The sequence below is a fragment of the Blennius ocellaris genome (assembly GCF_963422515.1).
Source record: "Blennius ocellaris genome assembly, chromosome: 13".
Lineage (NCBI taxonomy): Eukaryota > Metazoa > Chordata > Actinopteri > Blenniiformes > Blenniidae > Blennius > Blennius ocellaris.
Genome location: NC_137662.1, coordinates 17,851,263 through 17,995,441, shown reverse-complemented (window position 1 = coordinate 17,995,441; position 144,179 = coordinate 17,851,263). Strand labels below are relative to the sequence as shown.

At 39.3% G+C, this 144,179-nt stretch overlaps 7 protein-coding genes across 7 annotated transcripts; 3 read left to right on the top strand and 4 right to left on the bottom strand.

The window, feature by feature from the left end:
• Positions 1–25,487: 25,487 nt before the first annotated feature.
• plek (pleckstrin) lies at positions 25,488–31,634 on the top strand. Its single transcript, XM_080507787.1, has 9 exons — positions 25,488–25,587; positions 28,580–28,735; positions 28,929–29,110; positions 29,291–29,382; positions 29,511–29,695; positions 29,843–29,947; positions 30,096–30,179; positions 30,264–30,333; positions 30,484–31,634. Exons 1-9 carry the CDS (start codon positions 25,546–25,548, stop codon positions 30,621–30,623), a joined length of 1,056 nt encoding a protein of 351 aa, XP_080363913.1. The 5' UTR covers positions 25,488–25,545; the 3' UTR covers positions 30,624–31,634.
• Positions 31,635–49,335: 17,701 nt separating this feature from the next.
• prokr1b (prokineticin receptor 1b) lies at positions 49,336–56,881 on the bottom strand (the record flags this gene model as incomplete). The annotated part of the gene is made up of 2 exons (XM_080507043.1): positions 49,336–50,041; positions 56,415–56,881. The coding sequence occupies 2 exons, from the start codon at positions 56,879–56,881 to the stop codon at positions 49,336–49,338; spliced, it is 1,173 nt and encodes a 390-aa protein (XP_080363169.1).
• A 9,752-nt stretch (positions 56,882–66,633) lies between these two features.
• Positions 66,634–76,201, top strand: bfsp1 (beaded filament structural protein 1; the record flags this gene model as incomplete). Its single annotated transcript, XM_080507107.1, has 8 exons — positions 66,634–67,007; positions 68,119–68,179; positions 68,544–68,639; positions 70,243–70,335; positions 71,704–71,817; positions 73,443–73,663; positions 74,983–75,074; positions 75,231–76,201. 8 exons carry the CDS (start codon positions 66,634–66,636, stop codon positions 76,199–76,201), a joined length of 2,022 nt encoding a protein of 673 aa, XP_080363233.1.
• A 2,901-nt stretch (positions 76,202–79,102) lies between these two features.
• Positions 79,103–107,227, bottom strand: pcsk2 (proprotein convertase subtilisin/kexin type 2). The gene is made up of 12 exons (XM_080507470.1): positions 106,877–107,227; positions 105,003–105,116; positions 100,760–100,873; positions 100,186–100,294; positions 99,348–99,385; positions 93,432–93,508; positions 92,392–92,480; positions 91,713–91,888; positions 87,649–87,864; positions 85,695–85,795; positions 84,149–84,376; positions 79,103–80,096 (listed from the first exon to the last, which is right to left on the bottom strand). The coding sequence occupies exons 1-12, from the start codon at positions 107,060–107,062 to the stop codon at positions 79,607–79,609; spliced, it is 1,938 nt and encodes a 645-aa protein (XP_080363596.1). The 5' UTR covers positions 107,063–107,227; the 3' UTR covers positions 79,103–79,606.
• Positions 107,228–121,013: 13,786 nt separating this feature from the next.
• On the bottom strand, positions 121,014–122,223 carry LOC308138815 (otoraplin-like). Its single transcript, XM_080508072.1, has 4 exons — positions 122,063–122,223; positions 121,784–121,923; positions 121,428–121,538; positions 121,014–121,337 (listed from the first exon to the last, which is right to left on the bottom strand). Exons 1-4 carry the CDS (start codon positions 122,175–122,177, stop codon positions 121,314–121,316), a joined length of 390 nt encoding a protein of 129 aa, XP_080364198.1. The 5' UTR covers positions 122,178–122,223; the 3' UTR covers positions 121,014–121,313.
• Positions 122,224–124,074: 1,851 nt separating this feature from the next.
• Positions 124,075–134,647, top strand: gtpbp2a (GTP binding protein 2a). The gene is made up of 12 exons (XM_080507907.1): positions 124,075–124,381; positions 125,848–125,874; positions 126,139–126,323; positions 126,632–126,740; positions 126,830–127,027; positions 127,177–127,351; positions 130,522–130,741; positions 130,880–131,015; positions 131,110–131,168; positions 131,280–131,451; positions 131,580–131,744; positions 132,933–134,647. The coding sequence occupies exons 1-12, from the start codon at positions 124,214–124,216 to the stop codon at positions 133,113–133,115; spliced, it is 1,797 nt and encodes a 598-aa protein (XP_080364033.1). The 5' UTR covers positions 124,075–124,213; the 3' UTR covers positions 133,116–134,647.
• Positions 134,648–135,583: 936 nt separating this feature from the next.
• On the bottom strand, positions 135,584–140,425 carry polh (polymerase (DNA directed), eta; the record flags this gene model as incomplete). Its single annotated transcript, XM_080507446.1, has 10 exons — positions 135,584–136,557; positions 137,227–137,399; positions 137,501–137,566; positions 138,293–138,416; positions 138,563–138,682; positions 138,804–138,907; positions 139,030–139,208; positions 139,307–139,536; positions 139,635–139,769; positions 140,289–140,425. 10 exons carry the CDS (start codon positions 140,423–140,425, stop codon positions 135,726–135,728), a joined length of 2,100 nt encoding a protein of 699 aa, XP_080363572.1. The 3' UTR covers positions 135,584–135,725.
• Between the last annotated feature and the right edge of the window lie 3,754 nt (positions 140,426–144,179).

Sequence of the window (144,179 nt, the reverse complement as noted above, 5' to 3'; positions counted from 1 at the left end):
TTTGTTTTTCCTAATAAATCGAAAAATCTATCGATAGAGACTGCAAGCCGAATATAATATTATCATATGACCACAATTATTGGGAACTGAGAGAAAACCTTAAAAGAAATACTTATAAATTGTGTTTGAGGTCATCTTTTTTTAGAAAAAAATGTTTTTCTCCTTCCATCATACAGGTGGCTTCACTACATTCAGGCGAAAACACTACCAGACTCCAGTTTCTTCCCAGATACTGTGAGGCTACTTAACAGGTCACTGATAGTGTGGTAGTCGTTGACAGTGTTGTTTCTTGCGCAACACAATGGTAAAAACATTCATACAGTTGTAAAAGCACAGAAATAAGGAATAATAGAGACAGAAAGAACCCAAAGCATTGCTTAATTTACAGGGGAAAATTATTCACACATAAGGTTTCACTTTCCCAGCTATTGAAATTCCTTATGCAAGGCATTTCGAAATATATATATAATTTTTTTTTAAGTCTATTCAAGATGTTTATTGTCAGTTATTCGTCAGAAATGTGCTGACTTAACAAATGAAAAGTAACTGAATATTCAAAATTCCAACAAAAATGTAATTTTCACGTAATTTATGTGTGATGTTATACTAAGCAAATAGTATTTGAAAACTTTTGAGTTGTCTCCGAGTGGAGCTGCACCAAAATGAAGTACCATTCTGAGCCAAATATCTTCCTATTGAGTTTGTGAAGCTCAAGCAGAGATTAGAGCACTGCGTTGGACTTTCTCTTTCTTGTATTTCACTTTCGACTTGATTCATCCTTTGAAGTCTGATTTTTTTTTCTTTACTTTCTTGTAACAAGCACTAACTGGAAATGCTAAAAAGAAAACAAAAAACACTGAGAATGAAAGCCTGGTCACATTAGTGAGAGTTTTTGAGAGGTCACCAAGTTCAGACGTTTAAATTACAGAGTACATATAAAAGCAAGGTCACGGTGAGTACAAGTGGATCATCTTGGATGTTAAACGTACACTGGACTACATCCTGGTCCAGCAGCAAAAGATAAATACTCTTACTGGACTGTGAAATTAGAACATGGCCACATTGTTTATCCACTCTTACACATGGTCAAACCAATGTTTAGTCAAGAAGTTAATTCATTACAGGGGGTTTTTTGCACAGTATTTGGAGCCGCAACCATTGACTAATGGTAATAGGGATTTCGTAAGCAAAAATGGAGAATCTGAAAAAATCCTCACAAATTGTTAAAAACAAAAACCCTGCATGTTTTATCGAAAAAGGTATCCAGTGAAACACATTAAAAGCTATCAATTCCATCTGAGGGCAGATGCCAAAGAGAGATCATCTTTAATGAGAAAATGCAGGTTAATCTAAGTTGTACTTATCTACTGGTTAGATTAGGCTCATTAGATGAACTTTAACCAAAAGGCAAGTAATTGCAAAAACAATCTTTCAGGGTCTAATCATTGATCCAAAGGGCGAAGGCTATAATACTTCCAGCCTAATAACTGCTCAATTTCAGCTTCTGAAGCCGGTGGAATCGACAAGCTGCCTTTCTAGATTCACGCTGTTATTAGAATGGGCAATTCAATAAAGAGGAAGCAGCATTATGCAGCCTCTTTATTACTCACAGACGGGGCTGATCAGTGTTTCATATAAAGAAAAATGTTTCACATCCCTTCCACTGAAATGTATTACAAGCATGGACACAGAGGAGCTAATTAGTTCAAGCCCTCCTGTTGACCACTACACCTAACAAAAAACAAAAAAAAACTGCCAACAATTCTTTTTGAAGGAAATGCTTCTGAGTTCCATGACTTTCAAGAAGACAAATGATCCGATCAAAACTGTATAAATTAACAACACTAACTAGTAACTATACATGTGGAGTCCAAGGCTCCATCTCTCCACAAGAAAATCCCCACAGAGCAGAAGATGAACCCAAAAGAGCCGAGGAAAAGATTGCCCTTCAGCATTTTGTTAGATTCTTCTGTATCACCTGCCTGTGCTACTTACTTCAATAAGGGCTGCATGTTAACTAAATCTAAAAGAAGATGGGATTCAATATATGCATAATCCAAATTATTTCACAAGCCTGCTCCCAAGTACAAACAGTTCTTATCTGACAAGAGGTGAATATCATAAATGAGGACAGAACAAGTCTGCTTGTTTGACGGTGACAAGAAACGAGATAAGCCGTGGAAAAGAACAGAACCTCCAGTGCATACATATGCATGGACTCTCATATTCAGACCAACCTCCATTTCCATTAATTTTGACACTATTGGCGTCATCACATGGAGATAACTTATATGCAATCATCTCCTCCCTTCATGCTTCAGTGGAGACCTGGACACAGATTTCTGCTGCAGCTGCCGGCCACGACAGTAAGTCAAGTTCTGCTATGACCTAATGCAGTTACAAGCTTTTGCCTATAAATTTTCAGCACCTGAAGACGGAGCTGATAAAATGTACAAAGTAATTTTGCAATTAGTAGTTCACAACATCCCATGGTGTCTTCCAAAAATAAAAAGGAAATGTATTCCAAATAAGATTTTTACACTGACAATTCTAACAGTTGTATCACTTTTTTGACAATCTTATTAGTGTGTGCTTTTCCTTTACTACATCATTTATCACTGGGCAACACAGTGGTGTAGTCGTTACTCTCACCAAACAGAGAAGAGGAAACACTCATTTTCAGGTATGTGACCTTTTTGTGTCGAGGCTGCATACTCTGATTGAGCATGAGTGGGTTTTTTGTTACTTTGGCTTCATCCCGGAGTCCAAAGCCATGCTTGTTAGTTTAATTAGTGACTAGTGTGAATGGCTGTGTGGGTTGTTTGTCTCTCTCCAGTTTGCACAGGTTGTGCCCTGGCTTTTTCCGAGTTCTGAGCACTAAAAACAGATGGATGGAGTAACTTATTTGTCAATCTTTATTATTTATATATATTTTTTTATCCTTGGATGAAACCTTTCAACAATGTTTGCTTGGTGTGATAAAATCAATATAATATGCAGGGTATGGTAGCTCTTTACTTTTTCTTTGAGCCATTCTTCTTTCTGTAAGCTTTTTTTAAATACTTTTTTTAAGTAAACAACTTCTTCAAAAAGTCAGGTGAACTTTGGAAAGTGCAATCGCTAAAATGTGTGGGGTGAGAAACCTGTGCTGAGCTCAGAGGTAAATCTTCCTACTGCTGCCACTTGTAAACTTTTGCACTTTTTAAAACCTCTAACATGGCAGTCTTCAAAAGTCACCATTCTTTGTTCATATTCTCGCATAAAGTTCTTTGTTACACCCCTGTGGCTGCTCTTTGGTGCTTTAGTCATTTCAATTTTTCTTTAAAAAAAAAAAAAAGGGAGAGACTAAAGCCTTGATCATGTCTACCTGACATAGAGCACAGGCAGCCATTAGTGCTCACTACCTTTTTTTTTTTTTTTTTTATCCAAGCAGGGCTCCTCTCTGTAACTTCTCTGTAACTTCTTTATTTCCCAAAGCAAAGGAGGATCTGTCTCTCTCACTGGCCCTGGACAGAATACTGCAGAGCATTGCAATTTCACACACCCACGACAGATAAATCTTTCTGCTTGGCTTGCCATGAATCGTCTGCAGGCTGCATGGCCACACAGTGTGGCACTGTTGCACCTTGATGGAAAGAAGCTGCACACTTTCAAACTTCAGCTGCGCCGGTCTTGCTTGGAAACTTTTCTTGTGTGCCTGAGCCACCTACGACACCATTAGAGGAATTTAAAGAGCCATGAGGTCAGAGAAGTCAAGTGCTATTTGGGTAAATACGCATCCCATTACAAGTCAATATTAAGTGTGTGAAGCTGTAAAACATTAGTGATGAGCTGTAAGCATTGGAATCCAAACCAGACTCAATACAATGTGGTACTAGAAACTGTACTTTGTCATATTTCGTATTCATTCAATCTCTGTATCAGCTTTACTTGGTATGCAAACACATTCACACAATCTGTTATTACAGTGAGGACATATTTTTACCCTTTAGTTAAATGGACCTTTGGTTTCTTTTCAACCCAGCTTTCAACCTTCTTCGATGCACCTCAATCATCGGATGCTATCCCGCTGAGCGAGCCATGACAATGGGCTGCCTATGGAGTGGGACATCAGCAGAATACCAATGGAGTCTGGCTGGCCTGAGCCACGCTACTCTTCATCTCTCATTTCCAAAATGTGAGCCTCTGGAAAGAACAAGCCCAACCCTAGGCTGATGAAGATATCCTGCAGCAATGCTTTTTAAATATTCTGTGCACACTTCTACCCAAACCTGTAGCTTCAGTACACATAAAATAACACAGCAGAAAGATAGGAGGGGAAGAAATTGGATCATGAGGCTTTTCCTGATGCAGACTGTATACAGCACTATGCTCATGTTCCAGGATACACAAGCCATTGAGGCATTTCATTTTGCTGATTAAATCCTGCCAGACGAATACAATCTCCAGCAAACCTCCACCGATTCAAACAGCATCAAATTAAGATATGTGCCAGACTAAGGCAATAAATGTGTGCCCCGAACCCATAAAACTGACTAAATACAGAAGTGGTTCAGTCAAAATGACACTGACCAGAGCAGCAATCTCTCACAATGCAGAGCCAGGTTACTGCAGAAGAGATTGTTGGGTTCATTCTTGTCAGTTGAATAGCTCCTTGCTCATACAGCTGTATGGATAAATAGACTGCAGCTCAAAGCACACACTAAGCTGTGGTGAGCCTTCTGTGTACTCAGATGCTGGGTCAGGAGAGAATAACACGTGCAATACAAATTTGAAAATTAATTCAGTGTATAGAAAAAGGAAAAAGGCACGTTGCCTTTCCGTTCTCATTTCTAAAATAAACCATCGACCTCTTCAGGGTTGTGGGTGACTTCCGTTGATTCACAAAACTGAAAAGGTTTGGATTGTTGGCGTGTGAAGAATTTAAAAAAGTGTTTTTTCATGTGTTTGAAGACAGGGCAAGAAGAAATCTCAATCTTTAACACGTTTTCATTCAAATGTACAGTGAATAACAGTGGCAATACAATTGAAACGCTGCGACGTGGAATGTCTAATAAATCCCCACTATTACCAATCGCTTGAATTATAGATAATTACATTAACCTACGCGCGTAAATGGGGTTGGATCAATAGTCACTGAGTAACCCGGGATGTTACTATTGCTGTCTCTACATATGAAGTATTAGATACTTACATTATGAGATTTAACCCTTACGTAAACTTAAAAGATCATTTTCGATTTTACGTTATAAAAGTGAAAAGGAACGCAATCACACGTGTGCAAAATGCTTCAAAAAGAAGATGCCCGTATCCAAACGTTGTGCGTTCAGAGAGAGAGAAACCCCCCGTGTCCTGCATAACTTCACACAGTTATTCCCCCAAAAAAAGCTTTACGAGAAATGAAGAGTGATTGAAATTATTGTTTCTTACCTCACGGGCGCACCCACTGTATTCCAAGTGCACCAAAGGTCATTGCGCAATTTTTCGGGGGGGGGGGACGAAATGTTGGAGTGATGAGAAGTAGGTTAGACTGCACAATACCTAATCCTGTTCTTAGTGTCCTTCAGACGACGTCAACCCTCTAATCTTCAAAGCGAGAAGGGGTCGAGCCTTCTGGGCGCTCAGAGACTCCGGTTATAATCTCAACCACTTAAGTGCGCGGTGCACTTTCTCCGGCGCAGGTATCACTCCAAGTTGCCCATATTTATTTGACTAACGCAGGGGAGAGGAATATGTCAAAATTATTCCGGTGCCAAAAAGTAGGAGAGTAGGTTTTTTTTTTTTTTAGCGACGCAGCCGGTTGATTCCTGACAGGTGGCAAAGTGCGTCCGTCCGCTGGAGAGATTCACACATCATCCAACGGGATGCGGAGACGGCTGCAACCATAAAGCGATTCTCCCCGGCAGATTAACCCATGAGTAGTGTTGGTTTTCACCCTCTTCCTCTCTTTTTTATTATTTTTTTTTCCTTGCGCTCTGGCGCCCCCCAAAGTTGTGCTGGAGCGTTCAACGCTCATTCAGGGATTCCCACACGTGTTGAGTCCAGATGTAGGCCATGCACCCCTAATGCGACTAAATGACAAGACTCACACGCACACTTCCTGTGAAGTTTCTCTTTGACATCCCCCCCCCCCCCCCCCCCCCCCCCCCCCCCCCCCCCTGTTTGAACCATTTGGTGCATGATTTAGCATTTGATTTCATCTTTGCACAAATATTCTCATCTAGGTATCTTATTAATTAAATATCAGCAAAATGAAACTCCCAACGCAGCTCGTGTTGTCATTTTAAATTAAAAACACCCCATGGGGAGATATAACCAGTTGTTAATGGCGTCTTTGTCATTTCCCTGATGTTGATTCCTCTTGTCATTTCTCATGCTGCTTTTGGCCATCTTCCGTCACTGAACTATTGCACACCTGATGACTGTTCCATCACTTACCAGAAATAGTCCCTGCTGATGAAGTTTTTATCAGGTCAAGCTATGTACAATGTCTCTGGATATGCCAGTCATCGTTACATGTATTCTTATTTTGTTTATGCTTGAAATGGGTTGACATGATCAACCCTGTTTGGAGTCAATATGTCTTCCTCACCCTTGAAGAGCAATTGGGCGAACAAATATTTAGAAATTCCCACTTTTATAAGCGAATAGTTTATAATACTCATAGTATAGTTCAGGTACTCACAGAGGCTCAATGAGCCTTGTTCAGAAATTAAATCTGAGGCAAAATTTGTATTCTAATACTTAATTACCATTTATATTTGCCCGAGAAATACTTTTAATTGGCTTTGATAATGAAGTTTTTAGGTTTTTGTCAGAAATTGGTGCATTACCTCTGTTTAAATAGCTCTCAAATCCCAGTAGTAAAAGATGATTAATAGGATACAAATTATTTCAATTGCTTTGTAACTGGAACAATTCCTTTAAGCAATGCTGCCCCTAAGAAATCTAAGTGATGTCTGTTTAATTTGTGCTTTTATTATTTAGTTGCTTTTATTAATGTTTGTGATCACAGTGATTTGTAGTCATTTGGGTTTGTTGCTTTGATACACACAGGCAAAAATATTTGTGGAAACAGGATAATTGGCATTACAAAAATATAATTGCAAATCTATTAAACTATGAGACAAAATAAAAGTCAACTTCACTGCCACTATCCACCACACAAGCTGTTGATTCTTTAAAAAGTCATGTCTACATCCTAGAGAATGAAGAAAACAAGTGTAAAATCAATTTTTTTCACCCTAGTAGAAAACATGGGCTTTGGCAATATTGAGATCATGTTTTATTAAAAAGATGCATTGCTATGCATGCTATGTTTAAGGTGCGGACCATCAGTAGCATATCTAGTCAGCAAGGATCAAAAGGATCAGTTTTAATGTGTTCCTGTCTTCAGTGTAAATCTCACTAAGCAAAGTTAATGCATCCTCAGTTTTAGGTGCATTATATCCAAGTGCTGAATCTGCATGTAAGATTGTATATTACTGTATATAAAATGGCAGCATTATCCCAATCTGATACGAGATAAGGACATTTTAGGAAAAATTCTCTCAGAAATCCCAACTCACTGTAGGCGAAGGAAACACTCTGCAAAAGTCACTAGTGCATGAAAGGGGAAACACCAAGACAGTTACACATACCATTTTCACATCTATGGGCAATTTAGAGAAACCGAATATGGGAAGGAACCGAAGAACCAAGCGACAAGACGAACAGATGTCTGGACCAGACTCAAACACAAGATAAGTTTGCTATGAGTCACTATCCATCCATCCATCCATCCATCTGAAGACAGGTACATTCTGCACCAGTTGCCAGTTGCTCATAGTGCGAGCACAGAGAAACAGAAAACCACCGACAAATTCGGGGAAAGCATATCATGCTCATTCAGCTTCTTTTTTTTTTTTTTTTTAAGAATAAGCCCACGCACCCACCCTGGATATCACCTTTTTTCTGTGCTGCCCTCTGGGAGGAGATACAGACTCTTCAGAATTTCCACAGTCAGACGAAGAAATAACTTGAAGCCCGAAGCAGCCCTTATCTCGTTCTGTTTTACTGTCCAACCATAGCTGTAGACTGGAGTTAGTCGTTACCAGGCAAAAACTGAAGCCCTAAACTTTCCTCAAAAGTCTTTTTAGTGTGAAATCCTTTCTTTGCACCTGCTATTCTTTTTTCCGTTATATAACATGTATATACATTTATTCAAGCTCATAAGCACAAAATGTTAATACTTCACATCAATTGACATCAGTAACATTACAGTGGGAAAGGCCATTTCCTCTTCGACATTTGGTCGGAGCATTTTTGTCATAAATATGCATAAGCAGGGTGCTGTTTATAAGCTTGACATTATGAGGGAGCATTCTTCATGACATGAATTTGTTTTTAATGCCTTATATCTCCAAAAATGGTTTTATCTTTATAATCACATTTTAAAAAGAGCAAATGCTTCTTTGAAGAAGTAGTTTCAGTCTAATTGTGCAATCTTATGAGAGGTTGGAGAGCTGTTTTTCATCCATTTGAAAAAATATATCTGGAATGAAATATAATCACAGTTTATTTTATTCCATCTAGCTTAACACGGATGTAAGAATTTTCTTATGATGAACATCAATGATTTTCATAAACAATGCAGGTACAACAATAGCTTCACAGAGATACAAGACTGAAACTTTCAGTCATTTACTCTGTGACCAAGCACATCCTAATCATAACTAACAGAGGAAACCTAATTATCACTGTTTATATTTAATTATCAGTTGATTATTTAAACTATGCAATTTTTATAACACTTGGATGATAATAATTTAACAAAACTAAAATAAGCAATCACAGTATGATCAACTTTTCCAAAGCTAAAATCTTTCAGCCATACATCTTCTGTATCTACTTTATGCAGACTGGAGCCAATCCCTCCCAACATAGCATGAAAATCAGGGCACATTGGAGACATCCATCCAGTGAGTCAACAAAAACAAGCACACAAACACCTCGAGTCTCTGTTTACCCAGACAGCATTGTTTTTGAGGGTGAATCAAATATCAAAAGAAAACCCAAGTAATAATAATTGTCTTTCTATGAGGCAACAGTATTAACTACTGCAAATGCTATCCTGAAACTGTTTGTAGTCATAAAATTCTTCATTAATTTGCTATGTCAACCTTGGTTTGAGATTTCTGTTTTTTTGAAACCCATTATTACAACTGTACGAATTTTGGGATTGTCTCCGAGTGCCAAAAAAACTAATTGATATAAACGCAAGCAGCAGGAATTTACATAAACAGTACCTCAGAACCTTGATATTTTGCACTTCATATTAACAAGGAATCTTCAACAAACACGACTTGTGACTGCCATAAAACCAAAGCATCCCAAATGAAATTACTGTAAAGCACAGGAAGCAGAGCAACACTGCCCATGAGGATGAATAAATCACTTAAAGTTCAACAAATATGCAGTAAGAGGTGCTTGCTAACTCAAAGCTTGTCACTCAAATTAGCATCAGGCAGAAAATATAAGGCTTTGATAAAAAAGAAAGTCTGAAAATTGCATGAAGGTGTGATTTAAAATGTTGAGGTTTTATTGCATCTGAAGATTTGTGACCTGAAGGTTGTAATGCCAGGAAAAATTGAATGCCAAATTTAAATTTCAGCCAGGAATTAAAGCAGCGTATTAAATGGTTGTCTACACAAACTAAATGACTGAGCTCAACACCGGTATTGAATGCAATTAATCACCAGTCGGAAGCTGGCGAAACCTTCCGATGCAACACCGCGGCAACTCTTCACGAAAATGGTCCTTGAGGTGCCCTTTATTGATTTTCAGGTAGGTTGAAATCATTCATCCATAAACACTGAGCTTAATCATAATAACTCAATCCGCTCGGTTCAATCAGGACTTTGGCCGAGACGGTGGAGTGGATGTTTAATCTAATTAAAATCCATTTGTGGTTGTCCGACACATCCATTAACAACGGGTTTTAAAGGATATAGTATTGTTCTTAAAGCACAAACAATAAGCGATACTTCAGGAAGAATCAGTGCCATGTTGGTAGAGCGGTCGACTCCCAATCACAAGGTTGCAGGTTTGATTCCTATCTGCTGGCCCACATGCCGAAATGTCCTTGGGCAAGACATTGAACCCCCAAAACTGCCTGGGTGAATGCATAGTGAGAGTGAGTGGTTGGTGGCGGCCAGAGGGGCCGATGGTGCAAAATGGCAGCCTCACTTCCGTCAGTCTGCCCCAGGGCAGCTGTGGCTACATATATAGTTTACCACCAACGAGCATGGAGTGAATAAATAATGCTATGTAAAGTGTCTTTGAGTGTCATTAATTATTATTAAATGGCTCAAAACAAACCACTTTGCCAAAACGCAGATCTCACAGTAAGCTCTACATGAATTAAACATGGGGATTATATGAGATATTCAAGGTTTTGGGTTTTTTTCTAAGTCACTGTCCTTTCTTGTTATGTCGAGAAGGTTTTTAGAACTAGGTTCACTTTACTAGGCACTTCTTGACATCTTGAATGATTCATAACACTCCTCTAGAGCAGTCTGACTCTGAATCCAGAGTGAACACAGCTCCAATTTACACAAAGCCTTTAAGTCTCACTCTCATTTCACAAAAGTTATGCTTGTCTCCCATACAATACCCTATATCTTTATGGATGTGTCCCTGAGGTCGTTACACTCACTGTTGCATGCTCACTTCCAAATGAATTCAGTATAATCACATCTAACTCCCTAATTCATCTTCATGACATCATATCATTTTTTTCACGCATGATCTTTCACTCACTGTCAGAAAATGGATTCTCATTATACATTTACAAATTTAATGATAACACATTAAGCCAGTGTGGGTAGAAAAAAAAATGTGGAATGTATAAAGAATTGCTTCTCACTTAAAAGAAATATGACACGCTTTTGACCTACTGCTGCACCACAAGAGATAAAAAAATATATATTTTTCAGATGGTTCACTTGAAGAACAGCCTTTTCTTCATCTGCCTTTCAAAAAAATCAGGGGCATGTTTTCTGTAATTTTTCATAATTGATTAACATCCTAAGAAACAGTGAATGTGACACAGATATCACTGCACAGAACAAAATGCGAAACATCCAAATAATATGCCAAGAGTGTGCACACATTGTGCTATGCCTGGGTTCAAAATATTCATCGTGTGCTTTGGAAAATTCTTTGAAAATGAATTATATATTTCACCAAACAGGCTCATGTGATAATTGGTGGTGATTTTGTGAAATTTGCAGCCAAGAAGGAAATATTTAACCTCTCAGGGAACCATCTGCTTGGTATGCATGAAGCAGCTCAAGTGCTGGGATGGATTTTGGCATGGGGATCAAATCAAACAAGAGTGTAGCCAGTGACAGGTGGTTGCCAATCACTGTGCGTTAGTGACAGGTGGTAGGACTTTGTATGGTACTGTAGGTTTAGGGATTGCATCCAAATCAGTGCAATCCCAGACTGAAAGCTCTTGAGAAACCAAACAATGAATCGATGTTTGTGTTGAGCGGTGGGTTTCACTCACCAGAGAGTGAAGGCTGAAAGTCAAGGTAGTTACAACCGTTATTGCAGTAATCGTGACAGACTCTGACATTCTGCAAAGATGGGTATACTGTGGAAGATAGATTTGTGGCTGAGTCAAACATACAGTATTCCCTGCATGAAGCTGCGCTGTAATACAAATTCATCTCAAGCTCTTCAAAAAAAAACTAAATGATCCTATTACTGTACTACGATATGGTATGGTGTGTTTTTGTTTTATATTTGTTTTTGTTTTTTTCAAAATAATTACTAAACGAGGTAAAACAGGAGGGAAAATGTGAACTTCTTCCTTTTTCCTTTTCTTCTTTTTTAAACACTGTAACAACCAACAATGTAATAATGGTCAATAATAAAACACCTAACAATAATATGATAATATTGACTTTTCTTTTTCCTTCAGTGTAATTTGTATTTGTCTGGTATGACTTCACCTTCGTCCATATTTTAGCCTCAAATGTAAAAATATAACATCAGCTAATTTGAAACAGGTTCTGAATGGAAGATCTCCTGTTTGTAGCCCTTGGTCTCAATGAGGCAAATGCTTATGCAGTTTGTATAAGTGCTTAAGCCTATATTCTATTGTGTTATCTGTCATCATTACAATCATCAATAATTGGCAACAATGACACTTTAATATTTTGATTTTATGAGCTTCCCAGATTATGAGATTTCTAAGATCCTTATGGGAGGAACCACAGCAATGTCAGATAATGAATGGCAAGCTCTTCTTTCATCCCAATGCACCTGTTATCCATCTTGTAACAATTTAGAATTATGCAGCAAAGGACATATGAGGTGTCAAATGCATGTAATCCATAATTAAAGACCTAAATAATTGATGAAATGCAAATCAGAGTGTCAACCAGGGAGTTAGAATTGTTGGATAACATGTGCGACAACTAGCAAATTGTGCTTTGAAAATTAAATTTGTAACAAAACATCACTGCATTTTATGTCCTGTGTAAACCTTGTGTGCATGAAGAACATGCAAGCGTCTCATATTAGCTTTAGAAAAAAATTGCATGACATAGCATGCAGGGGTCCCAAGTTTATGTGCTGCTTAGAAATTGGGATTATTCAGATGTGCTTGCTGTAATCGTGTAAAATATGCATTTAAAATATCACAACTGCAAAGCTACATCATCGCATCCATAACCAGCAGATGGACAGGCTGCAGGATCTGCTGAAGCAGAGTGAAACTAGAATCTGGATACTATTGAGCTTTAAAACCTCTGAGGCCAGTCAGACTACAGCACTGTCACCGAGGAAGGTCATGTCCATGTGCCTGAGTGTAGACAGCTTCTGGGGGAAAATAATAATAAATACAACATTGTAGATAAAATGCATGTGTACCTGCGACTTGCAGCTGAAATTTATGTACCAGTAAAAGTTATTCATTATGAATGGGAAATTTCCTGAAGATTTTTGTGATTTTTTTTTTCTCTCGGAAACAGTCTGCCGAATCATTGACAAGAGGCTATTTCGAAATGTATTTTGGTGTACATGCAATGTGTAAATAACCGTTAATTGGCAGAAGAATGTTAATTTGGAAAAAAAACAAACAGGTGGCTAGAATAGTAATCTTTGTACCTGACCTCTTAATAATAATAATAATAATAATAATAATAATAATAATAATAATAATAATAATAATAATAATAAAACAACAACATGTGGAGATCAAACTTGTAACATCTCTATCCCAGGTCCACCCCTCTAGCCCCAAGCTGCAAACATATTGCCTTTTCATCACCGATTTCAAAGAAATAAGTAACGCATATACAATTTCAGTAACACTTCTCATCCTGTCAGCCAATAAAAATATGCTCAGCATCTACACATCTGTGCTAAACTGTCTACAGAAGATGCTTCTCTTATAAAAGCTGCAGTTTACAAGCCATCAAAGAATAAATGCAGAAATGCACCTTCACTGCTCTTTTTATATTTCTTCTTTGGTGTATTGAGCAGGTCAGTTTCAGAGGACCTGAGCGTGGTTTGGAACACATTCAGACAGATGTGAGGCCGCAAGAGTGTATGGTGTTTTAAAAACCAATCTAAAGATTTTTAAAATCAATCACAAAAGCCACAGGCAGCAAGTAAAGCTCTGCTAAAACTAGAGTAATACAATTTCTCATTCTAAGTTTTGTAAGGACTTTTGATGGAAAATTTCGTACACTCATTTTGGTAGCTGTAGACCTTTTGGGGAGACTAATGTGAAGTGCATTAAAACAGTCTAGATGAGAGAAACCAAATGCATCCATCAAGTTTTCAGCTTCAGGCAATCAAACTAATTCTGGCAATATATATCTCAGATGGAAGAATGTGGTCTTAACAACAATCTCTCGACGTGGGGTAAAACTCAGGTCAGGGTCGATAAGGACACCCAAGGTTTTCACTGCCAACTTAATTTGTGGAGCAAAGCATCAGTTTTATTTGTGCACTTGAGCCAAAGAGAACAAGAAGCAGAAACTATTTGATGAACAGCGTGAAAGATGAAATCTGTCCTTCAGCAAATTTGAGCTTATTATTCAGTTTATTGCTAGTAGCTGTAAATCCATAGTTGATCCAACTTCATATTTCAATTTGAAGGTCAGGGTGACCATTTCCACTTTTCCTGTGACCTCTGGCTTTTCCAATACACTTTAACAGACAGGGAAACCCTCCTTACCTGATAAAGCTGCCTTCTTCCATCATAGAAAAAGAAAAATCTCCACATGAACCTCGATGCTTCAGAAAATATGTTGGCCTAACAGCCCAGTATGTATCGGCCATGTTTCACATGTTCCTTCAGTAAATTACCAAACTTACTGGTAAACGACTGAGATATACCTTTTATGTGATGAACCACAGGCCGAGATGGTGTTTCAAGGCTGAAAGACATGTGAACAACTCCACCTATTTCTCTTGATACAAAAGTTGTTTTTCAGAGCAACTTTAATGGGTTGAAGCCCTGGGGCAGAGCAAAGCACAAGTGGAGGGATTATATCCCATCTGGCCTGGGAGGCTTTCTAAATCTCACAGGATTGAATGAAGGAGAGCGCTGAGAAGACAGGAATACCTTGAAAATTGACAGAAATTGGAAAAAAAAGACTGACTATCACAACACTTATATTCTGTCTCTGTCTCTGTCCCCAATCCCTTCATGGCATGCATTTCTAAACTAAATATAATGTAAAAGAAAGGAAAATCTTGTCTCAATTCAAGGACCTTCAACCGCACCCAAAACATGCAGCTTTGTATTCACAGAAAGAATTAAAGATATTGTGTATCTTTGAGAGTCTTATTATCTGTGGGGCATTACATTACTTCTTACTATGAGTGGCATCAGGTGGTGAACAGTGAGCTGCAATGTGTATCTGGTGAAAGAATAGAAATAACATCAGGAATTCTTGTAACTGCTGCACACAAAATTGCCCTTCAAGGGACAAATAATAATAAAGTTGAAGCTAAAATTGAAGTTAGTAGGAGTGAGATGAGAAGTGTTAGCCACAATCTAAAGTTAGATAAAGCTGAATATGAGCTCAGCAGATAGCCTGAAAAAAATCTCAATGGGAAAAATGCTTTACTGGCTTGCTATATTGACACATTTTATACAGTCTGGACTTCTGATTTTTTTTTCTTGAAACTATATGTGAGAGCCATAGGCAAAAACTGTCCTAAAATGCAGAATTAAAATGCAGGTTTCACTGTAAAGCTTATTTAATAATTTTAATTTGTCTGTCTTATAATTACCATGAGTTCTGTTCTAAAAAAAAATATGTATTTGAATACAATTATTTAGGGTTTTTGCTCACCACATTTGCTCTTTTCATTATGATTGTTTCCCCAGAAAAATACCCCCCTTGAAGCTGTGTGATGCCCCCCGCTGCTTTAGACTATTGAGCAATGTGATCCTACAATATTATGTATTACGTGCAAAAAAGCAGGCCACCCTAAATACGACTTGGTCGCTGCATTGGGAGTACGTTTGAAGACTGACACACTGTCACATGCCCTAGTTTTTTGTGAGCAATGCATACGTATGAGGGTGTCACAGTACCCCCACCGATTTATTGTTAAAATCATTTACCAGGAACACTGGAGTACTCCCTATGTGCAAAAATGGGAAAAAGAAAAGGTGCCATGAATTGTCATTATTTCACAAATTGCAGAAGTCCTAGAAATGGAAATAAATATTCAGCCCAACTATTTAATCATTCCTTGTCTGACTTTCCACTGTTAGTTGGGAAGAATTTGTAAAAATGTCAAAGTTGTCTGATAAATGATTAATCTGGAACATTGTTTGGCCTTTATTGAACACGAGGTGACAGAAAATGTCATAATTTCCACTTCTTGAATTGAATGTCACTGCATATGTCCTGTTGGTTTTCACACATTGATTTCTGTTGACAGACTCACAATACATGGTGGGACAAGTTGTGTGCCCTCACTTGCCAACTTGACTTGTTTTATGTCAGCATCCTGCCAACATACCTTCTGAAGGAAGAAAAAACTAAATAGGCCTTAGAATAGAATTCAAAGTTTCAATTCAACTCAGCTGAAAGCCCAAGAAGATGGAACAAGGGGAAGCAGGTGAGTAATTTAATCGTATTAATAATGACTGGATTGCAGTAAGTCATGTGTTGACGTCTTTGCCTGTTACATCTCTTGGCTCGGGATCACACACGCAAAAGAAAATCAAGCTGAAAGAGATGTATTCATAACGAGAGATGTCATTGGTAATTATATACTTCATCCACTGTCTTTTGTATGATTCTTATGGTGTATTATTACTGTAAAAGGTTCTTAGCTGTCATCTGACCCTATACAAGAATAAGCAATTCTGCTTGAAAATAAGTTATTATCTTGTCAAATATCTCTAAAGTCAACTCTCTAATGCTTTCCATCCCCATTACTATTCTGCTCTGGTAATCACTTTTGCATGCTTCTGTTCCCACCGAGTTCTGAAGTCATTAACCTGGTGGCTGGGGTACTGAAGCTCCAGCAGGCCCCAGAAAACATTGTGTACGTGTGCGAGTGTTGTGAGCCCTATTATCTCCAGAGAGATTTGATTTATATCCTGCCTCAGTCTGTTGTTTGGCATCTTCTCAGTCCCTGCTACCCTCTGTCCCCGAGAGCAGGAGCGAGCCAGCCCTTCCCATCAAAACATATTATTTCCATGCCAGTGCTCTCACACAGTCGCATATACCCCCGCTTAATTAAAACAAGAGACTTTACAGGAGAGATTATAAAGGGTGTGGCAGATTCCTATCCTTTTATTTCTTTTAAATGTAATGTTCCTGAAGAATCAGAGTTTATATTTCTTATAATATGACTACAATATCATCAACATTTTTCTATTAACAGTGTAACTTAAAATATTCCCCCTTTCTTTCTTTTGAGATTCTTCTAAAATACACATGCATTGCACACACACACACACACGCACACGCACACGCACACGCACACACACACACACACACACACACACACACACACACACACACACACACACACACACACACACACACACACACACAACCTTTGGGTGTGGAGTTTGCATGTTCTCTATGCATTTCTGTTTGTTTTTTAATGTTCCCTGGCTCCCCCACCAACAACTCCCTTGCAACGTTTGTCTGGAAGTAGAAGTGAATGCAGAAGATGGATGGATACGAATGTCAAGAGGAAAAAGCACTACCACGTTTCAGAGTCATATTTCACTGATTACAAAGGCAAACCATTCCCTCTTTTGTAGTTGTTTGTTTGTTTCATTTTGACAACTTGACATGGCAAGATCAGGAGGCAGAAGGCAAATTAACACACATCTAGAGCAAAAATTCGTCCCAGCTTTAAAGGAAGAAGGAACAAACCATTTAAGCAATTTAACATTTTACTCAAATGATGTTGGTGCAATAGCCCAGCCCGGAGACACTAGCATAAATGTCAGCATTTATTCTTTGGAGCTAAAGGGGCATAGCGAGCCAATATCATCTCCAGGTGTTGTCAGAGCACCAGATATCAAATAGAATTTGCGTAAAAGCAGCAGAAATAAAAACAATCTTGGGGGCACTGAGACAGACAGACATATGGATAGACCTCATCAGTGCTTTGGTCCAGTGATGAGAAGAAATCACCCCCAGTGGCTCCGGGCTGCTACTCAAATCAATACCTTTTAGAAGATTTAGACAAGCCACATAAAGGCAGTCACGGGCTTTCAGCTGCAGCGTTTGCTGTTTTTACGACGTGGTTATTTCACCTGATAAAAGTACGTATAGAAATCCACATGATTATTTGAACTTTTTTTTTTTTTTTTGCCATAACCTGGTATGAACACCCAATCTTGTAAAATGACATGGCAGCATTTCCAGGCCAAAAATAATGGGCATTCAAAGCCAGGAGGGAAGCATCTGTGAGAGGAAGGTTAAGAATAAACTGCAGAGAGCAAATATAAAGTAAAAGAAAAAAAGATCACATTGCATATTTGTGTCTTACAACTAAATGCCTAAAGGCAGTAACTGCCAATGACATTAAGAAACTAGAAAAGAAAAAAGTTATGAAAACAAACAGGTTGGCCTTTGCCTCCAGGGTTTTCACAACAAAAGGGCGGTGGTCGTTATGGAGGCTTCTCCCTGCGGCGCCAACAGCACCATCACTCTTTTTGGATCCCCAGTGAAAGCGTTTACCCATTAATTTTCTCTTCATTTAATTGGCGAAGGGAGGTGCCTCCACCTCCCCCTTCTGAACTCGCCCGCAGGTTTATTAGTCCCACCACAGTGGGCCATCTTCTCCAGCAGCTCATTCATTTCACTTTGCTGTCAGTTCAAGTTGTGAACGTGATGTCTTTGCCCTTTATTTCACATTTTACACCCTAACTGATGATTGAATGAAGAGGTAATTAGAGAAAATAATCACTGTGATGAGCAACTGACGTTGTGCTATACATCAAAGTGATGCAGATTTGTACAGAGACCGCTGAAATCTCGCTTAACATGTGCCTGCTTAAAGAAGATATAAGCAAAAACTTTGTATTGCATCTGCTTGAGTGAGAGAAAATTACTTTTGAAATGAAACTGAGGATACTTTAAAAAGTATTGTACCATATAAGCTTGATATATCATTTCTTGTTCCACTGAGATTTAGGAAAAGATACTTAATGGCATAATTTGAAATATAAATATCATGTGCCCAATCAAATGGCTGCAATCAATTTTTATCAGGCTGAAAAACACCTACTGGAGCAAGGAGATAGAATTTATGGTGACCTATTGTGGTAGTAATAAATATTACCAGAAACTGGAGACAACACCAAGAAGACAGAGAAAGTCCACATAAAGTGGCAGTTTGTGGTGTAAAAGAATACAAACACTGAGGAGACCAATGTTTGTGCTCATTGTCGCAGCAACAATTAGTGAAGAGAATTGTAGCAGTAATAGCAATAGCATTGAATATAGCATTATGTGATGGTTTGAATATGTTTTCTGTTTTTTGTTTAAATTTTTGTTGTATCCTGGAAGTGCGTTTTTTCATTTGTTTTAATGATACAAAGGTTCAGAGATGTGCTCGGCTCGACAATGAGCAACACACTCAATATTTTTGATCAACCATCTACTATCAATTATGCTGTATGGATTATGCTACACTTTTCAGCTACAGGACTCATGTTATGCAAGTTATGGTATTTCCAATAGACATTGCGGATGGTGAACTTGATGAGGATTGTAAAAATGTGGAAAAAATTACCCTACAATTTGGTTAGCTATCCAATTAGAATGCAAGGCTGTATTGAGAGGTCAAAATAACACGTGCAACAAACATATGTGTATGCCTCTATGTGCCCGTGTATATTTGGGTGAGCAAGCATTTGAATGTGCAATTAATGCAAAGTGAAGCATGTGATTCATTCAAATGTTTTGTGTCCTTATTGTCTCTATTGTGCAGAAGGACCAGTGAGTAACAATGAATCTGCTGAAGAAAATGAAGAGGAAAACTTAAGATATATCTTCCAAAACAGAGCATGGAACAAAAAACTTTACTGTTTTTGTTCCATCTTTGCGCAATGTTGCCTGAGGACAACAAACCTAAATCTGGTTGAGGGGTATGAAGTATTGCCAAGCTCTAATGAAGTGCACAGTGTATGCGTTGCGGAAGTGTTTGTGTGGATCAAGGTCTGTGAGGGAGACCCTGTGCTCCCACCCCAAATTCACACTTTGGCAATGGCCATTTAAAACATGTGTCTGGGATACTATTTGAAGGTATTGTAACATTTTCCCACCCACAATAAATCTAACTGTGTTAAATTTGCCTTCAAGATATAAATGTTCACATCAGCATGCTAAAGTGCCAGGAATAATTACAATCAAATAAAGTTCACAACAGGCAGGCGAGAAAACAAACAAATAAAAAACCCCAACTCTGACAAGCAAGCAGAGTTCACAGTTAAGAGAAACAAACAGACCACAAAATTGATTGCATGGAGGGATATAATGAAAGGAAACCATTGCGGAGATGCATATAATAAACAGAAAAAGAACAAATGAAACTTTTTGACTTAAAAATGACTCGCAAGTTAGTGAACTGTAAATTCAGGCATAAATAAATGAATAGAAAGGTGAATGCCAACAGAAGCATTAGCCTTGTCCATAAACATTTATGTTATCACTCAATCTTGTCAGAATGAAAACTTGTCACAAGCCAGTCCATGAAGTTCAGATCAGTTTGAAAGTATGGAAATGGCCATAGCAATTTGCCAGTGAGCTTTAGTTTATGTGATTTAATGAAATTACGTAAAATCATTATGTTGAAAACCCTGTGTTCAATTTTATTGTAAATATTGACAGACCAGCATTTTATATGCCACAATCTCTTGGTTTTTGTATTTCATAAGGCCCCCGGCAAAATGTAAAGTTTTCAGAAACTGCTTTAGGTATATAAATGTTTTTTACAATGTTGAAGGAGAATGTTTTTAAACATTGGCTAAATTCATGTCAACTTTCCTTCCTGACAACTGTCTTAACTCATTAACAATGGCCGCAGCTCATGGGATGTTGCAGAGAAGCAGACAAATAAAAGCTCTCTGGAGGACCTACTTCAGCTGCTCCACCAGGCTGATAACAGGCAAAGCGGCTGGCTGCTCCAAGTGGCCGCTCTCAGTTTATTACAGGCCTAAAGGCAGCGTGCCTCTGTGTGTTCCTGATGTCCACACAGCACAAAATGATAAACAACACTGCAGAAGGTCATGTTAGGAAGTGTGGGAGCACAACGGGAATGAAAGGAGGTAGAGAGATTGAGTGTGCCATGGAAAAGCCATCAACTGCATCCCCACCGCCCCTCTCGCTCTCCACTTTCCAACTACCCCCCATTTTCAGCTCAGTGCACTCTTTAGCAGAATTATTGATGGTGCTTGTGAGGTACAGAGGACTGGGATGAAGATGTCTCAATCCTTGGACAGCAAAACAAGAGCTATGGCAAAGGGTGGGGCAGTGGAGAGAACAACACATGCAGTATTTATTGCTGTGTTCAATAGGAGGGGAGAGAGAAGAAGAAATGGAAGTAGAGCAACATTGATCATATCTCACTGTACCGTTCATGTATCATAACAGGCGGATGAATTAAATGTGGCAATAGCACCGTATGAAATATTTAGAGACAAAGGTAGTTATGTATCAAGAAATTCAACAAAGTAAAAGTAGATATGTCTTAGGACTGTAGATATTGGAGGGGAATATACAATTTGATTCATTTAACAGTGACTTAATTGTAATTATGGATTAATTTAGCATTTAATTTAGCTTCATTTAGTACAATGATGTAGTTTGTCAATGTAAAAATAATTAACTGCTGCTCTTTGGGATCATGCAATGTTTTAATTATTTACATTCATGACAATATATGATCGTTATAGCTCAAGGGGATGTTAGTACGGTAACTAATCAATGTATTTTTTGTTTTTTCCATTCACCCATATGTGGGGCTTTATGGTCAATATAGTGATCACCTTATTCATGAAGCATCTCGAGGTGTTTCACAATTAAAAAGAAATACATTAAATATATAAAATCATCAAAGCATCAGATTAAAAATGACAGAAAAAAGTTATTTAAAAACTACATTAAAACAACAAATGAAGCTGCAGAGTTAAAACATTTTAATAAATCAATAATTTAATGAAAATGAGATGAAATCAAATCAAATAAGGAGGAATAATTGCAGGTTCTCAGGTTTCCTTCCACAGTTCAAAGACAGGTCTGAGCTACATTCACACCGTGGCTCAATACTGTACCACTTACAAAGACAATTAAAAAACAAAACAAAACTGTTCCATCGTTATAAAGATACATTTTTTTGAGAGTTGAAGGTACATTTTTTCAGTTGTGAAAGACTGTAAACAAAGTGCACTACGCTATGGAAATATGACCTTTTGTTCTTTTTCTGTCAGGCACAGTCACAATTCTCACAATATAAGCATTCCCCACCCCCCAATACATGTTATTTTCCTTTCTTTCTGATAGTATTCCTGTACAAACCAAGTGACTTACACGGCATTACATTGACAGGAGCACATCTCATTTCTCATCGATTGCGGCACGGAGGAAAGTTGTGACAACTCTTTTCATCTCTTTCCAAGTCAACGTTTTTGACTTCAGAGAAATTGTACATGGAAGTGTGCATCGATGTCCAGGGATACTCAAGGTGTTACAGCATTGTGGTTTTGTCGATAATAGTAGGAGGACTGCCGAAGTGAAATCGCAGGCCAAACATACACAGTTCATGGCCATTATTTAATGAATACCCTCTCTGCTGTCAGTACACCTGACTCTTGCACACACACATAAAGCAGCTATTCAGCTCTCATTTTCAAAGCTTTTTTTGTTAGCAATATAGCTGTCAGTCTGAAGTAACATGTGGATCTTTGTTGCAAATGTAAAGTGAATCCAAACTTTGTGGTTTGAAGAAAAGTTAAACTGTTTCACTCGAAAGTTAAAAAGAAAAGTATTTTTTTCCTCATTTTTCCTGAATACAAGTGCATGTATGTGTGAGTGTCATTCAACAAAAGTTTCTGAAGAAACTGGATACCGCAGGTGTCCAGTTTCTTCAGTTTCATCATGCTTACAGTACCTTACTTGTCTCCTCTTGAAACTAGATTTGCTTTTCTTCCTATTCCCTGGGTTAAAGTACAACACCCAGTGCGCATTTGTTTGTCTGTTTGCACAGTTGTCGTCGAAAATCTCACATCTCAAAGGAAGTCTGGGGTAAATATGTTGCTTTGCTCTGAAACCTTTGATAAGTGATCATGATTATGAGTGATTACAGATGCTTAGTAAAACACTCGTCGGGTGTCTATCTTGGCTATCTCAGTGAAATTGTCATTGCAAAACCTGAGTCCCTTTTTCAATTACCAGTGCAGAGATGTGACTTTCATGTTGACAACTAATAAAATTCACTGCACCAACATTCATCAATAAACTCATGAACTCCAGCCCTCTTGATGTTTATTCATAGGCAACAGGAACGCATGAATCAGTGTGGGAAGACAACGGTATGGCCTTTGTCCTGTTTGATAAATGTCACGGTCAAAGAGAACATCCTGGTTACCAAGAGGAGATCATCAGAAGATGACTCTTCGTCATATGGTCCAATCGCAAATACATAAACATTTGTTTCAATAGTGCAATCTATCTAAATTCTTTGTTCTCATAATGAAATATTGAGTTTGGGAGACTTTGTCAATCAGACAAACTGTACTTATGTGGCATTTTTCTTTTCAAGTGCTTCAAAGACAATTGAGAAGATGTTTGGTAAGACTTTTGTCTTACCAAACATCTTCACATCTTCTCAATTGTCACATCTTCTCAATTGTCCAGATAGACAAAAAAACAGTAAGATGAAAAATAAAAAAGGAGGAAATGATCTATCTATCTATCTATCTATCTATCATTTTTAATGACGTTTTGACCATGCTTCTCAAAATAATGTCTAAAGATTGGTTTGACGTTCACTCGAAGTTGCGAAACAAAATTGAGAGATATATTGACACTGGTCCATGTTGTACAAATACATAATGAATTGTAAGTTTGAGGTAGAAACAACATGAGTCGCCGCCTGACTCAGCTTATTTCTTATTTTAAACACACGTATGCTGCCCTCTACAGGCGAATTTAGGACATCATAAAAAGTCTTTTCCTTTATGTTGTAACAGTAATAGGCTTTATCCTTAGACAGTACATCAAAAATAGAATAGATATATATTTAAAGAAGGTTCTGAAGGATGTCACGCTATCCGGAAACCTCCAACATCACTCTAACAGACATAATTCTAACAGATTAAAGCCATTCAATGTTTTTAAACTTGCTTTTTATATTATTCAGATTTTAATTGTACGTGAACTCCTTCTAAAAATTGCTCTATAGAAGTGCACAGAAGAATATTGTGCTCTTAAGCCATGCGCAAAACAGCATTGACTGAAATAGAATAGAATGACAAGGCATAAATGCAGTTTTAATATGGGTGTTGACTTGTCACGATTTTCCAGAATAGCTCAGAGTCTCTTCTTTTCAATCTGTCATCGAGCAGCTTGTGTTTCATCCTCGCCTGTTTCTGCATGACATCCTGACTGATTCCACTGACTGCTGCATGCGGCAGGGTAACCATAATGAAGTGACTTGACATCACAGATAGGAAGACTTCCTTTCATGCGCCAAGAAGACAACAGTTTGGAATAAAGTACACGCAGTGACACATTTGATGATAAGAAGCCAACCAACTCCGGCGGCAACTAAAACTCATTGACAAGACAGTTGGGGTTGTAACCAACTTCTTCCTGAGACATCACACTGTATTATGTAGTATATATAAAGTGCCGTGATCTTTATTATTGCTCTTTTTCCGACTACAGCTTGATGTTTTGTTTTTTTTCCTGCATTTAAATTTTATTTCGTTGCTGTTTACTACCCACTTCACTATAACCACAGTTCTCTTCTGCAGCGTTGAGCAACTGAAAAAAAAGAGGAACCTTCATCTTCCATAAATAGCTCCAACAACATCTGACTCGGGGCACCTGCTATGATGCACTTCGGACTCATCTTGGGGTCAGATTATGACAAAATGTTGAGTAGGATGTGCAGAGGCAATATATCATCCATCATCCTCCTGATCTGTGAAAAAACATATAGATGAGCCATCAACCACACAGTCTAGTGTAGGTAGACTGGAATTAAGTACTTGATTACAGCTACCCGTTGTTTCTTCATGTTAAAAGAATGGCCAAGTTACTAAAAATACAAGCAATAAGTCACTCAAAAAATTGCTTTTCTGAATTATTGTATTTGTAAGTATTTGTACATTTGTTTTTGAAAGAGGTTTAGTATACAAATGGCATCAATGAGGAGCAACAATAACACAGCAGAGACCGTGGCGGACTGGTCTTATAAGACATAATTGTGGAAAAGTGGGGCAGGGGTGAGCAAGCTCGCCTCATAGTGGGAATTTCATGGGTTTGAATCGAGGCAGAGCCTTTCTGTGTGGTTTTCATGTTTCCCCTGTGGGTTTGCTGTGGGTGCTCTTGTTTCCTCCCTCAGTGTGTGTATACATAGCTGTCTTGCTCCATGTGTTTGCCCTGTGATGTAACATGCAAGCAGAGAGAGCAAGACAAAGAGAAATAACCCCAGAGCTGTTTTTGTCAGAAAAGGGGAAAAAATGAACATGATCTATCTGATCTATGCTGCTTTAAACAAGCTTTACCATAACTGCACTAAACTAGGTTACTGCAACCAGACTCTTTAAATTCAACATCATCTGCTGAGTTTTAGCTATAACTAATAATAACCACCTATTTGAGGAAACTGGCCAATCATCATTGTCACAGACAGAACAACACAACTTCCTGCTTGTGTGTCTGTGGTTTTAACAGAAATGCACGGAGGCACAGAGGCAAAGCGGATGGAAGGAGCTTTTCACAGCCACTAAACAAGTTGAGAGGACAGCATCTGAAAAGCGCCACGATGGAGCCACAAGAGATCAGGGAGGGATACCTGGTGAAGAAGGTAAGAAAAACACAAATTAGAACATTGAAATGAGGTTGTAGTAACTTTGTGAGAACTTTAAATGAAAAACAAACAAACAAACAAAAAAACAAAACAAAGGTCATGACAAGACAATGGACTGAGCAAAGGAAAAATGAAACGTGGTGTTGCTCCATATTGAATTCACACTGAGAGGAACAGATGTTTGCACCACTTGAAAGTTACTGCAGATTACGTGACTACAGACTTCTGTTCTGCAAGTAGCGACACAAAGCCAAGTTCCTTCTTTATTGTGGGGAAAGAGAGGTGTCTGCAGCTGTATCCAACTGACAAAAGTGTTTTCAGTACAAACAGAAATCATGACCGGAACTAAAACAGAGACCAACAAAATGTGAGTTCTATAATAGTCTTAGCTGCAAGTATTGGTACGATTTTCAAAATAGGAGAACAGAAAGACTGTTTCACACTTTAAGTTTCTTTTCCCACGCTTGTAGCCTCTATGTGTGAAAGAGTACTTTCCCTCACAACTTACACACCTACCAAAGGCTCATTTACGGCACTAATTTAAGGTATTTGATTTACGTTATATAATGAGCCTTGTATGGCAGCTATTAAATCTACATTGATCAGTTTGCTTTTGTATGATGATGGTTGATGACACATGGCAAAAAGAAAGACAAATTGGCCGCAGTAAATAGCCGCCACTTCCTAAAATAGTCGTGTCCAAAAATGGCAAGATGAAATTGAGTTTTTGGCTGTTCATGAATAACTGCAGGAGGTTCAATAAACATGTGATAAAATGTGTCACTCAAGGCAGAATTGGGTCAAAAACTCCAGCAACTTCTGGTAATAATAAACAATAAATAATGAGCGAGCACCAAAAGTCATCTATTGTCTTTTTAATGTACAAAGAAAAAAATACCCCGATGTTTCATCATTAAACATATTTTTCATGGGCCTAAAGCCTGTGGTTACTGACATTCTATCACTTTTAGTGTCAGAAATAAACTTTAATATTGACCAAACTTAAAAAATGGTTTAAGTGAGGTTTGCATGAAGTTTCTACAGGTGATAAAAAGGTAAAGTGGAACAAAGCGCTTTGTATTTTGTCAAAAATCTGTGATGCTTTTAAGATCATTTGGTAAGATGAAGGTATCAAACATCTAGCCAGATGCTTCATAGGAAACCTGGATCTCATTCCATGAGTGGAGTGAGGGATTAGATGAGAAACAAGTGTTTGAATTCAGCAAAGTCCTAAACAGATGGATGCAAACACATGCTTCTTAGGGGAATGAGTGAAGTGTTTGAGCGATTGTGTGTTTCAGCATTAGCGGTGAGATCGACTGTTAACTAATCCGAATGGCACTCTGTTTAGAGCTATGATAATCTTTATCCCTACAATGTAAAACCCAAGATGTAATTATTTATAGAAAATAGATGGCTGGAGCTGAAGTGGGTTGAATTTGCAGGGGCAGGCACTCTTGGAAAAATTCTATTATTGGAAAAAAAGATGGATAATTAAGTTTTTCTTCTTTTAAATTCCTAACCAAAACTTCTTTTTTTTTTTTTTTTTTTTAGGGAAAAAGGCTTCCAAAATCTTGAGTGTGATACAGCAAGTGGGGATAGTTACATTTAATTCAGCACATGTGGCTGGAATTAAATTATCAAAAATATGACCAAATTATATATTCACATTTGCATACAGCACCAGTATCTGTAGAGGCAGTCTTTCTGTGTTGAAACTGAAATTTAAACTGTTGGTCTGATATCTCTGTCCCATACGGCCACAGCTGTTGGAACGCAGTGACATAAATCCAGCATATCATTATGGGTTACTGTAATATGACTTATCTTTGCATGATTGAGCACAATTATTCACACAGCTTTTTTGATCACATGTGGAAAACTGTTCATGCAGATAAATATGGCAGAAAGTTTGGAAAGAATTTCATTTTTAAGCACATTTCACAACTCACACGTCTGTTTCGAAACAGAGTGAAAGGACCAGGACACTTCTGACTAACACATTTAAAACCAAATGAGAGGAAATGAAACATTTGAATATTAAAATGTTTTAAGAATGTGTTTTACCAAATTTCTTCTCTCCAGATGTATGGCTGCGACCACAGATTCATTTCTACATTTTAGTGGACCCATGATGCCAAATCTGTCCAAACAAACCACATTATCTTTTTTTAAAGTCAGATTATTTTTTTTTCACTTTTTTCACTTCATGTCACTAAATTCCCCACATGGGAAGTGAAACACAAAGCAAAAGGAGCTTTTACATGTGTGAAAGCTTCAGATTACAACTTTATTTCTAAAATGTTGAGACTACATGTATAATGTACATAAAGCAGGGTGCAACAATATTTCTCATAAATTCGTATTTTTTTGCAATCAGCCTTCTAAATGTAGTGTAGTATGTGTGTATCTTTTGGAAATTAAAACAACAGATGTCAGACTGAAGTAATTGGCACAAAAACATTTGTAAATATTTCATTTTAAAAGACACTGATTTTCAGAAGTAAAGCTGGGCAAAGATTTCCCTTTCTACAAAAACATTTTCAAAAAAATGGACACTCAAATGAAATTGTAAATATTTGACCAACATCTCAAAGCAACTGTAAAATAAATATGGGTTTTAAACAATTACAATCTATATTTTCATTTAGCACTTCTTCCAATGAGTTGCTTATTAACACTAATGCCTCATTGTAAGAAATTATTGGATCAAGTCTTGGGAAGCCCTGTCGTTATATGTTTGCATGTTGTTTCTAATTGTTAATGGATGTTATCCAGGTCTTCAGGTTTAGTGAGCTGTAAACAGCTCAAGTGTCTAATCTCTGTATGTTAATAAAACTGTGTAAAAGATACATGGACGGAATAGATATTGTGCATTATTGCTGATTATATTTGGGTTGGGGGGTAAATTGTGGCATGCCGATAAATACATTCTCTGCCAATGTGTCTTCAGTTTGTTTTTGGCATGCTGTTGTCACTTTATCCTTAGGGCACTGTGCTGAACTCCTGGAGTGCAGTGTGGGTGGTGTTGTCAGAAGATGGGTTGGAGTTCTATAAAAAGAAAACAGACCGCTCCCCGAAAGGAATGATCCCGCTAAAGGGAGCAGCGCTCATCAGCCCTTGTCAGGATTTTAGCAAGAGGATGGTAAGAAAAAACATCAAGTAGGTCAAGTATGACTCAGAGTTTGTGCTTGAAGAATTAAATTATTCAATTAATGGTTTTCAAATATTAACAGTGTTGGGCAACCATTGTTAGAGATTGGCGGATGAGGATTAGATTTGCCTACCTTCTAATCATGAACGCTGAAGATACTTTTTCTGATTGAACATGTTTTCAGCTGGTGTTCAAGGTGACCACTGGGAAGAAACAGGATCACTTCTTCCAAGCTTCACATGTGGAGGAGAGAGAGTCTTGGGTCAAGGACATCAAAAGGGCCATCGAGTGCCTGCAAGGGGGGAAGAAGTTTGCACGGCGGTCCACAAGACGCTCCATTCGCCTTCCTGACACGGTCAACCTCCAGTATGTACAGTTGTCTTCGTTATTGGGGGGGAAAAAAACAAAACAAAAAACAACGCAATGATTATGTGATTTGTGTGGGAACTAATTTTAATGTGATGAACAATTTGTTTTTGTCGGTTTTCCGGTAGGTTTGTGCTTGTGACATAGATGAACTGACATTGCCTACATTCTCCTTCTCAGTGAGCTCTACGCGCTGATAAAAGACCAGGACGACGGAGTGAAAGAGTTAAAACTGGAACAGGAAAATCGAGTCTTCAACCACTGCTTCACCGGTACAAAAATCTTGTTTTTTTTTTTTTTTTTGATGTTGCAGTTATGGAAGGAGGTGGTTGTTCTTTAACCTTCTAGCACCTTGTCCCCATTTTCTTCTCTGCATCTCTCTTTTTTTTTCCCCACACAGGCGCGACAGTGGTGGAGTGGCTGATTTCAAAGTCGAAAGCTCGAAATAGGCCTGAGGCTCTCATGTTAGCGACAGGGCTTCTGAATGAAGGCTTTCTACAACCGGCAGGCGACATGTCCAAAGAAGGAGCGGAGAGTTTCGAGCAGACAGTCTTCTTAGACGACACTAAAGCTCTATACTACTTTGTAAGTTAAACTAGTGTCTTTTTGACAGTTTTATCTTTCTCTGTAAGACACTAACAAGAGAGCGACGTTACTATTGAGGTCAGTAATAATTGATCATTTTTTCTAACTGTGTACCTCTAATATTTTTTTATTTTGCTGTGTTTGCAGGCAGACAGCGGGTTCTTCTGCGAGGGTTACTCCAGTGATGAAGATGTGCTTCTGAAGGAGGAGTTCAGAGGGAACATCACCAAGCAGGGCTATTTAGTGAAACAGGTGGAGCAGGAAAATAAAAAAAGAAGTGACACTCATTGTATTTTGTGACCAGGTCAAGACCCAAGACATTGAAAATGTGCTCTCCAGACTGGTTCCCCCAGATTTGTTTTCCCATGCTATCAAACCTGACTTTGCACTTTTTTCACAGGGGCATCGAAGAAAAAACTGGAAGGTGCGAAAGTTCATACTGCGAGACGACCCTGCTTATATTCATTATTATGATCCTACAAAGGTAGATACACTGACTTACTGGACATAAAATCATATAATCCAGTAGATTTTACTCTGTTTTTAAATTCTTTCTCCTGGTTGTCAGGAAGATGACCCTCTGGGGTCAGTGCACCTCCGCGGGGCGGTGGTCACAGCTGTGGAGTCCGTGCCTGAAGGTGATTACAGTTCTCACCACACATTGCTTTTCTATGTGGTAAAGACCATGGCTTCAAAATTTAACACAACTTCACTGTTATCTGCTTTTTCTTTTGCCTCCAAAATCTTTGCCGTTGGATTAATATTCTTCCTCTTTCTTTGTGTTTCAGCCAAAAAATACGACATTGATGGCAACCTCTTTGAGATCATCACCTCAGATGAGACTCACTACTTCCTTCAAGCTGCCACAGCTGAAGAAAGGAAGGAGTGGATCAAAGCAATACAGGCAGTGTCAAAAAGTGGAAAATAACGAGTTCAATGGAGCAGCAGGGGAACATCTGCCAGCCTGAGTTATAATAATGGATTAACCACAATGCATTTGTGCAGTTTTTCTTTCCTTTTAGAGCAACAGCCAGTTTCCCATATTCTTCCTCACACAAAGAAAATATTGTGTTCTTGCCCACGGTTTAACCGATTCAGATTCCTTATACAGTATATATTTCAATGTATGAGGACATAAACAAACATGTGAAGTACTATAAATCTATGAAGCAGCGACTGTATGGTTTAGTAGGTAACGCAACTAAAATGGCTTTGTGAGGGCCAGAAAGGCAAAAAGGCAGTAAAATGCACATTTAGGAAAGTGAATCTCCTTTCTTCTTTGTTTTTTCTTCTTCTTCTTTTTTGTGGTGTGAAGCATATTTTTTACCCACCCTATTGTGGCTTCCTCCTTTATCGCTGGCAATTTCAAAAGTGACATATTTCCATCTATCATACGAGAAACACCCACTTCCTGTGTGATCAACAAAGTTGCATTACTCATTGCAGAACATATAGGACTCAATTCCGAGTCACCAAAATATTGACATTAAAATTGTATTGAATAGAGAAGCAGATTTTTTAAAAATTTTATGCAGTGAATGTTTATATTTCAATGAATAACAGTATTTGGCCAGTCTATACAATAGTTTCTCAGCCCTTTTTGAAGCCTCAATCATTCTTATTTTCTCAAGAATAACAACTTTACATGTTTTTTTTGTTGCTCATCACCCTATTTATTTCTTAAATGGGCCTCTTAAATTGTTCAAATTGTTCAAATTGGCCAATTGTTCAAATGTTGGATTCTTTTGAGATACAATGATGTCTTTCAGTCATTGGACATGTTTAGACTAATCAACCACTTGAGACAGGAATTCTGTGACAATATTTAGACCTAATCCTCATCAAGTAATTATTCTAACAAGTCTGTGAAATGACCTTTTAAGATTTTGGTTTCTGTTTTGGCCATTTATGAAAGACATGCATAAGCTGGACAATTCCAGTACAGCACTAAGTATAGAGTGAATGAATAAAGCTTCTTTGAATGCCAAGAAAAGCACCATGTAAAACCAAGTATTATTATTGTTATTACCTTTAGGAGCATTGTATGGATTTAATCTACTTTAGGTTTCTCTTTCGTTGGTCCAGAAAGAGTTGAATAAATGACTGTGTGTGTGTGTGTGTGTGTGTGTGTGTGTATAAACAGTTGTTTAGCATATGTAATCAGAGCACTGCAGTAAAGGGTCAGCAAGGTTGCCATGGAGACCAGAAGTCGTTCAGTTTGTCTGTACTGGAGTACTTGAAAATGTTCTCAGCTGATAGTATTAGACCAAACCCTGAGTTGCTATTAATATTTTTTCACATTTATATGATGAACTATTGGAGTTACGAGGTCAGAATGACCTTACCTCTTTGGCTTTTTCTGAAACATTGCCACCTCAGAATCAATGGCAGTTCACAGGATTTAGCAGAAAACTGTTCATCTCAGATATACGAGGATAGCACCATGTGACAGAGAACAGAAATAATTGCATTTTAATAAATCCCCTTATGCTCTGCAGATAATCATAATAATAATAATAATAATAATAATAACAATGTTGGTATCACTATTGATCGTTCTAGAATTTCACAATAACCATGATAATAATCATATGGACCTAAATATAGAATAGCAACAATAACTGCTTTGCGCTGCATTATTATTTTACACCACATACACGTTAGTGATCAGAAACTGTGCCTGTATTTTACAGCTACAACACAAGAGGGCAGTGCATATCTGCTGAAAACTGGTTGATTCGTTTTGCACAGTGGTCAATTCCCCTCTGTGTGAATGAAATGTGGAAACTTGGGAGAACAAATTGTGCTGCGATAGAAATTTCATTATGCTTCATTTCTTACCAGTGTTGTTCAATATAATCATTTTGTGGATTAATCATATATAGTCATATATACGAGTTTCCTTATTGAAAGATGCAGAGTGTCAGCCATGATTGCATTAAATATAATTATTTACAGAGATTTAGAGACAGAAGCTCCAACATTTATAGTATTGTAACATTCCTTCTATTTAGTTCAAACTATAGAACAATATCATCTTAACATCACTCTAAATAAATCACAGGCACTTTATTAATGGCAGCATCATAAAAAAATGCAGGTTTTACACATCAGGTTGGACGTATTTGTGAGAGATACGCACAAGGTTATGTAAAGCATATGTTCTTGTGGCATAGTTGATCATATATGCTCTTATGGATACAGGTGCCAAAGTTCAACAAATGAAAGAACTGTTAGTGGGAAAAAAACAAACAAAAAAATGACAATCTCAGTTGGTGCAGTGTATTAAATGCAAGAGAGAAACTTTTTTGATTTCATGATGTGGAAAATGTTTTCTGTTGGTGAAGGCGCAGGGCTGCAGGCAGGCTATTTCGAACACACTGATGGGATGGATGCTGTGACGCAATTATTCTCCCTTGCCTAACACATTTTTAAGTAGTATTTCCAGATTTCACAGTAATGCGTGTACACAGTAATGTGTGTACACAGATGGTGATTCATGGAAGAGTTGATGTAGTTAGGTCCAGCAGAGAATCCTGTCTGTGTTAAAATCAGTGTTGCTGGAAGTTTCAAAGAACCCCAATCACAAAGTTTTGACCTTTTCCTTATTGTCAGAATCTCTTGAAGATAGGTTTCAGATGGTGGGTTTTTGTGAGTCTGCAATTTTCAGACACAATTTGTAGCTGGTTGGTAAAATTTTGAGCATCGTCCATCTGAGAGGAGCCGGCTTCTTTAAAATTCTCCTTCAATATTTATCCGTTACTTACCTGTGGCCAATTTAAGTTAGTTGTCAAGAGGTCCTTTAGTTGTTTTGTGCCAATTACTTCCCGAGCTTTTGTTGCACCTGTTCCAAACTGTTGAGTTCTACTTTCACATTCACGATGAACCTGTACTTTTCCAGAAAATGGTAATACGTCTCTTTTTCAAATTTGGACTGCTGGAAATGTCCTATTGGAAAGAAAATAGAGATTTAAGGGATTTGCGAATTGTTGCATTCTGTTTTGATTTGCATTGAATATAGCGTAGCAGCTTCTTTTGGAATTGGGGCTGTGAATCAACTTAATGTTGAATTATTATGTCTCATATGTGAACAAAACACAATATACGCTTGGAAGAAAATCGTACAGTAAGTCTGTGTGGTCTGATGCATTCACAAAATGATCAAATGAAAACATCTAACAATAGTCTCTTCTCTAATTTTTTGTTTTTTTTGTTTTTAATTGACTGTGATTCATGGTCTTTAGGTTGTTTTAAATGTCTTGCTTGAAATTATGCTGGTGCCACAATGGAAGAAAACTGTAGAGGACAAATTTACAGTGTTGTCAAATAAAAAGCTTTTTAATGAGCAACATGTTGGATCCAGCTGCTGCTTTTTAAAAAAATCATAATGCAAGTGATCACACGACATGATTGTGTCTCTTGAACTTCAGCGTCCCCATTTGTTGTGTTAAATCAAGTATAAAAGCCTATATTGCTTTTTCATATTTTCTAACGAGCACATTTTCTGTAAATCTCAAGAAAATATCCTATAGCGTACATCTGCAATGAATTCACAGCACTTCACTTTTTCCAAATTTTTTTATGTTCAAAAACTTTATATAATTACAATGTGAATTAAAAAAAATGTGTTTGCAAACATACTGAACATAAACTAAGAAATGATATGTACTCACAGCCTTTGCCATGAAGCTCCTAATTGAGCTCAGGTGAATCCTGTTCCAGTAATCATCATCTTTCCGCAGCTTAACTGGAGTCCACCTGGGGTGCATTGAGTTGATGATTTAGAAAGATACACGTTTGTGCATTTAAACCAAGCATGAAGTATAGACCACAGAGGCAAGATTGTCTTGAGGCACAAATCAGGGTACAACAATAAAAATGTGCTTTGACGGTCTCAATGAGCTCATTAACTTCCATTATTTGTAAATGGAAAAAAAAAAAATAGAAGGGCCTTAGTCAGGGAGGTGGCCAAGAACCTGAAGTTCACTCTGTCAGGGTTCTGTAGAGAACCCTCCAGAAGGACAACCATTTATGCAGCAATGCACCTCAGGTCTGCATGTTGTGGAGTGTTCAGATGAAAAATGATCTCTTCAGCATGAATGAATGTTCTTGAGTGGCCCAGCCTTGAATATGACTGAACATTTGAAAATGGCTGAGCACCAAAAACACAAAAACTATTTTTTCCACATTGTCTTCATGTTTACAGTTTTGAGGAAAATAATTAATTTAAGGAAGCATGGGGAAAAAAAGAATCATAGTATAAATAATTTTCAAAAGCTAAGAAGTATTTTTGTTTGATTTGTACTACAGTTTCAAAACAACAAAAGAGTGAAGACTCAGTTGAAGGGAGAATAATAGAGTTTTGCCCTGCTGATACCAAGCTGTGCGAGTCAAGCTTTTGAAAACAGTCTTCACAGTGAGGCGAAAATCTGACCACAGAACAGTGGCACCCCACAGTTTTCCTCTCTTACTGCCAGTAGGCTATGGAGAAAGCCCGCCACTTTTCTACTGTCCCGTTAAAAACATAAATGAAAAAGTCTCACCAGAGTGGAACCCTGCTTTGCATGTGACAAACATTTTCAGGATTGTCTGCATTCACAATTCACAACAATGGGGTGCTTGTGGCTCATCCCCACCAAACACAAACTGATCTTTTGGGAGCCATGTTTATATGAGGGTGTAGAAAGGTTTACTTCACCTTTATCTGGGAGCAGGAGCAGTCTTTCATATGGGACCGCTTTTAGAAAAAAAAATAGGTGTGGCAGAGAGGTGATTGAGCCCCTGATGTGATTCAGGTGTGCTGCCTCACCTCTCTGCCCAACTGCCACAATAGGCTTTTAGATTCAATCTGCACCATGTTGTTGCTTTGCAACTCAGCTTCTGTCCAAGTCAAAGACTTTAAAGCTGCTCAAGATTAAAAAAAAAAAAAAAAGTTCCATCAGTTATTCAACAATCACAGATTACAACTTCAGCATTAAACAGCTTTTTAAATATGATTTCAACTTATTGTTTCTCAAATGTTGTGGTTACCTTGATCACAATCAAACAGATTAGCTGTCAAGAGTCCTCACATTTGGGGTTAAGACCTTTAAAATGGTGAAATGCATGAAATATAAACAACATACTTAACAATTTCACAGCGTCCTTTCTTCTCTTAAATCATGCGTTGTCTGTGACTATACTTAATTTATCTTTTCTCTCTGCAAGTTAAGGTCACAGTAGCTGGAGAAAATACCACCAGACACTCACTAAGCTGGAGCGAATTCAGAAGTTCCAATTAATTTAACAAGCATTTCTAGGAAATGTGGGAGGAAACCTGTTGCTCAACAGTGTTCATAATATTACATAATATTGTTAAGTCACTGCTTGATTTAGTACAATATTGCAATAGTTCCAAAGATATGCAGCTATGCTTGTCAGCAGACATCGATGTGAGACTGTAGTAAAATACAAGCAGTAGAAAGTGTTTTATTCCGGCAGGTTGAGAGAAAATCTGAATGGGATACAGTGAAGTATTCAATTTTATGACTGGTTCAATCCTTCAAATAGTAATCAATGGAGACACGCAGATGGATAACATTGTTTGACTGTGTGAAGTGTCTTTATAAATAAATATATTTATTACAATGTTTTAATGGGAGATTTCCAAATTTTCACAATATAAACTCTTAAAATGACTGCTGGAATCAGGAAAAAGTGTGTTTTGAATTTCTTTTTTAAATAAGGACTTGTGGTATTTTGCAAGAAATTAAAGGGGGGAAAAAGAGGTACATGCATTTCTTTGGCCTCCTTATTTTTTGAGCTATATTCCATGGAGATTTTGATTTGTTAAATATCATTTTACCAGAATGGAGCCCTTATTTAATTACCATAACTCTCTTTCCACATCATCATAACACACGATATATACTATATAATAATGTCTTCCAGCAACTGAGACAAAGATTCACAAGCAGTAGCTGATCGTCGGTTCAAACAAATAATCACAAAGTTAATAAGCCCTCGAGTCCACAAATGCTAATATAATTTATAGGAAAACTGTGGTCTACTGCATATGGATGTTTTTTTTTTAAGTGCTAAAGATAAGCTTTGAACTCACAAAGCTATTTCATATCCAATTACTTTTATGGCTCCCATCCCAAGCCTCAACGGCAGCTCAGAAGCGTGGAGCACCTCGTGGCTCTGTTTCTGCTTTTTGGGCACGGTCTACCTTTGGTTCGTTCATCGGACAATGACATTTCAGGTGTCTTGTGTGGTTTGCTGCCAAGTGCAGAGGGGTTAAACTGAGAGCCAGAACCGAGGAATTAAAGTACACTCTCGGATCTTTTTCACAAGTTAGGGGGAGACGCTGCTTGAGTAACTATGATTGAGTGTTCGCAGTGATGCATTTCTTGTGAGAGTCTGACCCGGTGATAAGGAAGACTGACTCGAGATCCAAAGCTGAAGATATTTTAAGCATGGGTGAGTACCGTTCATATGAAAATAGTTGGAGAAGAAATAATATACTTGCTGCTGAATTATTAACATGAAGAATCCTGTCACAAATGTATGCGATGAATAACAACAATAAGAATATCATTCTTTCAAAACTGAACAATGCAGTTATGATGAGTACAGTAGCTCAATTTAAAAAGGCCAGCGCGCCACTTGTATCATATGCCCATCAGTGGCACACTTTAGATGTTCAAGCAAGTTCAGGATTTTGCATTTCAGACATTTTCTCATAAATACCCATTCATCTCCTGTACTCAACGTATTCAGGCTCACACATAGCTGGAAATAATCATAGACGATGAAGCGGCGGTCTATCCACAGAGTGCCAGTCCATCACTAGGAAAACAGAGAGAAAGCACAAACTCACATCCACACCTGCGTAATTTAGAGTCACCAGTTATCCTGAAAATGAAAGGGGAAAAAAATGAAATTCACATTGAAATTTGTTTACAAATGGGGAAAAAGACTTAACTCAAACTTACATGTTGATGGTATATTGAAATGAAAAATAAAATAATCCTTATTTGAACATAATCTATTAAATCAAAATGTCCACAACCTCCATCCTTTTTGCATTTGTCTCCAGTCTATCAAAAATATAAAATTGCAACATTTTTGCCCTGCCTGCATTCATAGCGGGTTAAATCCAATTTTCAACAATTTGTACCACTTAAATAAGCTTTTCTCTTCATTTTCTTGTCAGATGCAAACTGGATATTCAAATAGTTCAAATGGATTAAAATGACATTGAAATATCTTTCTCATTAATAATGAAAATTGTTGAACAAGCTAATAAAACGTCCGTTAACTTGTGTGTTGTTGATCCAATACACACGAGGTGTTTCCACTACACATTTATTATACTGATTTTTGATGGTAACTGTCTCGTTCACCTCAGAAATCGCTCTTCTGATTTCCTTTGTTCATTATCTTCTCTTCATAAAGTGAAAAGAAATTCCCCCGATGTCTATAAAGAGAATGGAAAAAAACTCCAAAAAACAAAGCAGACATCAGTTTGAGATTAACAGCGATCTAAAATGATACCCTTGTTTATTTCACAAGTCCAAAGGTAAAACGAACTTTCAAAAGATGCTTGAAGGATCTTCCCAACTTCAATCATATGAAAAGCTCGAAAGTCGAGTTGAGAGAGGCTCCAGGCTGAAATGTATGACTGGTTTTCTTACAAGCAGAAAAAATAGAGAAGAGGTTGAGGGTCATTTGTAGTTTTATTCAATTTGAAAGGGAAACTGGAGCAGACACAACAGAACAATCCAAATACCTGTATAAGCAAAAAATGCTGAATATGTTAATAAGAGGGTTTTTTTTTGTTGCAAGGACACCATGTATGCAAAGGGTTGGAGTTTAAGGCTTGGAGTTTAAGCAAGGCCAGAACAAATAAAAAACAGAACCACTGAACCACAAGCAGCTTGGAAACAATGTGATAAATGATGCATGTTGAATAGAGACTTGAGGAAAGTCAACCGACTAACTCGTGGGGTATAAATTAGCTAGAAATGGCTTTGTCTGAGACAACATGGGAGATTGGTCTAATCTGGGTGTCTTTACACAACTTCGATGCAGTTTCTAATCCACCTGGAAGGCTTTATTCCCATTCCACTGTGAAATCTTTAAGTGCAGAGTCTCCATAAATCTGCTTTTTTTGTAGATTCTCCTGAGAGAATACCTCACTGTTAATAGTCTTTTTATGTTAAACAGAGAGGGACACAGGGAAAATCCTAATGCTTAAAACAAATGAGCTGAAACAAAGCTATTTTCTCTAAATGATCAATGGAGTGAGATTCCATTCTATATTATTTCTGTTGTAAAATTTAGGAAGAAGCATTACGATAACATGGAGTGACCATAAGTGTGGGGGAAATTTTTTTAACTAGAAAACTACAAATTAGGTTGATCAATTATTGCTTTTTTTGTAATGATTTTCATACTACAGTTTGATAACTACGTTACCTAATGTGGTAATTATCCTCAAGTTATCTAGTGTTTCCTCATGACTGAACTGAATCTATCTTTTTTGATGAGACAAGAGCCTGGTGACACTTTTGTGAGTCTCTCTCAGTAGTGTAAAACAGAATACAAAATCAATCGCTTCCAAACTCCAAATTAAAGGTCACTCTACATACTTTTCTATTATCACATCATTATTTTGAAATTGTGCAAAATTAATTACTACGCTTTTACAACAATTCTGTTGACATTCACGATGTTGTCAGTCTGAGCTGAATACAAATAAATAAAAATGGACTGAGAGACTGAAGGGCTGTCATGTCCAAATGTGTGCCATTGTTGTTTTGTAGATGTTCTTGCTGTTTTTATGTTTGTATCTATATTTATCTCGTTTTGAATATTGTCAAACTAATACCACAGCAACCCAATATGGTGCCTTTCAACTGGAGTGCAAGGAGAAGTCCTCCTTTTTCCTTTCTCAGTGAAGGAGACACTCTCAGTTAACGAGAACATGTAATTTTCCTTATTTGGACAGGGATTTCCAGGTAATAGCTTGTTTCTTTACACTGGTGCAACACAATGTAGAGAAACAAGGTTCCTTGGAACAGGGAGGAAGCACAGCCATATTCAGAGAAATGCTTTCATCGAAAGATGTGATTGACAAAGATTTATAAGCCGCTGGTTATTAAAGTTGGTGAAATTGTATTGATGGGTGATTGTAACAGGCAATTGCCAAGTTTTGAGAAGTTGATGCTTCACAGTGTCTAAAATCTGAACCTTGACAGGCTGTCATTGCAATGGCAGACTCTTGAGAAAGTAAAGCCACACTAACAACTGATGACACTGTGGGACACAGGAGTTCTCACTTGGGTTTATGCCCGGTGGGGCTGAAGTCAAAAGCAATACACTATATTGATATTGACGGTGAGATGCTGTCGTTGAGGTTTAAACAGCAGGAAAACACCAGTTTTAAATATGTCCCACAAATTTGTGTATGAGAAAGTGTATGGGAATTTCATTTGAATACCGTTAAGACGTGGAACCTCAACTCTACATTTACATTGTTTTTTATAATCACCTCCAAATAAATCAAAGAGTTTCAGTCTGATTTCAGGCAAGCACACCATAATGAGCAATGAAACTCATAAGAGCCACAGACTTACTGATGGCAGATTTCACTCTCTCTCCTCATCCTTCTCGATCTCTCTTCAGCTTTTGACACAGTCGGCCACAACATTTTACTGAACCCCCTCAAAAGAACCAATAACCATCTATATTGATTGGTTTCAGTCCTACCTCACACATAGGACTTAAAATGTCTCCCTCAGTGAACTTACATCAGTGATTCATACCGTCACCTGTGGGGTTCCACAAACATTGGTCCTTGGCCTCACCCTTTTTGCTTTATACATGCTCCTCTCGTTCTTCAGGTCATCACCCGCCATGAAAACTCCTTCCACTGCAATACTGTTGACAGTCAACTCTCCATAAAGACAAGCTTTCATCCATCCCTTTGCGTCACCACCAACCTTATCCTTATTCCCTCCACACTCATCCTCTGAGGAGGAGGTAAAGACACAGATGAACCAAGACTTTCTACAACAAACAAATCAAGCACTGAGGCCATATTTTCTGCTTCCATAAGATCAAATGATCTCCCATAACCCCTGTAACCTTATCTGGTCTCACTCCAGTCTGCTCGGTGTCCAGTAAGACCTCCAAGCACCTATTGAAAACATAATTTTTTTATCTCAAAAACATTGCAAGCCTCTGTCCATTACTCATCCTACACTTACTGAGAAACTTTTCCATACCTCCATGGATTACTGCAACCCATTTCTCTATACTGTTGACAAAACTAAAAACCAACCCACGTAAGAATCTGCCTCATCACCCATAATTGCTTTGCTGGAAAAAGCCCCTCTACATCTGAAGGAATTGCTCTTCCCATGCATCATTACATGCCCCCACCGTTCCAACAACTCATCTCATCTCCACACCTCCAGGACCAAACACAGCACGATGGGATGTCAGGCCATCCGTTCAGTGGCTCTCCGTTTGTGGAATTCACTTCCAGACCACCTGAGAAATACACAGGAACTCAAAATGTGTCTGTTCTGTAGCTTTTAGAGTGAAGATTGAAGAATAGACCACTATTTATTGACACACTTATAGATATTAAATGTAAAGTGCATGCATTGTAAATGCCATTTGGGGCGCAGCTGCATAAACAGTTGAATACATTTACAAAATTAGATAATTAAGCATTTGACTTTTAACAAATGTAGAAATACACGTTTTATACTGTGTGGGTGAATAGATGAGGAACACTCAGTGTTAGAAAGATACCAAGCAAAACATTGAGTTCTTGGCAAGTAGGCTGAATAAAAAAAAGTTAATAAAAAAAACATACTATTACATATTGGAAAAAAAAATTTTTTGTATTATTTAATGAGAGTTTCAAAGTTTCCATTAAATACCATGAAAAATATAATATAGAGACTGTTAAAAACAAACAATGAAAGATTTTCAGCTCAATCACTGCTTCTTGGAGACACCCGAAGCCCCGTAATGAAAGACAGTAGACAAATGGACAGCTCTTTAATCTCTTAAAAGAGCAGTATTGATCAAATTGTTCTCTACTGAGCACACAGTGATCTGGCTATCAGAATCATTATTCATGGCCAGCCAACGATTTGCTGTCACAGGATGTCTTCAGCCATGAAGCTGTAGGCCATGTGAGGATAAGGAAGCACACAAACATTGCATTAACGTGCTATTTAGAAGATGTGGGGTTAACGGCCCTGGTTTGACATCAAATAGAGTCATTTGTCTGTTGAACATTGTGGCTCCTGACAAGATTTCCCAACCTGTTGATCTGAAGAAAACGCTTTGCCACAGCTTCCATATTAGATTGAGTGTATAACCCCAGCAGCAAAAGCTTGGTGCATTATGTAAAATGGTGATTTATAAACCTTCATTTCATTCTCAAAACAAGTAAGACATTTCCCCCATTTCCCATTAAGACATTTCTCCCCAAATAAGCTAGAATAATTGGACTAATATTAGCAAGTCTTTTGGATCTGAATACACAGTACAGTTGCCACATCTGATTCATGAGTCGCATCCACCCATGGTTCATAGGTCTTCGGGAAATGTTCCCATCAGCCTGCAGTAGTGGATATCGGCTTGGCCACGTCAAATAAAATCCTATGGGAGCACGACACATCCCGGTCAAAAGGGACTGCGCAATGTGGAGGGAAGAACTGTGAACAGTTCATTACTTTATAGGAATATCACAAGTGAGAATACCATGAGACATTTCTGTTTCCACTGATACATGAGTGAAATGTTCTAAATTGAGCACTTTGTGGAGGGAAGGTCCCATAACCAACATCTGCTGCTCAGGCAGCATGGAATGCTGTTTATGCTCCCTCTCGTTTTGTAGTAATGTAAGATATTTTGGTGTTACTTTGCTGAGTTGAGGCAATGGAAAGCAACTGCTTTCCTTGCCAACCCAAACCAGGTCTAAAGTCTATCAAAAAGCTTGTAATTGTAGGTAAACACAGTACTGTCTGTCATTTATTCCATGACCTTTAAAAGTTGTGTGAAAACATTGTGAGATGCTCAGAAATGGCTTGTAACTTCCAGACATCAGTGGGAGAATGGTCAACTCGTTAAAATACCAGATGAGCCTTTCTGAAGTGGGACCGGATGCATTTGTAAACATAGGTGTTGAATAATCTGTATTTACTGAAGGTTAATCAATTGATTGATACAACTCAAAAGGAAGCTGTCACTGTGCACTTGGTAAACTTTAGACCTGAATGTTTTGACATTGGTATGCACTGCAACTCTAATGTTGACAATGTGCCAAAATGTGTGTGTTAATGGCTGAATAAGATTAGTAATGTAATATACTTTGAGACTGGTAAACTTTTGGAATAGGGGAATTGGATGTAGAAGAATTGATTTGATTTTATATGTGAAGTGCACAATTAATTGGTAAGGGAATAAAAAACCTCCCAACAATTTTTATGCACAAAATCTCTGCTTTTCAATAAGTAAAATTGGATTTGTATCCTCCCAGATGCACTTTAGACTGTTAAAATCGGGACTTATATGTAAGTAATATCATGCATTTTAAGGATGTCCTCTTGGGAAGCCTGGAACATTTAACCACAAGACAAAAAGAAGGGCATGTTTGTGAATGTCAAATGCGGCACCCTGGACAAAGTCATCCTCCTGGATGACAGTCAAAATAGTCGTCCATTTAAGGAAAGCTCTCACCACATCAAACAGTCGGCTCTCGGTGTTAGGAATGGATCAACATGTTTTGTAAAGGCCGAGCCAAGCATTTCTTTGGATGGAGTTTGATTTCTTATGCTGAGGAACTCTGCATTAATGTCAGAATTGGTTTGCTGGACAGAATCACCCCGCTACAGTTTCCACTGATGGCAGGTATAACAGTCGTCTGAGCGAAGAAGAGATGTTACATGTCTGGAATCAGACAAATCACACTCCCTGGCATTTGGAAAACACACACGTGAGCAGGGCAGTTGTACGCATTCAAACAATATATCAGTATCACCATGTGCCTTCATTAACTTGCATCATGTCTTTGTTAAAAAGAAACACCTTGTTACATTATTCAAGTATTGAAACTGAACGTGATTCCAACGAGGACATTGTGAAAGGTGTCAAGGGCAATGCGGGGAAGTGTGTTTATGTAGCACCATTTAGACACAAGGTAACTCAAGGTTCTTTGTCAGGAATAATTTGGTATTTTGAATTATGCCGGTGGTCTAGGGTGTATCCTGCCCTTGCCCACAGAACATTGGGACCGGCTCCAGCAACCAGTGACCCTGAACAGGAAAAGAGGGATGAATGGATGGATTATTTAAAAGGTAAAACCTCCATAATTGTATAAAATGTATCGCAATACTTAAAAAAAAAAAATAACCGAGTAAACACAAAAATATATTAAGTGAAGACGGATTTGTGAAAATAGCTATGTAAACATAATGTCTTTGGTTAATTAAAAATGCCATTGCCACAGATTGTTACAGTTGTTAATTAGGAACAAAATGTAATTATGAGGAGAAAAAAAAGCCAAATACCATACAACATTGATTGTTTTGGACCCAGGCACATACACAGTGAATCATTTACAAGATATTTATACACACTGTTACCTGCTCCCACACTTATCCTCCATTCTGCAGAATTGGAAAATATTTTTTTTGCTATTTATCAAATTTATTGCGAAATTGACAAATATTGTTTCCAAGAACTGATTATATTAACTCCATGGAATTTGTTGATGGGTAGTGGTTGGAGGCTTTTACTTTATACACATACAATCATCCCTCCAATAAAATTTCATGTTTGGATAAGAATTGGTTCACATTTTAAATTTTATAGAAATACTGGATGCTGGAACACTGGGTGAGATCCAGGTTTGCCGGTTAATCCCAATGCAAACACAGAGAGACAGACAACCACACAGACTTATACAAAGGGAATTTTAAATAGATTTTAGTACTCGGAGAAAACTTACAAATGCTTGGGTAGAACATGCAAACTCCACACAGACAGGCCTTTTCCTGTATTTGAACCTAGAACCGTCTTGAGGCGAGAGCTCTCACTGCTCCACTGTGAGGCCTTCATTTATCCATCTGTCTTCTATACTGCATTATCCAGTACCATTAATTCTTACTGGGGCCTCATTTACATGTCAACGTTTCAAGGCAAAACTTGATTGAATATACTGTAATCTTAGAAATTGCATAGTTTCCTCACCAGTGGTATCTTGTGTAGAAATTACACTGATGACTATTATTGAGTGTTTCAGTTGAAAGAGCAGAGTAAATGAGAAAAAAGAAAGCAGAGCAAAGTAAAGTTAAAAAGAATGTTGTGCAAACGTACAGAGGATAGAAATAAAACCCCTGTTGGTCTGGTTTTTATCGCAGCTCGTGTTTCATGATAAGTGTTCAGCAATGCTTGAAAGCATGATGACAATAGCACTCGGGTATACTGCTTCATGACGCAAGCACCAGTACGCAGGAAACCTCAAAATGTAAATAAATAAATAAATGAATAAATGCTGCAACATGTAGTAGTGACAGTTTCTTCATTCAAGTTAGAGTTTAAAACATTCATAAATTAGGATTATTTCCATATCAGGTCCTACTTTTATTATTATTAATTAAACTTTTAAATGTGTCACTTTTTCTTGAAAAACACAACATCTGCATAGGCAATGTGGTATAGAAGTACAATGTCTGGCATTTTTATGAAAGAAATATCAGAAAAATGTCAATCGTATTCTGACTTGGCACAGAAAATGTCAAATGCCACTGCAACATCCGAAGAATATAATATAATTGATTTCTGCGTAAGTACAATATAGCAGCATGAGGGTGTGTAAATATTCACACCATATTAATGGAGACTAATGGGAGTGTGAACTGCCTGTTAATTCAAAAATACATATTTTAAAGTATTTAATTGTCCAACATAAATAACAGGTTCTCCAGGAAGGTCATGTATGAGAATAAAGTGGGACTACTGCGCTAAGAACACCCCCACAGGGACAAGCATGGAGAGAGACTAATAGGCACCATAGGAGAGGATGTTGATGATGCAACAAAAACCTTTTCCGATGACATCCAGTAAGACTATTTGCATAAAAAGGCGGCGTTCTTCACAAGCGGTCAACATACTAAACAAGAACTTAATGGACAAACAAGCAGAAGCATGATTAAGTGCGTTGCGGAACAATAAGTGGGACACACTTCGTACTGTCCAATGATGATTAAAATAAGAATAGAAGTCAGGCTTGTGCAATTTTAAATAAATGTTCTGGAGACAACATCCCATTCCTTATATCCCTTCTTCACAGACTAATAGTATAGAGCTTGTTTAAATGGGAATCCAGTTGAGTAAAATGCCTTTTTTAACCTACCACCATGAGTTCATTTAAAATTGTTATAAGCTGTGGTTTTTCCTGTTTGCCTTCGATAATGGAGATCAAATGATGGCGACTGCATTAGCAGGAGGTGGAATTTAACCAGGGCAGCGAGACTTCATGTTGCGCTTTCTGCCTCATTGAGAGTATTTGCAGGGGAAATTATTATTGTTCCAGTAATGCACGACACATATAGAACATGATATGAAGAAAAAAAACATGTTTAATTAATGAAAGAAAATACTTGAATGTTTCTATTTCCAGATGAAGTTGTGTGATCTGTTTTGCAAATGTTTGCTAACAGAAATATGTTTTTAAACTAAATTTAGTTTCAAAAAATGTTTGGTATATAGGCTGGAATTTTAAGAAGGCAGGCCAGAAATGTACTCTTCAAGGGTAATTCCTTCCAACACCATCTTGTGGGATGTTCAATTGTGAGTCACATTAACATTAACTTGATTTTACAGACCTGATTGTTTCATGCAAAGCTGCATGTGCACACACACACACCGGAAATATATTTATTGCCAACTGGCTCACAGTCAGCTGTCAGAAGAAAAAAAAATTTAAAATTTAAAAATAACATCCAGAAATTAAAAAAAAACAACCTGTGAGGAAACATTATTTTAAGGTGTATGTGGGCGTTACCTCAGGAAGAGAGTAGAGTGGAAGTAGAACATAAGGAGAAAGTGAAGAAGTTTCCAGGATGCCTTCTTAGAAGAAGATACAACCTACCTGGAGATGTGAAGGAGACATTTTCTCTGGTATTCTGTTGGAATCATTCTTTGTGGTTCATTGTTCTCCCGGTATTTTCATCATTTTGGAAAATGACCCACTTTCAACACCAATCAAATAACCAGGAGTAGAAGCCCTGGCTTCGGAAGTGCTTCGAAAATGAAAATCTGAGTGGAACATGGCTGCAGAAACACTCCAAGCCCTCAAAACACATATGGACTGGACTGAGGAACATCCATATCCTGTTAATTATCCAAGAGAAGGTGAAAAGGTGACATCAGCTCTTCCTCTGAAAGCTAGATATTCAACAAATATACACGACACTCACAGGCACAGAGCCAATAACAGAAACCAGCCACGAAGTACACGGGAGGATGGATTTGAAGAGAAACATGTAAACACAGCAGAAATCAGGTAGGGTTTTGAACCTAATCAACAAAGGGAGGGGAAATGACTTAGGAAAGGAAACACGTGAGTTGCATACAGACATACAAACAGGGTCGACATACATGGAAACATACGGGCATAGGAAAGTATTTCAGTATGTAGGAGGGAGCCATAGTATCTTGGAAAGACGTGACATGAAACCATAAAAACCACAGAAGTATCGAACTGTGAGAAATGCCAGAAGACATTTGGAGTAGCTCTATTGCTATGTACATGGGCAATAAGTTCATGCTGACAAATGTAGTAGTGCTATTCAACAATTTCAGATACCAGCCTGGGAACCAAAGCTTTCTCTGTGAATACTTTTCAGAGGTTTAATGAAATTTAATGAATCACGATGTGTAAGTTGTCACAGTTGACACTTGAGCTTCTCTTTTCGCATCAATTTCGCAGCACAAAATGACAGTTAAATGGAGCAGAAAACTAGGAGAGATCAATTCTACCTTGGCCATGCATCAAGTTATCAAGCTGCAGGCTGATATTTCATCTCCAATAAAATGACTTAGCGCAGGAGATAAAAGCGCGACATTTATTCAATCAGAGCAGAAAGACACCAAGGTCAGGTAGCAACTCTGTGGTGAACATATTGAACTGAACTCAAAAGCCTGATCTCAACACAGGTTTGTTTTCCAAATATGACAATGAAAGTTTGACCATGGACTTCAACTTTATCTGAATGTCGTGTAGAATGGCTTGTACCAACAAATATCTGTCATTCAAACGATTTAAAAGAGAACATAGATTTTTGTATACCTTAATAATCCTAAATGGAAGAGCCAGAACAAAATAATTATTTGATATTTTGACACATTTAAATGTCAGTTGAGATAGCAGCTTAGATATTTAGGCATTTTAATGAAGTCGATATTTTTCGAATGATATGAATATGACAGAAAAAGAAATGTGATTCAGAGAAGGGCATTCAGGGAAAGAGATGTACATTTAATGACCTGGCTTGTTGAGAGAGACTGAGACTTGTACCTGATGTTTAACATAAGGTACATTTCTGCAGCTATTCTGAGGTTATCAACACAGCATGTGGTCCCATCTTGCTGACGCACCTGTTTAAAGTACCAATATATACGGGATATACTGCAAGGGCTTGGAGTATGTTTTACATTCTTCACAGATGTAGGAATAGCAATTTAATGCATCGAGCTGCGTCTTCATTATGGGAGTTGAGTTCAGGTTTATATCTGGCATTTTTCAACATAAACAGTGAAAGCCACTGTAATCATCATTTCTAGACTCAAACGTAAGAAATTTGGAATAAGTGAGAATGAATATAGAGGTTTAGCGCTGAACCATTTCTCTGTGCATGGATGGAGATAACACAATGCTGTTTGCTGTAATCACAATTGTTTTTCACCAACAACGAGTGGCATTGAAGGAAAACAGAAAGCTTAGTAAAAAAACAAAAAACAAAAGCATTTGTTGTATCCAACATCCCACTGTTTATTACCAGGAAAGCACATAAACTGTGTTACACTACAAGGAAAGCATACAATAAATTGATTCTTTTTGAGGAAATTGAACAAAAACAAACATTTGATCATCAATACATTCATAGGACATTGGGGTTTGTCTTTTCAGACTAACAACTTTTGGAAAAAGACCCTGCCCAAAGCTTAATTCTCAGAAGTATAGAGTGAAAAAATGCACAAAACGTGAAATTTACCTTCCAAAGGAGACACATTTTCACATACAAACACAATCAATACCAATATAAGCATAATAGATCAATCAGTAAGGGCAGGGCTGGCTATTATTCACAAGTCCTACAAAAGCTACAGTATTTCACTATGCACATTTTTACAGGCACTGTACGAATCACATTCTCATAATATGGAAAAAAAAAAACCTCTGCACTTATGTTACAGCACTCACCAGTTATCATTTCTGAACTTGTGCTTCAACCAACTGAAACCCTTTATCAGACGATGTAGTTAGAATCCAAAATAGAACAATTATTATGACCATCACCTGTATGTTTTTTTTTTCTTCTGTGACTGATGATTGCCTCCCCTCTTCACCTCAAGTGGATGCATTCTATTTCTTCTGTCACCGGCATGGAGGAGCTCCTTATATCCATCTCATCCACTGTCTTACTGGGGGCATACGTTGACCTCCAGCGTAGCAAGACAATCTTCTTCAGGTACTTCACGGTGTTGTTCTTGACACTCACGAAACAGAAAGTGTTTATCATGCTGTTGCTCATGGCAATGCACTCGATGATGTAGAAGGCAACCAAAGAGTTTTTCTGTCGGGAAATGAGTGTCGGGTGGAAATCTCGCAGTATGGTGAAGCCGTAGTACGGCGCCCAGCACAGGATGTATGCCGTCATTATCCCAATCAGAACCATCACTGTCTTGCGGCGACAACGCAGCCTCTTGCGTATCTGCTCTGTCTGGAAACCCGGGACATTTTTAAACCAGAGCTCACGGGAAATTCGGACATAACACATCACCATGACAATTACAGGCCCAACGAACTCCACCGCAAAGATAAACAGGAAGTAGGAACGGTAGTAAACCTGCTGGTCCACAGGCCATATCTGGGCGCAGAAGACCTTGTGAGTTGTTGGGTTGCTGCCGCCATGAGGGTACATGGTCTCTGAAGCAAAATAAGCTGAGGGAACCGATATCAGAATAGGAACAATCCAGACCCCAGTAATCAGGCAGTAGGCAGTTTGGTACTTCATACGAGGCCTCAGAGGGTGGACAATCGCCATGTACCTGGAAGAGTACAAACATATAGTATTATTCAAGCGGCAGGGGAAAAAAAAACAAAAAAACATCACTATTAAATGAAATGGCTCATTTATTGCTGTGTGAGTTCTATTGATTAAAAAAAAAGCCTCCGGTCTCAACCAGGAGTTCAGTGTTCAATGCACAATGATACAATGAAAAGCAAACTGATTGTCAAATATTGGGGGGTAATTTTTTTTCATTGAGCCCAAGAATATTTCTGAGAATACAGAGGATACAAATGTGCAAAAAGAGGCGCTTTAGAAAAATAAAGCTTTTTTTTTTTTTTTTTAGAACTAGTAGAATATAAAGTTGTTTGCATATAGAGGCAGCATGGGGGTGTAGTTCACCATCATGTAGAGGAAATAAAGTTATACAAGCTGCTATTTAGAATTATTACTTAATTTTCTAAATGAATTATGTACTTTGCATTGTTTCCTAGAAAACAGTATTTTGTAATGTGAGGCACTTGTGGGTTTTTTCCTATTTCTTTTGCAGTCCTAAAAGCTGCATTTGAGACTAATGGGTAACTCTCATTTCTGTCAATATTTATGAGTATTTAAATGTTTGTGAGGGACTGGAAACCTGTCCAGGGAGAAACCTGCCTTCACTTACAGTCAGCTGGGATTGGCTCCAAACAACACTGTAAATGTTTCGAATTTCACTGTCCTTCCCAAGGACACTTGAGCACCTCAGCTGAATCTGGTGATTGAACTGCCTATCAGATGGTCAGGTTACAAACCGCTTTATGACCCGAGCCACGACTGCCCCGGTGGCTCCCGTGGGATGAAGATTAAGGACCTCAGAAGCAAATGGTGTGTAATTCTTGCTAAGAGGGTGCCATTTCATTTTGATATAATAGGATACAAAGTGCCCATTTTGACACAAGTGAAGTGAAGTGAGTTTGAGTTCGCTTCAAAAACGTATTGATTTTGTGAAAGACAGAGTTGAGCATATGTGAAGCTGTGTTGGTTGCACAGTGATAGACATACAGCTGTGATTGTCTACAAAATAACCTTTGGTGTTGTGATTTGATGACAAAACATAATGTACTTTTCAAACCTGCCACTTTCATTTCATTCTTTTTTTCCCATCAAATTAACTATATTTGAATTATTAATTACAATATAAAAATTCCACCACATATTATTATGATTTAATTATTGCAGTTGTACTTGGCACGGCATGCATTTCCACAGACATATTGTAGGCCATGATCCAAGAGAGCTGAAAAGTTGGTTATGTAAAAGAATAATATTGCTCTCTAACCAAAGACACAAGCTCAAATAGGCTTCTGATTGCTTTATTATCCCTAAAACGACCTCTGTGGCATATTGAATGCTACAAAAATTGTTGTTTTAGACCATCCAGCTTTAACAAAACATCTTTTCCTGCTCATTACAATGCAATGATCTAAACAATAAAACAATAGCCTCACAAAATGTACACTTCAACAAGTAAAAAGGGAATCTTTTGTTCAGTCCACATGAAAAAAGCATAGATGCCACTTTGGCAACTTGTGGGAAGATTAGAAGCATCAATACTGCTCTGACATCTTCTTGTCCAATATTACATTATCTCTGAAGATTAATGAGCACAATGGTACCACACATAGGGGCGCTTCCTTGAGGATCACAGCGCAAGCAAAGTCTCCTAAATAATCCCATGAGAAACTACAAAGCCAGACATTTATACAAACTGAAAAACAAAACAATAAATAACTACCGCAAACAATGGGGCATTCTGGAGACTTCATGGCATTGTGGCATTCTTGAGACTGACCTTTAGTTCAGTTGTTCTGATGAAATTGAATCTTACAGAATACAAAAAGGGGCTGATAACACATCACTGCAGTACCAGTCAAGGAAATCTGTAGCATTTATTGCACACACTCAAACATTTAATGATGCTAACAAAAGCTTGAGTGTCTGTGGCTTGTTAATGTCTAAGGTACAGGGCAGACAGTCACCCTGACAGATCAATTAGACACCATAAACTAAGATGGCACTTCTCACTACCAATATACCACATTCACACTAGATGAAGTGTGCCAGTAGACTTTGTTTTTTCCTGCCAAGTGACTCAGATCTGATTTTCTCATGAACAAACAAACCAAAGCTGACATATGTGTTTTTCTTGAATTTGGGGTGCTAGATCACATCAATTCACAGCTATAGGAGTGCTGTCCGAATGATTAGACTGAAAATTCCCCAGTCCTCTACAACATCTCTGTGAATGTGCAAATGCTTTAGCATACAGGGAGGCAGCAGCAACAATAGTGGCCCAGGGAAAGATGACAGGACATCCATACAAGCCTATTATTTGACACACATTATGTTTCTTCATATGAGGTCCAAAGTTCAGAGTAGTCATGGCTTCAATATAAGACTTCTTGCAGTGTGCGCACTCGAGCCAGCGAAATGTCAGTTGCAGATATAAATGTAAGCCATCAACACGGGGAGGTTGGCGGTGGTGCTGTCCAACTCTGGAGGTGGAGAGCTCTGCATGTTTCAGACATCTCCCTGAGTCAAGACATCTGATTCTGATGGATGAGTCATTACCAGGTGTCTGCAGAGCTTAATGGCGACATAAACATTTGACATTTGGAACATACGTACCTTGTGCTGAGGGTCTTGAATGTTAATGGAGCCATAGTTCCCTTTAAATAACAGCTTACATTTCTCCTGAATATTAATCCTGGTTCAGTTCTTACACTTCTAAGATTTCTTCCATTTCTATAAATATCTCTTTTTTTTTGGTGTTTTAAACAGTTGTCTCTTGTTTCCCCTGGTGGTTCATCAGGTTGAATCTTAGCTGTAAATGTGGCCGAAAGAGAATCTGGCTGAAAATTTTTTTTTTTAATTAGTTAGAAACAGCACAGGTGTTTTTCAAAATTAATATAGACTTTATAGCATAAAAGTGTGTTATGACCTCCCACGCTGTGAAAATGAGCAATAAGCACAATACAAGGACCTTGAGAGAAAGAGGCACCCACATAAAATTAATTGAACATTTAGGCTTTATAATTTATCCCTGCCATTTTCATAATGTAACAAGTCCAAATTAATTAATTGAAGAGGCATATTTGGACACCAACAAACCAACTAATTTACAGAAATGATGTACAGCTGGATGAGCAGGCACTGCAGTTTCAAAGAGCTGATGAGCACAGCACCCTCAAAAAAAAAAAATAGCAATAAGACAGCAAGGCCAAACAACATTCCACTTAACTGACTCTGGGTGTGCGGACCAGCGAGCCTCGGTTCTGTCAGACATTTCCAACACCTCACAGAACCAGGCCCCAGTATCATCATGTTTTAATCTGACCACTACCATAGTAGTGCCAAAAAAGGTTCTCCATAACCAGCCAAAAATGACAATCAGCCCGGAGCACTGACTCCTGTAATGATGAAGTGCTTCGAGAGGCTGACAAAGCAGCACATCATCTCCCACCTCTTCTCCACATTCGAACGGTTCCCGTTTTCTTGCCGTCCAAACCGCTCTACAGAAGATGCAATTTCATCTGCACTCTCCTGAGCTTGAACCACATGGACAAGACCAGATGGACAAGACCACTCATATGTGAATGCCGTTTGTGGATTTCCGTTCAGCATCTGGAAAGCAAACTGGCACCCCTGGGTTTAAACTGGATCCAGTCCGTGCATGTGGGGAAGAACACCTCCTTAGTCATCACTCTGAGTACCGGCTGTCCTCAGAGTGCAGTCCTGAGTCTGTTACTCTTCACACTGAAGACACACGACTGCGTTGCCTGCTTACCTCCTCGCCACATCATAAATTATGCAGATGATACGACAGTGGTGGGCCTGATTCGGAACAACAACAAGCGGGCCAACAGAGACGAGGTGCTGCATCTGGCTGACGGGTGCAGGAGGAACAATCTTCTCCTGGATGTCGACAAAAGAAAAGAACTCATTGTTGACTTCAGGAAGAGCCCACCCCGCCACTCTCCACCCTCATTATTAACAACACAGCAGTGGAGGTAGTATAAAGCACCAATTTCCTGGGAGTGCAAACAAACAAACTATCCAGGGCCCAGAACACCACCTCTCTGATAAAGCAAGCGCAGCAGGATTTGCATTTCCTTCGCAGGATGTACCTGACAGCATCTTTGCCACTTTCTCCTGGAGCACCTCACTCACTGCAATAATCCAGCGGTGTATTCTTAAACTTTATAACTTTTTAAAAACTTTTTTCATTCATGTGCATTGCATCCTCAGGAAATGTATATACATATGGTTGTCATTCCTTTAAAACTAAACCTTTAATGCAACCGGTATCCAGCCCATACTAAAGTACCTCAAATGTATTATATGTATTTACATGCATCATATTCTTAGTCTTATGTTGGTTGTGGAAACATTGCCATATGAACACGACAGTTGGTATAGCGAATTTGTCAAAGCGGCTTTTGGTCATTTCATGGCTTATGCAAAGCCCATCTTTGCTCTTCGCCTACTCATTTTCCTCTTGGACTTTCCCAGCTCTGGAGGAAAATAGCTTGCTCATTACCCACCAAATGCTTTGCGACGTGCGAGAAACCAGCTGTGCCTGTTTACTGTTTGGTGCACAGCAGGCATATTACCATTTTTAAATATTGCTTAAAGCCGTAGATTTGGCTTGATTTCAAGAACAATGGTTATAATAATATATTTCCTCTCCACCATGATGAGGTTCACGATGTGATTGTTTGGGTTGAAAAACAAAACAATTTTGAACTAAATCCACTGGCATGTGTACCATGTTTGAGAGTGTCACCTGTGCCATATAAGGGCTAAATTAATAAAATAGCAGGCATAGATGGATGACAGTAAGAGTGGATATCTACCTGCATATTGTACAGAATATCAAGAGGGCCATTTTTCTTAGAGATTTCAAGCAAGTGAACAATGACATGTTTCAGATTACCTTTGAAATATAGTGGGGAAAGTAAACACATAGAAATATATTTTGATTGGTGGTACATCAAAATAAATAGGAAGTGTCACAGTGCAAATCGTGACGTGGTTTTTATATGATAAAAATGTTGTGAAAATGGCTGATGCCCTATTGCAATGTTTTTTTGTTGTTGTTGTTGTTTTTTTCCCAATTTCCATTGCAGTTGCATGTATTTTTGATTTATTACAAGTTTTTGCAGCATCAAAATGTCGAGTAGATTTGGATACACACACGGATTTGTTTTCTGTGCACCCATTACCTCAGTGCCGAAAAGCTTGTGCCACTTAAAATATAACCAAGAAGGGAAAAAAATCAAGAATGTGCTTTTCCAAAGACATCGCTGTTTTCAGTTAAAAGCCTACATCTCTTAAACAACATGAAATGACAACTTAACTTGATATACAGCCTGAGTGGGGGAAAAAATTCAATAGATAGATAAATAGATAGATAGATGGACAGACAGACGTAAGGGGCTTGTCAAAGACTAGAATTCTTACCTATTTTCCAGAATAATCAACCTCATGAACACTTAAAGAGACTGCACTTTGTTTACTTTATTATCTCCAGTTGAATATCCTTTCAGTGAAGGACACAGTCGTACAAACAACCCATCTGCTGAAACTCTTCATTAAATATTTTAGACTGATTTTTACTGCGGTTTGGTTTTGTCACACATATGTATATATATTTAAAGGTATTGATTTGATTTAAAACAAATTTTTAAGTAATCCTTTGTTGGTGTAAAATGGTTAAAAATGAATACTTATTTGATTAAAAGTGCATTAATGCGGCCTTCATGGTGACATAATGCCATTATACATTGGCAGCAAACATGAATTTCATAAATGTACTCGATCATATAGTACACCATAAGAAATCATAGGTGGCTCCAAAGATTGTAACCTATCAAACCAGGGTCCTGTCACTGTATGGCAGGAGTGCTTATCAGATCACCTTAGCTCATTTTAATAAGTTATGAACCTAAAACCAGTTTAATAATCAGTGCTACACTTAAATTACTGTCTCGTTTCTGATTTATTTGTCACTTCATCACCGTTTACTAATAATTTCTTGTCGATTGTATAAAGCCTATTTTTTAAGTAGTCTTGATTTTGTCAGAAGCAGCACAAACTAACTATGGTTTTTATCCAAAATCTATTTAATGGCCACTTCCATCTCAGGACAGATGTTGACAATTCTGTCATAAGCCACATATGTAGTATATATGATATTCTTTAAAGGAGCAAAGGTGAACTGGACATTTAACTATTTCTTGATTCAGAATCAGTTTGGGGAAAGAAAAAGCAGCTTTAAGAATATTGAATGAAAGAACTGAATTGAACACCAATTCACACTGACAAGGATATCCCCACGGAAAGATCAACAGCAAGATAAACAGACTCACCTGTCAACAGCAATGGCAAGCAGAGCATTTGTGGACACATAGAGTGACACAGTCCGGAGATAGTTCACAGAGGCACACAGCACCAAGCCATGATCCCAGGACAGCTTTTTCACCACATAGTAGTCCACCAGGAACGGGCAGCACACCACCGCTACAATGAAGTCTGAGATGGCCAGGTTAGCAATGAGCAAGTTGGTGAGGTTGCGGAGCTTTTTGTATCGCATCAGCGTAGCAATGAATATGAAGTTTCCGAAACCACACACGAGCATGATGCAGACGAGGACCACGCCGATAACAATGGTAGCCACAAAAAAGGCCTGGCCCTGAGTGGTGTCTGGGATCTCATCAGGGGGGATGCCATAGTCCGTATCATAGCTGTCCATGTAATGATCCAGCTGATTCTGTGGAGTTTCTTCATGCATCTCTGTAGACGCAGATAACAAATGGCTGATGTTGGCATCCCCCATTTTAAAGCACACACAGTCACACCAGTTAAGCAATATTTGTTTGAGACACACAAACCGATCCAACAATTTAGGTTGAAGACGGCGATGGCTTTTGGTACGTGACACCAGAGATCTCTTCCCCAACTGAGCCGTTTATGCGATGACCGTGCGTTGAATTAGTCGATTCTTCTTTGGAGGAGAAAAAGCATCCTCACCTGGAACACAAAGTTCTCCTGTAAGCATTGCTCTAAAAGGAGCACGACAAATTACATGATCTCAGTTCTCCTTGAGCTATCCGAGTGACGTTTCTGCATCTTCTGATGAAAGCTGGATGAGTGATCCTTGTAATTTATTAGGACCTTGTCACATTACAACAAGTCAGCTTCAGACTGGGCACAGCCTGGTGACAGTCCATGTAATTTGTTGCAAAAGTGGTCATTTAAACACATCCCCTGGCAAGCACATGAGGTAAGCAACATTATAATGGAAAACCTATTAGAAGCAAAAGAACAATTTATTTTAATTACACCAAATTTGTAATAGCACTTTTGCACCACACTATTAACCTAATTGAAACACAGTGCACATTATAAGGTGAAGAGGACAGACACAAATTACACGGAGCTTATTGTGCAAACATTAGAGGACATGACTTGGTTTAATGTGATTTACTGTGCATATGTCGATGGAGCCCACTGCTATTATGTGATAAATAGTAATACATTCAAACATTTGTACAATTACATTGTCCCAACTGACTTTAGAATTTCTCTTAAACAAAAGTTTCAATTAAAAACAGGGTACATAATCCGTTTTTTCTTGTTAATTTTTAATAAACTCTTTCTGCCGATGTCACGCAGCAAGTATAGAGGAATAACATTTAAGAGACTTACTTGCAGTCGTTGGAGGTTACGCCGCTTTCCAGTATAATTTCAAAAGAAAAATCTGGTTTGAGGTTAGACAGAGGTCTGGTGTGAACTGGCAATATCCATGGAGTAAAAGACAGGGGGTCGCTTCATCCATCCATCCATCCATCCAGCTCCCCGCACATTGAGCGCCTGTCTTCCGACGCGCTGTGCGCCCCTCCTCCTCCCGGAGCTCCGCGCGGGAGGAAAAGTTGCGTCTGTTTCTCCTCCGCCGCAAGTGATAAATCTAACGAGGAGGCGCGGAATCTGACGAGAAGCCACACGTCTTGCTGGAGGTGTGCGCGCGTGTGAGTTATCGGTGAAAGTTCACCAATCCTCCTGAATATTCAGACCAACAACGAGTTGGTGTTCCAAAAACTACATTCATCTCACACATGAAGAAGATACAAAGGAAATAAAAAATGTTTTAACCCCCCCCCCCCCCCCCCTTCCTATAAAGTAACATAATTAAATGGTGTGTTCACCCTGCAGCCTTGCATTTGTCATGGTTTACTGCGCCTCATATAACAGGTGAACGCTGCACCGAGTGCAAACAGTGTCATGGACCTTGAAATGACTGGCGCTCTCCCATTTCAACTATTTGATATACATGTGTGAAAATCTCTCTCCTGATCTGTTACCAAGTCAAATCACAGCTCGATGCCAATACTTATGGAAAAAAGATAATAAAAAATAAAATAAAAATGTAACGCTTATTTGGACCAGCTATTAAAAAGACATCAAGGAAAACCGTATTATTTCGTATTATTTAATAACAGATTTGTTCTCTTTCATGCTGAAATAATCAACATGCATAAAATACTCAGCCAAACATCAAAGTAAATGAATATTATAGTATATGCATACATAACTTGCATAATATAGAAAAATGGATTAGTTCCTCGTAAAGCAAGTATAAATAATTCAACAAGCATAAGTACACACTGTAGGTCGGTTATCTATGTAGTAAATCAATATTAATTAATCCGTGAGGTCAGTTTTAATGTGTAAAATACACAGTCATCATTATACAAGTGAAAAATGTATTTATACTGGATCTTTAATTTATGCTACCTTTCCTCTAATTTTCACTTTTGCTTTTAACAGGATACCACTTTTATATGTTTGATCAAATTTCATTTTTAAGACTGTGATTAAAGGATTAAGTTCCTCTCAGTGCCAGCCTGGGTAAAGACATTGCATGATTCTTTCAAAATATTTGTCAGGATTTCAAGTCAAAACGCATCTTTTTTGTGTTTTTTCAGAAAAGTTTTGCATTTGGACAGCGACATTGTGAAAGTGATATCTGATTATGCTAAACAGAAAAAAGTTGCATTTCCACAGAGACAGTTTTCCCGTTTTCATTTGAAATCATTGTTGTGTAAATGGACTGATGTAATGTAACAATAGATGCAAAGGATTAAAATCCTAAAAGCAGATTTCCATTTCTAAACTTATTTGTTTATATTAGGAAGTCCCACATTCACCAATGGGGTTAACTGAGATCCTTGGTGACATGAACGGCAGGCCTCCGTCTTTCCAAACCAAGATCTGTGATCAATTCAGTGTCTTTCCTAATATAATAATGCATTGGCTGATATTAAATGCTTCATTTGTTTCACATGCTCTCCCTGGTTAAAGTGTGCTCATGTTAAGTGGCCACGCAGTTCAGCAACAATTACAGCTTTCAATCTGTTTTGCCTTCAGCCAATACTCCTGTAATGTCTACCTTACTGTGATTTGGGTCAAATAAGGATGGGCAGTGACAGGAACTGACTAAATGGCTTCATTTTTTTTACAAGGAGCCTGACTAGGTGTTTCACTACGGGGTTATGAAACCCAAGACTCCTTGTACTTGACATCTTTGATTGTAGATATATTTTTTGTTCATTGGGGACAGATAAGAACAGCTAATATACACTAAATAGTCACGGCTTCCTATTTGAATGTGTGCTCTGAATTCGTTTTAGAGTGATGTCATCTTCTTGCAAATATTATATTTTCAAACAACATTTTGGATGCCGCTTGTAGAGCGGAAATTGTTAGATGTATTTGTTCACGAGAACAGATTCATTTCAAACATATCAGCAGAGTTCATTAAAACTTTCATACAGGGTGTAAAAACAAGGTTCATGCTAATTTCACACTTGAAAAATCATATAGAAAACTCCACTTGGGCTCCTCTGAATTTATCCTTTGGATACCAAAAGCATAAAGGAGAGCTATATTATATTCTCCCCCTGGATCAACTTGTGTAACATGGTAGAATAGAGTATTCAGACCTGGGGGGTGGGGTATTTCAAAAAGAGTGGCTCAAAAAGAAATAACATTCTCGTAGTTTGCTTTTCTTTGTGCAGTGAGGCTTTGTACTTCCAGAGGAATACAGCCAAATGGTTTCCAATTGCATCAATGGCAGCATGTCTGTCCTTCATTGGCTTCATATCTTATTGAAAAGTCTCTTCTGAAGTCATTTCATATTTCTATAGCTTTGTGCCGATAAGTGCTAACCCATTTAAGCCTGTATGCACCTTCAGATAGTGGGATTTTCTTAATTTCAAAGATAAAACCTAGGCTATATCTAATTATGTCCTGTACTGTTAAATTTAAGGAGTGACTCAGGGGACATTACTTTGGCAGTCCTGAATCACCTCTTAAAAGCCAATTGACAGCACACAGGTTCTGTTTTCTTTGTCTTACAGTTTCTGTTTTTGTGACGAATCTCTGTTCTTTTCAGAAATCTTGACTTCTAACACTTGTGTCCTCACACTGCGCTCTTTGCCCTAATTATGTCCAACTGTGCCTTGTTAATCACTCCTCCTTCTTGCACATAGGTTGTGGGTTTGCTACGTGTTTGTTTTGTTCATTTCATCAAGCATGTGTCAGGTCTCTGTGTCTGTCCCTGTGTGTCTCACCTCATGTTTCCTATTAACCAATGACCTTCTCCCAATGTGTGCTCCCATGAGTTCCACCTAATGTCCACCCCTTTCCAGTGTATTTACGGCCATGTTTACACGTACTTGACTAGCTGAATGAAAAAAAAAAAAAAAAAAAACCTGTGATATTTCTTTCTGTTTGGGCTGCACATTTACACATAAACCAGCTATGACTCACCACAAACAATGATTCCTGGAAACTCTGTGTCTCTGTTTAAATCTAAAGGCAGGGAGGCATATATGTATGTCACAATTCCTGACAGCAGCTTTTTCTTCCAGGATTCTGATTGGCTATCATGGAGTCATGATTATTGCTACACTGCCTCCTACAGGTTTGGCATGCTCATAGCAGTTCTGAACCATGCAGCTGTATATGTGGGTCAGTGTAAATGAAGATTTTTTTTTTTTTTTAAAGTAGAGAGGGAAATATCCGTTTAAAAAAAAAACCACTTTGTATGTGTAAATGTGGTCTCAGCCTCCTGTTCTCTGTTGTCTGTGTCAGGTCATTTCATCAACCTGTTAGCCGTTTGAGTTTTGGACTTTGCAGTTTTGGAATTTTGATTTCCCTGGACTTTTATTTCTTCAGTAAACTCAGTTTTTGTACCACCTGGCGAGTCTGCGTTTGGGTCCACCTGAAATCCCTGACAGCGTGTAGGTATTAATTCTTGGAAGTTATTGACGTCTTAATCTCCTGTTGTGGTTTCAGTGTATTTCTTTGCCTTTTCACTCTTGACTGACTGAAACCATTGGACAGCATTTAATAAACATCTTTCTCTGCATTTTACATCCCACAACTCTTTTCACACCCACTTTAGATTAGAATTTTTTGTTTTGCTTCTGGTGTGTTTACTTATTTGTTTTTTTTGGGTTTTTTTTTTTTTTTTAATTGAGGGGTCTGTGGCCTGGAGGATGTAGCTATGTGCTTGGGAAAGGAAATTCAGGGTTTTAAGCCAAAGTGGGTTGTATGAGGAAGAGCATCTCATGTCAAATGTATGGATTATGATCTGATATGATGAGCTCAGAAGGAAGCAATCAAAAGACAATTCTATTTTTTTTCCCCATATTTTTCCAGATACACTTTCTTATGTTTCTTATTTTTTATTTTTTTGCTGCTCTTATTATTTGTCTCCTTGAATCTTCTGGAGCTTAACCTTCCTCTTGTGTGCTTTCTGTTACCATCTCTTATGTTAACAGCTCAGTTTTGACCCGTGTCTTGAATCAGAATATACATCATCCAGCTTATTCAATAATCATAAAAAGGTTGGTCTTAATATTTTTTTGATGCTCCCTTGGCCTTTCTTTACAGCATAGCCCTGGTTTTCAACATTTAAAAAATGTCAAATGAACCTCAATTTAATTATATAAGTAAAGTAGAGGTTGTTATGCTACCTGGCTATTACAGAGTGGTATTAGAAGGCATTTCCTGAATGTTTCTCCAATTGTTTTTTTTTTAACATTCTCACATTATTATCTATAATAACATCTGGATATTGCATAAAGATTTGCTTATCTAATTAAGCATTTCACCATCACTATATTCTAGACCTTGTATTAAATTGTAGGATGTCAGGTAATCTTTGATTTTGAATGCTATCATTTCACCTGACTGTAAATTGAAAATAAATAAATAAAGAAAAACATTGCTAGATATTCATGATTTTTTTTCAGCCACTGATTGCAAAGTGGCTTGAAGAAGGTAATCAGTAACCGGCATTTGTATGAACAGCTATGCTGATAACCATAAACTATTTCATCATTTAATATGGAAGAAGCATGATTTCGTTAAATGATTCATTTGTCCCTGAGTAGCTTGAATGGCTGGCTGATAAACTGCAGCATGAGAACTAATTTGTACTAATTGTACTGAAGCATCTCTACTGTATGTCTAATTATGAAGATCATGAATTCAATCTAACAGGTTGTATTTTTGTGTGTAGGATCAATGTATCGGCATAGCTGTGATAAACCATCTTTCTGTGGCCAACCATCTCACACACATCAGACACCACAGCAGATTACTTTTGAGGATCAATTTCTTATTGTGTTGGAAAGCCAGTGCTGCTGTTTTTACATTACCTCTGACAATCATCTGTCAATAGCCGTGAGATGGCTTTTTTGTGTTTCTCAGATGGTAGTGCGGCAGGGTTTCGGGACTCAAGAGTGTATTTTACATATAATGATGCAGAACTCAAGGCAAAAGTGTTAACGTGGACAACTCCTCAAGTCATCTGTAATGGACAAAAGAGGAGAAAGAAACATTTCTTTTCCAGAAATTGAGCACAACCACCATCCGTCTCCTCAAGAGATGAAAGCATTGTCTCTGCTTGTTCCTTTGGCTTTTTATTTCTTTTTATTGCCCTCTAAATAGTAGCTACTTGCTCAGCCTTGCTCGCATCTGTCACTGCAGCCCAGGAGGCCCGACCAACAGGATAAACACTGCACTTTCATTTCCAGCAATGGACAGCTCTCTAATCTCACCCAGCCTGCAAATTTACGGCGCATCGTAACCAGAGAATATAGACGGAGGAGATGGCAGTATTTTTCTGACGTTCTTTACCCAACCGTGGAAAACATGCACAAGACCTTTTTATCCATAGCCTCTGCAATAAGGCAGACAGATGAGGAAGTAGTTTATTGGTAAGTGTTATTTGTGGGGCAAACGATGAAATCCATACATGTGTCTGGGATTTAGGTCTGAATAGATCTGATTTGTTTAAGTTGGCTCTGCTGATGAGCAAAAAAACAAGAGAATTGTGAGTTGGTGTTTTTCCCAAACATGAATATTCTCAATCCCCGTCTCTTTATTGCTTTCAGTGTGTGTTTACCTTGTTTATTCCGTTCCTATTTTGCAAGAAGTTACTCATTGTATTGTTGTGGTGTGTCTGTCTGTGTAGAGCATAATAGAAGAGTGGTTTAGTTTGCTTATGGGTACTTCTGTCACCATGTAAATTACAGAAGAAGAGAAAGACAAGCTCTCACTAAAGTTCAGCAGCCGTGTGTACAATGGAGGTGCCCTTTAGAACTGGTATGTAGATAGTATTTGGGTCATTTTAAAAAAAGGCAAAATATTGACAATATAGTCAAAATACAATGTGAAAAATAAAATGGAAACGTCTCCTCTCTCTAATAATCCTCTGTACACCTCCTCCAAGCTTGTGGAACCATATATGCTGATCCCGTCGGAGCTCTGATGGTCATGCACCCGCTGAGAAGACTGAGAACCCACTGGGGTATAGCTGGGGGAAAAAAAGAATAAACAAAACTGCGTCTTTAAAATGAACTCAACCCATTTCAAAAGTGATTTTGTTATGCCCAGGAATCGAACCCAGGCCTCATGTGCAGTAGGCAAAAATTCTGAAGAAGCAGTCACATGTTCTGGTTATTGTGATCTCAAAAGGTTGACTTTATTCTCGACATTTTGATTGTGATTCTAATGAGTAGCCCTAATATTCTCCCATACACGTTTCAAGGATTTATATCACTCACACGTGGCCATTTTCTACACATCGCGGACTTATAAAGGCATGTGCACATCGGATAAATGTCTCAGCATTGTGAAATCAATGTATTGTGTTGCTCTCATGTGGTCACATTGAATGATTTGAAATTATTCGGGAAATGTTGTGATTGATAAAGTTTGCAAGTTGCGCACCTGTGGCGTATGCGATGCAGATCCCTGCCCTAACCCAAACCCTAACCCCACATTCCAGAAAATCAGACACAAAGTCTCCTTGGAGAGCTAGAGGTTGGAAGAAAGACTCGGCACAGAATCTGTATTGAATACCTAATAGAGGGAAAAACCTTGAATGGGATTTTATAGCTTTATTTTACATGTGTGATGATACCAGGATAATACATTTTTTAGTGTGTTAAGAAACAGACGTTTTAAAGTAACGTGTTTTAATACTACTGTTTTAATACTGACTGTAAAGCACAAGAAATGCTCTCTGTGAGACATTTACTTTTGTTGTAGAGGAAATATACTGGAACTATTCTCCAGATCCACGTGCCTAAAACTATTAGCTTTAGCGTCAGCCAACGGTTTTGTCTTAATCTTTACATTTTACCTTTTGTTTAATCATGAACTAACTCAGTCCTCCTAATAGCAACACCAGCAGCAGAAAACAATATTATAAATTAATGTCTCACCTTTAAAAGAGTCGTTTGTTGCTTTTCAAAAGAAGCTGCGAGGCCATGTTCTGCATGACTCAGACCACACTTTAATACAATTTCAAAGAGATTGAAATAATGTGTGCTCCACCATTTGAATTCCAGTCAACTGAAGTAACTTCAGCTTAACTCCATCAGTAAAATAGTTGTCCCACTGACCCCCACAGTCCAGCCCAGCTTCTGTGTCACAGCAACAATACAATATTATTCAACACATTATTGAAACATTTCGATTAGCAATCACTCATTCCATTGCTTTTTAAAACGATGACCAATAATTGTCAAATAATACTTTTCAGTAACTTGCAGAACACTGGTTATTGTTGTTCTAACTCACAAGACTGTAGAAATCCCTCGGGACAAAATGTTGAATGAAATGGGCATTAAAATGTCAGTGCTGCATGTTGTTGAGTACCAATGTAAGCCAGCAAGCTACTTTCAGAAGGACTGATTTATTTGTATTTCTCTTGAAATGCAGTAACTGCAAGCAGCAAGTTTGTGACCAAGAATAAGAACGATGCAGTGGCTTTATAGGTTGACTTGACAATAGAATAGATAAATTCAAACTTTGTCTACTGTTTGCTGAAGTTAACATCCAGGTGGAATTTCCTCTGGAAATCTTTAGTCTAAGTTATTTGAAAATGATTAGCCCTAATTATTATAGAATATTAAAATATAGCGATACCTTAATACATGTGAACATTCAAGGAGAATGTCCATTCATTTCCATTCACAACATAGCTGCGCAATTATGTTGACCAGGCTTTTCTCCAGTGGATCTGTTTTCATAGTGCAGCACATGTCTGACCTTGAGCTTTGGGCTTTTCTGGGGCCAAAACATGCTGAAGTGCTGAATGTAAAGCCAGTTGACATGTGTTTCGTTCAGCTGCTTTTACAGACGGCTTGCTAGATCTGTCCAGAGAGAACACTGACTGACCTTGTGCCAGCGCACGTAAAGAGTAAACACTTTTGTCATGTCCTCATTTATCCACTGTTTTGTTTCTCATCACTGCTGATTGACCAAATAATATTCAGAGGAAAGAAATTGCAGTTTCAGGTTGTGAGCTCCTATCAAAGCCCAGACATGTGTCGTTCAAAGTCTGATAATAAAGCTTAAAAGGGACTTAAGGATTCACAGGTTGAGTAGCCTATCTTATTTTTTATGGCAGTCACTTCAGATTTGTAAAATTGTATATTAATTTATCTTTCCTTAATTGGAATCAATAGATGACAAGGAAATACTTTTCATGCACAAAAACATATTTTTTACCCACCTGTGAATAAAATGTAACATTTTGTTTTCCTTTATTCCGCCAACACTTTCTGGCAGGTACTGTCACCACAAACTGTGCTGCAGGAAATTTCACCAGTGTCCCATGGTCAGCCAACATCCAATCTGCCATATCAAACAGGGATCTAGAAATCAGCTGACTAAGAACCAAAATAATAGTGTGTGACAACCCAGGGCTTTCGTGGCCAGGCATTTGTTTGTTTTTGTGGTTTTGCTTTGTCATCAACAGTGTGGCTGCTCTAATCTCCAGCACAATAGCAACAATAAACTGGAAGGCCCCAGGCTCACAGAATGTGTGGCGACAACCGGGGTGAGGTTTTGGAGGCTATTTCGCTTCCAGCCAGTGCTGTGCCGCGTCTAGTCTAGCATGAGACAGCCAAGGGTGAGCACCCAAGTTTTCACACAATAAAGGTGCTGAAGGGGAGCAAGTACTCCGGGGATAACACCCACCCAGGGGGACAGAAGCGTACCATCATGTTCAAGACCAGTTACCTGCGCGAGGTGCGCAAGGAAAAGTATGAGCGGTCAGATGTCTTTGACGAGGAAGCTGAAGACTCCGAAACCTCTGCAGGCATCTCAGCCATCCAGGGCTGGGAGAACCTCCAGGAGCTCAACAGTCGCTTCGCCCGATACATCAACAGGGCACGAGTCCTGGAGCAGCGTAACGCCGTGTTCCGCAAGCAGCTGGAGACGCTGCAGCGGATGGAGGAGGCCAGCGGCCTCGAGGAGGCCTTCACAGAGCAGATTGAGGTCAACCGGCAGCGAATTCGAGAGCTGTTCTCTGACCGTGCCAAACTGGAGCGAGAGCTGAAGGAGGCCTGCCGCATGCTGGACGAATTCACCAACAAGTAAGGGCTGTGTTGAGGTGGTGAGGTGGCCTTTTTTCAAGGAATGCCACAAAAAAGTAAAAAACTGCATATACTGATTTGATGACGATGGTACTTCTCAGGGAATACTGAGAAAATAAAATGAGGTTGTCAGAAGTAGAGTCAATCTGAAGCCATTATTATGCTATGTTTTGGTAATCATGAGAACATAAATACATTATAACCTCCCTGAAATACACATGGATTAGTGAATCACTTGACATCTACATAATGCGAATTAACAGTAGGTTAAATAGTGAATTGGGTCAAAACAGCAATGTGGTGGTTTGCGATTTTCCTTTGGAGTCTGTATGTTCTGCCTGTGATTGTGAAGTTTCTACTCTGACTTTATCCCTCAATCCAAAAAAATCATGCATGTGAGGTGAATTGGTGAGTCTAAATTGCTCAGAGCTCAAATGTGCTCAAATGGCAAACTGTCCAGGGTGGACCTCGACTTTCCCCTGAAGTTTCCCGCTCATTGTTTGAATTTAGTTACAAAAGCCGGCTCAATATGATAGAGATTGCAACGAAATGATTCTATGTTAAAGTACGCAGATTTAAAGAACAACGGCTTATATGACTGTGCACACTGATGAAAATCGAAAACAGCTTTTAGAAGATATACATACAAGTGTGCATATATGGTTTCTGAACATTTCTGGAAATGCCACAGATCACAAAATAGATATCTTAATTTACCCAAAGTTATTAGTGCTTTATAGACCATAATCCAGTTACCATTTACATGTATTGCACAGATTGGGATGGACTAATTTATGGCCAGTGTGCATGTCCAGGGGATATTTTCTTCAACATAAACGTGTGTTTTAACTGCGTCTATATGGGAAAGCTCTTGTAATCAGCTCTTTGCAGGTGGTCGCCTCACTACATTATTGATGAAGGAGTATTGACCAACCTGAGCCGAATCAGTTGTGGAGTGAGCTGATTTCATGGGCTGTAGTTTTGATTTATGGCAACACACACAGAGGAGCCCTGGGGAAAGACAAGAGGCTTTCGATCTGAAGGGGAAAAATAACATTACTTGCTTCTTTTGCTTTATATTAACACGTAATGAAGATGTTTTGTGTTCCAGATATAGAAGTGAGTGTGATTATCAAGAGCAGCTGCGCGGCACACTGGAGCACTTAAACAAGGTAGAGTATGGATGAATTCTTACCAAGACAGAAAACATATGATTATTCAATATTGTGATTGGCCACTATGTAAGCAGAGAAAAGTGTGTGACACAAAAGGTAGCAGGAACATATTTACAAATGTCGAGACATCCACAAAACGTTAACAATGATCCATGCTCTACATTTTATATTTGCTAAGATTTTGTAAGAGTGAATTTTCTGTTTTTATGATTGATTCATATAAATGATCCATGCAACAAGTGACAAATCATTCCACTGTATTGTTTTTATTTTGTGTCAGTTTCCGGAAACCTTTTATTCTATCTTTCACTGATGATTTATCCCTTCTATCCACAAACTCTTCTCTTGTTTTCTGTGACAGGATGCTGACAGTGCTCTACTGAGAAACCTGGAGTATCAGATCCAGTCCCAGTTCCTGCAGGATGACATTAGTTCCACCAGAGACCGACACAAAAAGGTCATTTGATAAACAACATGACTCGTACACGGCCACAACATCCACACGTAGAATCTGATAGTATTGACAAAATCTTTAGGTATAAATGTTTACCGGAGCTTTCTTTTGTTTGAAAATTTCAATGACAGAAATAAAATTCATGTAATATTGAGAAAAGTACCAAAAAACTGAAAAGTCTATAAATGCTTCAGCAACCAAGAAGTAAAAATAAAAAAATACGAAAATACTTTGTTGAAAATAAATTGAGATTAAAAACAGGCATCTTGTTCCATAATTAAACACATTTTAGACATCTTTGATATTCAGCAAAGCCCATTTTCATTGCCTATGAGTGGGCTTTGTAACCACCAAAGAAGCTGCTTTTCTGTATTAGAGCATTTTTGTGTTGTATTGAAGATAATAAATTAGCCAGAACAGCAATTGAAATTCATCCTCTACCTGATTTGCTGAATTTTTCAAACCACATCGGAAGTGAATGTAATGTAAAGATAATTACTGGGAGAGTGAGTTGCGCAAAGGGACAGTATTGCAGATTGCTTGTAAAATGTGTAATTATACAGCATTATTCTGTGAAAAGGCTCCAATAATATATGAATCAGCTTCTGTTCACAGGTGAGCAAGGTTGTGTTTATCAATGTCTGCAAATCCAGATGAATTGTTGGCAAAAAAACAAAAATGGATCTTTGAAGAAATAATACAACAATGGCATTGATGCCATTGTTGAAGATGTATTGACTCTTTATTCTTCACATGATTTTGAACACACTGCAATTATCATCATTTAATCAGTTCATTTAGTATCAACATTTTGGCAGACCCAGCCAGTTTCAAGCCTAATCCATGTCTCAAAAAGATATCAGTTCCTAGAACTTCAGATAACAGCGTGAGCTGCTTTTGTACATTTATGACCTGAGGCTACTGGTCCTCGACTGAAAAAGCCACAGACCTTGACGTTAGTGCCTAAGGATGTGTTCCCAGGCTTTTCTCAACCATTACTTCCCTGTGTTGCGGGTGAGGACAAAATTGTAGGTAAATGTGACACTGTTCATCACAGCTACTGACACATGAGCTGAGAGTGCAGAGTAAAAAAAAAAAGAATGAAATACACGCCTCTGTGTGGTAGAAATGACTGGAAGGTCCAATACAATGGCTGAAACACAACAAAGCGTGCCCTTCATGGACTATCTTCTCTGAGCAAATTCTTCTATTTCCTCAGCCAGTTCTTCTTTAATGATGAATGAGTCCATGACTCTGTAATATTGTGATAACATATCAAAGCGACATTGCTGTTACAGTTCTAAGTCAACAAAAATTGAGTTCTCTCACATTAATATTGGACTTGTGTTCGCAAGCATTGAAGAATCTCTCTGAAGAGAGCAAATAAGTGCTCTTTGTTAGAGTCTGACATCATGCAAATGGATTTGAGGAGACAGACTCTTTGCTGTGAGGAAATGCTTTTTACTACTTAGGATTTTTTGGGGGGATTAACTGAAAGACTGTTTCTTATTGAAAGGTTAACAGTGAGTTTAAGAGTGTAAAATGTACAAAGTGTATTGATGTTTGCTTGCTGATTTGTCTATTTTTATGTTCTGTCTCTACACAGAATCTTGCGGAGATCCAAACCTATGTGAACATTTTGCAGCAGATCAACCAGACGCTTCCTCTTGTTCCCAATGTGTCAGTAGGCATCTCCGAGGTGAGGTCACTAATGTTCTCACAGTGTGTGCATGTGTGTGTGTGTCGAGCTCCCTCGGGGGAAGGATGATGTTTGCCTGTGTGTCAGCCCCGGCTACGTGTCTGGGGTTGATGAGGTTACGACTCGTATTTCCAATTGGTTCGCTGGCTCCACGCCTCAGCCCAAGTGCTCGTGTTCATGTGTGTGGAGCACAAAACGAGAGTCAAATGTTCATTAAGACACCTTGTCAGAGTGGCAGTGTGAGAGTGTTTGGGCACATAATGAGACAAACACCAGGAAGAACTGTTGTGCATGCTGATTTCTGTATAACCGTGCTCCGTCATTGGCCCTTTGTGTAGCAGACTGGAGATTTATTTGTGTAAACATTTCTTGGAGGCAGAGCAGCTCTAAATGCTGAAATTATTTAATTGGTTGAGTTTAATCTCAGTGGGGAGTGACAGACAGCCACAGCTCAGCTGTGGTGTTGAGCTAAATCTTTTGAAGAAATTAAAAGCAAAAACAAGAATGAATTTTAGTGATGGATGATGAATAAAAAATTTTTTTTAAATAATAATTAGCTAAACAAGAGCCAAGTCTCCCATGCGGACCACCAGAGCTCCATAAATAGTTCCATCAGAATCATCTGAACCATCTGCTGTGGCCTCAAGAATCCAACACATAAGCTAATTTGTGACACGTTGTTACAATGTGACAGCGATTAAAATGAAAAATGTCAATCATTTTTAACGAGTATCGGACAGTCAATATTTAAAGGCTCGGGAGATACATTTCAGTGCATTTTTACCTTATTAAGCCAACATGGTTTTACTCTTTGAATAATAAATTCAACTGGAAGATTCTCACCGCTTAACAGGATGTGAACATGCTGGTATGACGAAATTATTGAAAACAATGTAAGACATTCCAAAGAAGGTACCCCACAAGGTGTATATTGCTATGCAAGTTGTCATACCCAAATACTTCTGTAGAAAACCATGAAACTGACCCTTTCCAGCAATATAACTTTATAAATTGAACACTGAAGATCTTGAAGTTATAAACCATATTGCGATAATATTTTATATTTCACAAAGTTTCTATCCAGTTTTCAACATAATTGGATGAGAAACGTATAGTTAGTACAAATCCCAATTATCGTACGTTGCACAGAAGTTGCCTGCTGTCAGTGAAAACTAACTCTAAAATGTACCGAGAGCCACAATTCTTTAGGATAAAGCACCAACCACATGAAACATGTAGCACTAATCAATGAATGGCTTATTTTAATCACTTGAGAGGCTGGTCTGCAGTGCGTCTGTGTGTGTATGTTGCAACCTCCATGCTATACAATAAACTGCAATTCTCAGTCAAGTATTTGTGTCCTCTCAGGAGCAGGAGAAGCTGCTGGCCCAAAGGAAAGTGCCCGGGCTGCAGAGCCAGCTGGAGGAGTATAAGAGCGCCCTCTGTCAGCTGCAAGCCCAGAAACAACGCCTCCGGACTGAGGTGAGTCACCATGTCAAGAGATAGGTTCATATTAATTACTGTTTTGCACTATTCACTTGTTGGTTGCAATACAGTCATAGAAATATCAACTTGTGTTTTTCCCAAGAAAAAAACAACAAAAAACATTCACTGGTATTACACTGATTTACATTATTGAATGGTTGTTTGTTTTTTGTTTTTTTTTAAATGCAAATACAGTCAGGCCCTTACTTATGAAATACAGCAACATCCCAAAACACAGGTTAGTCTCTTGAATGTAACCAAATAGAAAGAAAAAAAGATCATCATTCAGGGATTCAGGGTTGTATTGATACAAGATTGTTAAATTAACCATAATGGCTTAAAAGATGTAATAAATCATGGGTTGTGCTGGTTTTTTTTTTTGTTTTTTTGTTTTTACAAAATGTACATGAAAAACATACTAAAGAAAGCTACCTCAGATGAATTAATATTCTGTCTATTTCTAACCTATAAGCACATATAAGTGTGTCAAACATGAGGTATATACACCAGAACTGGAACGCTAAAAGCGACAGTCTGGGTCAGTCTGCAGTCTGACCATAGAAACTGTTCACTTCAAAACTTTAAAATGAGATCTGCAATTGATTTAGTTACTGGGTATTGTATGGCGAATACATACTTGAGCTGAGGGATGACTGAATTTTTCATTGCAGTAAAGTAGCAGAAGTTTGTAGAAACTTTCAGAGAGTTTGTCAAATAAAGCACAGATCCAACCAGTTACCGCAGCAATTTTAGAAGCAATTGAAACTCAAGCCATTTAAGTGGAAAGTATGAGCTCAAATCAAGGTTATTATGAATTTCATTGTATATTTCGCCAATGGAGACAATATTATCACGGACACAATTTGTTTAGGGTTTATGCCAAAATTGATTGTGCCAAATAGATTTTTCAGAATGTACTTGCATTTCTTTAGTCAAAGAAAGAAATATTTGGACTTTTGTTATTTATAGGTTATTATAATACTTTTTTTTTAATTAATCCAGCCAACCCAAGATCAAAATGCACTGCATGTAACTCCTGAACTCTAGAATAAACAGTTTGAGTCCGCCTTTGGCTTAATCAATTCAACTTCCACCTCCATAAAGTTCTGTCATAGCAGAGTATATAGTTGTGTTGTAGCTTGATACTGCAGATGGACCTCTCTCAAAGACTCTTGATTGAAATAGATGAAGCACCATCAACAATTGTATTTTAACAACTTCGGGGGACAAAGTATTAGAGAACAGTGTGCTCTGGAGATGCTGGAGGATAATGGGAGAAACGGGTCATACCAGGAAATGTACGGCTATAGGACGTTTTCCTTCACTTCTTTTTTGTCATGCCTATGGCCAGGTTGATGGGATACAACATATGGCTTTATGTAAAGAAAATGAAAGGGGTATAGTGTAACTTTACTCTGGTTAATGATTTACAAACTTTAATAGCCATTGATTTATTTCAATTTGTTCAAGGTGTACACCTTAAAATACCTCAAGTTAGTTCATCCAGGAATGTTCTGATAGTTCTCTGTCTCTATCTGCAGTATTTGAATTGATGACATGATTAGGTGTAGATAAGGCAAATTCATCCATTCATGAATCCTCTTCTTCTACTGTTCTTGTAGACTGCAATGTTGGAGCAATCCATCAAAAACACACAGGACAATTATGACGACGAGATTCAAATGTACAATGAACAAATTGAGTCCCTGCGGAAGGAGATTGAGGAAGCGGAGAGGTCCCTGGAAAAATTCACCAGTGAATGTCGCCACCTGGCCATGTACCAGACATCTCTTGAAAATGAGCTGGAGCGGTACAAGAGGATCATTGAGAACGAAGACAACAGGTAGGCAAGCTCTACGTGGTCGTCAACACACAAAGAAAAACAGTCTGACAGGCGCACAAGGTTTGACTGAAAATAAACCACTCAACTCAGTATTGATACAAGAAAATGGCACATTGATATATAAAATCTACATTGTCCAATTATTACTGGAATGCATTTCACAACTGATTTAAAGACTCAGCTCAAAGGCATTCAACTGTGATTTAGTGTTTTGTGACCTTAGTGCAGAAGCACTGCTCCTCTCTGCTGCATGTTTGAGCTGTTTCTCTTCACCAAGGATTTTGATTCAAAATGTAATAACTGTTATCAGGCTTCAGCAGACCTTGATGATGAACCATTGATCTGGAGCAGAGAGACATGCCACACATTCAGAGCATTTGTCTCCCAAGAACCTGTTTGGGAATTAAATAAATAATTGAAAGAATTGAACTTGTGAGACTCTGGGTGGCACTGTGGTACATTGGCAACAGATGCGAATTTGTCTGAGTGATTTTCTGACCAGGCTTCCATCTGCGTCTTCAAGTGCCCTGGACACCCAGAAAAAGAGTGATTATTTAGGAATAATAATAATAATAATAATAATAATAAGAATGATTATGATAATGATTATAATAATGTATTTTATTTTTAATGCACTTGACATTTAAACAATCTCAAAGTGCTACAGAAAAAATGTAAACAATTAAAAAGGTAGGTCAGGGAGAGAAAAAAACAGTACTTCGAGCTTAAGTTTCGCGGGGGGAGAAGCAGTGAACAGACAATGCCAGCGTCCTCTCGGGAAGTCCCCGGAAGGCATTCATGTGAAGAGTATCTGCAAATGCTTTCCCTCAACAGTCAGTGACTGAATAATCTTTGAAGCTCATCTTGCTGTGCAGTGATTAAAAAATGCACACATTTAAGTGATCACTGGAAATACAATCAGACTTTGTATTGGATTGACTAATGGAAATGTGCTTATTACCAAAATGCTCTTGGCAACAGATAGGGAGGGTACACCTGCTCTAAAGGACCTCCAGTCACAAGGTTCTTGTAAAACATAGCATCAGCCAGCAGATGGCACTTCATGATAACAAATGTTGTCCAGCATCGCTTCAGTGTTTTTCTTTTCTTGTAAGATTATCTATATTTTTGCTTTTCAAAGTCATCCAGTTTTGTTTTGTTTGTTTGTTTTTGTTTGTTTGTTTGTTGTTGTTGTTTTATGGGGGGGGGGGTGGAGAGTAAATTTAACTAATATCTTCATTGAACTCTTTCTTTGCAAAGAAATTCAGTTCATGTCTTGGATGTTGCGTGGTGACATTTCCTTGCTCTCTTTTATGCAGGTTGAATTCAGCAATAATTGGCACCCCCATTACCCTGTTTACCACTAATTACCGCTACACTCACACACCCACTGCAACAAGCAGGGGTAGAGGTAAGGGCACTGCAAGCACATCAACATCAATGTTTTCTCTGACGGAGCCTGTTACCAAGCCAGTAAATCGCCCCATTCAATGTCTTTACTGTTTGGCTCTTTGATTTTATAATATTCTAGCCTTGCGCATTACTTATCTAATGCCTTTGTTTCTAGATATCACCCAGGCAATTCAGGACATCACCAGCATCAAGCCCAGACAGAAGATACTGGCCAAGAAGGTCCTGAAAAAGAAGGAGCTCACCCCAAGAGATGTGATAGATAGTGGTCAAGAGGAAAGAGGTGGTGGAGCTGGAGCAGATGGTCAAGAGGATGACACAAAGGGGGTCCAGGCTGAGGAGGTCCAGGAGGAGAGGATAAAGAGAAAAGACCAGAGACCTCTTCTGTCCCCACAGGATGTCCCAGATGGAGCTCAGATTAGCAAAGCCTTTGACACTCTTTGTAACATTGTCAGAGACAGAATGAGGAAGTACAAAAAGCCTGAGCCCATTGCTGACTTCTACACCAAAGGCCGTTATGTTCTTGTCACTGGTGATGGTAGCTACCTAGATCCTTGCTTCTACACTTCCACACCATCAGCAGGTCGGATCTTTGTCACCATCAGAGATGGAATGACGTCTCCTTATGAGCCTTACAGACCTGACGTACCATCTCCCACACCCCCACAGCCCATTATTGACCCCAGACCTCCCAATCCAACGCTGCCCTCTAATGGAGGAGGAGGAAAGGACGATAAGGGAGGAAAAGGTAAGGATAATGGAGGTAAAGGTAAGAATAACAATGGCGATCCTCGCTCTCGTGCAAAAGATCCAAGTCCAGACCCCCCGGGCCCCAACCCCAAAGATCCCAACCCAGCTGTGGGTCCATCCAAAAAACCCAGGGATGACAATGGCCCCATTGGACCCACTCCGAAGCCTGCGCCTCGTGGTGCCAGCACCAGCTCCAGTTCAAGCTCCAGTACCAGCACCAGTTCCAGCAGCTACACCCCAGATGCTTTGACCTACGAAAAGGTGGAGGTGATGGAGTCTGTGGAGAAGTTCTCCAATGACCGCAAGGTTAAAGGTTATGAGGAAACGTCCATGGTGGTGGAGACCATGATTGAGAAGTCCAGCAAGAAGAAACACTGAAATTCCATCACCTGATGTTAAGAGCCATTCAGCTCTACCAGGTCCAGGGACGTCGTCCAGGTCCTCTAATACGAACACAATGCTGATGTTGAGATCAAAGTAAACAAAAACCTTCATTTTTGTCTCTTATGGAAGCCAGCAACACATAAAGACAGACTCCACATTCCTGCTCTGTTCGGTGCTCTTCCATTTGCTTGCAGTCTCTGGTCTTTTGTCCAGAAAACATTTTGCTGACTACAAAAGTGCTGCTGTTCTTGTTCAGCTTAAATCCATACCCGCACTGCAGGTCCTTTACTGTCTGAAAACTTGGGACAATGAAAAACAAAGCTGTATGCCACCGATAAAAATGTGAAAATTAAGAAAAAAAAAATTGTGCCACCCTTATGAACTCTCCCCTCTGAGCTGATTTGTTTAATTGGATGCAACTGCCTGCCCTCAGCACAATTTTGCTGTGTATTAATTTGCTTTGATATATTGATAAATAAAGAATTAAATAAAATTAATTGTTTTCTGGTTCTGTTTATTTCAAATAGATTGCTAAGCACCTTTGACAATTGTAACAATTGTGTGTGTGCATGTGTGCGTGTGCGTGCGTTCATGTAAAAAAAATTGTAATAGCATTGGTTCATTTCATATTCACACATAACCTTTTAAGATGTACATGATGTCATCATTGGGTATTTACCAGAAAAAAAAATGTAATGTAATGTGTGTTCTTTCACACTGTCCCTCAGTGTGAGGAAGTCCTCTTGTAAGAACTGCAACACCTCCAGGAAACTCATTCATTCACAATCTCATCTGGATTCATCATGAGTCCAGGGTTTGTTGGGAGATGAGAATGGTAGCATGAAAAGGATGAAGGTGAATCGAACTGCCCTTCTCTTCATTTATATTCTACACTCACTTTGTTCAAACTGGGACTGCAGCAGCTGGAACCTGTCCCAGCTGACACCGGGAAAAGGATACAGAGCATGCTGGACAGGTATTCCATCTATCACATGAATGAAAATGGTGTTCAACTGCCCAGACAATCTCACTTACAGCTCATCTAGACACACCAGTTCACCTAACAAGCCTGGCTGTGGATGTTGGGTGGAAGTAACAAATTAAAATCAAATGTTATTTTTACTCATGTGAATGTAATTTGGTAGGGTTTTAATATACGTTGACATTCATTGTTGTTTTACATTTTTATAACAAAACAAATTGCTGTATTATATTTTTGTATCGTTTTATAAGTCTTCATATACTGAGAAATGTGCATCAAGCACTTATTTACTAAGGAGCTAAATCAAGCAAAATGCTTGCTCTTGACAATGGAATCAGATGCAGTTAAATCACAATCTATGCCAGTGATTATGTTGGTCTAAGCTGATGAACACGTTTTTTCAATAACAATATTCATGCTGTGCATAGGTGCAGATATGCATGTGCATAATGCCTCACAAAATGCCTCTTCTATCACTTAAGTTACATTTTCATCTTCTTTTATACTTCAGAACCTTTCAGATTATCAGATCTTTTTTTTTAAAGTTTTATACTTAACCATTAGATGCATAGATGGAATCAAAATGACCCCAAGGTTTTGTTATTCTTCAAAATCTTTTAAATGAAGTTTCTATATTTTCATATTCCAAGTATTCCTCATGAAACATGTTTGTGACATGAAAAGCCTTTTGCTTTTATTTTTTATTTTTTTTAAATCTTCATACATTTTGAGAAATTTCAGTTTGCAGTGGGAGTCATGTAGGCACTAATTAGCCAACCACAAAGTAATGTTCGTACTGTAATGTTATCCAGTTAACATTATTTGACTCTTACTCTTAGCTTATTATTAGTCTCTCATTCTTTGTGTGTGTGTGTGTGTGTGTGTGTGTGTGTGTGTGTGTGTGTGTGTGTGTGTGTGTGTGTGTGTGTGTGTGTGTGTGTGTGTGTGTGTGTGTGTGTGTGTGTGTGTGTGTGTGTGCGTGCGTGCGTACGTAGGCGGGCGGAAGGGAGTGATCGTGTCCACCAGAATGAGGCACAAGGGCTCTTAGTGGTCTTAGTGGTCAATCTCCCTAATAGATGCATGGAAGCTGTTCATCACTGGTATTATATTAGAAGAGGTACTGACAGGCACAAACATGGAGGGACAAAGAGTAGCAACAGACAAAAGGAATGAGTTTAAAAATGTAAGCCAAGATGAGCTCATGGCCTTTATTGGATTGACCATTCTTGCCAGAAGTGAGAGTAACTGGGATATTCCAATCATTGTGCTCTGTAGGAGTCCTCAAAATAACCCAGTGTACAAGGCCACTATGTCAATTGGAAGATATGAAGAGATTCGTCATTTGCTGCCCCTTGATGACAAGCAGACCAGAGCTTATAGAGTGGAACCAGATCCAATGGCAGCCTTCAGCTACATATGGGACCTGTTCCTGGCCACCTGCAGGTATAAATTCATCCCTCGTGATTGTCACTGTGGATGAACAACCTGCTTTGTAAAGCCCATATTTAAATGCATTAAGCTTCTTGTACTGGTATCAGCGATGTCCCTTTTCGGTTTAAATGGGGACCGGAAAATGAAAATCAGTGGTACTGCACAATATCTACTTTATTTGACAGCACAGTACAGAAAAGAAGTGTGATGAAAGATTAAAAGTGGGTATTTTACATACGTTTTGGATTCCCGGATTATATTTTTTTTTTCATTACATAATTGTACATCCTCTGTGTTTGCACCTCTGCCCAATACTTTGCCTTTTCTTTGCTTGGGAAATTCACAGGAGACAGTAACACCATCTAACTTTACTTAGTGTACCTGAAAGCATGTTCCAAATCAGTCAAATGCTTTATTAAACAGCTGGATAGATTTATTATAGTATATGTTGTTGATTATGAAATATGAAGTGATGACCACAGGCTGCAAGATGAATTACACATTCCTTTTCTTGTTTATATAAACAGTGCATGTCACAAAAATATAAACAGAAAGACATATCACTGCTCTGTTTGCAAGATATTAAACTTTAAGTAGAATGACACAGAAAATCATTTACAGTCACAAACTGTACAACATTTGGCAGAAGAAAGGTGCAGGGCAGTCAAAGCATGAGAAAGTGGCTTGTATTTGGTTTATGTACAGTTCTGTAGAGTGTAAAAATTCAGGTGATGTAGTTTGCTTTCTCTATGCAGAACAGATTATTCAAGGTTACATTATTATCGTGATCGGATTACAAGAAACATTCATCGAATGGGGCTAATTGAAATACTCGATAACAAAAAGCTGAGAGAGGGGGATAGAGAGGTAGACGATAACAAGAGTGAGAAAAACTAAGGAGATGCAGTGAGGTTTTAGGGAAGAACTGAGCGAGACTATAGAGACGGAGAAAGTGAAAGAGTTGGCGACATGCAAATTCTGGGTTTTCAGTTGTTTTTACTCAGCAAACTCTTCAGACTTCTCTCCACAGCCTCGTCCAGCTCCTCCTCCAGCTCCTCCTTTTTGGACATTGCAAGCTTCGACTGATAATCACGCACTATCTGGTCTATATAAGGGGCACTTTGTGTTCCATGCAGCATGAGAGTCCACTCCTTCAGGACCCCTCGCTGTGGCTCCTCGCCCTGGAAGCCAACCTCCAGGACCCAGGTCCCCCGGGGGTCCTCACCCCAGGTGTGGGTAGTCATGAAGGGCCACTTATCGAAACCCACCTTGGAGTCGTCGTCACGGGGCCGTCGGCTCAACAGTATGGACTTTGTGCCCATGGGTGAGGTCATGTTGATGTTGAGGTCTCCGCGGCGGCTGGCATTGACGGTGATGACCGCCTGAACGTGCTCCAGGTAGCGAACAAAATTGTCCTTCCCTTGACAGGCTTCAGTGTCGATAGCCAGCACCAGTTTACTGCCCGACTGGATTTTACTGAGGGAGAAGAAACATAATTCAAGAGTTAAAACTGTCTGTCAAAGAGAGAGGAAAACAAATGTCACCTGTAATTAGAAGTGGAAAAGGACATTGGGTGTTGCTGGAGCTGAATTGAAAGTGCAGTCAGTTTCCTGGAAACAGATATCCTGTTAACAGAACACTTCACACATTTTCCTAAAGAGAAATCCAAACCCAACCGTGAAACAGTGTAGAATCTCGTACCCGATACCTGATTGAACAGTATACAGAAGATGTGGAGAGTACGACCAAAAATCTTGGCAAACCTTCCAAATCTTCCACAAAAAAAAACCTGGTATGATTTGAACATATTTATGTGCATAAATGTTCAAATTGAACATCCTAGCTATCATTTATCATATATAATTGTTCATCCTCTTAAGGGTTGTGTGGTGCTGGAGCCATTTTTAACTATAGAAAGCCTGTGCAAGCACCAAACTATACACAATATGACCCACATTCAAGTAGGGAATTATACAAATATATATTAAACAGCGATTGTCCATATTGGAAGCTAGAAATAATAATGTTTTGACATCTCTGTTGCATTTTAACAGTTATGAGAAAAAAGACTGAACAATGTGCTATACAATGTATCACCATCGAAATAATGATTACTGCAATATTTCAATGGTAAAACTGTATCTCTGTACGTGTGAAGCCTACCAAACAATCACACGTTGTCTTTGTCAGAGCTTGAAGAGAATAACTTTATGTCACAATGGGTTTGTTCAGAGCGGAGTGGAAAACGTGGGTAGGTCTTGTTATTGTTGTTGCATTGTGGCTCGGGAGACATACTGCTTTTCCATCTCTTTGGGTGATGGGAAGAAAGAAGGAGAGCACAGCAGGGCAGGGGTGATGGCCAAAGGCAGTAAAGAGGCTTAATAACATTATTAGAGGCTGAGGCCGCATCACAGGCGGTGGGAAATGGGGAGGGTTTTAGACGAGGGGGAGTGAAGGGAAGGCAACGGGGACAAGAAACATTAACTGCGTGAGAGAGACGTGTAAAATAGCTCTCAGTCAGAAAAATGATTAATAGAGCACTATGCTGTGCACAGCAAGGTGAGTGCGGCGGTTCAGGGCTGATGAAGTGAATTACTATTCCTAGAAAAACAGAACATTGTAGAGTGTTGCTGGGTAACTCCCCGCCACCCCAGTGTTGAGAAATCTGACATAACCAACTAACACACTCTTTTTCCATTGACAACATAACATATGCTAACAAAAGTGCTGCTATTGTACTATTTTCTCAAGCAGGCAACTTTACTCATACTGAAAAAGAAAAGTGTTCACCTTAAATCTACTTTGCAACTTTAAAAATCATAAGTTGCAACTGAGTAAACCAACAATTTGAACTGACTGTTAAACTTTTTGACCTGCAAATCTGAAATGTGCTTCATATCTAAAAATGTGTATATCAAGACAAATTGTCATAATGACTTTTATAATTTGTCTGAGAACTGTGTTTGAAAATGTATATTTCTTGTGGGTAACGTAAGTTACCACCATTAATGACTATAATCTGTGCAATTAATAATCATAGTTACTCACAGTAATTTGCTGGGTCATATATATAACCTATTGTGCATCGAAAGTCACACTGGATACAGCAGTATAGCCACAGACACAATGGAAAGAGAAATGGAATTCAATACAAAAAGAGAACAAACTATACAATATAATGTGGAAAGTAATACGAAAGACTAAATTGCAATTATTTGGGAGGGTAAACACCTGGAGATTTAACTATGAGTGAGTGTATGCTTGACATTTGACTCCATTGAGCCAAGAAAATATTTATATTAGATTATTTTTAGACAGTGATGTTGGAAGTCATCAATCAGTCAAGAAAATATGTGCATCGGTCAGCTATATGATATATCTAATTGTAGTTTTACAGAATCTGGTCAATGAGTAAAGCCATTTTTAAACATGGAGGTTCATTTACATATTATTTAGAGACCGGAGTTGTGTAGGCATCTATATGTATGAATGTGAGTGTAAATGTGTTATTGGAGGCGTGACTTTGTGAACATAAATAAATGTGGGCGTTAATGGGCCTTTCACCCTTCCAAACCACCTTCACATTCACATTGTACACATCAGATAATATGCAAGAGTAATCACATGAGAGGGTCATGGAGCAGGGCGAGGGAAGCCTCTGAAGGGCAGAATGGAGGAGATTAAAAAGGACCCCAAGTGCAGAGAGGGGGCACTGTGTGCCAGCACCACTGATAATGAGAAGTTTTTTTTTTGCTTTTGCTTAGTAAGCTGCAGACAGCCCGAGCAGCTATCAGATCAGCACTAAGCGGTGTGTTTGTGAGCATGCCTTTGTTGGTGTTTATTGCTTTTCTCTGGTGATACACTATCATCAGAGGTGGGCTCGTTGTAATTATAGCTCTACCACAATAGAGGCAGCAACAGTCCTGCAGTGCCGCGGTGGAAACAGTAAACTGATGAAAGATATAACGCAGCAGATTTGAATGCACAGGTGCAAAAAAAAAAGCTCCCAAATGATAGAGGTTTGAACTAGTTGCTTCTCAAACACCATCTTTTGTCCATGACTTATTTAGAGTTTTTGTTTGAGAAAAAAAACCAAAACCTGATGATATTTTCTACATATTATCAGGAAAGTCACGACCTCATTACCACATCTTTAGTACAGTATGAAATGCTCTGTGGATGCATTGAAGCACTACATCTGGGAGAGCCACTCACGCACGCATGCACGCACGCTTTAAAATCATGTTGTCGTGACTGCATCATCTGCGGAGCACTGATTAGAAGCTAAAATAAGGAACTGGGGGTGTTGATGGTAGTAAAAAAAAATACACAAGCGAACTGTATTCATTGGGCTTTTTTATCTTCACCCGCACACTGACAGTTTCACAATGCATGGTAACACACGGGGTAAGGTCACACGCATGCACGCACACACACAGACACACACAGACACACACAGACACACACACACACACACACACACACACACACACACACACACACACACACACACACACACACACACACACACACACACACACCTGCACATGGAATCCCTTCCTGGCTGTCACTCGTTCTAATCGACTGTGTTTCTGGGACATGTCCAGCTGGGGAACTATGGGGCTCTAATTAGAGCAAAGAGAAAATGGGGTAGCCACAGAAAACTACCCAGCGTCACACGGCCAAGCCCCAAGCCTCAGGATATGACAGATGAATGGATAGCACAGCCCTTGAGATGTGTGCAGCAGGGACAGAGGAGAGGGAGGGGGCGGAGGGGAAAGAATGACATGAGGTGGTGGCCAGAGGCATAGAGGAGAAAGTAAAAGCAAGGCTGTGGCGAGGGAGGCAGGGTGATGCAAAGAGAGATAGCACACAGAAACAGGGAGGATATGATGAGAGGAAGGATCAATGAAAGAAGATGGCAGAGACTGAGGAGGGCAGACAGGATTGTTATCAAAATGCAACTTTCCTCAGAGATATATTCTTCTTCATATTATTGTGATTGCAGAAAACGAATACATTATGTTTTGAATTTACATCTCAAATCAGCATGAAAGCTCTTTTCAACAAACACTGAATGTAAAGATTGCATTTGTAATCAGAATTTCTTGAAGTTCAGCATTTTTTTCCCCTTCTTTTCTTCTGTAGATTAAACCATTGTAATCTGTATAATAAGCTCCTTGCAAGCTCATTAAACTGAAAATCAGCACAGACAAGTGTTTTCTTTCCAGCAATTGCACGAGATTAAAATCTCTCTTCAGCCAATCGCTGCCCATAAATCATTCTTTACAATGAAAATCCAACAACTCAAACAAGACAACACTAAATTGCACACTGGAATCTTTTCACAAGATTTAAAATGTTTGTTTGAAGAGATTGTCAAATCATAACACAAAAACAAAATTGCTGTTAGAAGTATATGGCCGATCACACAGTCGTCACTGCTGTTGAATACGTTTGAAGTCTACTACGTATGCCTTTAAAATGGGCAGTGTGTATTTTAAAAGCTACAGATCTCCATGACTCACTTGGCTTCCTGAATGGATCCAGCGACGCAGTGGAAACGCTCAGGCACAGTTTTCCACTCCTTTGCCATTTTCACCATGCCCCCAGCATCCAGCACGCCGTAGCCGAACAGATGGTTGAACTCGAGGCCAACGCCGTTCCTCCTCCACTGGTGGACCTCATCATGGAGCTGGTTCCTCTTCGAGGTCAGGACTGACAGGTGCTGCATGTCTCGCCATGTCAAGTTTGGGCTGGAATTGACAGCAATGTTTAATGTAAGCAAATGCTATAAGTGGACTATCCAGTGAAAATGTAAACGTTTGTTACGGATTATACAAACAAGAAAGTATTTCGGCAGCAAACATATCTCATTCGTGTTTTTGCTTTAATTAAATGCATTTGTCAAAACACCATAGTATGTGTGGTATGAGGAAGATGGCTTCCTTTGTGGCTCCTTCCATTATCTTGACTGCGTGTAGTGACAGCTTTGTTCTGGCTGACTCACGGACTCGTGCTGTTGTGTGCTTCAAGTGTGTTCGGGCAGTAAAAAGGCTCGTGGGATGTTTGCCAACGGACAGGAGAGCATCCTCTCCTCCCAGCAGCAGCATCATTAATATGTGTGCAGAGCAAACAGTGTTTCTTTGCTTAACTCCACTCACTGGTGTTAAGTTAATGGCTGGAGAATCTCGTCACGCCTCAACGCGAGAAATGAGGCATCTGAGAGATAGAAAATTATTTCCTCCAGGATTTGAGAAAGAATCGTCATATTCATCTCATGATGAGTGGGCGGATTTACTTTGGTGGCACATGTTTTTAATTAGTTTTCACAGAGAAGAAACTGTTTTATAGTCATTTGATTTATAAAATAAAATCCAAAACAAGTACCAGAGGGTTTATATAACACGATGAACAGATTTTTGTTAGAAACATCAATGGCAGAATCTTCGGTGTCAGCGTTAGCCTACAGAAAGCAACATTTTCAGCATGCTGGGATGATAATGAAGCACTGCAGTCTGGTTCACCATCCAGCACAGAAGACGTGCATTGATAAATAATACATAAGCACTGGATCCTCTGAACAGGATATAAGCTGAATTCTTTTCCCATTTGCGCTGGGATATAAGGAGCACAGATCCGAATGTGAGTCGTGTCCTTGGTTGAAATTCTTGGAGTCTATGGGTAACAGAATGAAAAGTAAAACTACTTTTCATTCTACTTGGTGATCATTGTACATTTCTGTTAAAAGTGGTGAAATGAGTTGAGTCTCACACATGGGGACAAAATGAGAATACAAAATATGCAGGTGGTAATGGACGGAGAAGGTCAAAGACATTACCGCCATAAAAAATGTTGATGCAATAAGGAGCAAATAAAAGATTGTGTACAAATAGCACACCAACAAATGAGGCAGTCTGCAAACCCAAGCACACTCCTTTCAAATTATACCTTCTCACTGAAGCAGAGTGGAATTGAATGAGGTAACCTAATAATGTCTCATACAGACATTCAATCTAAATCAATATTCACACAATTATTTCAGGTCTGCAGCAGGGGCATTAGAGTACATACTTAGCCTCAAGAGCCAGAGCAAAAACACCCGCTGCTTCTGGAGCTGCTGCCGACGTCCCAGAGTGACGCAATGTGCAATTCCCATACAAGTCTGTGGTAGCCTGGAAGGAGCAAATCAGAAGGATAAACAGCTCATCATGTTTAACTTTTTGAGAGAGGACATCCCCTCGACAATGAATGACTAAGATAATAGCGCTCAACTCTTTACTGCACTTCATTTTTTAATTTTTTAAACAAACGTACAAACTCAAATGTTTGCCTGTACTTAAAGACACATAACTACCATCGAGAGAGGTTATGGTGAAAAAAAAAGGAAAATAAAAACTGATGAGTCAGCTGAATTGTTAAGTGCATAGATTATGAAAGTCTATGTTTATGTTTACTAAATAATGTTTATTTATTTATCTTGGTACTTAATTAGAAATGACAACAGATTGACTGCAATTAGATGGGAAACCCTGGGGAAGATCTGTGGCTTTGTCAACAGCCAAAGGTGATTTGCATAATCAGTCAAACACTGCTGCCTTTGTATACTTTACTCACACAAACATTATTGAACGTGGGTCTATATTTTCAGTGTGCACAAGCGAAGATGAATTATCCTTACACTAACCGTCAAGGTCGGGCTTCCGTCCCCTAACAAAAGGGAGGAAACTCCATCTTCCCGTGCGGTCTTACTCATACTCGTTCCTTCGTGGTTCTTTAGGCATTGTCCATTGATGAAGCAATTAAAAATGTAAATGTTCAAACACCATGAGTCACTCACAGTTATTGTTGGATCCTGTGATGTTGACGGCTAGATTTAATTTAGTGTCTCAGGCACTCGCTTTCTCAGTAATCTTTCCAATTATAAGGGCAGACAAAAATAAATAAAAACATAATCTGGACTTCTTAATGGATTCCTTTGCCATAGGAAAAAATGTAATAAAATAAATTTTCACAACTACACAAGGGATCCGTAAAAAAAAAAAAAAAAAAAGATTTATCATATTAACACATCTACTTAATGAAAATAATGGGATTACCTGTCAACATTAAAGCCTCGTCCATGGCTTTGAGCCTCTACAACTAAATGATGCATCTGATTGTGCAGGTTGATAATCAGTTATTCCTCTACCCAAACCTCCATTTTCATAACTAACCAGCAATTACAATGTAACCGCTTCTCAGTTTTTATAATTCTGCAGAAAATCCTGAAATACACTGCCTGCAGGTTTAACTCAACGCAAGCTATAACCAGATCTATGAATGAAAGACTTAATATAATTGTATGATATTCTGTCCTTGGCTCTGGATCTGTAGGGCTTCCTGTTGTAGCAGGTGGGCACACAGGAAAGAGAAGTGATATAAACAGGAAGTGGACTTTGGTTGCATCATGTGCATCTGCAAGGGGGAGGAAATCTTTCTACCCTGGCTTGTTACATTTGAGAAAGCATTTCCTATATTTGACATGCTTAGAAAGCCATGATGAGTAGAAATGTTGATAAACTTGATATGTTGATAATCGATTTCTAATATAAACCAATTTTGATGGTTTGATGTCAGATGGTTAAAATGATCAGCAATATCTTAAGATGAGTCACACATTGTTTCTCTAATTTCACGGTATTATAAGATACATTTCTGTTAAAATATGATCATTTATTAATCGTACTACAAAAACAATGCATCTCCACATTGTCGTGTGTCTTTACTTTCTGTTCCTTTTTCAGTGATGAAACATGTTTATTCCTCTCATAATTTTCATCTTATCTTGATTGCTGTTGCTTTTCTTTATTATCATAAACTTGAAGGTGATATAATAATATAGATGTCAAGATGTTTTATTATGGGATGCTCCAAATTGACTCACATGGCATTACTAATCAGAGGTTCAGTAATTTAATAAAAATTTCAAAAGTCATAAAAATTGTATCCAAATATAAAATACATGCTAGTTAGAAATATCACTCACCACGCCTGCCTCTGGGTTCCTCTTGCGTCCGTTGCTGAATGTAGATGCCAGGGTGGAGGAGCAGCTCTCATCATAGAGGGCAGTGCGGCCATCATTGATGGCAGAGTTGATGGAAATGGTCCACATACTGGAAGCGTATCCATCGCAGTTACAGTCGTCATAGCTACCACCATCTCCAGATGCCCAGACGTAGATGCTGCCTTTTCCCCCACGGCCCTAAAACAACATCATCGCCATGTGATAGCCGTGAAAATATCTCACAGTTGTATTACTGGTGGGGTGATGGGTGATAATTAAGAACATGGGAATTTAGCTGTAAATATATAGAGGTGTCACTGTGTCTCATTTAATTGTCCACAACTTGAGCTTTGTCTCTGTACACTGAGGAAAATCAACGAAACATTTCAAGTTCGTATCTTTACACAAATATATCTAGTATTGAAGTCAATTGAAGTTTTCAAAAAAAAATGTACCTCATGAATAATTTAAGTAATGCAGGCCAGTCTTTTTAAATTCATCCACAAAACAACAAATAAAACCCAATCTTGTTATCTTTACTGTTTCATTCAGTATTTCAAATGACCAAATACGACAACACCCATAAGCCATCAGCATCAAAGATGGATAGAATGAAGATTTACAAAGAGGCAGGGGATACTGCTGCGTCAGTGGAAGATACACTGCAAACCATCGATCAAACATACAATCCAGTTTATACAGATGGCTCTAAGGATCACTTTACACTAGGTTAACTTTACTTGGATTTATACGTATTAAGTAAGTTTAAACACAGAACGATCTTGCTTCAGCAACATAAATTAAATATGCAAAAAGTTGCCATATTTGTTTAAGTAGATCTAGTAGAATATTCTTATGAAATTTCTCTGAAAGATTGCAATTCAAAATTCCTACAAGTGGGTTGTTTTTTTTTTTGCTTAACTTTTGATTCAACATGTTGATTGAAACTGTGTTCATAAAGTAGTTTGATCTTCCCATACAAATAGAAATGCTATGAAGAGAAGTAAAAAAAGAGACCTTTTCTTTTTCTTTATAGACATGAATTCATAACCTTCATATAAACTCCAACATCTTTAGTAAAAAATATAATATCCCATAAGGCACAGACTGTCTCTTATTTTGCTTTCATTGCAGTGGAAAAGGCATTAAAATGTTAAAGCAGGCAAAATGATGGCATTTCATCATCATCTAAAGGAGCAGAATGCCTCCTGGAAATTCAAACACACTGCAAAATGCAATTTTTTTGCGCCTGACGGAGTGCCTTGAAACATAAAACAACTGACTGAGGCTCCATGCAGAGAGCGTCCTCCTCACTCAACGCTGCACCTGTTTCTACAAAAGGCCCACCGTTTCCCCGCAGAACAAAGGATCAAGTGGAGGAGGAGTGGCAAGTCCTTCCTATTATCATGCTTATTTATGTCTGTCTATTTAAAGTGCACAAAGAGGCTTGAGCATTGTTGAGCTCACCTATGTGCGTTCTATTTGCACAAACCAAACAAAGTGCTTTAATTCTGCGCTGTGCACGCCGCCATTTATTCAAATTAAACCCACACCTTCTTGTCCATTTGTTAATATGGCATAATGTTGCTTCTTAATTTTAAATGTTTCCTTTTGTGCTCAGTGCACATCATGTTCAGCCTACACAGCGGCTTATATAAGTGATCATTACAATCTAAGTGGCAGATCGCAGAGTGGCTGCTTGATTAGTTATGTTTACATGATCAGAGATTACAGTGAGCTTTGCTCCTACTCTCCTACCCTGCATCAGCCATGGTCATTTCAGACCAGCCCACACCTGCTGGCACACGGTGCACAGCGATGAATCAAGCGAGTAATTGGCCGTGGCGCTGTTAGCATAGCAACTGTGTGTGTATATATATTTATTCCTGTTGTGGGGACTGAAATGTGTTTACAGACTCATACTATGAGGATTAATGTGAACAAAAATGAAGTCCACGCGAGAGATGCATTTGATTTATAAGTCAGACATGTTTAAGAGTCACAGTTTGAACAGAGTTAGGGTTCACTCTACAATATACAATTCTTTTACTCAAGACCTTAAGAAATCTTTTTTTAAAAGATTAGTCATTTCTTTTTCTAAAAGAACAGCTGCAATGCAAATAATTTGTTATGACTCATTGCCACCACCCAGTGCAAAAAAGTAACATTTATGAATCATAAATAGTGCACATTTAAGGTTCGGGCAATGGTTATGGTTAGGGAATTTGAAGTTATGATTTAAAGTCGAGAGGAAGAGGAAACAGTATACTGCTTGTATCTTTTCTTTCTACTTTCTCACCTTTCCTGTTCATCATTTATCACAATGTTTATGTGTATGTTGATCATTTGCCTTTTTAACTAGCTGTGTGAATAAAACTGCTTTGTGTATGTGTGTGTATTTGGTTGTGTGTTCGTTGAGATGAGTGTGTTCCACAGCGCTGCCCTTGAGTCGAGGTCCTAGATCCAAAGCACTGTTGGCAGGATTTGAAAAGTTGTCACTTTGAATGTACCTGCCCAGGACTCAAACACAATCTATAATCAACTTCACAATACCAAAACTTCACTGTGACAGTTTCAGACAGTGGCTATTTACTAAGGCATACAGAGCAGAGGAGGTAAAAGTACTCCGTTGATTGGAATAATTACAGAAAATACAAACTCATTCTAGTTTAGGGACCACGTGTAGAGATCCCCATTTGATTTCAAGTGAGCTGAAAGAGTTGAAAGAAAATGTAGTTTTTTCCAAGTAAAAGTATGTTCTGTAAAATAAATGAATACATTTTTATCACAAAAGATGTTGTGAAGAGCCTGAACAATCCCGTGCGAACAAATCAGTAATAATATTTCTAGATATTTAAAAATTGCAGGTCATGTTCCCCACAATGATGTAATTCTGCTGTAGACAATGTAGTAACAGAGTAAATGTCTTTACAGTGTGGATAGTAACAACATGCAGCCATGTACCCGCTTTTTAGAATCATTATTTCAAATTTGCTAAACTTTGAAAAAAAAAAACAACAAACTAAACTATACAAGCTACCATCCAACTCAGTGATAAATGAAGAACTGTTTGCTCTTGTGTTTGATTGTGAAGTTCCAATTTACAGAAAATTGCCAGCAATTTACCACTTTGGATATTACTGTTGGCATCTGGCAGAGCTAAAATATTTTCAGTAGATTCACTGCTTTTATAGACCAGGAAAACTCAGAAAGTCAACACTTTGCAAACTACTTATTAAACTTGGAACTTACACAACAATTCTTTTTAATTAAGCACAATTTAATAGGCAAGAAATGTTGCTATCTGATTGTTTTAAATGCTTCAATGCACATGAATAATTTAAACAAATATCAACAGACTCTTAAATAACCGACGACATTTTCTCCATTAATTCAATAAACTATGATGAATTGACAGCAAAATTTCATTCTTGACCTCTAAACGACACAATTGTAAGACCAGTGTCAACACACAGAAAACTCAGAGTGTAATTCGTCTCATCTTTGTGCTTATTTTTAGTCACTAACATGCAGGTGTAATGATTCATAAAGCCAGGGAAACTCCCAGCCAACTCACAAATTTCCCCAATTGGGGATGAATAAAGTACTTCAACTATACTACTCTACTGCTCGCCAAGATTTAATATAACTTATCTAAAAAATACAACAAAGTGTGAATCCACAGCATATGAAGCAAAAAGGACACCACAAGTCCAGGTGGCTTCATCAAATTGGGGTTTGTTAAAGAAACTGAAATGATTGTGAAAGCATTGCTCAATACTCCTCTTGGTGTACATGAAAGAAATGTTGAATCCTGTTTAAAGTTTTCAATATGTTCTCCCATATCCTTATAAAATCTCCAAATGCAGCAAATAAGAATCTTTGTTGCACTGGTAATACCACTATATAAGAGGAAAACCTAAGCAAATTACTCTCACCTTGTAAGAGACCACTCAGCTGGAGTGGCAAAGATCATTCAATTAATTTCTATGAGACTTCCACATCATTATGAAACCCTCAGCACAGCAGGCGATTCGCTGCATTACCTTGTTGACGCCATCAGCCATCGCCTGCAAGGTGAGCTCTCGGGGTCCATCCACCGTCTTGCCGTCATCAGTTGGTCCCCAGCTGGCACTGTAGATGTCAATAACCTGTGGCATGTGGCTGATGGACGAGGCCTCAATGATGTCGGTCATAAAGGGCTGGTCCAACATCCTGATACCTAAAAAAAAAAAACTGTTCTTGAGACAAGATGTTAAAACACAACAAATGTATGCATGCAAACCTATAACAGCATGAATGAAAACTGACATCAGCTTCATTGCACAACACAAATCAAGCTGTCAATACTAATTTTCTTATTCCTACTGTGTGACTCCCAGAGCACATTTCAAAAAAATCAATATGGAACAGAAACAGAGCTGTCTGGATTAATGGTGTTGTCGTGATGCTGTGTGGACTCCAACTGACCTCTCTGCTAATTTACAATAATTCTCTGAGTTCAGGTATAAAATGTGTTGCAATGATGCAACACCAATCTCCCACAATGACCTAGATTTTTACATAAGGTGCATTCAGTATATTCAACGGTGAATTACCCCTCATCACACCTTTGATCCTTTCATCACACCAGAAATTACATTTCAGAGCTGTTATCCAATATCGCAGTCCTGTCATTAGTATTCTCCTCACTAGTTGATACCGCAACTTTAATTTGACACACACCTGCCACCTTAGAGTTGTAGGCGACTCCCACACCACAAATGTTGTTGTTGGCTGCCGCAGAAACCTCTCCGGCACATCGTGTGCCGTGACTGGTGACAGCACAAATCAGAGGAAAAGGCTTTAGTGCATTGGCATGAATTTACATGAAATTGCAAAGGATATATTATGGGTTGTATATAAGCAAAATCCCCCCCGATTCAGTGTTGAGTTTTCTTGACTTTGATAACAGAATAGGTACGCTTAGCATTTTGTGTAGCTGTTACTCCATTAAAGTCTCACATTCCTGAGCAACAGCTGCTCGAAGACAAAACATTTCTATTTAATAATGCATCACATATCCCTCTGAATACTGAATGTTCGTGTGGATCAGTGTTGCATCGTGTTCACGATGTGATGTGTGTCTATCGCTCCATCCCTTCACTCCCCACAGGGACATTGCGGAGAGTCAACCCCCCTTTCCCAGCATGCTTTGCTACAGACAGGGAGCTATTTATAACAACCAGCTGATTAGCCAGTCAGCATTGCCCGACAGTCAGCAACTGCTACACGACGAAACGCTCGCTTCTCAACCCGACACACAAGTGCACGAGCACAGGCGGATCTGTCTGAGCAGATGGCGGTGGAGAGGTGGAGTGGAGGAAGAATACATTTCTCTTTGTTCCCGTCCTTCGACATGTCTTGTAGTGGCAGTGGATCACCCAGTGTGATTGGGAGATGGGGGACGGATAAGGTGTTATCAGACAGAAGGTCACCGCTGCGAACACTCGTCCCCAAGAGGAGACTAGACTTGTGCTTCCAGTTCTTCCTTTATCTGCCTTATCCGTTGGATGTGAGCAAGTAAAAATAGTCATCATGTTTTCTTTTGTCTTTTGTTGGACAACCGCTCTGTTTATACTGCGCCATTATGTCTTAATGGAACTATGTGGAGAGAAAATCAATAGAGTAGGGCTGCCAGACTCCAGGGACAGCTAACAAATGTGCACACAAAGACACGCTGGGTATGTGTACATATAAACAGGGGCAGTCTAGGCGAGCCTTACCTGTTGAACCAGTCGTCTGTGTAGCGTGGAAATGGGAACGGGTCATTGCTGCTGAAGTCATAGCTGGCATCGGCATTCTGAAATGGATGCATTCACACATACATGCACACACACACACACACAAAAAGAACACTGAGAGAGAAAAACAACAGGAGAGAGGAACATTTCACTGGCAAGTGGTGACCTTATCACGGTCTAACCTGTCATCTGGATGCACCAGAGGGACCTGACTTTAGATTCTACAGAACAAAGCTTGCTACACTGTAAAAATCGCTGTTCATAAAAAAAATATAAAACAACACTGTGATTGTACAGATTTACCATGAATGGTCACAATATATTTAGTATAGGTTATTGTTTTTAAAATATCATTTTTAGGTGGGTTAAGAGGAATATATCATAATAATAGACCGATACATTCATTTCACGTTACTTTAAAGACATTGTTTTAAAGATTAGTGGTAACGTTGTTGTAAAATAGTTTGTATCCAATGTTTTCCATTTACAAGATATTTTGCTACTCCAAAGTACCTCACTTAAAGAATTGCAATGGTGGCTTATTATCAGACATCTGCAAAGCTCAATCAATCAATCAATCAATCAATCAATCAATCAATCAATCAATCAATCAATCAATCAATCAATCAATCAATCAACCAATCAATCACACTTTCGTATAAAGCACACACCTGATACAGTGATCACATACAAGATAATGGATGATGACAGTGGCATAGTAATGATACCATAATCTATTAGGCATGTCAAGCTGTAAGTGCCCACATTTTACTGCAAAACCTGCTAAGAAAGGTCAGCGTCACTTAGGTTAGCTTTCAGTGCATACACAACACACATGTTGCATTAGCAATTCTGCTATGAATTCATGAATATTACTTTGAAGACAATTATTGTATTCCAATAAGTAGAGAAATGTGTTTTTACTGAAAATCAAGTGCATAACAGTACAGTTGCAATAGGATTATCTCCAAAAAGTCAAATCCACACTAAATAGTATAACCTTCATGAAGATGGATGTTATTAATGAACTACATGGCATGAGATTCAATTAGCTTTGTCTCCCTGGTCCAAATAAACTTGAAACCTCTGTGCAAATCTTGTATTTAAACATGATTTTGAATACCTTAACTGTGAGGCTTTACTCTTCAGCCGTATTAGAAAAAGTGTGTGGCCACAGAGGGGATTTTAAGCTACGAAAATGATGGCTCCAATCACTGGCAGCATTTAATTCCACATGGCCAAAAGTAATAGGATAAAAGCAAACCACTGCAGAAAATCATGAGAAACAAGATGCTTGGGACCCACATCTGCCAGAGACATATTAATCCATCCAACGCAATTATCAGAATAGCGACGTCTGGATGTGGAAACACACACACACAATAAGATTGCACAGACATCCCTGGGAAAATGTCACACTTGCTGCAACTCACTTTGAGACTCATTCTGATGGCTTCTGTCTGCTGCAATCTCTCCTTTACTTGTCACTCATGTCAAACGTAGTGCTACCTGTTTCACTTTGTGCGCCCAACAACAGGTGGTTAGTGCAGATCACAAGGATGGAGAGGCTACAGCTATGATCGTTATGAACACACTCGGCCACATCAGATCAGTCTTGGAGGTTGTCTCCACGCTGCGGCCTGACAGCTGGCATTTTACAGGAGATGACTCAGTCAGCAACAATGAGAGAAAGGCAAATGACACAAGCTTGCTGACCCAGTGGAGAAACACTGTAATTATCACCATGTGGAGCAGGCAACAAGAGAAATGTAGAAATTCTTGCAGCGATTGGGGTTATACAGTGGAGCGCTCGAAAAAACAAGCTCACAACTGTGTAACTGCAGAAAAGAAGCGATAAAGAGGAAAGTAAATACCATCGACAATATTTCTCCCAGTTATGATTATTCTATTCATTGCTTCTTCTCTTTTATGTGTGATGAAGGACAACTCTAAAACAACAAAAGACAAGCTGTCTTTAAATTGTTTTTATGCATTCAGAGTAGAACATTCAGGAAGAAAAAACTTCCAAACAGGTTTTGTGCTCACGTCAGAAGCAGGGGCATGTTTTTTTTTTGTTTTTTTTCACCCCCTTTTCATTAAATGGAGTGAAAAGTGCTCAGCCCAGGTAATAAATAACACTCGGACATGTCCATGAATCATTTGCTGTGCTCCTCAGACTCATATCGTCTGCCATCAATCAGACTCTGCTCTTCGTCTGATGTCTTGTGAGCAACCTGGGTCAGAGTAATGGACTGTGCCGAGCCTCGGACACCTCACCTTTGCTTGGCTGTACGCCGTCCTCACTGCAAAAGGTTCTGAGGAGAGTAATGACTCAGACTTGCCGAAGTGAGGTCACCAATTTTAAATATATCAGTTAAACCAAAGAGAAAAGCGGAAAAATGGATTCTCCTGATGTCAAATGTTGTAATTGTATTGTGTAATACAAATCCAAGACTTATTTCTAGAATAGTTTATACAGTACATGTCCAAATATCGATGGCATAGCAGTTATTCACACATTTGTGAATCTTTGCATGTTCTCTCTGTGTACTTGAATTTTCTGTGGATACTCAACCTTCCTCCCAAAGTCTGAAAACATACATAGAAGTTGCATTTGTGTCTCTCAATCACCTTAAATTGTGTGTGATAATCTATATGTAGTGTACAGTAATGCATTTGATTGTGGTGTTACATCTGTGGTCTTGCTATACATGGTGGTTCATGGACAACCTGAGATAATCATCTGATTATATTAGAAACCTCTTGACCACTGGCTTATTTCATCAGACACTTCTACAGGCTACAGGTTACTAGCAGTCAATAGAAATACAGCAGAAAAAAACATTATGACCCAAGTGGTCAAACATGTATTATCTCCACTAAAACAACTTCCCAATTCTTTGTTACTTCATCAGAATATGTTTTTATATTAGATGACATACAAGCAAATACAGGTGCCGATAATGTAGCTTAAACTGAAACATAAAAACAAAATTTCCATTGGTGTGACAACTTAGCAGATTTACAACTGTTTAACATTGATATCAAATAAATTTTGTTTTGATCGTTTAATTTACTTATAACTCGCACTTCTGCACTGATTTGCGTTTTACAGGTAATTTTTTTTTAGCTACGTTTCAAAGCATCAACAAAGCTTCTGTTTTTTAAGACCTCTCTAATGACCAAGGGTCAGGGTTAGTGTTATATGATCACAAGTTCACAGTGCTTCCCTAATGTTCCTCATGTTAAGACCGCAGCAAAAAACTAGATTAGAAAAAAAAAAATCAAGCCACTCGCTCCCATCTGTTTGGTGGCCTGTGAAATGACTCTGTAAAAGTAGCATCTCGTCTGGCCCTGGGCAACTACCATGATGGTGAGTTTTTAATAACAACAAAGAGAGACTTCCACTTCAGCCTTTGCAAATGGTTTCATTTGAAGGCACAAAGAAAAAAAACTTTGAAAAATGAAGCCCACACAAAATAAAATGAATTTGGAAAAAGGCTACAAAGGTCAAACCAATTTTTTTGGCCTTTCTTTTCTTTCTTTTTGCTGCAATCATTTCATGACTATTCACATTTGTTATGTGACCCACTGGGATTGGCCAAATGTCCAGACCTCAGATCACGATTCGGAATCAAAAATATTATGTAAATATGATATCAAGACACGAAGGTCCACATCTGAAGGAGCTTACTTTAGAGATTTCAATTACTTTTTATGACTATGTTTTCAACCAAAAAGTTAAATTCATCCAATGTCAAGGCAGTCGACAACCTCACAGTGTTGGAGAAAAATTCAAGAATCTTAAATGGCCCCTTTCCGTGTCAGTGATCCTGGCAGATTTGAATGCTCCATTTAATGCTGTCAAACTAATCTGAGAGAGTTGAGGCATAGTTTCTAATGTGACCTTGATATGAACCATGTTTTATATTGTGACCCAAGGTTCAAACCTGCACAAATAGATAATATCTCTTTATAATCACCGAATTTCACCTTAAACCAATTCCACACATCACACAATCATTTGACTCTAAAAAAGGTCATATCATAGACAACATGGTGTCTCACTGCCATTTTCTCTCCCCCCTCATAAAAATTCAGACAAAAACAGCTTAGGACATGCAATTCAGGCTAATATGACATCCTAACTTGTTGTCACGGTAACCTTCCAGGGCGTCACACTTGAATAATATATTCCTCATAAAGGACATGAAATCCAGCAGCACACCTTGGTCTCATTTGCCCAGTTCTCTTTGAAACACAAACTAAAAAGGTCATCCACCGACCAATGCTGCCTTTACCTAAGAATCCTCCTAATACTGTTAGCCAAGCACAGTACCAGTATTGATCCAGATGAGCAGGAAGATAAAAACAAAGCCACTATCAATCACATGCTGGAACTGGGTCAAAATCTACTATTTCACACCTCTGATAGCAGCACATTCACATAAAAGGTCTAATCTGCTGAAGATTTAAAATAGCCAATACACTATATGCTGTGATATCTTTCTATTATCAGTTAAAATGCATTTATTTATGCAAAAATAATATAACAGTTGACATTTGCAGATAAATGTGCCATGAAATTGAACGACAAGGTTGGGATTTTCTCATCTCAGGACACACATAGTCTCACTTTTAATTCACCATATCAAAATGTATTTTATGAGCTGCTGCGGTTCCATCATCACACCAAATTAGAAACCTTGAAAAATGAACACACCACAAAAAGGAGAGGCAAAAAAATTCAAAGCAGATGCAGTCGTACAAAGATCCTCCTTATAATCTATTCAAACTGAGCTGACAGACATAATGAAGCCACGCTGATCGCTTTTGTGATTTTATGCCTTTTTGGTCAGCTGATATTATTATGTTGCTACCAGTCTGCACCCCCCCCCCCCCCCCCAAAAAAAAAAAAAATTCAAATAACACCAGGACAACAATAACAAAACATAGGATTACAAACACAGTCAATGTCACTCTTTTTCACTCTTGCACACTCCAACTCACACAACCACACACTTTAGATACGGGCACAGCATGATCCATCAATCCAGTGGAGCATGCTCCTGCATCACCACAGCTGAGGCTAAGTGTTATTTTTGGGCCACGTCTCATCTCTGTTCACAGGCAAGAACATGCAAAGGCAAGCAAACACTGAGGCAAATATACAGGGGGGGGGGGGGGGGGGGGGGGGGGGGGGACACATTTGAAAGAAACACAGAAAAAGAGTGCACATGAACTGAAGCAGTAAGGAAAACATAGGAAAGATGCTGTTTTGGGAGCTCAAACATATTAACAAACAGTTGAGACAGGCACCAAAATTACTGGTATTTCTTGAAATATTGTGTTAAAAACATGAAACTCGGTCGGAGGTTGATTAAAGGGGAATGTTTTGAGACTTTCACGTTTGCATTTGTACAACCCCAGATCCACAATGACAGCACACTGACCACATTGCAAGCCTCAGAGCAAAATCTAACTAAACCCTCTGCATTCCCATGTTCCATTTAGCAATGCCTCTTGTCCTTTAAAGATTTATCAGTATTCTGGAGATGGAGCATCACATTATGCAGTGCCAACTACCCTGGCATTATCTTTGCTTGTGACAGATCGGCCTGCCATTGTGCCTGCCACAGTGCAGTGTGCATTAACATTAAACAGCTTGGCTAGCCGTCTGCCTCTTCCTGTGTCCTCCAGGAATACAAGGAAACTCTGCAGCCATGGAGGCAACTTGGAAAGCACCCGTCACCGTCGATGGTATGACCCACAAAACCTCCACCTCAACCCCCCCCCCCCCCCCCCCCCACCCCCCCACACACACACACACACACACAAACACAAACACACTTCAAAGTCACAAAGATAAGAGAAATTAAAGACCACTCAGGTACTCACGTAATTGGACGCCAGGTCTGGATGCAGATAATCGATACCTGAAATGTAATTTTGACTTCAATTAGCTATCTCATCAAGCACAACAAAATGGGCATAAAAGCTATAAATGGAGAGTTCATGATTATAGAAATGTCATGTTTGTTTTGCCCTTAAAAGCTGTGATAAGAGATGAGTAATTTTTTTTTCTCTGACACAAACACACAAAATAACAACCAATGTGACACAGTGCTAAAACAATTGGATGATTAATGAACTGAGTGACAGAAAATTACTTGTCAAGAACCATTGCACTCCAGAAAAGTCTGTTTCTAACCACTCAAATTAAAGTAGAATTCACTCTTTGTTTCTCGTGTTACCAAATATCTCTTGTAAAGCATGCAATTTCAAGACTTTTTGAGTAGAATAATGAAATCATTATTCACAGTTACATCATAAAATGTTTTAAATATCCATAATGTCTATTATTGTAATAGAAAACAATGTAAAAACAAGGTCAATACATAACTTTTGTGTAGTGAATAAAGAAATTATTAACGTGTAAAAAAACAACTAAATTTAAGTCTTGAGATTACAAAAGGGAAAAAATATCAAATGTTTTGCTGATTAGTTTCATACTTGATTTTGTCAAACTTGATCCGTAATGCATCCTAAGTCGTGAGTCACCTTTAATGGGTTTCATGACAGCATTAATGTACAGGCTAAAACTTTGCTATTGTTGAAATTCAGGGTTAGGTAATCAAAATGAAATAAACAAACATAATTAATTGAATTAGCTCAATGAATATGAACAAGAATAAATCAGTGACTCAAGGGTACAAAGCAGAGACTTTAAACCCACCGTCGTCCATGATTGCGATGGTAACTCCTTTGCCTGTGTAGCCCAGTTGCCAAGCTTCGGCCACATTAAGATCCAACCCGGGGGTCCCGTCCGCCTGGCCTGTGTTTATCTAATCACTCAGACAATATGGAAAACATCCATGAGCCACGGCACCCAGGTGAGCCCCCATTAAGAAATTGGTCGACATGGAGGATGTGCGTATACGTGGAAAAGGAAGGTCATGGACAAAGGCTGCCCGTGGGTGGAAGAGTGAAGGTGAAAGGAAGGGGAAGTAAATGTCAGCGATACAGCAAATCCATCTGACACACCAGGTGAATGAAGACGCGCTCTCCGTGGCATAAAATTCAAGCTCTTTGTGACAGTGAGGGCAAACAAGAGGGGGAGGACACTGAGCAGCATGAATGCAAAGATAAGGCGGCGGCATCTTTGCCAGACTAATTTAAGAAAGAATAACAATGTTGATTCAGAGAGGAGTATGGAATATGCTCGCCTTCTGAGTAATTAAGGAGGAAAAATGTAGGCTGGTGTAAAAGGTCACTGCAACAGGCAGACAGCTAGTTGGCTGATTACTCACCAGATACCACTGCTTGGTGAATAGAGGGTCACTCATGTTGACTTCGATATCATTGATATTTCTGTAGCCTCGCTTCTGACGGCTAAAACCCTCCTGCTCAAAGACATTTTTAACCTGGAGAATAAAGCAGGAGAAAAGGCGGGTCAGAGTCTGATTAAAGTCCATAAAAATATGGTCCATACATTTACAGACAGTAAAATGAAACCAGTGTTATATGCTGCCTTTGACAAAACACATTACCAGAAATGATTTTTTTTTTTTTTTTTTTTTTTTATTGTGATGGTTGAGATAGCATTGCTCGACACACAATCACAAACACAGCTGCCCATGAAGGCAGAACATCATGTAAATGAAAGGGACAATTCTTTATCTCATATTAATGCGAGGTGCAGCTGGAGCCAAGGCTTCAAAACTCACCTGCTGCTTATGAGAGAGAGCCTGAACAATTACACTCACAGACATGCTCGTGCCCATCAGGTTCATCATAAAATAACCAAAACCAAAACCCTCAGCTGAAGAATAGCTGTGTTTTTGATGACAAATCCTTCCAGACCAATGCCAACCAAATTAAGAAAAGCAAGAAGGTTAGATAGGCAAATAAATGATGAGCATATATATGGAGGAACAAGTTCAACTCACTGATTGTTTGTAATTACCGGGTGTTTTTCATGGTGCAAAAAAAAAAAAAAAGCTCTTCACACTTAAAAGCTTTCATCTCTTTCTGCATTAATATAGCAGCAATAATTGTGAGCTTACCATTCACACGTGAAATGGGATCTCTCTCTCTCTGTTTTTTTTTGAGGTTTCACGGAATTGTATCAAACCCATTTCAGAGATTTGGAAAAGTTTGAGATGAGGTAAAGGAATAGAAATGAATAACTTTGTGCATCGGAGTGGTGCAATAGCTAAAGCTGAGCCAGTAAGGAAGCTCTCAATCTGAAATGTATTATCAATAAAGACTCTGCTATCACCAAGGTCTTCGGGGAAAAAAAATTTCATTTGAAGGTTTAGGTCCCTTTCTGTCGCTTTCTTCCTCTCTTTATATGCAATTGTGTGTGTAACATTATGAATAAATCTATATCTTAAGTGCCTCATTGACAAATATCCTGTCAGTGCTACTCTCATCCCTGAATTACAGACCCTTACAATAAAAAAAAAGCTAAATGTGTTTTTCACATTTTCAAAGCAACATTTTAAAAGTGAGAACTGTTCCTTTTACACTTACCTTTAGCAAATCCACTCAGTTGTGACTCAGAGAACCTGGCATTGTCTGGTGTGTTTACCACCTCAGATTAGAGACCAGAGCAGCACTTAAGACATCCCCCTAAAAGGGCCAAAGCCTATTCATCCATATCTCCTCTTTATGGTATGCTCCAAGCAATCAGGAGGGACACACATTATAAATCAGCACACCATCAAATCAGCCGAGAAAAACTGAAGAAACATATGTTGATGTGTTTTTATATGCACTGTATGTATGCTGTTATCTTTTTATGAATCTATAAATGTTTTTGTTCTGAAACCACCTGCAGCTTTTCTTGCAGTATCCCTGCATCCACACCCCCATCTCTTCATCCATCATTAATTTGTTCCATCACTTGGCAGGAGAGCCGGTATTTCCCCCCCGAGACTGCATGTCATGCTGCCCACTCAGAACATCAAACAGTGCCCATGCACCACCATCACTGTCCGCCTTTGCCGGCTCACAACGCTTCAGTTCATCTCAAATCAAAGAGCTGCAGCGTCTCTCCTTTTTTTCCTTGTCCTCATTTCCCTCCAGGCTTTCCTAAGCATACATCTTTTTGGGGTGAGGGGATGCTGCTCATTCACAAGCATTTATTAAATGTCCTGCTTGTTACTTTTTTACTATAATCATGAGTTTTCAAATGCTTGTTTTGTAACATAGACAGAAAAAAATTAAAACAGCACAGATGGAGGAAATGGGCGAGCCATGCACATGTGAATAAACAAACATCTCACTGGGACTTGAGATATGAAAAGACACGTCAGGACAAACCTACATTGAGGAAGATGAGGAGGAGAGACAATTATAGTGGTTGAGTCAGAAGTGGGTCAACGTGCTCCACTAATCCTGGAAGAACGGCTCCTGGGACACCGTCCAGTTCGCTCATTGTGGCTTCGCAATTAGGCTTGATTGATATATGTTTAACGATTGTGGGATGCCTCCTTCAAATGTAAAATTAAACAGACCACTACAAAATGTGATACTTTTTAAATCCTTATATAATTCTGCTGTGGTTTTCAATATATTTATGTGCATAAATCTTAAAATGCACATCCATATCCATCCATCAATCCATCGTCTATAAACAAGGGAAAGAAAACTCACACATACGCACAAAGAGAACACGTAAACTCCAAACAGGAGAAGCTATTCAAAACTCAGACTCAAACTAGGGAGTGATAAAGTGTGCCAATCATTAAACCTTTCTGTTATCCCCACACCCAGCGTTTTCCAAAATCTGGACTCACAAAATGACCTCAACCACATGTTTTTGGACTGGAGTGCCCATAGAAAACCCCATACATACACAGGAAGAACATGCAAACGCCATATTGGAAACCCAAAATCCTGCACAGACTGACAAGTACTACAGCACTGTGCAGCTTCCAACATCCTAGTTTAAAGGAATTTATAATATGAATATAAACGTATGCTTCAGAAATTCAAAAGCGACATTACCACATCCCGATGAGATAAATGGGCAACTCGCTGAAAAACCATTCAGTCCAAATATACAACAAAAATCCATAAATGCGGTGTCACATAGAAGCTTGTCAAGCATTCGACGAGAAACCAAGCATGTGGAACACAGAACCTGCCCATGTCTGTGCCATCTCGCTTCCATTAGCAGTATTAGCTTGGTGGAGTGGCTCGCATTTATTTTCATTAGCACCTCTCACAACCACAATTAGAGAGGTTAGTTGATTGTGAGCAGCAGGACCTCCACTTTCACTGCCTCCAGCAGTGGACAGACCTCAGCACATGGGGCTCAGCACACAGCCAAACTTTGTTATTCAGATAAGAGTGCAAAGATGCAGCAGATCTCTCCGTCTTGTATTGAGAAGAAACTACTCTGTGTCAACAAGCTCAATATGCAAGATTACTTCCCAGCTATAATCAATGCAGATGATCTCAAAGCAAATACATTGCGTTGCGTCTTTATTTTACATTTCTTTCAGGATATACTGTGTTTTGTGAGTATTGAACCAAAGGCAAAAACTATGAGATTATTATCCTGTGAGACAAAACAATCAACAATGTAATATGCACATAACATGTACATAATGCGATTAACATAAATCAGGATGTTAGAAATGTATAATACACAGTACACACATGCACATGCACACCAATGAGACGTTTGTAGACTACTCACGGAAAATAGAATAGAATAAAAAATGTGTAGTTTCGAAGTATAGATGATTATTCACTCTTTCTGCTATTCAATATGTATTAGTAAACTGATGATAAATGACAGCATGTAAAAAATTATAATGATGATGATGATGATGACAACAACAACAATAGAGGGCTGGTCAATCCTTCAGTCTTTAGAAAGAAATCACAATCTCATCGGGGTACTTCTTTGGTGGACAAAGGAGGAATTCATGAAAAAGAAAACACAAAGCTAAAAAACAAACATATATTTGAATAAAACAAGCAAAATGCATGTTTGAGTTAAAAGTAAAATGTACTGAATGATTTCCAGTTGGAGGATAAATATTCGCATTTAACATATTTTCCCATCACCCAGGTGGCACAATATATCTTTTATTTAATTTTTTTTATTTTCTTACGATAACAGAATAAATAAAATCAGACATCAGAAAAAGAAAGGATTTGTGATACTTCCTATTTTTAGTAGAAGGGGGACGATAAACACACCGTGAAACATCCCACTCAGAGTGAACCTGTCATTGTGGTAACATCAGTAGAGGTCTCAGTTTGAAAACTGAACACAATATTCCATATGAGTTGTGTGTTTTGTTTTTTGAATTTTGTGATGAGATCTTTGCTGTCAATCATCTCAGAAGGTGAAAGAAAACATGTTTTGTTGACGTTGTGCCTCCAGCTCCCTTAAGGTTAGAGGCCTGACTGAGGCGGTATCTCCACACTAATAGTAACATTGTGTTTTAATGCAGACTAAACGAGAGGCCATGCTACTTGAGGCACATGCGCAAAGGTAGCAGGGCCTTTGCGTCGTGCGTGCAGGCTCACCCTTCTGTCCTTCTGGAGCCGCTGCCTGCTGCGAGTGCTGTGAGTGCTGCGTTTGCTCCGCCTCTTTGAAGTGTCCTGAGGATAGAAGTGAAAGAGTCCTTCTCCGAAGGGAAGCTAGGTAAAAAGGAAAAGATACAGACAAGTGAAGAAAATGCATCACGGTCAAAAACAGACATGAAGGAAAACACAACAGCAGCAATCAGAAAGTATGAATGGCAAATCAGAATACAATGGGCCCTAAATGGAAGAGAAGCACAGGAGGTCATCCTCCAGGAGGGAACAAGGGCACTGATTCTCTGGCTTTCACCGAGGGTCTATTTTAAGGCACCGGAGAACAGTGCTGTAATCAACCATAATAAATCACAAGGGCAGGGAAATGAGATGCATCATCCCGAGCTTTCCCTCCAGCGCAGAGCACAGATTAAAGACCCCCTCACGCTTTAGTAACAGCCGGGGTGCAGGTCAATCCTCAAAATAAATGCTTTCAGATGTGCCTGTCAGATCCAATGTGAAAATGTAATACCAGTGGAGGGATCGAGATTATTCTTATCTTCCCCTGCTCTTTATAGTGCAATATTGCAGCCAAAAGGCCTGTGCATGCCAAACAAAGGACAAACGCCAACGTGGAATACGGCACATCCTCTGAATACTCTTTAATAATTAGGCTTATTTTATGTTGGGTGATCCCCCATCTTCCTGATATTTTAGATACTGTTGTGTTCCAGCTCTGTCTTCCAGTCTAGTTAATTAGACAGCAAATGGAGAGAATTTAAACACAGACATTGCTTAATGGTGTATATCTCATTAAGACAAATATAGCCACAGATTACATAACCTCGGAGGCAGTAGATGGCAGAGAAGATCTAGAGCCTACAAAAAAAAAGCGAACAAGCAATCACAGAATTGGTGATCATTAAGATATAGCTATTATGATGCATTCCAGATAAAAACAGTTTGATTGTGAATGTAAACAAAGAAAATACAGAGAATCTTGATTCAGAGCGGCACAGACACCCTTCTGTCCGCTGCTACACCTCACTGACTAAGGCTCCAGCCAATTTCACCCACACATTTATTTTGATATGTGACAAGAACACACACTGCCAGCGAATGATTCCCATTGGCCTGCCATCAACGGCTTGCTATGTCGTTTGACACATTGTGAGGTTTTATATACTGTACATAGCAGGCTTTTTAAAACAAGTTTTGTCCCAGGTGAGGATAATCCCATAACAAAGAAGGTTCATGAAATGTTAATACTCTGTATGGGAAATCTCATTCAAAGCATGTTGCCATTTTACAGAAATTAGTTCTTTTGGAAATAAATAAATGTGCTGATTATCACTGTTAGATGGATTTGAGAAGATAAATACATAAAAGGGCGAAAATGTAAGCAGAACGGATGTCAAAGATGAGCTCACAGCACAACTTTGTGCTTTGAGAGAAACCCCTGCTGGGGCTTTATCTGATTTTTAAAGAGCATCTCTCTGTCACAGATGGCTGCAGGTGTTTCTTCTTTGAAGGATACTGAAATTGAATACGTTTTGAAACATGATTTAATTTGGCCAGTATGCCAGAGGACACAGCACCAAGGAGGGCCTGGTGACGCCATCACCTGAAGGAAAAGTGCAACGAAGTCAAAACAAAAAGAGGAATAACTGCTCACCGCTAAACTGATTACAGGGTGTTTGACTTCTCTGCCACTGAGAAAGGATCGACTGGTCGCCAGATATGCATACTAGCATATTCTATATTTTTGTCATTTGTCAATTCAATCATGTATTCATGCTGGAGAGGCTTTGTGTGGGTTTGTTTTGGATTTTTTTTTATTATTATTTTTTTTTTTTTGGGGGGGGGGGGGGGGGGTCCCCTACCTTCCGGGCACTCTGGAACCCATGTTGTGCTGCAAGTTGGTGCGCCTCATCCTGTGCGTCCTCGTGCAACTGAACCAGGAGGTGGTGCGTTAACGCTCCCTCTGCAGCGCGGCTCGCGAGCAGCAAAGCCTCCAGGATCACTACAATTCCCACGGCTGTCCCATATCGGGGAGATCCAGTACGCATCGTGTCTGGCTTCTTGTCGGTCCGCCTGCCCGCCTGCCTGCCCGTCGGAGTCAAGTCAAGTGCGCGGGATGCTCCTCGATGGAGGGAAGAGCAGGATGAGGAGGAGAAGGACGTGAAGAGGGGGAAAAAAATCAAAGCTTTTGCGGGCGCATCTCCGCCACTGGAAGTTGGATTCCAACCGAGCCGCTTCAAGCCGTCTGCTTCGACTGGGGCGGTTGCGTGTTGTGGACCCAAACCTGCATCCTCAGCTTTCTATCTCTCCTCCTCCTCCTCCTCCTCCTCCTCCTCCTCCTCCTCCTCCTCTTCCTACTCCTCCTCCTCCTCCTCCTCTTCTTCTCATCCGTAATTCATTTACCTTCCTCGCTCGGGTAGTTTCTGCGCGTGACGTCGTACCAATGGGCTCCGGCGGGTGTGCACCCCCTCCAATACGTTTCCTCTCCGGATGAACTCCGGGCCACTTTTCAGCACCTTGGACATTTCCTCCCGAAGCGTTAATAAGAATGAGATTGATTAGTGTCTCACATACCATCCAGGGTTAGTACACCATATGCCCTGACCTTTCTGCATGCTATTATATTCCTTATGTCATGTTCCTTCATTGTACTAAACACATTTCAGACGTTTTACCCCTTTCCGTGCGGTGGAATGTAAGAGCAATGCTGCTGGATTGTAATTGGTCATTTGGATGTGAACAGCAAAGCGCTGAGCTTACAAAAGCTGCTTTAAAAAAAAAACTTCCTTCCCATTCCCTACATTAACAAGGTAGAAGATATGTGATATAGGGATGCTGTGAAGTGATGTAACAATGCAAGGAAATGGAAAGCAGAGGGAAGAATACATTTTGGTATCTCGAAAGCATCTTGCAGTCAGTTCAGACTTAAGGACTTGATGGTGGTCACCTGATGTGGCAATTCATTGCCCTGACTTGAGTAAAGATGCCCCCAGAGTCCCCTTCATTTATTGGCCAATTTGAGAGTCAACGTGTTCTCCAATTAGCAGGACACCCCATTTGCTTTTATGCATAAGCTGAAAACCAAGAGCCCAAGAAGGTTTTTTTTCCTCTTCTTTGGTTCTTTCCAGCCATGACCAATATTATCCTGTCAGTCCCTGAAGTCCTCATTAAGAACAGTCACTTCTATGCTTGAAGTGTCTAGCACATCAGAACAAAAAGATCTTGAACAAGTGCAAAAACACGCTGCTTAAAAATAGTCTCACCCATCTCAGTGCTTCCCCTCCATTTCCCAGAAGGAAATAAATTTCAAGAATTAGCTCCAATAACCCGAACGGATATGGAGGAACACGGAGAAACTCTCATCAAATGGTCTTCTATACATTTTTAGCAACAGCTCGGGTTCATCTTTGTAAAGTCTGTGTGCACCCATTTTAAAAACATCAATCTATCACCATAATGGTGGACTGTCAAATGTTCACACTGTTACATAACATGATCTAAAAGGTGGTATAACAGGGGGGCTGCATCAAGCCACGTGACTTTGTCATCAGGGACAGCTGAAAAAAAAAACTAAACATAATGAAGGTGAATTCTCTATAAGTGAACCACTTTACTAATCACTGTTTCCATGGTCTTTGCAAACCTCCTCCCACACTGCTGTCATTCTGCAGCTAAGAGATTATTTATTTTGTTTGGGAAAGCCAGCATCCCTCTCCTCTGCATCGGCGTGACTGACCCACACTGCTGCTGATTCACACAGTGGATGAAATATCTGCTAAACAAACCCACAGAATATTCTCCTTTCAGAGACATAAGAAACAGGCTTTAGTGTTCCTTTAAGTCTCACTCTCTTTGTGTGAACTAAGAGATATTGTGTCTAGTTTTCACAGGTAAATATAAATAGATTATGCACAACATATAGGTCAAGGTAGCAGGTCATGTCTTGATTTTGCACAAGTGGAACTCACTGACACAACTTGGAATTGTTGGAATTGTTGTGTTTCGGATTTAATGCCAAGCTTATGGTTGCTCCCTAACGTCAACGTCCTCTATGGAATTATGTTTCTTCCAAGAATCTAATCAAAGTTCTTATACTGTATATTTCACTTGGGTTTTCAAACATGTATTCGAGACAGAATTATCAAAAATACATGTTAGAAACCCAGGTGAAATATCCAACAAATTAATACATCTCAGGAAGAAACCTCATTTTCTTTAGTACAGACTTGGGACTTCATTCAATCACCTCACATTTTGTATTGTATCCTTGTTTTCCCTTTTGTTTTTATTTTATTGTCAACGAGCCCTTGATATGACTTAGATTTGGATTTGTATCTTCAACAAAAGGAAGTGTTATAAATTATGTTTTGAAACATAAGTTGAAATACTTTCTCACTTTAATATTTCTTTGGGTTAGAGACTTAGAAGACCAGTTTTGTTTGAGATCATTCTACTTTTAATCTTTTGTTCTGCAATTTCTGTGTGGTAACAGAAACATAACAGAAATATGCTCATTGCAGCGGGTGAAATAGTGAAACAGTCTTGTGCCAGGTAAACCTGAAGTACAAGGTTAACTACTCATTTAAAGCTCTGCCTCCCAATGTTATTTCACACTATGTGAGCAGAGTAGACAACTTTTTATTATAGGCTGCCTGTGCGGAGAGGTCATAACATAAATAGAGTTGTTAAAATGCATGGATGTGCACCTGCAGCAGTGTTGAAGGAGGACTTGAAAAACACGGATCTTTAATTTTTCATTCTCGCCTCAGGCTGGTGGGAATGCAGGTTGTCTATCAGAATTTCAGTGCGAGCAAAAGAGATTTAACTGGCAGTTACAAGCTGATGCTCAGCGGATCATCACGCATGCACACACCAAAACACACAGATCATAACACCATAACAAATCCTCTGCAGTCCTTGCCACCAACCTTTAAAACAGACAAGAAGTAGGGTTGTACTGATCTTGTACTCTTGCAGGCCATCGTGGGTTATGGATGTCAAAATCAAAAACCCTTCAAAAAAGAACCAGTGGGTCTGCAACATTTTTTTTCTCTATTTCAATTCATAATATCCAACCATGAGGCAAGCACACGGAAATGCAGATGCTTGAACGTGACTGTAAATTATGTTGGCAAACCTGATAATCAAGTGATGAGCCTTTTAAAATATAACAGTTTACACCTCCGTTAGTGTCACACAAATTAAGAAACCAGGTTAAAAAGAGCAAAGACAAAGGTCTTATCCTATCCTCTAGTTAAGCTGTCGTTTCAGAGCCAATTCCACACTTTACTGCTCTGTCAGTGCCAGCCAGTGTTGTGGGATGTGATGTGTCTGAGAGAGTCTTGGGATTGTGGTTACTATATCCGCATTGATTGCAATGCGGAATGCGTTGGGAGCTTCACATTTGATGGTTTTATTCGTTCTCTTTCTCTGTCTCTTGCTCTATCTTCCTTGCTTCATTCTGCCTATAGTAAGCTCCTGTCTGCCTCTAGTTGTGCGAGATAAGATACCGGCCTTCAAAAGTGGACAGATATCAAAACACACCCTGACACCAGTGGTTTTCATAATGGAAGTGCAGTGACAGGTGATGACATATTATTACTTCAGTGTCTTGTACTTACTATCGCTCGATTTGACTATAACTGTGGTCTCTTGGACACAAATAGCACATAGCAAAAAGTTAATCTTCTTCAGCTATTGAAAGCTCAGCCTAACCTATCGCATATTATGTGTTAAAATTGATGCGGGAGCTAAAACGCTCCTGATTTTGATTTTCAGACATATTCACCATGGAAGTCAGATTTAATTGCAGCCACTTAACAGGCAGGCTTGGCTGTAATACTGTGTCGTGAAGATCTTTTACTTCCATCAGAGCAGCTGGAGCGGCTGGAGCAGCAGATAGCACGGTGCAGAGGAACGACACGGGGTTATGCTGGACTTAATGCGCTGTGAGACATGGCACGCAGCATGGACAGCTCAGGTGGAAACACCAGCCCGATTTGTCATGAACCACACAGTTCAGCACCGGAGATAATTAAATTGAACCCATCATTCTTATTCTTCCTTGCACATCCCCATCTTTTGTATCATCCCTTCCTATTTCTATCTCCCTCTGCCCCCTTCTGCTTCAAAGCAGTATATCATGCAACATTTCTTCACTCCTCCAGCTCCTCAGAACTGTCATGTTGTCACACAAGTGCTGTTTACATCCCCCCTGGAGGTCGGGGGGAGTCTCTGGAAAGACTGTTCTGTCCTGTGGGAAGCACATAATTCAGGTTTCACCACACCCCACAGCTTTCATTCGTGAGGTCCGGCACCAGGCGAGATTGTTGTGATGTTTTGATTTGTGTCTCTGCAGGGTCCTACTTTATGTGGATGCTATTGATATTACTGTGTGGTTCTGCTTGGCCATCAGATAAAATTGAACATCATATAAACTGTGATGGACTGCAATGCCCGTGTTAATAATCCAATACATGCCATACATGCACTGAGTCATATTTGAATCATATTGGATGTGTAAGTCTATCCTGACATAAACAGAGTGAGGTCGTATTTTCTGTGTTGTAAAACAGAAAGGAATTGAGCAGATGCTTTTGCAGTGATAGCATAAAATGCAGCTCTTATTTGATCATGTACTTAATGTGGTTATTCATTGTTAGGTTTAAACCATCGGGTGATGCTTTTTCGGTTTTTGTACCATTTGTTGCATTGTGATTGTAATATAAATTGGACTAGCTCATATGTGCTTTACCAACTGAAGAATTTTGACATAATCGCATTCGAAGATTCAAACTTTACCAGCCTTTAAGATTAGATTACCTGCTCTTCCAGCTGAGCCACAGGTACTGAATGAAGAATATATACAGAAAACACACTTGAGAAAACCACGTGGCAATCATATTCATGTTAAACTCCAATAACAAGCCTTCTGTTAACATTAAATCACATGAGCACTGACATAGGCCATGCACTTCAATCACAATGTTAACCAATCAGCTGCTTTATATATTATTCTCAGTCTGAAAATAAAGATATCCTGAGCTTTTTTTTTTTAGTTTTTACAAGAAATTACAAGAAATCTCTCTCTCTCTCTCTCTCTCTCTCTCTCTCTCTCTCTCTCTCTCTCTCTCTCTCTCTCTCTCTCTCTCTCTCTCTCTCTCTCTCTCTCTCTCTCTCTCTGCATAAATGCTTGAATTAATACCTGTTGAACTGAATATGTTCTTGGAGTTTAAGCAAAGACTCAACATCAATATGGAGGACAAATATCCTGTATTACCAAATCATGTATTCTTTATGGGGGAGGGGGGATGGAGGTGCTGCAAGAGCAAAGGTACCACCTGCATTGATATTCAAAGCATAGCCTGAATATAAATTCAGTTTAATTGGAAAAGAAAAACAACTGTGCGAGCAAAAGATTATGCATAATCACAATAATTATTTCCCTCTGTGTATTACTTATTTTGAGGTGAGTATTCAGCGCCTTCTAATGAATGCACCATGGAGGAGGGAGCAAGAGGACATGCAAATTAGCTTTAGAGATTAATCACGTTTGAGAGAGGAAGAGAGGATGGGGGGAAAAAGGTAGAGTGATTTGATTAATTAGCAATTTCACTTGGCTTGTGAAACAGCCTGGTTCATTGTTTGCCAAGAAACATTCATATGTCTGTGGTGAGGCTCTGTAAAGATTATCGATTTTAACATTTCAGATACCTTATTGCTCATATCTCTTTTTCAAAGAGTAAAGTGGCTCTGATTTCTGTTACCACAAAGGTAGAATGATTATTTTTCTGTCTCTTTATGCTAATTGGAATGGCAGCGTCAACCATGAGCTTTACTTCGACTTGAGCCACTTGCCAGCAGCTACTGCTCTGTTTCAAATAACGGCATGATTTATCAAAAGACAGCAATAATCAGCAAGAAATAAATGCATGAATAGCAGTGCGTCAAAGTTCACAGTAACTTTGTGGATGAGACAAGCACCCGTGCACAGCATATATCTAGACATGATGTCGATGTCATGACTGCAGCGGTGTAATTGTCATTACCAGTATATCATGCCGAGTGCCCCCAACATGCCAGAATCAGTCACCTCAAACACATTTGTGACTGATGATTTTGATTGGACACTGTGGCAAACATTATCCCAGACGTAATTTTTCTAATCAAGCCTCCAAGTACCCAAACTGGACCTTGCATCCAGCACTGCCAACTTTCCCATTACTTACCATATTCTCATTAAGACAACAGTAAATTCAGCCATCTACAATCTGAGGGATGAGCAATTATCAGCTTTAGTTCAGCTTTGTCAGCGCTGACGTTTGCCAATGCAGTGTTAAATGTCGCTTGCCTTTTTAGCGAGTCTGATGATCAAAACACAACAGAAAAATAGTCATAGGTTACTGATGGTAAGATAATGGTCATAAACAACAGAATACCATGTCCTCTGTCTGGACTTGCATGTGGAAAAAAAAAAGCATGACTCATATTTACAAATATTATTGTATTATTGTCGTACTTTAAATAGAGTGTAAAATGTTCACATCAGCCATCCAGCTTCAGAGATGGCCTTTTCTAAGGAGCTAATTTCTAATGTGTCTGTGACTACAAGAGGTGGAAAGGGCCAAGTGACCTTGGCAGGATATAATGACAAAGAGGTTGTCTCACACAAAAAGCATACACAGCAGTCTGTGTGTGTGGGCTCTGATGCTCTTTCCATTTTAAAAGGACATTAGGGCTAATGGTAATAGTGTCTCAGAGGTTTCCAAGCCTCTTAGCAGTATTGTAGTACATACAGTACTTGCAGTCAAAGAGTAATGTCCATTAAGAAAGTAAACAAAACTGTATTTTTTTCAAAAGCCACACGGGGCACAGGGTAAACATGGCTACACCACAAGCAATTAGTGACATATCATGTTCTTTAACTGTTTACCAATGCACAAATTCCGATATATTTTGATCATCAAAGTAAATAGCCGGAAAATAATGAATAAAACGTGACATTTTCTGTTAAAAAAAAAAAAAAAAAGGAGGAGGGGGGTCTAATGACCACAACATTTCCATTAATTGATAGGACCTCTTTTACGCATCAGTTACTGAAGAAGGTTTTAATGGATGAATTCAAAAAAAAAAAAAAAAATCATCATAAAAAACAGCATCAAATGTGGATACATGCTTTTCCAGGTTGCTAAGCTGGCTCGTTCTGCTTCCACCCTTTTGTGTGTGAGCACTGCACACGTCAGCAGGAGCCGAGACACTCATGGAAACATGGAGTTTGGTGCTTTTCATCAGACTCTTAACATAGATGTGAAAACCCACGTCGCTTGAGCCAGCCTGGGATTAGAGATGGCCACAGTCTCTGTGCAGCTCAGTCAGCGCACTGAGCTGCCAGCCGCTGAGCGATAAGCCTGCCATTCTGTCCACTGACTGTGAAGTCAGCACAGCTAATTAGCAGCACTGTCCTGTGCTGATTAATTTATTCCGTGTGGCCTCATTTATTTAATCAGGAATACGTAATTCATTTGAATACAGTTAAATTGTTTTCACTCCACAACTTTACTAACCGTGTCCACCTTATAGTGCAGTTCACCACATTATAACCAGTCAAGTGTGCAGTGGTTGATGCACATTGCTTCCTTCAACGCCGCCCTCACAGATCCATCATGCCATTGTAAAAACAGGCTGGTGGCAAACTGTGTAAATACGCCGGGCACTAGCTCCTCCATGAGGGTCAATAAAACTACAAGCTGAAATGCATTTAGAGATTCTCAATGAGAATCTCATTGTTCATTCCACCCCTGCGATTTGTGAGGATACCCCAGCCAATCAATACAAGGACCATTAGGCTTAACAAACCCAGTGTGTCTATAAACTGTGGGTGAGCTCTCCAAGACAACCTGCCTACCTGAAAAAGCTCGGAGGTAGGTGATTTACATAAAGCAGGATGCAATTTTCCTCTGACACACTGTACTGTGTCACTTACCTGCCTCTTATTGCCAAGAACATTTTACTTCTCACCATAATGTACAAGTCATAACGTGGATAAACACTCAACAAATGCATCCGTGTGTGCTCTGTTTATACTACGATGTTGACTCTGATTTGACATTTGACATTTAGCACAATGGAGCAACACATGAATAATCCCCCATATGTTATTTTACTGCAGTTTGATTCATTCTGGGGGGGTGGGGGGATATGGAACAAATACAATATAGAACCTAACATCTTATTAAATGAAGTAAATTAACTAAATTCTTCAAGAAAAGTTGCAGACACTCGTTTACATGGATTTCTGATAGTGGACTCTCTCGGCCTATGATGGACTGGAGGCCTCTTCACAGTTTATAAATGCATTTGTTCTCAGCTCCAATAGTTGGATTGACAAGATGAATGAAGCTCATATCTTGCAAACTAGCCATTAAGATTTTTCATTTTTGTTTCATTTCCATTGATAGATTGTTCAATTTACAAATTAAATGGGCCGGTCATCAAACCCCAAGCAAAAACATGTCCATATTTTAGTAACTATTTCAATTTTCCAGTTTGTCACAGAAAAAAAGTACATTGGTTGCAACAGTAACTTTAAGGCTCACACTTTCATCTCATGATGAACAAAATAATAAGCATGAAAGAACAAAATTACAATACAAAATCATATGCATTGTAATCTATCACTTAAATCTATATGCATACATAGTCATTAGAATTAAAAGGAATAAATAAAGGTACTGTCAACAAAATCCAAGTTCACATTATAAGAATGAAGGAGGAATTGCCAAGACAAATAGCTCAGACTGCTAGGAGACAGTCATTAAGGGAGAAAGGAGGAAGAAAGAGTCGAGAAAAGAACTGAAAATAGGCACAGTGTGATCCAGAGGCAGCACGGAAAAATCAATGAGCTTGTTAAAGCAAAGTTCAACTTAAGATGAGCTACCTGAAGCTGCAACTTTCATGAGTAATGCTATTTGTTTCTTTGTGCCAATATGTGCTAATGCTTCCACAGGAATGAAATAAAATAAAATAGAATAGAATAGAATAGAATAGAATAGAATAGAATAGAATAGAATAAAATAAAATAAAATAAAATAAAATAAAATAAAATAAAATAAAATAAAATAAAATAAAATAAATATTTTTTGTCAAAAACACGAAGACACACAGGACACAAACACATACTTCACGGGTGAATCAGACAGTACAGAGGAAGAGCTGACAACCCACTAACACATGCTTAAAATGTCATTTCCACGAAACCTTCAGGTTACTACAGTGACAAGTAAAACACCGAGGAAAGTTGGAGGGGGAAAAACAATTTATTCAGGTGTGAGAACAATGTAGCTGACAGGACGAGGCGAGACGAGGAAGCAACGGGAAGAAATAAAGTGTGAGGGTGCGAGAAAAATCATCAACAACCCTTCTTGTCCACTATAGTGAGCTGTTCTTCACACTCAAACCTTGTAGAAGATTGTCAACAATGTGTTGGAGGTGTAGGTTCACTGAGCAACCCTTAAAACTGGATTGCTCTGTGAACAAATGAATCACCAGTGAATGTAACTGATCCTGCTATTAATGAATTGTTATCCTTGTTTTATTTCGAATGCTGGTTCTCAGATGACTTCTTTGGCTCCACCAGGAAGGAGCCGAAAACATCAAGCAACAAGAGTCCCAAGCCGTTTGGTGGGTTGGACACACAAGAAATGAAATCAATTACCTCTTTGTGTGGATGTGTGACAGAGAAAATGAGGGGAATTACACTAGCCTGTGCAATTATATGAGTCAGAGATATAACAGAAAGCCCAGACAGAGGGAGAAGAAGAGAGTAAGATGGATATATTATGAAAGAGATAGAATATTGTTAAAACTGCACTTCTCTTCTGAATGAATCATCTCTGCTGTCACTTTCCAAAAAATGACAGCAACAGACAATAATGGAGTGTGCTGGGCAACACACACACTTGACACAAAACAAGATTGACAAATGCATTTTGAGAAGTTGACAACATTAATCAAGGCAGAAGAGCGCAACTGATCCTTAAGGCTTGAGTGGAGATTGATTCAGGTGGACTGATTGATTGATTAGTTCAAACAGGCAGTGAGATGGCATTTTCTGACATTCTTGAAGACATTTTATTCCGACAAACCCTGTCGTTCAATCCCCTCCACAGACACTCCAAATGAAGTTAGATTTTTGCCTGGAGTCGTGCATATGTACAAAAGAGTTGAGTTTCATCAAACAGGATGGTAGCAAATACATTTTCTGTGTGTCATTGTTCTGAATAAATACCATTTTCGCACAGATACAAAGCCTTCTGTTTACCCGTGGAACAAGTGGGTCGCTTCAATCAAAAGAATTCACCCTGAGTCCTTCCATCTGCAGCACGGTATATGGACTTCAAATATTCTTATTCTGTCATTTAACACCTGCCCAGCCACCCATATCATGCTGATATAATGTTTGTCTATGCTCGACTCTGGATCTCATACAAGTCTATGATGGTATATTTGAAGCAGGTTTGATGCTCTCGCATAAGACCACCAAAGCTGGAAGAAGATGATTGATATGACCTTATGTGCAACCTAGGCACAAAGAGAAACTGAATGCTCGAGTATCCGCATGCACGTAGACACAACCATAGCTAAGCCAAAACTCAACATGACGGTAGAGGAAACTTAGAAAACTATTACCAGACCAACACAGAGCAGACTGAACCCGAAAACTTTCAGCAACACCTTTCATTGTTTAAACTGCCCATCTCTGTATAATTTCTCAAACACGTCGCATTTCCTCACAGTCCTGCAAATCTATTTATCTTACATCCTGTAACTGAACACACATTCGTTTTTGGAATGTGTGTGGTGAAGAAAGGGAAGCTTCTAAAGTCTATAATGTTATGCTCAGATGCTAACCAGACCTGAAGCTGTTGATTTCTCAGCTTCATAGGGTGCTGCTGCCTGTGGAAGTGTGGGTGTGACACTGAATGTGGGGGAAACACACACACACACACACACACACACACACACACACACACACACACACACACACACACACACACACACACACACACACACACACACACACACACACACACACACACACACACACACACACACACACACACACACACACACACACACACACACACACACACACAGAGTATCTATTGTGGGCTGTATTTGGCAGCTGCTCCTTTTAGGCTTACACACATACAGAAACAAGCATGCACATACATCAATCTCTTCTGTCACACTTTGTGCCCCGTCACCATGGTAACACCCTAAAGCTACATCTGTTTGATAGAAGATTGAGTCAGTTTGTGATTTGTGTATTTTGTGAATTTCCATAAGCATAACACATACATGGTCATTCATCTTCACATGACTGCTGAGCTTTTCACGTCTTTGGGACAATGGTTGATAACAAGTGTTGTTGTTTCCCATTCACTTCCTATTGTGAATATTGTGTAATGGCTTCATTTCAATTCTAGTACGTCTGAAGTAGACGGTAGTTTGTGGATGGTAGTTCTCTCTTCTCTTCTCTTCTCTTCTCTTCTCTTCTCTTCTCTTCTCTTCTCTTCTCTTCTCTTCTCTTCTCTTCTCTTCTCTTCTCTTCTCTTCTCTTCTCTTCTCTTTCTCTTCTCTCCTCTTCTCCTCATGCCCTTCAGTTCTTTGACTGACATTTTCTGGTAGCACATTGGAAACAGGTTTGTATTGATCTGGCCCGAGATGGAGACAGGGGCAAGATTGATCCTGTGTGTGACAGCCCTATTTCCTCAACCTGGAAGCAAAAGTTCCCTAACAAATGCCTTGGGAGGATGAGAAATAACAAATGTGTCCTATTTGTGGTGGCCTCAAAAGAAAAAAAAATCAATGCATTCAGCAGTCATGTAAGAGTTTAAATGAGATGTCAGTGAAATACGTAACACAGCAACTTGAAAGAACAAATCACTTGGTCTTTTTGTCAAAATAAACTGTCTGGAGTTGAACTCCAGTTATACTGGAGTTTCATAAAAGGAGGATGTACTTTATCGAGACATTCCATTCACCACTCGATCTGAGTTAGTGCTGTGACTCAAAGAGATGAGGCACCGATGATCCAAAACTAATCAAAAAGAGATTTCAATCATCCTTTGGAAAGAACATTAACCATGTTTAATCATGACAGGCCTTTGGAAGCTGCCTGTGTGTGAGAGAAAAATAGATCAGAGAGAGACAGATGTAATCTTCTCAGGGAAATGATCATTTTACCTCTCACATCAATTGAGCATTTTAGCACTTTTGGGTTCTCTTGACATAATAATGTTGCAGTGCTTCATGAAAAATAAATGAATCTACAATACTCATGGAATTTGGAGCTCAAATTGCAGCATTTGTAGGCTTTGGGGGAAACTACAAATGCAAACTTTATTTTTAAAGCTGCAGGAGGGATTTTTGGGGGGTTTGTATGATCAATAGAAACACCACATCAAAAAAGATTGAAAAATAAATAGACAGATAATAAGGAGTCAACAGAAGGTTTGTGGCTGTGCTTTTAATGATAATTTTGTTATTAAAATGTCAATATGAGTTACTTTTGTCAACAAACCTTTTTCCTTTTCAGTTATAAATACTTGTTCAATCGCATGTATTACCTGCTGTTGAATACATGGAAAATTGGCCTCATCACTAAATAATGATTGGAATCCACATCAATGAAAATGTATCATTCCATGATCTGGTGAATATAGACATCTAACAATAGAGGATGTCAGAAGAAACTCTGCACAGTGGACTAGAAAAGATAGAACATGAAGTCTCTGCAACAGAAAAGCCTCAAAGCCTAGACTTGACAGAAGAAATGCTCACTATGAGGTATTCCTGCCCCAAGCCTTTGGTATTGTGTTACAGCTTATCACTTACCACTTCCTGGCTGTTTTGACCCGCCCTTCATGCATTCCTCATTAGGCTTCCGCTCCCAATGACACTCTTCTGCTTTTTTTTTTTTTTTTGGTGTTGGTTGTGTTTGGTTTTCTTTGAAATGCACACTCTTGTTAGTCAGTGGTTCACTTAGTTTGAGTGCATTATAGATGTGAGGGGCAAATGAGATTCAGATCACAGCATTCTGCTGCAGCGTGTCCACGGAACACACTCAGGAGGCTTCTGCAGAAGATCTTAACCACTACTTAAAGGTTAAATCAGTTGTACTCATGGACTATAAATTCATTAAGAAATTCAAATTCACTCACTCACTCACTAATTTTTAGAAATATTGTAATATGTTATTCTAATTCGCATATTTTCAGCGACTAACTGACTGATTAAATGCAAACTTAGGGTGGTCGTGGCCTGGTTAGTATAGGGGTTGTCTCTCAGTCAGAAAATTGCAGGTTCAAATCCCCATCTCCCTTGGCCCACACGTTGAAATCCTTGATTGAGTCCTTGAGAAAGACACTGAACCCCAAATAGCATAAATGTGCACGTGAATGTGATTGACATTATAAAGCAATTTGGGTACTGCTCATGCAGTGCTAAATAAGTGAAGTAAATTTACCAAACTTTAATCTATTTAAAACAAACTACATTTTGAAAGTGTTATGAGTGAAAACTACAGAAAGGTAAACCAAAAAGAAGATTGATATTCAAAAATACTCCTGGTCACCTCCTTGTCATATAATTATTGTACTTGGACTCAGTAGGGGAAGGCCTCTGTACTTGTTAGTACAAAGTAAATATGTATCATACCTTGTACCTGTCTGTCTTCCATTAATGTTTTTTAATTAAAATCCCTCAGCTCTTTCTGTCTGGTGGTCTATCTGTGTGCAGACCTTCTGCTCAGCACTCTGTACACCAGTCATGGCATCTCTGACCAATTATGTACTCTGGATTACATGTCATTGGCAAGTGAAAAGAAAAGCAGTGGACATTTTTGCCTGCTTCTTTAGAATGAATCATAGCTGTGATTCACGCCATACAAATATTGACTCTAATAACCGCATGGAGAAAACTTGACTCTTAGAAAAATTGAGACATCAGTACATTAATGCTTTAATGATTAACAACATTTCCACTGGAGCTTATTGTTAACTGCAGCAAATGTGGACCAATAATATATTTGGAGAACATTTTCATGACATATTTCTTTAGAAAAAGCAATATTTTATTCTGCAAAACATTTTCAGCATCACAGAGAGCCAAGAAGCTCACTGCTCAGCACACAATAGGGTAACATGGCACATGATGAAGATCTCTATTGTGCTTTATAGTAGCCAAAAGTTATTAAAAGTGACACTTGGCGTGAAAGAAGCTTGAGCTTGCCAGGAGTTAAATACAATAGAAGTCCATGTCCTGAAAGAAAAGGCAAAGCATAATTTGGTATATGGAGGGAGGCAAAAAACACAAGATCACACAAGATTATGCCATATCAAATAAACTCACAGTTGTTTGCTTCTCGACAGTGTCTTCTGTAAACTTCTGTGTCTCATTCACCACAACTGCTGGGAAGTATCCAATGATGCCCATCTGGTCCACATAGCGCTCACTGTAAACCTGCCAGCAAAAGTAACATGGTCCATCAAGCAAATCAATGTGCACCATAAAACATATGCTTAATTATTTATATGTATATATATATATATATATATATATATATATATGAATCCTTGTTCATTTTCTTTGCAATGAAATTCTGATTTTAATCAAATGTAATCATGCTTTGTTTATCACAGCTGATGCCAAATGTACAGATTTGAGAGTATGATTAAGTGAATGACATGCAACAAATATGCACGTACACTTCCAGACCAGAAGACTCCAGCGCCCTCCGATGGCACAAGTTTAGAATACACATAAACCATCTGACCCTTTTTGAGGTTGATGAATCTGCAGTCAGGCGCTATGAAGTCACCCAAAGCAGTGGCCACGGAGAGAACATCTAGAAAAGCACAGAGCTCAGTCAAACTTAAGTGTCCACTGCTTTACAATGCAACAAAACACATGCATTATTTTAAAGTATTTTTGTAATTTAAGAGCTTTCAGAATCCTCTGTACTTCCCTTCAACACTCTGACTTACATGAGCATTCTGCATCTCCACATCTCTTGCTGTCTGCAAGTTTATCCATCATGGTTGCCATCGTGGTCCAGTGCAGTAGTCCCACACACAACAAAATCGCCTGTAGATAAGTCATGATGCACAACTGTGGGTGAAGGTGAATGTGGATGTTTTAAGGATCTCAGAACTATGAAAGTCCCAAATAACTTTTCTGAGCCAGGGCTGAAAGGGCTGAGCCCTTGCATCACAGATTGCTTGACCAATCAGTGTTGAGTTTCTCAAATGCCAGAGTCTGGAACTTTTCATTTTAATTTCCCACCGGGGAGTTGGCTGACTTTTCTCAAATCTCCCTTTCTTGGCAGGAATAGGCAGTCACAGTTACTGTGAAAACTGTGTGTTTTCATCTCTGGAAAACAGGATACTTGTGCTGAAGTACAGTGTGTTTATGTTTAATAAGGTTTTTATAGTGGCGAAAGGCTGCAGTGACAGTACACATCTCTCCAATGTTGATGTTTGATCATTGGCTTCTTGTGAAATCTAGAAAGGAATTTGAAATGTATATTTTGATACATAAATATCTTAAGAACCAAGCCCCATCTTAAAGAGCTGTTTGTCTAATATTATCTCATCAGAACTTTGTTCTGAGAATGCTGCTTACTAGAAGTTCCTAAAGTTTCTGTAAGTACAATTGGAGGCAGAGCTTTCTCTTAGCAGGTTTCTCTGGTGTGGAAGCAGCTCTCAGTTTTAGGTAGAAAGGCTAACACCATTAAGATCAGTATTATAATTTTCCATTTTGAAAGAGGTTATAGACAACTCTGCTCAGCTCACCCTGTACTATTTTTATTTGGGTTGCTCTCTTTGTATACTGGAAGATCTTCTTTATTGCACTGAGCTGTGGACAGATACATAGTCTCATAGTGGTTCGCACTCTGGCCTCACAGCAAGAAGGTTGTGGGTTCAAATACATGCCTTTCTCTGTGGCGTTTGCATGTTCTCCTCATGTGTGTGGGTTTGCTCCAGTTTCCCTGTGTGTGCACAATGTATGAACAGTCCCTTTTTATGCTTTTTGTTCATCATTTATAACTTTCTATAAACTCAAACTGCTCTGACAAACATTTGAAAATAAAACATTTTTAAACATTTGGTATAAAAGTGAAATGCTTTTAACTCAAACTGTTTAATAAGCTGATGGCAACAAAAAGTTTTTTTCAAATCAAAACTATTTGGTGTTGACCTGAGGGATACATTCCTCAAAAAGCTCGAGGAGACTTGATGAAATGACAGTTTTAAGACTAGAAAATTCCAGAGGAAATGTTGTGTGCCTGCCTCTTGCTGCCATATTATTTGATCTCAGCATCTCCATGGCAACGGAATTGTTCATTTGATCTCCTCCATGATGTGCCTCTCCCATCCGCTTTATGTGGGACATTCCACACGTTTTGGTGTGATTTTTGTCCGTGCTCCTAACTGTGCGGGACCAATAAATGCAGAAAAGATGGTCAAAAATAATATTAAACTAAAATAGCCACCTATAGTAATCTTTGCGCATTGCCACTAAACCAGGCACAATAATTATGAAGTGACTAATCTAGACACAGTTACAAGATTGATAAAGTGAAATAATATAAAACTCATTGAATAAACACTTTACTGACGCACAGCTGTAGAAACGTTAAAGTGTCCTTTCTTGAAATCAAAACAATTCATGTTTTAGCTGATGAAACAATGTCATATTTCGTGCCATGATCTGTGGGACCTTGTAATTACTTCATTTTTTGTCTGACGCAAAACCCTGCAAAACAGTGTGCGTGTTTATGCGTGTTTTCGTTCCTCGCTCGTTGAGGTGGGCGGTGTTTCACAGGCTTATGTCAATATACACGGTAGGAAGCAACGTGTACCGCTCGGTCGCGCTCTACAGTACAACAAAACAAGCGCACACTCTTGGCTGTCAGGCCCGTGACGTAGTACAGTGTAAACTAAAAAGCGGAGTCTCGGTGTCGGATGGGGGCTGTTGTTGTTTGAGTTGAAGAGTTTGGGGGGGGTGTCCGGTGCTTTGTTTTAAATCAGGGGGATGCGACCGGCCAAAAGGAGAATATTTACGCGTTAATAGCGACATTGTACATAATAGTTCAGGTAGTAGTAGGATAACAAGTTAGGTCGAAGCAGCAGCCGATGGATGCGCGGGTATCCGAGCTGTTTGGCTCAGGAAATGGACACGGCTCCGGACACCAAGGCTTTGGGGTAGCTCCGAAAAAAGCCAACTCCAAGAACAAGAAACCAAAAGCTCGCTTCTGTCGCAACTTTAAACCAAGCAAAAACACTCCGTATCTACCTCCAGAGGTAAGAGCTCGAATTGAAGCCGCACACACACAGCTGAAGTGCGAATATCGTCAGCCACATATAACCGAGTTTGATGGAAGCCGCAAAGAAACGTGTACTTGAGTGTGTTTTGAAATGCTTTCCGCTTTTAAATGTTGTATTACAATTCCTGGCTCCGGCCGGGGTTAGCTTCGCCTCCCCGGGGTTTCAGATTAAGTGGCTTCCCTGTTGACTGGTGACCGATTCCCTTCCGTGTCTGTCGTTGCTGCTAGTAACAACAGATGTTGAAATAAGATACAGAGAAAGAAGGACACTTCAAAACTTTAGCGAAAATGCGTGTAAACCGCGTTTTTTAGACAGATATGGATTTCGGTCAGGTTACTATCGTTGAGCGTTATTAGCGGCGATGAGGGACGCTAAAGGAAGTCGGTCACTAGTCAGCAGGAAAACCACTTAATTCGAAACACCGGACTTGTCGGTGAACCTGCTGTGACACGTAGCTATTCGGTGGAGGGAAGCGAATGCCGTGGCTTTCCTGGATCCAAGGTTAACAAATTAACAAATATTAACAATTAACAATTATTTTGTAGCCACGTTTAAAGTTCTGCTGTGGGTGCAGCATTGGAGCCCAATGTGTGTGTGTGTGAAAAGCCGCTTCGTGTGACTTGAGAAGCTCGTAATTTGCTAGCTAGCAGAAGTGGAACAGCTGTGTTTGTAAATAGGGGGGCGTGTATAGAGAGCACACAGCCACAGCTACTACACGATCTCTAAAGGTCAGGACTTCGTCATAGCTTTAGTTAAACAAACTGAACTTTTCTATATGTCATATGGGGGGGAAAAATCCAGTCTCTTTCCAACCGAATGTAGTTATGTACATCTTGAAACAGCGACAAACAATGTAACCTGTAAACAACAAATACATACACACACATATATATATATATATATATATATATATATATATATATATATATATATATATATTTATTTATTTATTTATTTTTATGTAGGCCAGGTTTATGATTTGTTTGGTTTAAAGTTTTCAAATAATTACATCACTCGATTAAACATTGTTTTTAATCAATTTAAAGAAAGTGACCATCTCCCTAATTTTACTGTTTAATAGGACAATCTTGTCAAGGTTAATAAAAGATATAGCATGAAAATTAAATAAATATACTGTTTCGGGTCATGAAGCTCATGAGGTTCAATTTCAGCTGTAAAGACTATAAACAGTTTACACTTTTTTAATGCACTAAAAATGTCCCCACTGTGTATAGTTTGTCTCGAAACAAATTAAGTGGCTTTGTGTCTGTGTGGCTGTCAGCGACCTCCTATTCACAGTAGGGTACTGACTCCACATTCAGTCAGATTGCTTTTTCTTTTTGCCTTTTAACAAATCAATAGCCTGTTGTCTCACTTCTCTACACTCTGACAGCTTTTGTTCCTTTTTTGTGTCTCTCTTTGTGTCTCTCTGCATCTTTTAGGCTGAAGAGGGAAATATAGAGTACAAGGTAAGCAAATTAATTTGTTCCTAGAGATGCTGTTAAGACTGTGTCCTGAAGTTGATGTGAATGGCTTGGGTAAAATATTTACAATCACGCTGTGCCAGCAGAAATGTAGTCTCGTCATTGAGATTCAATACTTGCAGCACATTAGCGCATTCATAGTTTGTACCAAGACAACTCTTACCGTACCCACGTCGTTACAGCCTATTTAACTTTCAACAGGTGTGTTTTAAGGTGAGCTCTAAATTACACTGCCTCTCCTTTGTGTAGCTGAAGCTGGTAAACCCAACACAATACCGCTTTGAGCACCTGGCAACACAAATGAAATGGCGACTGCAGGAAGGTCGAGGGGAGGCCGTCTATCAAATAGGCGTGGAGGACAATGGCATGCTGGTGGGACTATCGGAGGAAGACATGAGGGCATCACTGAAGACACTGCACAGACTCGCAGAGAAGTAAGTTCAGCAAGTTTCTTGACTTCCCTTGTATTTACACATTAAAGTTTGACTGTTGGTTTCTGCAATATCTGTCTTTATAAAAATGGTGCCAGTTAAATCTTAGCCCGATACAATACTGTAGGCCAAGCAATTGGCTGTAGGCCTCTTGTTAGACTGGCCACGTATCCATGATGTGCTTCACCTTCAGTTCCAACATCCCGCAGTCCTAAGTTGGATTAAACGATATAGAAGATAGATGGATGGATACTGGAGGAACGTAAACATGCAATTCAGCCCCTGTAATTTCTGCGGTTTTCTTTTGGCAGGGTTGGAGCTGACATCGCAGTCCTCAGAGAGCGGGAGGTGGATTATGACGCCGACGTTCCTCGTAATATTGCAGAGGTTCTCATTCGCAAGGTGCCCGATGATCAGCAGGTTTGTGCAGTTTTTGTATTTCTATTGTCGTCACTCTTATATTTTCTAAGTTTTTGAATGATTTGCAATTCTCTGCATTTTGCCTGCAGTTCTTGGACTTGCGAGTTGCTGTACTGGGTAACGTGGACTCTGGTAAGTCCACTCTGTTGGGTGTTTTGACACAAGGGGAGCTGGACAATGGACGGGGAAGAGCGAGGCTCAACCTCTTCAGACATCTACACGAGATCCAGACTGGACGTACTTCCAGCATCAGCTTTGAGATCCTCGGCTTCAACAGTAAAGGAGAGGTGAGAAAACGTCAGAAAATAACCCTTTTTTTTTTTAACATTATATTATTGAAACATGTTTCAGCTCGATTCATCAATAGACTGTCCACAACTAAGCTGGGCAAATCATGTCAATTTAACTTTTTTTTTTTTTTTAAATTCTCTTTCAGGTTGTGAATTACAGCGAGTCTCGAACGGCAGAGGAGATTTGTGAGAGTGCCTCTAAAATGATCACTTTCATTGACTTGGCGGGTCACCACAAGTACCTGAAGACCACCATCTTTGGCCTCACCAGCTACTGTCCAGACTTTGCGATGCTGGTCGTCAGTGCAAATACGGGCATTGGTGAGCGCAGATTATGGTTTATTTAGATGTTTTTCAAAACACTGTATGCCAGTTCCTTATGTAATGCACTTGTGTGTCAGTTAACACACATGCAGGATGGGTCTGACATGGCACAGATCCCATGTTTATGAAAATACCACACTAGTGGTATATCCTCCTGCTCTGCCCTTTTCAGACATGTGATATCTGGGTTTATGTAACAACCCCCTCCCCCTTCCAACCACTACTTCTTTATCTCCCCCACTTACTTTTTTCCTGGCTCATCCAAAAATATCTCAAATACCATCCATTCATGTCAGGGTAGTGTGACCCTTTGGCGGTAGACTCTAAACCCGTCTGCTTAAAACCTGAACTGGCCTGCACTTTAGCATTGCTGACGTTGCAGAAAGGGCACAAACAGTCGCTGTAGTTGAACTCGTTCTTTCAGGTGTTCCTGCCTGATGTGTTGTTTTTGTTCTTCATGAAGTGCAGTTTTTGTTTGCATTTTTAAATATGGCAGAATGAATTTCACATTTACATAAGCTCAAGAAGAGTGTGTGCCTGGTGAAGATAATACTTTATATTATATATAGCACATTGTAATCAAAGTCCAAGTGTAGGTCATAAATAAAGATCTCCGAACAAAAATGACCAACAAAAGCGAAGAAAAAGAAAAAGAGAGGATCACCGCCCACCGTCTTTTCTTGCCTTTTATTCAAGAAATAGGACTCCCAAGGACTTACTTCAGTTTTATATCAAACTACATGTTTAATTTATATATTCCATTTTAGTGCATTATTTATTTCCACAAGACTTTGTGTGACTGCAGCCAGTGAGACAGAGTGCATAAATCTGGGCTCTTTGAAGAATCTACTTTGAAACCGGAGTTTCAGATGGCTGGTGGAACAACGGAGAACTCTATCTGATGTTATGCGTTGATATTTGTTGCTATAAAAGTGGAACATATTTTGATGCGGATATTACATGAAATACCAGAACGCCCTCTTTGAGGAGTGATTCAAATCCGCAGTCTTATCTGCTAGGGTCAGTCTGGCTTTGGATTTCTGTCTTTGTGTCGGGTGGAACTGATGACAGGGTGAACAGCAGGTGCCTCAGGTTGGAAACCGATGACAATATACAGTCGGAAGGTTGTGTCCCTTTGAGGCCCGATGTTCATCTTTAATTAGAAAATCAGTTTGTTTTCATTTTGCAAGTGTGAAGGAGACTCGTGTATGAAACCTGAGCCTTTGTTGCTGCAGCTCACAGCCTGCTGTAGTTGCGTATTAGCTGGGCTATATTCAGCTGCTGTTAATCAACAGTTACATTAGCAGCAGTGTTTTTTTTTTATATGTGGACTGAAAGGCAGTAAACAAATGAAACTACTTATTTGGGATATATTTTCACTTTTAAATAAACAATACATTTTTTACACATGTAGTAAGTAACGTGTGACCACAGTGGGAAGATCAATTCTTGGAGCAAAACTTTGAGTTTTACTGGGAACACAGTTGCAATAGAATTAACAAGTGTGTTTGTGTGTGTGTGTGTATTTGCATTTTTTGCAATCAAAAGAAAATAAACTGCAAATTGAGTGTCAGTCAAAGACACATCAAGGTCAAAGCTGCACTAACACATGTATCCTTTTCACTACAGTTGGCGTTACTATAGCACTGTGGAAGAAAAAAAAAGACACTAAACCAGATAATTATACTTGCCATCAGGAAATGTTTAGTCCGAATGAGAGACGATAATTATTACCAAAATACGTTTTTATCTTGATAACCGGTGCCAATTGGTTTGCGGCTTTCGACGCATTTGTGATTGAAGTGATAGAGATAATTGTCTTCTAGATTGTTGGATGGACCCTTCGTCCACAAGATGTAACTTTGGGTTAGATCAGTGGTGGCAAGTGTGTGGCTCCCTACACACACGTTTTTGAACTTTGAATATATCGTAAGTATAATGTCTTGTATCTAATATCCTCTAAACCTCCCATCAATGGTTGGATTTGACAAGCAGTGTAAAGCATTTTTCTGGTGGCCGAGGTGAAAAAGTAAGCAAATAAGTGAAGTCCATAAGACATTTCAATGTTTCGGGGGCATGAATGTAGTTTGAGTACAAAAAGTTTCCCAGCGTTAATTTCTCCACAGGCCATGCTGCAGACGTCCCTGTGTTTATGCGCGTGTCTGCTCTGAAATAGAGCCCGCCAGGAGAAATGGGGTCAAGAGCGCAGACCACCTGAGCCAATGCAGCGGAGAGAAACGGAAAGCGACGAGCTGTCTGTAGCCCGGGAGCTCCAGCCTAAATTATAAAACGCAGTAATCGATCTGGATGGGGTTCACCTTCGGTCGTATCTGTGACGATTCCAAAAGCCAACGTGCGAGTCGTCATCTTGTATCTGTTTATCATCTCCATATGTCCATTTAATTGTCAACGAGAATGAACTTTACCTCGACTTTGATGGGTCAAAAAGAGGTCAACATACTTTATCTTAGCACGCTGTGTGAATAGCATCTATAAAATCATTAGTTTACAGTTCACGTTGAGACATGTACCTCCACCTGCTCCGCATATCATATTCTCCTTCGTGCCAGCTTTGTTTACAAAGAAACACATCCTGAACATTGCAGTGTCTGGGTGAAGTCAGCTGGTTTAGAAATGTTTCTTTTTTTTTTTTTTTTCTTCCTCATCTCGGACAAACTACATTACTGCCATAATTGCTATAAATGGCTAAATATTCTCCAGCTGTGCTCTCCTATCTGCTTTCCCCTCTGACATAACCATTATACGTCATGGGAAAGTCTTCCTGAACTTGAATGACTCACCTCGGGGGTGAAGCGTATAGATAAACAGTGTTATCTTAGGTCTCGATGACTTGTCACTGGGCTGCAGTCACGGTCGCTGCAGTGTTTGTACAGATTCATTTCGTTGGCTCTGGAGTTTTTAATGTCACGTTTGATATTGGACACTCGTTGGCAGTTTCTTTCCTACTTCGTGGCTGCACAGTTTCGGTGTTCCGCCTCCACGGGTTTGTCCTCAGGAAGGTTCAAGCAAGAGACATGGTCCTACTTATTTAATGAAAAACTACACACAAAGAATACAGTCGATGAAAACTTTACTTGGTGTGGGGGAGACGGTGAAAGTCAAATTGTCAGACCTATTACTCCAAACTTTGCTTCTCGTTTTCCCAGCCGGTACAACGCGAGAGCATCTGGGCCTCGCCATGGCGCTGAAGGTGCCCATCTTCATCGTCATCAGTAAAGTGGACCTGTGCACGCGGGCCACCGTGGAGCGCACCGTGCGGCAGCTGGAGCGAGTCCTGAAACAGCCGGGCTGCAACAAGGTGCCCATGGTCGTGAGCAGCACAGACGACGCCGTCACCGCCGCGCAGCAGTTCGCCCAGTCGCCCAAGTATGAAACGCAATCATGCACTCAATTACCCACTTTTCACTTCATACGCTTTTGTGGCTTAAGTGTTTCACGAAGTGCAAAAACCTCAGGGTCATATACTGTTCTGTCCTGATGATGTGCTTCTGCTTTCCCTCCCAGCATCACACCGATATTCACCTTATCCAGCGTGTCGGGAGAGAGTTTAGAGCTGCTCAAGGTTTTCTTCAACATCATCCCGCCGCTCAGCAACAGCAAGGAGCAGGAGGAGCTCATGCAGCAGCTTACCGAGTTTCAGGTCAGTGGAGTTGGAAGTTCATTGGCGGGATTTCGACGTAAAACACAAACCTGTGAGGGGATTGTGTGGTTGACATTGGTGTGCGTCGTTCTAGGTGGACGAGATCTACACGGTGCCAGAGGTTGGGACAGTGGTGGGAGGGACTCTCTACAGGTCAGTGGCTATATTGAAGAATTCAATATATATATTTTTTGTTTAGTTGCATCCACTTTGTCTGATGTCTCCTTTTTTTTTTATTTTTTTTTTTATTTGGGGGGTACGCAGTGGTATTTGTCGTGAGGGGGATCATCTTGTGGTGGGACCCACAGATTCGGGGCAATTCCACAAGTTGACCATCGGCAGCATCCAAAGGAACCGCTCGGCATGCAGGGTACTCAGGGCCGGCCAAGCTGCGACACTCGCACTGGGCGACTTTGACCGATCGCTACTTCGCAAGGTAGATTTGTATGGCAAATATATCTCTTGTAACAATGGTGAGCTTATTTAAATGGATTTGTTTTAAACCTGAATATCTAAACATCACCTCAACTGAATCAAATCTATTTGCATGTGTTGCTCTCCCAGGGCATGGTGATGGTGAGTCCAGAGATGGATCCCACCATATGCTGGATGTTCGAGGCTGAGATTGTGCTGCTCTTTCACGCCAAGACTTTCCACAAGGGTTTCCAGGTCACCGTGCACATTGGCAACGTGAGACAGACTGCTACCGTGGAAGCTGTGTACGGCAAGGTTAGTTTTTCCATCCTTTCTGAAAATTGATGCCCGTGTTGTAAAAGCAGTTCTTGCATGTCGCATTTTTTTCAGGATGAGACATTTTTAACTGCTCAGTCGTGAAACAGCTATATTGGACCAGGCACTGTATCAGAAAATAGCAACCTTTTCACATAATCTAAGTCTTGTCTCGTTTGAATGGCTTTTCTCGGTTTGTTTAATGAATCAAATTCACCACTTCGTCTCAAAATTTGTCACAGTTGACGCTTTCTGAGCAGCTTCCAAGGAAAGCGAACGGATTGTTCCCGGTGATTTGTCCCACGGCTGTTGGGCTGTCGCATTGACTCCCTGTGTTTCTTTAGAAGAAAACGTAGCTGAAGAAAATGATGAGTCGATTGAGAACATCCATCTTATTCACCCACTGACTAAAAGATTGTTTTTGTTTTTTAATCAAGCAGTTCTCTGCCAAACAATAGAAGAAGCAACAAAACAGATGTTATTACAGATTTGTTTTCTAATGTTTGACTGTCTCGATCAGGGGTCTGTAACTTTTGCGACCAAAAGCGCCACTTTTGTGACTTCCACCAAATAAATTGTGCTTGAAGCCGCTGTTTTTAACTTTTAAAAAAACATTTCTGATGTTTCATGACTACAATTTAGAGCATCACACTTTAGTTTTTTCTTTATCTTTTTTTAAGCCATTTTAGTGGTTTTATGTCAGCTGTTTTGTTTTTGTAAGCTGTCACTTTGCTTGTTTTGTTTTGTAATTTGGTGCTACTTTTCTTTTTCTTTTGTTTGATATTTCCCTTTTATAGTTGGTTTTGCTATTTTGACTCTTTCAGAAATGTAAAAATGTACAGGTTTTCCCCTTTCTCATACTGATTTGAGGCATTGTAGCATTTATTTTGCCATTTTATCGTTTTCCAACGTATTTTTTGTTGATACAATTTTTTACCTTTTTGGTTGCTCTTCCTTTTTTCCCGCAGTTTTTAGCCAGAAGATAAAAGTCCTTTTAAAATATAGAAAGTATATTTTAATTTTACACGTCAGATGTCACCTAATGCAATACGTACCACAACAGATTCCTAAACATTTATTCATTCCCTTTTAGTGCTTATGTTTAGAATTTTAATTTTTTCTTTCTGAGAATCACTGCGCATAAACACTCGACAGGTAACATTGAAGGGATTCTGCTTCTGCCTGCAGGAGGAGCTGAGGACGGGAGAGAAAGCGGTGGTCCTCTTCAAGTTCATCAAGCACCCCGAATACCTGAAGGTGGGAGCAAAGGTGCTCTTCAGACAGGGCGTGACCAAAGGTATCGGCCACGTCACCAAGCTGCAGCCCATCGCCCAGTACCTGCCGTCGCCGACAGAGGATGACGAAGCCTGAAGGTTTGAACACAGCCACAGCAGAAGACACCGTCCGGCCCTTTTCCTACTCTCTGCCCAGAAAATCTTTCTACCAGGATGTTGTTTCATCGTCCCCTCCCCCCCCCCAAAGCCTTGTTACCATCTTATGCATTTGTTCACCTCGGCTAATATTTTAGTCTGTTTTCTCCCGTTGAAGTTTAAGAAGTGTTTGGTTGGGTTTTCCCTTTTCTTTCTCTTTGTCTATTCGACTGGTTAACATCTACCAATGTGGTACTGTGAGATCATGCAAGTTGCATTTGCAGTGCGGCGACAACTAGGAAACTACCTGAAGTGTTGCGTACGCAGTTTACACCTGAATGCACGCCTAACACACAGACGCGCACCCAAGTTGCTCACACACATTTGCACTGAAATCCAAATGCCAGTGTCGACACACTCGCGACCCGTTGTCGCCGTCAGCAGCTTGTCTGTGTTACCAGCATAGTGCCTGACTGAAAAGGAAACTCAGATTTTATCGTTTCAAATGTTCACAAATCACATCCTCTTCTTAGTAATGCTACAAAAGTCACTTTACGGAGGTGGAGAGCACTGCAAGGTATTTAAAGTTTTATCCAGTTTTACGTCCTGCCTGCCAAGTTAGCCCACTTCACCTCTTCTTGTCTGAGAGTTGTTTTTTTTTGTTGTTTTTTTATTATTCACAAACATTGCCTCACGGTAGCGCAGAGAGATGGTAAGGATCCTGCTGCCTATCTTTCAAGTGCTTTAGTTACTCAGGTCAGTGTAGATGTGTTAGACTGAATTCCACTTCCACAGGAATCCTCCGCTGGTGATTTCTGTTTCGGACTGAGTTTTTAAAAGGAAAAACAAACGAGACTTGTTTCTCCCAAAGAGGTGCGTTTTGATTATGCATTTGTATGTTTGGCTGATGTCCGGTGCAGCTCGGTTTTTAAAAAGCAATTATGTTTGAGGTACTTGATTGTTTCACTTAAGTTACTGATGTCACAAGCTACACAGTGCCTGATCGGAGCTGCTGTCTCAGTAGTTTCCTTTACAATTCCCACTTTTACAACTTAGGACAAAAAAAAAACAAAAAAACACCTACTTGAGTTGGTGCTACAAGAAACAGCTTTTGATATTGATGAGACAACACTGAAAGTAGATTATACCTATTTGAGGCGGTCGTCGGCCTCGCCATCTGTCTAATTATCGCACGTTGGTTGTGATTGTGACACGCTGTTTAGTACAGAGCTCCGGTTGGAGCGCCGACGTTATCCGTGTGTGCAAAGAGAGGAAAACTCAGAATGCGTTCAACCAAAATATTTATAGCATTTATAGACTTCAGGTGATAGTTTGTTTGAATGCATCTTTGAAGTATTTATAGATTTCTAAAAGTTTCAGGTTTTATAGTTCATTGTTCCCCCCCCCCCCCCCCCCCCCACTGTTGCAGCCTTCTTAAGATCACTGGCACACTTTTCGGACCTGCTTTTCTTTCAAATGAAGGTGTATATTATTTTATGGTGGGTGAAATGCAATATTTATGTACAGATCCAATTTGTGTATCAAGATGTACATGAATAAAATGTTATTGCTTCTTTATTGGGTTGTTTTTTGTGTGCATTTTTGTTCAACAGGTTGGCTCAGTTGTTTGTGGTATTGCCCCAGAGCATAGCTTACAACTAAAAGCTTGTCTTTTGTTTTGTCACGGCTCCTCCCTATTTTGCTGCCCAGCTGATGCAAGAAAATGTAAGAGTCATAAAGCCAGTCAGGTCACTCCCTGTTCACACAATACATCCACCATGGTTGTAAAACTGGAGATAACTCGGCTTTTTGACACGATTTCTCTCTTGACTATAATCAGGTTAAGAGTCTAGCAGGTTCATATCTTTACGTAATTTATGCCCTCAAATTAGAAAGGATGCCAGTGAAAATTATTAAGTGACAAGTGTTTGAAGGCACATTTATATTTCTCTTCTGAGGCTCCAGTATGTAGTTCTTGTTTTTATTACAAGGGAAAATGTTTTCTTTGCTGCATGTTCATCTTGAAGGAGCAGGCTTCATCAGTCTTCAAACTCCGTCTTTTTAATTAATTTGCCAGTAAAAATCCACTTTGTGCAACTTTAAACATAAAATGTTTTTATCTGTCCAATTGTGACCTCTGCTGGTCTGCCAGAGAACTACACCCAGCTCATTTTATGCCAGGTTTACCAATTCCATTGAACAGCCTCCTTCTGCTTAGTTGAATAGTTTTATTTGTTTTCAGTTCCAAACATTTGATATTTTGGATTTCTCCGCTTTTCACAAGGACTCAATTTTGGTAAAAGCTTAACATTTCTGAAGAGAAAAGGCCAAAGCTTCATTTACTTGTTATGAAACACCGTAATATCAACTATCTTCAGAAGGGTCCTTCTTTTAGGACGTGGCTTTTCATTCTGTAGGAAACCAAAAGGAGCATAGTGCATGTTTGCAAAATTTGTGTTTTACAATATAGGATGCAAGGTGAGAAACAACACTTCAGTTAAAAGTGACGACACACCCTCAGCCCATTCATCCAAATGGTGGATGATGCTTAAAAGCAGCAAACTGGGGAGTGACTTGTTATGAGATCGGTGTTTTGTTTCCCCACACACCCTCAGTTTCTCTTGAAAAAAGAATCCAAGGTGCCCGCACCTCCACCTTGGGTTCGCTGTTTTTTTGCTGCAGGTCCTGACGGGCTTTTGGTTTTTGTCTTGCCCCGCGAGGAGGAGGTGGAGCTTCCTGATCTAAGAGGGGATGAAGATGGGAGAGCGGGGGAAGATAAAGAGCCTGTGGAGGAGGAGGAAAGTTTATTGTGGAGGTCCAAGGCAAAGTGGTAGTCTGTGTGTTCAGGCATTTCCCACACCAGCACGTCCTGACCGCAACGCTCGCAGGTCAACAGGTCTTCTTTGGACACGCTGGAGGAGCGATGGTTCATCTGGATATCGGTGTCCAGATCGTCCCTCGAGTCGTCGCACGGAGATCCAACAGCAATGGTGTCGCTGAGGCCTTCTTCATCAACGGGTCCGCATGTTGGTCCCGTTTCAGACTTCAGGCTCTTCTTGTGAAAGAAAGAGGAAATGCCACCAGAGAGCCTCGTCGAAGAAGCAGTGCAGCTTGTATTCATCTCAAGCCGACTCTCGGCTTCGTTACGAAGGCTGGAGGACGAGGGGGAACTTGTGACGCTCGCGCCGTCGTCAACATCCTTTCTCACCTTCGCCTTTTGTTTCACAGCTGCCTTCTGAAAGAAAGACTGAATGCTGCCTGGTTGTTGTGCGCACCGGGATTCATTTCTCGCTTCAGAGGGCAGCTTAACGGACGACTGAGTGCTGGAGAAAAGGCTCTGGGTTGAGGGGAAGTCGCTGGACAGGAAGCCAGCGATGGCCCCCGCTGAAGGAGCGTCACTGAATTTGCTTGCCGAGATGTGCAGCAGAGTGAGAGGCGGCGTCCTGAGGACGAGAGGTGAGACGCATCAGACCCAGAGCAATACTTTAACCCTTCAAATTCAACCGATTAGAACTTCCTCGATCCATCACATTTCTCCCAAATCAGCAATAAGTGAAAGACAGTCAGTCAAACATGATTTAGAATAGTTGTGCTGGACATTGCCAGTGCTTGTGTCGATTTTAAAAAATTGTGAAAAACACCACCCACTAGAAGACATTTCTGCTCTACTTTTCTCAGATCCACATTAACGTTGCCGTGTCGTTTTGTTGATGCCTTGGCAAAAAGCCCCCCGATTCATAGTTTTTTTTTATGCATTATTATCTTTATCATTGTAACAAGGACAGTACGACGGAAGTTTCATATGATCTGTACATCCACTAAAAACCCTATAAAATCCACTGTACATCACATATAGAAACCACAAAAAAAAAAAAACTATACAAATTCCCCTCAAACACCATCAAATCTAAGAAAATCCCCGAACAAAAGTAGAATAAAAACAAGCAGACACCCGTCACTCACAGTCAAGCACGCATTCTGTCGTGACATTGTATGGATCCCCGATAAAACATTGCACATCAAATCTATTTAAGTGTGGTGATTGTTGTCGAGTAAAAAAAATTGTTCCTTTTTCCACATGACTGAACACATGCTATATAAATCCCCGTTACCATGCGGCCTGGTGGTTTCCTGCCGTGTTGAGACTCTTGATGATGGCGAAGCTGTCACTGGAGATTTTTGTCGCCTCGTAGCGCACTAAAGCACAACACCGGGAGAAGCTGCTCGGTCTCTTGTCGCCGAGCTGCCGCACGCCGACCGTCAGCAACTTGGCCACTCGACCATTCTGCCAGACGGTGAGAAACGGCAGATGTGAAAGCAACTTGCTCACGGCGCCCAGCTGAGGGTGACAGAAGCCGTTTGGCTATAAAAGGAAAACTCTCGTACCACTTCTCTGTCCTTGGTCAGCCTCTCCTCCAATTCCAGAGCCAGCCGATGAAGCCAGTGTTGTATCTATGCGTTTTAAAACAACAAGGAATAGTAGAGTTGCATTAACTTCATACAGATGTGGCAAATGTAGTTTTGTCATATAATAAGAAAACATTTATGTTGTCATTTCACTTATTTAAATTCTTATATGCAGGGGTGGAATTAACCAATTACAAGTCCTCGTGGTTCAGTAGAATTTTTTGTCTCTCCATTTAGTTCTACTCCGCAAGTGATGAGGCATGTAATCTATTTTGGTACTTTTTCAAAAGTACTTCTATTACTTTAATTCATATTCTAACTTCAAGGGGTTTCTTTTCTGCTTTGTTAGTTTGAGAAATGTGCTTTGAACATATATCTTTGTATACACGGAAATGGCATCAAATGGCTTTTAACAATTTTGGGAAGAATCATTTTACTTGAGTAGTTCTCCAACAGTGGTCTCACATGGTTTGGCGTGCAATTTAAGCAATGTAACAGTAGCTGTATCCGAGTACTGATTTTCAATACTCTTTCTGTAAACATTCAGCTTCCCTTTTTTTTTTTCTTTCAAAAAAGTAGTAGTCTGTTCCTCCCTTTCTCTTTAAAAATAACTGACCTTTCTGACTGTATGAAATATTGCATCTGACATAAGACGATTGGAAATGGCATTTTCTGTTCCATTGTTTCCCGATAGTCGTCGTTGATTCAGAGGATTGGGGGAAATTTTTGTCCAATTGAGTTCGACATTTAGAAGAGAGGATAAACGTCTACCTGCTCTTTAGTGGCCAGCGACGTCTTCCCGGGGAAGTTTTTACTGCAGCCAATGGACTTGGGAAGCTGTCTTGGTTTGACGGCTTCAAACTCCATTCCCCGACACAAGTCATACAGCCACGGACTGCAGAGCATTTCAAGGACGAAAGGCAGTTGGGAAAATCATTTAATTTCAGTCACTTTACGGGGAACTTTTATCAACAGGTTTTCTTCAAACTCCAGGATTTAGGTTGTCTGCCAATATTTAAAGATCCTTTTTTTTTTCCTTACCCAGTTTTATCTCCAAAGTGCTGTCCTAGCTGGGCCTGAGAGAAGCGAGTGAGATCTCCCATGTTCTCTACTCCCAGGGTTTCTTTAATTGAGGCCCCCAGTTTACCTCCGAGGTTCCGACTACACGGAAGACAAAAAAAAACAGAAACGAAAGAGTGTTTGAGAATCTTTGTCAGCCAGGCTTCTTGTCAAAACTTGTGTATTGGTAATAGAAATGTCATTCACACGGAATTAAACTCACATCTTGCCAATGGGCAGAGAACTGAAGAGTTGAGTCACAGAGTCCAAAGGCAAAATGGTTTGTCTGTTAGGTTTGTTCAGACCACAGGCTAGTTTTGCCAATACCTTTAAAAAGGAGACAGGAATACAATACTCCTTTAGCCAATCGTGCAGGAATCACAATACATTTTGACACGCAACCTCTGAAACAATATCAGAATATTTAGTAACCTGACTTTATGTCCTACCTTATTGTGCGAAATGCCTGCTGAACAGCGAAAACCTGTGTGCTTCTCCACGGCTGCTCTCATTTCCTCAACAATCAGAGCTCCCACAGTTAACTGCAGCTCGGCAGAGCTCTGCTCCCCGACTGAAGGGACGCGGAGGGACGCCACCCACTGCTTGACACCTCTGGATCGCTGCTCCTCTGAGGACAAACAAAATCCTGTGAGTGGCGTACGGCAAAGGTTTCTATTCGGTTCCATCAGTGAGGAGTTAATTAGTAAAATATGGCCTGCGGCAAACCTTTATCCGAAACAGCATCCTCAGCCGGTTCCAGTTCAAGCAAGCTTTGTGGGTAGCCCTGGACATGGGTGGTCTTCAGGTGCAAAGCCTCAATGTGTTCGTCAGTCATGTTTGCCAGCCGCTGCTGGACTGCAGCAGTCAAATCCATGTAGGCCTCATCGATGCTGGCTCTCTCAATCACAGCAAAGCGAGACATCACCTCAATCACCTCCACACTCGCTTCCCTGTAGCTACAAAGTGATGACAGCTGTGTTCAGCTGAGACATTTGGGAAAGATAATTATCTGTCTTATTCCAAAAGTTGAAGGCTGTGCACCGCCAGCACTTACGGCGTCAAGTCGGCTTTGCCATGAGACTCTCGTACTCGCGCCACTTGGAGATCTGCACACAGACTTTTGGCGTCGTCCACCCAAATACCCCTGGTTACGCCATGGGCCCTGGCCTCGTAGCTCACCGCTATGATACTAACAGAGGATCACATGTACGTAGTTGAAAGTGACAATTTCAAGACATGCTGAGAAAGTGAGAACACGTAGAGGAAAATACAAGGTCATCTGTGGTCGATGTACAAAGGGTGGGTTGCCAGCACAGAGACAAAATGATCAATGCAACTGATGCAATCTTTTAAGGTTAGCAAGGGGCATTTCCGAGTGGTCTGGGGGCGATGTCGCTCATACACAGGTCAGTGTGGCCAAAAGTGCTGCCTCATAATGCTTGAGACAAGGCAGGATATTGTGATACAAATAAGCATCTCGTTCACTGTGTGTGTGTGTGTGTTACTTCTTTACTGCACAACATTTAACTGCCTGAAATCAGCGTTGTGTGTCTTTTTGATCTTTGTTTTCCGTCATAACTTGGACGATCTGTCAGTGTTTTGGATCAGGCATCCAGAGGCCTAACAGCACTGCAATAACACAACTGGCAGCTGCAGTCGCACTCGTCATTAAAAAAAAAAAACAATTGTCTCTGTATCAGAAACTCACCCGCCGCCTTTCCACGTCTTGTACTGGGCCACAACACACGGCGTGCCCTTCAGAGCCGGGTTCAGCCTCTGCTCCACCTGCACGTAGAAGCAGTCCATGTCGACCAAAGCCACCACTCTGTCCTTCCCGTACTCCATGAAAGACGAGGAGAATTGGTCAGGTAAGAAAGCATATATACACGAACGGTCACAAAGTCCAGGAGGATCCGGTAACAGCTGAAGCGGGAGCCGAATTATTACATCCGCAGCTTTGTATTTCGCGCAATAATCACGAGTTACATAAAAACGTCATCAACAGTCGACGAATAACGGAATGACGTGGCGTCGGCGTCACTCCTGGTCAGCCATCTTGGTGAGGTCAACAGTTCTCAAAACGCCGACAACATGTTTACAACCGTTGAGATGTTGAACATATAAACAAGTCATTTTACCTCACTGATATGAACTTGGGAGTTTTGCCAACCGCCAGTAAACAATCTAAATCGAGTTGTCCATCCATATTTTATGCCATTTTATCCTGTTCAGAATTGCAGAGATCTACCATTCATGGTGGGCTGGGCAAAGCAATTATTTATTTCAAACGATAAATCTCATAATGATTTATTCAATTATCTAAACACTTATTTTTTGGGGTCATTAATTATTTGATCATTACTTGATTAATATAGGAATTTACACATTGTAAATATGAAAAAGGCTTTGATTCTTAAACTATTGCAATGTTTATTCAACATGTCTTTAATACATTGTAATGCAGTATTTTTTTCTGAAATCTCTCAAAATTCCAAAATAAAATTCAAGCAAGAATTCAGTGGTGCGGAATAATATAATTAGAGTGAACAGCTACATGCAATGTTGAAACGGTAAACATTTGACAGACAGTTCTATCTGGATTATCCAGACAGTGTTGGACAGATGCACTTTCTTGTGGGTCTGGAGAACAAATTCTCTGGATAGTAACAATGAAGGCAACACTGTGTTGGAAATCAAAACTCACATGTTGTGATATTATCTGTTGAGTTTTTTGGGGGCGCAGCTGAAGACTCAATCAGATATTGGCAACAGAGTGGAAGATTTTCATGTAAGCTGTGATTGAAAATTGACTTTTAGCTGGTCAAAGATGTACCTGTCGATCGCGATTTGGAGTCACTATTGAAAAAAATGCACGTTTTTGGACTGTAGGGGGAAACTGGAGTACCAGGAAGAAACCCATGAACATACAGGATAACATGCAAACTGCACACAGAAAGGCCCAGATGGCATTTGAACCGATGACTTTCTGTGAGGTGAGAACGCTAACCACCGCCCCTCCATGCAGCCTCATGGGTACATGTATATTCAAAAAAACAAAAAAAAAGGGACATTTGAACAAACTATGCATGAGTCCCTGTAAGTAGATCCAGAATCAATACAATTGTTGGATTTCGAGGTGGCTTTCAGAAATGTGTTTTCAAAAAAATGTATGCTACATAGACCATATAAAGAGAGAAGTTAAACAGTACACAAATAACAGCAGAAACATGAGGTGGATAGAGTCAAGTTAAAAACAATCAAACTGACAGAATGTTTAAAACCTGACTGTACATTCCATCAGGACCTGTGTGGAAAGTGAATGTCCATTTAATTTAGAAACACTCTGAAAATAAGACAGTGATTCAAAGTAATCTACTGTCACATCTGAAATCAAATGATTTGCTAATGTCTTAGTTTGTATGGTTTTAAGCATAAACTGTTTGCCAAAATCTTAATAGTATATCTATATATAGAGATGTATAGGTATATCTAAATATATATCACACAATAAAATGTGAGTGAAATAAAAACTCAAATAATACAACAAGATATCAAGACTTTATTAGTGACTGAAAAAGATATGAATAAAAACTTCAGTCAGTACCAGTAGAGTGTAGTTTCATTATGGAAGAGATACAGTGTTTTGATCTGGTGGCCACAACAAAAACCCCATAAAACAAAGGCTGGTTGATAATAGGAGGAAGAGTTGCAAAAACGAGAAATGATGCCAGATAAGAATATTCACTGTCACAATGAAAGGGCTCATTCATCAACAGCTCTCATGCCAACATGCCCTTTCTCTTCCACCTGATACTCGCTGGACTTGTTGGTAAGTGAACAAAGGCTTCTTTCCCATGCCACAAAATATGACTATCTTTTTAGGGCTCAAAAATATGAATAATCAATACTGTGATTGTTTAAAAGTTATTTTTTATTGTGATAGAAACCTTTAGTAAACATGTTAAATAATAACTTTGAAACCAGTAAGTGTCCAAAAATTGACATGACACACATTTACATTAAATGTACTTTTTTTTTTGTCAGGAATTCATTGTGAAACTGTTCCAATGCCAACATTTTCGGTGATGCGTGGAGACTCTATCAGCATCCCATGTCAATATGACCAAGCCTACAAAGACCATGTTAAATTCTTGTGCAAAGGACGGTGGTGGCGGAAGTGCATGCGTGTATTTGATACAAGTCAAACAGGACCATCAGAAAGGTTTTCCATCACTGATGACACAGGCCAAAGACTATTCACTGTAACTATTCATGATGTGACACATGATGACACATATTTCTGGTGTGGTGCTGTAAAAAACAAAAAAAGGAATCATATCAGAAAGTTTAAGCTGTCTGTGACCACAGGTAAAACATTTAAATGTTTGGAGAGAAAAAAAACAAACAAACTATATTATATATATATAAACTAAATTGTATCTTATTTGTTCGAAACTTGTTTTAAATTGTGTTGTTTTTTTTGTTTTTTTTTAGGAGTGTATGTGAATCAACAGGAGTTTACAGCATTTGAAGGAGGAAGTGTGACTACTATGTGGTACATTACATTGCCAAACACGGTAAAATGGTGCCGACTGGGCACCAAATCATGCACAACAAAAAGTGGATGGCTAGATGGACTGCCTGTGACAATAAAAAATGTTTACTTTGGAATTTTTAGTGTGGAAATGAGCAGCCTCAGGATGAATAGCAGTGGCTGGTATTTCTGTGTCAATCAAAATTTTGAGAGGTATTTTCATTTAACAGTTCAACTTAAATCCCCTTCAACAACCACAGCAGCAACAATGACGACAACATCTACCCACAGCAAAACCGGTAAGATACAAACCTGACTCACTAATTCTGTATTAGTAATATGAGGCGTTAATGGTCTGTAAAATGATGTTATCCAGAATATGAACTAATGTGACTTTTTACTTTGGTACACAGAAACAAATGCCACCATTCATACTCCATGTGGTGGGAGCGTTCAAGTTCAACAAAATAGGTTCTGTTCACTCCGAACATACAAAAGTAAAAATATCAACGTCACGGAGACTTGCGTGAATAAATTACTTCCCTGTTTGCATTCATCTATTCATCTTGTAGATCAAAGATAGGCATCATCCTCCACATTGTGATCCCACTGCTGTTCATTGTTCCTGCTGCCCTATTTGGATGGAAGATGAGGGCATGGTGTAAGTCTGTTTTTAATTCTGCAGAAGCACAGTGGGAAAAGTATATTTTTTCAAAAATAACTTTTAAAATTCATATGTTTTAGATGGAACCAAGCCTGAAGTGCGTGACTGTGCGGTGGTAAATTATGGCCATCTGTTATTTTATTTGCTATAACCATTATTAAGTTTGGTAAACAAAAACTAGGGGATAGATAGATGGATAGATAGACAATTAACTTAAACTCAAAACAGTGATATGAAGTTAATATCCAGTACCCATATTCACAAGCATCGTTCCGCCATCTTGTCTGTTTAAGAAACTCTGAGGCTTCTTAAAAATCCTCCTCACTCCTTTCAATGGCTTTCCACCGTAGGAGCTCTCTTAGGGCTTAAGATGCTTTGTGAATTACTTTTATCTTGGTAAG

Bases quoted from the DNA above. Each gene is read 5' to 3' on its own strand.
- plek (XM_080507787.1), top strand. From the start codon at position 25,546: ATGGAGCCACAAGAGATCAGGGAGGGATACCTGGTGAAGAAG. The intron at 29,383-29,510 runs GTACAAAAATCT...TTCCCCACACAG, and splicing joins CTTCAACCACTGCTTCACCG to GCGCGACAGTGGTGGAGTGG. The intron at 29,696-29,842 runs GTAAGTTAAACT...CTGTGTTTGCAG, and splicing joins CTAAAGCTCTATACTACTTT to GCAGACAGCGGGTTCTTCTG.
- pcsk2 (XM_080507470.1), bottom strand. From the start codon at position 107,062: ATGCGTACTGGATCTCCCCGATATGGGACAGCCGTGGGAATTGTAGTG. The intron at 93,509-99,347 runs GTGAGTACCTGA...CATCCATTTCAG, and splicing joins CAGACCTGGCGTCCAATTAC to AATGCCGATGCCAGCTATGA. The intron at 80,097-84,148 runs GTGAGTCATGGA...CTTCTCCCTCAG, and splicing joins GGATCCATTCAGGAAGCCAA to TAAAATCCAGTCGGGCAGTA.
- LOC308138815 (XM_080508072.1), bottom strand. From the start codon at position 122,177: ATGACTTATCTACAGGCGATTTTGTTGTGTGTGGGACTACTGCACTGG. The intron at 121,924-122,062 runs GTAAGTCAGAGT...GTGCTTTTCTAG, and splicing joins TGGAGATGCAGAATGCTCAT to ATGTTCTCTCCGTGGCCACT. The intron at 121,338-121,427 runs GTGAGTTTATTT...CTTTTCTTTCAG, and splicing joins CTGTCGAGAAGCAAACAACT to GACATGGACTTCTATTGTAT.
- gtpbp2a (XM_080507907.1), top strand. From the start codon at position 124,214: ATGGATGCGCGGGTATCCGAGCTGTTTGGCTCAGGAAATGGACACGGC. The intron at 126,324-126,631 runs GTAAGTTCAGCA...TTCTTTTGGCAG, and splicing joins CTGCACAGACTCGCAGAGAA to GGTTGGAGCTGACATCGCAG. The intron at 127,028-127,176 runs GTGAGAAAACGT...ATTCTCTTTCAG, and splicing joins GCTTCAACAGTAAAGGAGAG to GTTGTGAATTACAGCGAGTC.